Source organism: Labrus mixtus, chromosome 13 (assembly GCF_963584025.1).
Source record: "Labrus mixtus chromosome 13, fLabMix1.1, whole genome shotgun sequence".
NCBI classification, from domain to species: domain Eukaryota; kingdom Metazoa; phylum Chordata; class Actinopteri; order Labriformes; family Labridae; genus Labrus; species Labrus mixtus.
This window is the reverse complement of record NC_083624.1, coordinates 4,794,278-4,938,456: the sequence shown is the minus strand read 5'-3', so window position 1 is coordinate 4,938,456 and position 144,179 is coordinate 4,794,278. Positions and strand designations below refer to the sequence as shown.

General features: G+C 40.4%; 5 protein-coding genes across 8 annotated transcripts; 2 read left to right on the top strand and 3 right to left on the bottom strand.

Annotated features, from left to right (window-relative positions):
* The first annotated feature begins 77,581 nt into the window (after nt 1-77,581).
* Nucleotides 77,582-114,843, top strand: cmss1 (cms1 ribosomal small subunit homolog). Of its 3 annotated transcripts, none has more exons than XM_061053286.1 (10): nt 77,582-77,708; nt 110,311-110,447; nt 111,701-111,772; nt 111,875-112,004; nt 112,098-112,157; nt 112,254-112,356; nt 112,454-112,514; nt 112,604-112,691; nt 112,772-112,860; nt 114,536-114,843. In XM_061053286.1, exons 1-10 carry the CDS (start codon nt 77,660-77,662, stop codon nt 114,617-114,619), a joined length of 873 nt encoding a protein of 290 aa, XP_060909269.1. In that variant the 5' UTR covers nt 77,582-77,659; the 3' UTR covers nt 114,620-114,843. The 3 variants fall into 3 exon arrangements, with proteins under 3 accessions (XP_060909269.1, XP_060909267.1, XP_060909270.1); XM_061053284.1 differs by having other exon boundaries at nt 77,583-77,708; nt 111,872-112,004; XM_061053287.1 differs by having other exon boundaries at nt 77,645-77,699; nt 111,872-112,004.
* On the bottom strand, nt 81,964-87,222 carry LOC132986703 (filamin A-interacting protein 1-like). 2 transcript variants are annotated; one of them, XM_061053280.1, is made up of 3 exons: nt 87,062-87,222; nt 83,197-85,732; nt 81,964-82,722 (listed from the first exon to the last, which is right to left on the bottom strand). In XM_061053280.1, the coding sequence occupies exons 2-3, from the start codon at nt 85,411-85,413 to the stop codon at nt 82,504-82,506; spliced, it is 2,436 nt and encodes an 811-aa protein (XP_060909263.1). In that variant the 5' UTR covers nt 85,414-85,732; nt 87,062-87,222; the 3' UTR covers nt 81,964-82,503. The 2 variants fall into 2 exon arrangements, with proteins under 2 accessions (XP_060909263.1, XP_060909264.1); XM_061053281.1 differs by lacking the exon at nt 81,964-82,722 and having other exon boundaries at nt 82,876-85,732; nt 87,062-87,221.
* Nucleotides 87,972-108,150, bottom strand: LOC132987499 (filamin A-interacting protein 1-like). The gene is made up of 5 exons (XM_061054620.1): nt 107,475-108,150; nt 96,267-96,521; nt 95,519-95,689; nt 93,904-94,082; nt 87,972-87,975 (listed from the first exon to the last, which is right to left on the bottom strand). Exons 2-5 carry the CDS (start codon nt 96,366-96,368, stop codon nt 87,972-87,974), a joined length of 456 nt encoding a protein of 151 aa, XP_060910603.1. The 5' UTR covers nt 96,369-96,521; nt 107,475-108,150.
* Nucleotides 114,844-115,294: 451 nt separating the features above from the next.
* Nucleotides 115,295-120,282, top strand: tmem30c (transmembrane protein 30C). The gene is made up of 7 exons (XM_061053283.1): nt 115,295-115,604; nt 115,850-115,966; nt 116,094-116,201; nt 117,315-117,405; nt 117,477-117,623; nt 117,716-117,928; nt 119,250-120,282. The coding sequence occupies exons 1-7, from the start codon at nt 115,407-115,409 to the stop codon at nt 119,435-119,437; spliced, it is 1,062 nt and encodes a 353-aa protein (XP_060909266.1). The 5' UTR covers nt 115,295-115,406; the 3' UTR covers nt 119,438-120,282.
* Nucleotides 120,283-122,085: 1,803 nt separating this feature from the next.
* Nucleotides 122,086-140,147, bottom strand: dcbld2 (discoidin, CUB and LCCL domain containing 2). Its single transcript, XM_061053282.1, has 15 exons — nt 139,798-140,147; nt 136,969-137,193; nt 135,780-135,917; nt 132,084-132,135; nt 131,921-131,993; nt 127,220-127,353; nt 127,008-127,048; nt 126,482-126,700; nt 125,817-125,941; nt 125,137-125,284; nt 124,893-125,042; nt 124,705-124,798; nt 124,148-124,197; nt 123,925-124,059; nt 122,086-123,219 (listed from the first exon to the last, which is right to left on the bottom strand). The coding sequence occupies exons 1-15, from the start codon at nt 139,898-139,900 to the stop codon at nt 122,810-122,812; spliced, it is 2,097 nt and encodes a 698-aa protein (XP_060909265.1). The 5' UTR covers nt 139,901-140,147; the 3' UTR covers nt 122,086-122,809.
* Nucleotides 140,148-144,179: the final 4,032 nt, after the last annotated feature.

Below are 144,179 nucleotides of genomic sequence, written 5' to 3'. Positions count from 1 at the left end.
TTTTTATTGTATCAGATTTAAAAACCAATTATGTGGGACATCTCACTGGATAACATTTAAAAAAACAAGGTTTTTATGGAAATATTTGTCCTTGAATTTGTTTTTCCCATCTTGCACACACATGCCACTCTGCCAGTGCAACACTCAACTGCAGACATTTTGACGTGTCATAGGAGGAAAGGACAGGTGTTACTAATAATATTATGGATGGCTCAGTGTCCCAGTAAGCCATGACAGTGTGACAGTGATCCAGCACGCACATTACTGCCTTCCTGCGACCTGTCAAAAATGTCGACTATTAAAAATGCCCATCATTCCTCTTAGAAATTAGAATTAACATTTTTGCCAGGATAAAAACACGACAAATAACTTCATGTCCAAACAGGAAGGACACAGAGCTCATATATTCTTCCTATCCAGTTCCTATCCTTTTTTTTTTTTTTTTTTTCTTTGGGGGCTTTAAAATTAAAAAATACATGAAGTGTTGTGTTTTTATCATCGGCCATAATGTTGTCATTTTAACAAGGCAAATTAGCGCAGTTTAAAGTGAAGATTTCATAGTAAATCTCTATAAATAAATCCATATCTGCGGTGGTGTGAGAGTATATAACTCCACATGAATAAGCGATGGATGTCTTTATTGGTCATACAAAAACAGGAAAATGTAGGACTGCTTCTATTCAAATCACAGGTATGACACTGTAAAAGAGGATTTCTCCTCCATTTTCACTTTACTCTCGCTCACAACTGAAATGTTTTTGGGTACAAATCGACTTCTTCCAAAGAAAGAAAGTTTTAGCAGCCCTTTTTGCTTATGAAAGAAAGTGTAGACCCTTGCTTTGTTTACTTTCCTCACATTTGCTTCTCTTCTCATGCACTCGTTCTCTTTAGCGGAAAAAGCCGATCAGACTGTTAGCTCTCAATAAAAGGCCTGATGCAGATGCACTACACTCCCCCGTTGGCTGATAAGCAGGGTATCATTTTCTCCTCCTTTTCTGTTCTCTTTCTCTAAATGTTACAAAACAGGAAGATCAAAAAATTGACTGTACATCTACTGTACAGCTTAAACTGTGGTACTCCGGTGCGTAGGGAACACTGCATTGCAAACTGTTTCATCAGATCCTGCCTGTGATATTCATGTATGCAGTGTGCAGTATGTAGGAGTGTGTCTATACAGTATGTGTGAGCATAACGGAGGAACAGAGTGAAGTAGAAACTCCTGCCTTTTCATGCAAATTGATCCCAAAGACTCAAGGTCAATTATAAGTGTCTTACATCTGGATTTGTGGCCCTCAGAGGGGAGGGAAAACGTTCACTTTTCTCTGATTCACTCCTTCGCCTTTTGATTTGTGAACTCTGTACAGTCAAATTGCTTTCACCCTTTTGATAGAGTATGGCTCTAGCCAGAATACATGGAAGGGTTTTGCCTCTTAGTGTTTTTGCAGGATAAGACGACAGAGAATAAATGCTCTTAGACTTAATATATTGACGTCTGATTTTGCACTATTTGTACCGTGTCAGTAACACTGATTTTGTTACCATTTCATAGCATTTTATGTTGGTATCCAAAGTTGTTTAAAGTGTACACGATGTTATTATTGGTAAGTAATTGTGATAATCATGTTTAATAGTTTTTTACTCTCGCCTCGTGAATAGTCTCTGGCTATAATTGATAAAGTACTAAAAAATGTTCTATTTAAAACACACACACACACACACATCACATGCACACACACACATATTTTCTCTTGTAAAGCAACAAATGTCTGATTTAAACGGTCTAAAGAAAAATATAAATCAAATTGGTTTAATATTACAAATAAGAAACATCGGCAGTAATATTATTTGAGATCTATATTTTACATATTTTGTTGAGCCTATAATGTAGCTGGAAAATATAGGACTTGTTTGAGCACTTGATAAAAAGACAGACTGGCACTTCCAGTTAGAGGACCGTTTCTTTTAAATGTCTTTCATGCTTAAAATGCACGACGCAGCAGATTAGCTCAGTTGGCAGAGCGGTGACCAATGACAACAGGCTACAAGGTTTGACTGCCGATCCCGACGCTATTTGGTACATGTCATCTCAGACTCTCTCTCCCCACATTCCCTGTCTCTTTTTAGGCTCTCCTGTCTGATAAAAGACACAATCTCTAAATGAATGAATAAATAAATAAAAACAATAATATCGTCCGCTTGTCAAGCAGTATAGAAGTTGTTGCAACAGGGGTTCAGCCGTGGGAGCTGTTGAGCTTCTTTCCTACTGTCTTACTAAGTAGAATGGTTTTGAGTTCTTGATGCATATTATGGGTTTATGATTACTCCTCCTGCTGACATAGTTTGAATAGTATTTAGTTTAAAATAACAAAATGACAAGCCCTTTGGACACCACTGTCGACAAACCCAGCGAATAAAATTCTATTGGATACAATTGAAGTTTTCCTCAGTTTATGTTCTCAATCTTTTAGCTATAGTCAAATGGAGAGTTGTGAGTGGTGCTTTCTCTAAAAAGTTTGCGTTAGGATTAAAATATATTTCATCTGCTAAAACAGCTGCAGCCACAGAGGGCAGCAAAAAACAAGCTGTGAAGACGACAGGCTATTTGATGTACTGTCAACTTTTAATGTAACAAAGGAAACTTGTTAGTATAAAAGTTCTCTTTTACACGTCCCATTTATTGTGTTCCTTACTTTCACTTCAAATCTCTTTAAGCTCTGTGTTATTACCAACTCTTGCGAGAAATATCTGATGATTTAGCCGCTAAAATGTTCTCCAGCTAGCAGCTAACTTGGCCTGATTGTTTGGGCGCCGGCCGAGCAAGTGTGGAAGGTTTTTTGAGCTTTGTGGATGAAAACAGCTGTCAGCTTTGGCTGAAACATTACTATGGGAGCAGTGACAGGGAACCAACACTTTGAGTTTCCTAGCATTTTTCGAACTCCCCTTCATGCAGTTCTCTAAGGATGACTGGCACTTTTCATATCAAATGCAACCAGACGACTGCTTCCAGGGGCGAGAAAAAAAAATAACTCTCACTGAACTAAAGTTGTTACACTCTGTTCCCCACACAATACTGTTTACCTCATTCACAAAGTGCCGACAACAACAACGCGCTCAGTCAACCCTTTACAGCTCAACTGAACCAAACGCATTCAAACATGTACGAGAGTGAGACAAACAGCAGATGTGAGGAGAAGGAGGTACAAAAAAAAGAAAAAGGAAAAGGAAAAGGTCCACCAGGGCAGGAGAAGAAAGGAAGCAAGTGTGAGGCTAATTTCCCATGGCGGACTCCTGCCCTGTGCTGTGCAGATTGTGGTGGTGTTGACGGATGAAGCCTGACTCTGGCTCACCTGTGAAGGCCTTGACACCAAGGTCCTGAGCCCTCCCCCCCCCCCCCCCACCCCCGAGCTCTGCTTTGCTCACTACATCCTTCATTATAACCGCACTACTTCCTAGTTTCCCCGTGTCCCACCATCCAAACTCCACTTCCAGAATTTCCAGCCATATTGCCCCATATATTGCCCCATTTCCCAGCTCTCTCTCCCATTATACTGAGCCCGCTCCTCTCCGCTCACAGTCCTCCCTCTCGACGCTCAGTGTTAAACCAGCCAATCTGTTCCACTTTTCCCCACTGACAACATTAACGGGACTGCTCCGTGATTATCCCATCAGTAAATTTACCCATTAAATGATAAGAGCACAAACACAGAAATCATCCGTATTGGGTTCAGACTTAGTCGTGTCAAATTAAAAAGCTGAATGTTTTTGGCATTTTGCCTCTATTTGATGGAGCGATTAGAGATACTGGGGAGAGTAGTTGAAAACAGCTCAAATTATATGTTTATTTGAAGATTTAGGCAAGTGGTACACTGTAAAAAAAAAAATGCACACAAAAAAAGTGTTGCTATCTTTTCAATTATGCTACCATAAATAAGAACAGAGTGGGTAAAATGAGTTATTTCAAACTGCAGTTTTTCAAACGTATTCTCAAACTGTGTTTCAATTCAATTCAAAAAGCTTTATTCATCCCCGGGGGGCAATTCAAATGCACACAGAGCAGTAAAATAACAACAGTGCAGGTAGACAAAATATTTTAACCTAAATATAAAGTGTCAATTTAAATACAACTTAAAGCTTAAACTTAAAAATACAAAATATAAAAAGAGTAGATATAAGTGGACAGTGATCGGACTAACAGATGTAAACAGAACTAAGGGCAGTAAACGAGAAATAAATATATATATACAGAGCTATGTGCAAGTAGGAAAACTAAATGATAAGTCATAAGGTGCATGGTGAAAAGTGGAACAAAATTACAATTATTACAATATTAATATTACAATAATTTACATTGTATCTAACACTACTGATGCAAATACTTTCTAAACTGTGTGATTGAGCAATATCACAAAGAGAGAGAGAGAGAGAGAGATATTGGACTGAATATCAGCACTGCTGTGAGTCCATCATGCTGTAGGCAGAACATCAGAAGTCACAGCCCTTCTGGATTCTGATTGGCTGGCGAGGGAGAAGTGACATAATTGAGCGTGGGTGTGTCCCGAAAGTTGAACTTTTTCAGCTAAGAGTGCTGCGAGCGCAGAAACAAAAACAAAAAAGACCCGACACTGACAGAGTTCTTGTGCTCTGGGCGCTGAAAAATACTGAACTGTATTGGATTTGAACTTAAGAAATTGGGTGCTGCCAGCGCTAAGAATGGACAAAGGCTAAAACACAGAGTGTCTGAAATGAATAGATTAAATGTCTTTATTTCTTTTTTCAATACTTGCAAAAGGGGTTGAGTGGATCCTTTTCAATGCAGACAGTTTGACTTGTCCATACAAGAAAAAGCTGATTTAAAATCATTACTGATGGCCTAATTCCTTTTTTAGTTGAACAGTTTCCTGAGCTCGATTGTGCATTCACACTTCCCTGTCGTGGCTTAAGTGGACACTTTGGATCCATCATTAACATTATTATGTACACCTGCAGTCAAAAGGTCTGCTTTAAATGTCTGCTTACAGAATATTTATTTAACGCCTATACTTCTAGTCACTGACTCTGTTCCACATGATGAGACGGATGGTCAGTCATCTGAATCAAAGCAAACACGGACTGAGCTGATATTTAAAAGCACACAGACGCACTGTGGGATCCTGGCAGCATATTTGGGAATGAGCCGTCAAAAAGGAGACTGGGAGATATTGGAGCTGCCCTTTCAGCCGGCTGAAGTCCTCCCGCGGTAAATATTCACGACTTCTTACTGACAAGCGCAATTGTGCATACATAATTACTGTGAGTTATGCAACTAAATGGGTTACTGGTACATGAATAATTTGTGTTTGATACTCACCCTCTGAGTTTTTCTTTCTTCGCTCTTTGATTCAGAGTCATTTTGTAAGTTTTGTAAGTTTGACAGTGAACGACACAGCTTTATTTAAAAAGAAATAGTGCTCCAGTGGATTTGGAAGTTGCAGAATAATCTTTTTGTCAGACATATTTTAAGCATTTTTGGGTCACACTGTGTCAGCTCCGTATGACAAGCAGCTACATTAAAGGCATGTGTGTTGGTTTGTTCTTCCTAATGGTGGATGTGTGTAAATGTTTTAAAGAAATAAATACATTCCTCAGTTTATGTTGGACTACGCCTGCTCCCCAGAGCTGTAGGCACTTGTGCCTACATGTGCCGAGATGCATCGTGGAAAAGCAGCTACAGCCTTTTCCTCTCTCTGCTGCATTCATCAGCAGACATAGACGGCTGTTTATCTGCATTATGTGGAAAACAATGCATCGTACGTCAAAACATCCTCTGCAATTGCATTCGAGGATGTCAGTTTGGCTTTTTAGTGTCATAGGTAATTCACATTTCAAGCTTCCTTCTCTTGTATAACCCAGCGTTTTAAAGAGCTAGTGTCCGAACTACTAAAGGAAAGGATTTGATGTTCTGCTTTAAAGTGCGACCTTTTAACGCGGGCACGGGATTGCAACAATCAGTGTGTGTCTATGAATGTATGTTTATTTATTTTAACTGTTCCATATGTTTTTCTTGTCTTGTTTTTTGTTGTATTGCTGCAGGGCATCACTGCAAGAGAGACCCCAGTCTCAGTTGGGTTCTCCCTGCTAAAAGAAAGGATGAATAAATATATAAAATGAAGTTGGAGACTAAATATTAAAGGCTAAAACAGCTGACAGCTTCTCTGAGCCACCACCTACAACAAGAGATGCTGCTGGTTAGCCGGAGGAAAACTTGATTTTGCAACATTTTGAAGAACACAGAAAACAGTAAAGAGCTAAATTGTCCTGCTTTGTCCACAGTGGGCGACATAAAACCCAAAGGTTATAGGAGCTTAAGATTGTGCAACCTTTGGATCCAGTAGATGTCGCCCTTGAGCAGCAGCATGAAACCAAAACAAACTGCTGTTTGACGACACCTCCTACAATTCTACAATTCACTTAGCAGACGCTTTTATCCAAAGCGACGTACATCAGAGAGTAAGAACAACACAAGCAAGGATCTAGAAAAAAGGGAACAATGTCAGTAAGAGCAAACGATCAGCTTTGAGTCTGATTGGACACACAGGTGCTGACAGGAAGTGACCAGAGGCAAAGCACAACATTGAGGGCAGTTCTTGAGAGCTCTAATCAGTATAGAAACCATCTTATAAGTCGTCGTTATCAAACAAAAAACCATCGTCACAACCATCATCATCATCAATAATATGGAGACCATCATCATTAAGTTAGTAGGTATTCATGAAAGAGTTGGGTCTTTAGCTTTTTCTTAAAGGTGCAGAGGGACTCTGCAGATCGAATGGAGTTTGGAAGTTCATCCTCCTCCATCCTGAAACCGCCGCTCTCCTCCAATGACACACCTCCATCCTCCTTCCCTCACGTTCGCACGAAGGAGTAAAGCACAAACGGTGGACAAACTTCTCCTTTGCTTGCCTGTGGTCTGCATTGTTATGTTAGCGCTCTTTAGTTAGCTTCTAGCGTCACATAAATTGAAACGGAATGACTGTGATCTTAAAACGCTCCAAATAAGCAGTGAGAACGTTACTCTTCTTGTCTCTAGTCCTTGGCCATCCCGTCCATGTAACCCTGATGTGAACATGGCTCTGACAGTCATGATTCAGAGAGATATTTACATATATGCTAAAGTTGATTTCTGCTGTATTTATGTGTAAAAAGTTGCACATTCATAAATATCTTCATCTAAACATTTTGAAAAATACAATAAAGTTGCTGAAACATTTCTTTAAAGCAAACTTTGGACACACTACATGCAACAAAAAAAAAAAGCACAGAGATGTACAATGTTATTCAGGGAGACACCACACGTCTACATGCATGTTCCTCTCTCTGTAAGTCCACTAATGAGACGTCCAACTGCGGCTGCCACCTTTAAAGAGGTGCTGCCTTTATCATGGAGATATTTGAGCATCTAAAAAGACACGTGTCACACACACACACACACATCACATCAGCTATATTTTGATTGTGTGATGTGCAGGAGCAGGAGCTGCCCCTCTCCTGCTGCACTCTGTAATTAGCAGTGCCATCTGTATGTATGAGACTCAGAGGTGAGGACAGCACAGGAGGAGCACGGCTGTCCATCCTCATTTACACTCAAATCATTACTCGGGCCTATTCATCGCCCCCTATTTTTTTTCCCTCCATCACTCTTCTACTCTTTTTCCCAGGAAAACACTCTCCCAGATTAAGCCGTCATCTCCTAACCGCTCTATTTCCTCTGCTGTGGAACGCCACCTCTCTATCCTCTTTGTGTGGAATTCAACCCCTTAAATGTCAAATCACAGCTGTCGTTCTCCTCATTGTGCCACGTCCTTTTTTTTATTTTTTTCAAAGCTGCATCCATCATATTTTTTTTGTCTGCAGATTTTTACAATCTTTCTCGGTCTCGAGTCCCGTTGTCTGAGCTTTTTGTCTCTCTTCGTGTCTGCCTTTTTAACCGTCTCTGTTATTCTCTCCCTGATTCTCTTTGGGCTCCGGGGCAGAAGCGCCGGACTCTCAGAGGAGAAGTACAGGTTTAAATGACGGGCTTGTTAACGGGGTCACTGATAATTCTGCTAATTAGCTGCCATATCACCTTGAGCTGCGGTCCCAGAAGCTCTGAGATAAGAGAGACAGTGAATGAGAGCGAGTGAGAGGAGGAGGAGGAGGAGGAGGGGGAGAAACAAAACCGTCTGATTCCGGCAACAGACGAAAAATAAGGAAACCGTCGCTCGCTTCATCTGAACAGAAGCCGGGGAGAAAAAAAGATCCCATTATGTCAGTTTAAAGTTTGGCCAAAGTTAATTGTGTCTTAAACGAGAAACTTGTACGAAATGTTTCCTTTTAAAGTAAAATAATGAACCACTTAAATCACTCCTAAAAATAGCCACCAAAAGACAGATCAGTGCCACTTTAAAAAAAACACCGATAATTGAAATACTGGATACAAAAAATTTGTTTTTGGCAGAATTAAAATTGCTTAAGTAATTTGTGCAAGAGCTAACAATTAGCAATGGGATGCTAAAATAAAAATTGATGGAGTCTGTCGTTTCTCCCGGAGGTCAAAATCATCATGTCATTAACCTGTTAAAAATCAATACACAGCAAGGCTGTTAGCAAAATGAGAAGCCGTGTCCCCTTATTAGCAGCAGATTTCAGAGTGGATCCTTTTGTTGTGCTATTGGCTGCTCGGGGAGTCACCAAGACCTCCTATTGGTCCTGGCAACCCCGCTAATGAGCCTCAGATGTCCACTTCACTCAGCGGGATTATCCTGGTGTTTAATATTGATATCAGACGCACTAATTACATCCCATTAATTATGGAATAAATAATTGAAAGCAAAAACTATACCCCAGTTAGTGTAATTAAAGAAGACTAATTAATGCATTAATTGATTTTATGTTAATTTAATTTTCCATGAAATGAGAAGAATCTTTGGGAGGGCGACGTGGAGCGAGGCGCGGGCTCTGCAACAAGGTCGATATGATCTGTAAATGATTAAAGAAATACACCGTGAAATTTGAAGCTTACTCTTACTACGCGGAGGAAAAAGTTGCAGAGTGCAGTTTGATTAAAGAGTGATGAGGAAGTTCATGTCGACCACAGCTGTTTCTAAAGACACACTCACGTGGGAACCCAGCAAGCATATCATTTTTTATTTTATTTTAAGTTCTGCCTTGTACTTTTTCCTAATTGGGCAATATGCTAAAACTGGATGCACAAATGAGTGGAATGGAGGCACATATCTGAGAGCTAGATGAGCCTTTGTTCTAAAAAGAGAGAGAGAGAGAGAAGATGAAAAAGCTTCTTCGTCTGGGATCTGGGTCAGAGCTCTGTGTTGCATCGCCGAGTGTTTCTCAGTGTGCTGAACACTGTACTGACTGTATCTATCTATGGAGAGGCTGAGGGACCAATCTACCTGGCAAAGCCACACTGCCAAATGCTCACAGGCTACACAAGAGTGCATGAACACTGCAAGAAGTCAAATCTAACCGAGTGGATTTGTCTCATTTCTAATCAAAAATAAGTCATTACACTTTATATATACAGTAAGTCACTGGACAACTCCAGATAAAAGACTTGTTTCACAATATTACAAGGAAGATTAAGGCCTGAATTGCTCTAATGAAAGAGCGTAAAACAGTTAAGTACATTTTCTTACAAAAGGATAAAATATCTAGAATTTTTACACTGAAATATCTAAATTAAATAAAAATTGACTTAACCCATCTTATACATTTTTTGTTGAGTATTTACATTTCCTACAATATTTCCAACATTTATCAAAGTCAGATAAATCTGTAATTTTATAGTTGCCATGGAAACACCAGATGTTACACTGTTGCTGTATGTGCAGCTCTGATAAAAAAACGTAATTTCAATTATAATTGGCTACATGGTCAGTAAACATATTCTCTCCCTCAGGTCTGTTTCGTCCGTTTTGTCTTCACTACGTTCAACGCAGAGCTCGTTTGGAGTAGCAGAGAGAATCACGCCCATGATTCCCCTCCAGCCTCGACGTTATCTTTTGTTATTGATTGAGAGCCCCCTGGTGGTGGATTTTATATACTGTGCCTTTAAGTAAATGGTAGATGATCTTCTGACTTAAAGCCGTTTACACTGCAGGTCACACCTACCATCTCACACCCATTCACACACTGATGGCAGAGGCTGCAGAGGATGTAGATCACCATCAGCATTAACTAATCCCATTCATACACTGCAGACGAAGCAGCGCAAGCAACTTGGGGTTAAGTGTCTTGCCAAAGGACGCATCGGACACGTGGCTGCAGGAGCTGAGGATCGAACCCCCGACCTAAAACTTACCCAAGTACCAACTTGTGAACTAACTTGTGCTACCTGACAAGCCCCCTGAGTTATTCTCACGAGAGGTAAAAAGTCAAACTCAAGAGTCTCGCAAGATCCAAGACGTAAAACGCGGTACCTCAATGAACAGGTTCATTACTTCAGAACCGAGCCATCGGCTGGTTCTTAGTTTGTTTTTACCGATTCAGGGCTCAGCAGCCTGATTCACTGGATCTTTAACGATAAGATCTTAACACCTCTTGGATGCTTAATCAAACTGAGATACTCACTCAAGTCCTTTTTTGTTTTTTAATAGACGACTGAACATATTTAAGTGTCTGCTGTGGTGTTAAGATATATTTGCTAAACATGGTGTTTTCATTCAAGACAACGGCATCAGTAGCCAATGAGGCAAGAAGCAGTATCAGGTTGTACGACAGAGCGTAGTTCAGCTAAGGACGAATGTTTCTAATCTGCTCTCTATTCTGCTCTGTTTCTCCTAAATTACCAAGAGAGGGATCCTCAGAGTCAGCAGCAACACTGACTTCTTCTCTCCTACAAGTTTCAACCTCCCAAATACACTCAGCATGAACGAGCTGTATTAGATTAGCGGTAGAGCGAGCCGAACCCTCTCCTTGGAACTGCATTATGGAGAAGCATGTCTTCTACAACTTTGCTTTTGCAGGTCACTGCACTCCGACACAGGAGAAAGGAAAAAAAAAAAAAAACTCACACGCACACACCTAATTTACTGACACATGCCGGCAAATAAACACATGCAAACACTCGCGTCACGCACACAAAAGCAGCCTGCTGCAGTATAATAGAAGCAACGGAGCTATTTGATTGACATTAGCGCGGCAACTGTAGATCTAATTTCCTCGGCTTGCTGGAGAGGAACAGCAACGGAGAACGCGGCAAATCAGCCTGTCAGTCAAAGCGGCTACCTGCCCCCTGCTCAGGCTCTGTTAGTGAGCGTTCACCGCTGCAGAGAAGGAGAAAAAAAAAACTGCAGCACAAAAAGCTACATCAGGCGTGCTGCTGAAGCAAGGGTTTAATTCCCAGGTCATTATTACTGTAACTTTTTTTTATTGAGCAAATCATTTGTAGCCATTTTAAGGACTTCAGGAAGACACAATAAGGTAATTCATTCACTCAGGTTCAATGGCTTTGCTTTAATTTCGATCGAGTACCACTCTTTTGTTTAAAAGAAAAAAACGTAAAAGGCTCTTCAGACGCCTTTTAAAGACAGTAAATGATCCTGTTTCCAGATAATAAGTCAGTTGAGTTTGAATGTTGTATCATGAAAATAGAAATACAAAATTATTACAACCTTTTGCTCCTTTATAAATAAGTCTAGAGTCAAATAAAACGCTCAGATGTTTCACTGTAACTGCTTAATTGTTGGTCACAAATGTATCCTATATGTTTAGTCTCTTCTCAGTGTTTCTGTTGAATGTTTTTTTTTAATCAAAATTCGCTCTCATGTTAGTTTGGAAAGAGCGCAGAGCAGGGGAGGAGCGTTCACACACGCTAATCATTAGCGCAGGTTGCTAGGTGACCACAACAAATAGCTACTTTTTGGATGCCCAACGTATCTGTCCGCTATTCCGTAGAAAGCCCTGACCTTTCTTCTGCTGCTGAAGAGGAGGGAGACGAGCGGCAAAGAAGAAGAGGGTGAGGGGTTCATGGAATCCTCAAGACTTTCTAAACAAGAGATTTCTCGTCGATGTCCCTGTAGTCCTTTAAATACTGTATCAAATATAGAGCTCAGGAAAGTGCGACACACCGTTTGTTGTGATATGATCTTCCCTCTGATTGGACAAGTGTAGGAGCTCTGCAGCCAAGCTGTAAACATTTTTTTTTAAATGTTAACTTCCCCACAAGCACGACCTTGCCTTGCACTCAACTCGTCAAGGTCCCTCAACAACGTATCTGAAAATAATTAAATACTTAGTTGCAGTAATTTAATTAAGTAATTTAATTAAGAAAAGCAGCATTCCATGTGTGCCGATGTGGTCAGCACTTTGACCTTTCATCGAATGTACCACTTTGCCTCAAATGCTCTGAATACAGTAAAAAGAAGAAAAAAACTAGACTGTAGCAAAATAGTTACATAAAACAAATGTTTCTTTGTAACCGTCTTGTTGGAGCAAAGTTGTGATGCTAATTGTCTGAAATGAGTTACTTAGATGTTGTAGTGGATATCAGCACGGTCGTGATTTATTAAGGTTACGGCTGAATCACAGCCATGCTGATATTAGGTATAACAGCACTCTGTTAAAGGCTTTATATGCGATTTTTTTTGATCCAGCAGATGTTGCCCTCGAGCACCAGCATGAAACCAAAACAACTTGCGCTGCATTGTTGTGTTAGCATGCTAATGCTAGCGATCTTTATTATGCTCGTATCTTCACACTTCATGTAAATTTACCTGAAATGAGCGTGATCTAGAAACACAGTTAAGCAGTGAGTACAGTATGTTATTCTTCTTTTCTCTAGTCCCTCAATTAAACAACTTTTATACGTGAGGGGAGGAGTCGGCCGGCCGTCCTGGCGATGTAAACAAACTGAAGATAGGACTCTGAAAACTCTGAAAACATCACAGACAGTGGGACTCGGGTGTTACACCCATTGTAGACAGTCATGACTCACAGAGTTATTTTCAGAGGATATACTTGATTTATATTATATTTAAGTGTGAAAAATCACATATTAAGCCTTTAAGCATGACGTCGTTTTATTTATATTCAAGGTGGGAAAAACTTTCATTCTCTGCATTCAAATGTGAAAAAAGTATACTCTAAAAAATCATCTTCTTTCAGCACCGTGAAGTCATCAAATCCAAAATGAGGCAACGATACGTTCAAACCTGGAGGGCGTCTTTAAGGTTTCCCAACATGAAACGTTAACAAATTGTATGTCGTTAACCTGATTGTTGCTGGAAACAGCAGCAGGGTGTTTTTCTATTTTTCCTCATGACATAAGGTTATCACCAGGCTTTAAGTTTGAATGGATTGTGGGTTAAGATTGCCGGTTGATTCTTAATCTAACGGAGCCTCGAGGGGTTTAAACACAGTGTACCAGATCAATTTAGCTGCTTATAGAGAGGGGAGAGGTGCTGCTGTGGGACCTGAGGCGGACTGAATAGGATCTCAGCATTAGGTATCTGTGATATCTGTGGTTAGCTGGTAAGAAGGAGGTAGGTGTCATATATTCTGTTATCAGAAAGACGGCTCCCTGTATCTCTGATATCTTTGTTTTATCACTGGAATAAGAAATGGCCCGGGGGGCGACGAGGATGGCCATCTTCCTGTCTTTTCTTTTCATTGCTTTCTTTCCTCTCGCTTGTCACAGTAAGGAGAAAAACACACACACACACACACAAAAAGGAGCTAACTCCACACTGGCAGCCCACACAGATTCTAATCTTTTTCTAATTTTTCCGTTCCTGTTTAAAGAGCTTTTGTCACGGGGTGGCCACAGGTGAAGGACATCGGGTTCTTTTTCTCCATCTCGCATCATTTTCTCTTTTCTGCTTTTATCGACGGATCAAAGGTGATGGTGGACTTTGCAGTGGTGTGAACTTCAGAAGAAGACCCTGCAGTGGTTTTTAAAAAATCTAATTTAAAATCACACTTTTTTTGTGATGCCAGCTTTTGGAGACTTTTCTTCACAAGAAAAAAAGTCATTTCCATGGGACTGCTGGATGCTGCCCAATGATCAAGTAGCTACTGGTGCAGGTCAACTCGACTCAATGAAGGAGAGTTAATGAAATAATTAGAATAGAATATTTAGAAGGTAAACGCCCCTTTCTTAAAGATCGAATAACTTTGATTCATTTGTAGTTTGATATTTTCCCCGTAACGGCCTCAACCTTCCTGGTGTGACACACCCACTGCAAGATGAGGATTCTCTATTGATGTTAGACTTGGTCTCGGTCTCGCCCTGCCTCGGTCTTGATCTAGACTTGATCTGAATCCCTCATATCATGTCCCATCCTAATGATTTAATTTAGTTTTGTATCGTATCATCAATCGTGTCCTAACGTTGTGTCATTTTGTGTCGTACTGTATCCCATCGCGTCATATCCTAATTTATCGTATCATACTGTGTCGTATCCTATCATATCCTATCGCAGTGTCGTGTCATGTTGTATCCTATCGTATCATATTATGTTGTGTTGCATCGTATTGTAATTTATCATATAGTGTCATGTCATGTCGTATCTTGTCCAATCGTATTGTATCATGACAAAGACGCTAAATTAAATCAGACGCTTCATTAAATCTTTTGATTTCTAAGGAAAATAAATATTCATACAGTTTAAAGGAAGAATATGCAACTTTTTGTTCCAGCAGATGTCGCCCTTGAGCACCAGCATGAAACCAAAACAACTCGCGCTGCATTGTTGTGTTAGCACGCTAATGCTAGCGATCTTTATTACGCTCGTATCTTCACACTGCATGTAAATTTACCTGAAATGAGCGTGATCTAGAAACACAGTTAAGCAGTGAGTACAGTATGTTATTCTTCTTTTCTCTAGTCCCTCAATTAAACAACTTTTATACGCGAGGGGAATGGGACAGTGGGACTCGGGTGTCACACTCATTGTAGACAGTCATGACTCACAGAGTTATTTTCAGAAGATAAACTGGATTTCTGCTACATTTAAGTGTGAAAAATCACATAGAAAGCCTTTAAGCGATAATAAAGACTGAACAACAATTTTAAGAGAATAATACAAAAAAACGTAATCATCACATTTTGGGACTGAGTTCAAACAAAATCTCAGTCTCTTTGCGTCTGACGCTCTCTTTTGCAACAGTTAAGCCTAAAAGTAGCCCTCGCCTTTTGCTTGCACAGTCGTCTCCTTGGCTCCTGCTTTCATTAACCTCTCGGTGTTCTCCATCACAGAGAGGGGGGAACGTGCTACAATAATATCCCGGTGACGACACACGGGTCAGGACCCCTCTGATCCTGAGAGGGGAGAATATCTCATTAAGAGAGAAAGCCTCTGGGACACTAAAGCAATTTGGCTTGCCCTCTGTTCTCAGGAACCAATTAAAATATTAGCCTAAACTATCGCGCTGCACACAGATGTTGATACGCAGCCATGACGGTTGTGTGCATTACACTGAAAAGACAATGCTGTGGCAGGGACTCCCAAAGGCTAAAATGGAAATGATAGACGATGACAAAGACCCCATACAATGTAAATGATCTGAGACGGATGGAGACGGTTACAATACAAATGTGATGTTTTAATGACTTTTGTGTCCATGCAGAGGGTAAATCTTTGTTTTAAAAAGATTGAATGTGCATTCTTCTTCTTTCTTTATATGCGCATAATCTTCAATACAGACTCTAAAATGTGCTCCTCTTCTTCTTCCTCACAGTTTTCACCTAATTTTCCATCTCACAATTTGATTCCAGTCTATTAAACTGTGCTTCCAGGCCAGCTGCAAAAGTCTCTCCAGCTTCACTCCGTGCTAATGAAGCACAGCCTGCCCATAACAGAATCTCAGTCTATAAAAAAGAAAATTATGGATAACGCTGGGAACGTGTGGAGACGGGTTCTCAATCTCCCCCGCCATCACTAACTCAATTCAACAATTACACGCAAATAATCCACAGATTCCAGTCATTCTGACACATTACGGGGGAGGAAGACGAGTTGAAATGAGGATATTCCACAGATGAACATCCGCCAAATGATGAAAAAAAAAATCCTTAAGTTTGCATTTTTCCCTCTATCTGAATCTTTCATTTCTCACATTCCTGACATTAAATTTGCTTCAAGGCCAAGGAATGGTAGAGAAAAAAAAGTGCACACACATAAATGGACTCTGACATTATCTTTTTACAGCAAAGGAAAAATCAGATGCTCGTCATTCCAAAATCTCTCCCAAAAATCTGATTACTCAAGAACAGTCCTCGAGGGGGTGAATGCGCTCCGCTGCTGTGGTGCCTTTCACAAGCCATAATCAGAGATGGATCTGTCTTTCCCTGGAAAATTATGAGGGATGCGGCAGAGTCCTTGATTGAACTCGACAACCGAAACCACGAGGATGTTCTTTTTTATTCTGATGTCAAAACAATATTTACAGCCGTTCAGAAACATGGCTGACAGCGAGCGGGCAGACAGGAAAAACATTTAAGCGTCACCTCTGACCGCGGGTTCCCTCCTAGTTGATATGATTGACGGGCGATGAGTGCAGATATGCTGAGTCCACAGGGCAACTCCCCCAGCGGTGTCACAGCGGGGTCATGTGATGACAGTCTGGAGTAGTGGGTCATCGACCCCCCGTGACCCCTAGGCTGAATAAACAGAGCAGACTCAGAATGAACCACTGGACTGAATGACAGACAGACACTGGAGTCACTAGGTTATCCCTACACTCATGACCTGCTAACACAACCAACTGGTACTGAACATTTACCACCCCATCAAACTCACACTCCAGCCATAAGGTGAGAGAGTTGAGCTTCTTATGATCTGCATAGCACATCATTTGCAAATAGATGATGCACCATTATCTGTGCGGTTAAAGGCCGATCATCACGGCCGAGGTCAGTGGTCCAATCACCCTCGACCTCATGGGAGAGTGTTAGCTGGACGCAGGCCAGCGCTCCGAGACAGGCTGGCATTTCACCCACAGAGCCGAACATCAGTGCCAGCAGCAGGCCTTTGTGCAAGGCCCTTAACAGCTACAGATCAGTGCTCCAGACACAGTGGTTTTTGGCTGACCCAGCGTACTGTGACCCTGCAGAGGGAGCCATGGATAGAGGATGAGCTTCTGTGTGTGTGTGTGTGTGTGTGTGTGTGTGTGTGTGTGTGTGTGTGTGTGTGTCTGTGTGTGTGTGTGTGTGTGTGTGTGTGTGTGTGTGTGTGTCTGTTTGTCTGTCTGCCTTAAAGGGGCTACATGACAGAAAATACATTTCTCACAGCAAAAGTCATCAGTTTCTCCCCAAAAATCTAATAAATATACAGAATCTAGAGCTGGCAATCTTTGGGTGTCTCACGATTCGATTCAGAATCTATTTACGATATCAAAACTATTCTGGATTCATGGATCCATGGATTCAAAGTCTATTTCTGAATTAGTACTACTCCAGTCATCTGTGAGACTGGCTGAATTTCTTGCTGCTCCATTTGGACTTCTACTGAGATATAGAGCTAGCCTTAGCACTTAGCAGGGAGTGACTGATTAGCCCAAAATAAAATTGATTTTTGGAAATAATAATCGATTTAAAATCTCAGAAGATAGAATCTCGATTTTTACAAAAATCTAATTTTTTCCCACCTCTTACAGAATTTTTTTTTTTTAAGGGGACAAAAATCAGCATTTAATTACAGAAGTACAAAAAATGACATTCCTTTCTATCACAAAAAATTGTATAATAAAAATGTATTTTTATAGGTTTTTTTATACCGTAAAACCTCAAATAGTAACCGGTAATCACCTAGCGGACGGGCTGCCTGGGGGTGAGGCCCACATGAACAAATAAAGGCCGGCCCCCTTTTACGAGCCGAGTTAACTAGTGACCTCTAACATGCTAATACACTAATGTTTCCATTTTAAACAGTGCAGTTTTTAAATATTTTTTAACTGTAGTCTGTTTTAAACGACGCTGCTTTTCTTGATAATAATAATAATAATACATTTTATTTAAAGACGCCAAGGTCATCTTACAAAGCAGAGATAAAAACAACAAATTAACAATACATTCTTGCCCTTTATGGTAGCAATCGTCCCGTGATACTACCCAGCTAATCAAATGCTTTACACAGAAGTGCGAGTGAACAGAAACATCGGGGAGGAGTCAGTAGACAGGGAGTCTCAGAAACAGCGTCAGAAACGCAGTCGGGATAAGTAGTCATGATGTGCTCTAAAATGAGAAACCCACAGATGAACATCCTCAAAGACACAAAGAAAGAGAAAAGAAGACCCAGAATAAGAGATTTTCATCAAGCGTGGAGAGACTCTCACGTCTGTTTCATCCCGCAGGCGGTTTAAAACAGTATCGTGTGATTTAATACGCTCGCAATCGTTGAATGCAGTAATGTCAAACATCACAAAGAACACGTTTAAAGTTACAAATAACTGCAAATGGCAGCAGTTATGTTACCTTTTCAGTAACTTTAATAAAACACGGTTTCAGCTGACATTTTAAAATCTTGAGGCAGACTTTAAGGAAGTTAAAGGAGCTTGAAAGTTATTGAAATTCATCCTGGGAATGACAGTAATGGGCAATCTACATTTCATGGCAATTACTCCAATAGCTGTGAGACAAAAATCCCAAATTACAAACTGGAATATTATTTTTTGTTGAGTACATTTTTTACATCAAATGTGAAATCTGGAACAAAGGATATTGTTTTGGCATACAGTACGATACGACACCTATCACAAGATAGTGTACAACACAGTACGGCACAATACGATATGAAAATATACGATACAGTACGATACGATACGTAGCATACCATAATATGCAATACAATACTGTATGGTACGATACGATTCAAGACTTGACCGTCCCCTTGAGAAAAAACGTGTCTTGGACTCCAGTGCTGCACACATTGAGCTGCCTCTACAGAAGAATCATTCAATAAAAACAACAGGAACAAAACAAAAATCAACATGTAAACACAGCAGCAACTAATATTGCACATTCAGTATTAAGAACCATTACTGAAACGTTTTATTGAGTTGGACAAAAGTTCACACACATTGGGGGGGCTTGATGGGAAAAGCTTGTAGTATGTGCTACAGTGTCTGTAATATGTTTCACAACAACTAATACAATAGATGTCCAGATTCTGAGTCTTCAATTGTGTACCCACCCTATGTAAATGATGTTTGTAAATCCGTGTCTCGATGAGCCTGATGAAGGCCACGAGCCGAAACGCGTCGGTCTAAATTGTTAATAAAGTTGATCTTCTTACTGTAAGTGTTGCTGGAGCATTTTGACCTCTTCTAAGCCTTTCGATCTTCATGCACCTTGTCAGTTGGTGAAGTTTGTGCCAGAAAATCCTCTTTTTCTCCAGATTCTGAGTCTAGTCAAAGCGGATTGGTGTAAAAAAAAATTCAGTCATATTTGTGTACATTTAAAATGAGACTAAATTGCTCTTTGATCCCGTGTTGAAATGATTTTTATGTGCTGCACAGAGAAAGGCTTTGCATATGAAAGACAATATTAAAAACATAATTGGCTTTAATCAGGAAATCTGTTGTGTAACTGATACAAGTACATGTGACAACAAACACACACACACACAGACACAGAGACAGAATGAAACCCACGCAAACACACACATTCACAGTCCCAGACACACACTCACACACACAATACGATCCCTCTTGGCAATCTATGACCCAAATCCTCTGAACCCCCCCCCCTCCCCCCCTCCCTCTTGGCTCTTCAGATTCTCTTTTCTCTCAGTCTGTCTTTCTGGCAGGAGATTGGGACCTCATACATACGTTTTGGATTTGTTCTTTTCCCCAATCAGCAACAAAGACACAACAAAGACACAATCGACATGTCCCCCCCCCCCCCAAAAAAAAACAAAAAAAACAATTAACAATTTCTTCATCTCTCCGAGGAGAAATCCCCGTTGTTGAAACTAAAATAGTAACTGGATTTTTCCCGTTGAGAATATGTATTGTTGTCAGTGTAGGAAGAAAAGACTCAGAATCCTTCCTTGAGGCCCAATTGACCGTAACAGCATCAGATAAAGCCTTTTTCTTATTTTTTCGCCCAGGATTTCCAGCCAGTCAGTGATGTGAATCCTCTCTTTTTCTCTCCTCTCTTACAGAAACATCTCTACCTTTAGCACCGTATCACAGTTCTCACCTCCGAGTCAGCAGCTGCCTCCCTGTGTGAAAGAAGAACAGGTGTCCATGAATCAGGGAGGCTGCTGGGGCTACAGTGGGTTAAACGCTGGCTCTGACCCCCACTGATCGCCCCGCTGAGACTATAATGCCACCCATACACCGAGGGCACGGGGGTGGGGAGACACACACATACACACACACAGCTCTGCATTGAGAATATAAACGAGGCAGGACTTCAGTTCAGGAAAACGGAGAGGAGGGATTTCAAAGAAAGTCTTCAGAGAGTTGCCATATGCTCAATAAACCCTTTAACACCAGCGCTCTTTTCCATAAAGCTCCAACCAGGATGATGCTCACAGACTGGACTGCTTCAGAACCTCGCTCCCTTTAAGTGCCTGTACGGGGTATTATTTAATGCATCTTTAGGCCATGAAAGCTGGAATTATACTTTTTATTCTCTTGAAAAATTAGATTTTTGTTGTCCTGGGTGTTCAAGTTTTAGTTTTGGCAGTAATTCAGATGCTTCACTTTTGTAAAATGACACTTAAACAATGAAATTAAAGACTTCTACATTCATGACCCGACCAAAGGTAAAAGAAAAAAACGTTTTTTTTTCTCAAATATTTATAATAAGGGTCAAAAGTAAAAGTTCTGCAAAAGAAAAACACTGTTGACTGTCAGCCAAGATCAGGGGTGTGCCCAGAGAGGGTTGGCCAGGGGGGGGCCTGGGCTCCCCTTGAAATCTGCCGGCCTGGTGCCACCCCTGCATCCTAGACTATGATTGGCTGTTTGCCTTATCAGATGCAGGACTTGTGTTGAATCGAACTGCTTGGGCTTTTTCTTTTCCAACAGGCTGCTTGTAGCTTTCTTAGCATTTAAATGTAGAACATGTATCTTAGGAGATCTTCATTTAAGACCTTTAATTTAAATCCATAATAATTCCTCAAATGTTTGATGTTCGCTTGTGATTATTTATCCATGTTTGCAAGTTAAAACTGTTAGCCGTTCATTTTAGCTATTTCCTGGTACGTTCTGTTACGTCTAACAATCAGAGGCTGTGTCCTGACTTTCCAACAAACCAGATGCTCTGTTACAAATTTGAGTCAGTAGTCTTTTACACATTGCAAGTTTAAGGCAGAATATTTACGTCCCTGTTACACCTCGCCCCCAATATAAAACACATTCACGTTCAGCCGCTGAGCCAGTATCATACTAGTAACAGAGGACTTACAGTGGTGAGGCGGTGACAACGTCTAACGTCGGCCCCCAGCAGAGCGCATCACTGTGTTTGAGTGTGTTTATGAGAGTGTGTATGTGGAGCTCACACTGTTTGCTGTGCCTCTGGAGCCGACCGAAACACACCAGTAACCGTAAGTCCGACATAGAGCTGAAACTTACGACTTACTTAAAGTTGTGCACTAGGACCTCTGTGCAATTTCTACATCTAGGATGGGGCAGGCGTAAGTTAGAAAATTCTACTAGTATCCATGGTAACGCATAGAAAAAGGAACAGTCAAAAAAACGTAAAAGAAAAAGAGAACGACAGCACGTCTTGTTGACCGGAAGATCACTGAAAAGGCATTAAGACGAGGGAGTGAACCATTGGTGATCGGACACACCCTCTGGAAGTTCACTCAGAGATAAGCTCGATGATTGAACGTTTTTTTTTATTTTAGCCACGAAGCCCTGTTTGAGTGAAACAACCACGGCATGTGTCAGACAGAAACGCAGCACTGTCCCCTCGCCCTGCAGGTGCTGACTCCTCTCAGTGTGTGTGTTTGTCCACTTTTTAACAACTTGAATCTCTCATTATGTAATAATCCTCCTTTTAAAGAAAGAGTGTTGTGTTATCAGTCGTTAACCTTGTGGAGTGCTTGTTTGATTGAAAAGATGAACACGAGGGTGCATTTCAAAAACACTGTGGGAGACGTGATTAATGTTGCAGGGTGAAGCGTTTCCTCGGCTCTACAAAGCCGCCTGCAGAACTTCATTCCTCTTCCACCACATGAGTGGCAAACAGCAAAGACCGAGCGGGACTTCTATTTAAAATCATGATTACTTGATATTGTTGGATGCATTGACGAGTCTCATGTGTTGGTTTTGTTCAGTTTGCAGTGAACGTTGTTACATCTATATCAATCAATCAATCAATCAACTTTTATTTGTATAGCGTCAACTCATAACAAGTGTTATCTCGAGACACTTTACAAAAAGCAGGTAAAAGACCTTACTCATTGTCTGTTAACATTACAAAAGAGCAGGTAAAAAGACCTTACTTATTGCTATGTTACAAAGATCCGGCCTATCCATCATGAGCACTTTAGCAAAGCAGCAAAAGTTACAGTTACAATTATTTGTTCTTTTCTTTTGTTTAGTTGTCCATATCTTGTGGCTAGTTTAATGGGAAAGGTCAGACAGCATGGAACTGGAACAGTTTGTAACTTGGCAACCCTCACCGCTCTTGAATGTTCACATGAAAACACAATATAAGGTCGGGCACAGCTACAGCTGTTCTCAGTTAGGCTTGAAAAAATCATTGGGAATTTTAAGTCAAGAATCCGGTTGTAATAGAATGTCTAAGGGAATTATTTAAGGAACTATCTTGAAGTTTTGTTTTGTGTCTGTTTTGTTTATTTATATATATTTGTATTTATTATTTTTTTTCTAATGGTTTTTTCTTCATTTACTTTATTCATTTAGTATTTCCTCTCTCTTCTTGCTCCTTGTCCTAGTATGCATGAGTGTGAATGAGACTCCTGGGTAGGCTACCTTCGGAGTGGGAATGGGATTCCTGACTCGGTGGGTGGGTATGGGGTTAACTAGGACGGGCGGGAGAAGGCAGGAATGGGGTTTACAAAAGATAACCACAGTACAATGTCAACTCTTATGCCAACTGTATGTTTTCTTATCATCTGTGCAAACTAATAAAAAGATTGGGGAAAAAGAATCCGGTTGCAGCAAAGTCACATATAAGAGATAACCTTTTTTTTTTTACATCCAGCTTGTGCACTCAGCTCCTGGTGCTTCCACATCCAACACCAATATTACGCCTATGCAGGTTAAAAACTGACAGTGAGGCTTCATTATGTCACTGTTGGGGCGGGCAATGTTAAATGTTAAAGGTCTCATGCTGATCTTAAAGGCAGGGTTGGTCATTTTCTCCAGACATACTTTTTAAGATTTTGGTTGAAACTGTCTTTAGGTCCTGACAGACATTAATCATTCATGTTCTCTGAAAAAGGAACGAGGAAAAATCTGTCATCTGTAGCAGTTGTTAGCATGTAAAAACTTCGACCAATGTCTGCCACGAGGTACCAATCTGACGAACCAATCAGACGCCTCCCTGTCTCCCTGCTCGTTCTCTACCCCCCAAACTGTTCTGTACCAGATGTTCAAAATACAAAAGTGTTGCAACTTGCATTAGAACTTTAAAAAAATATATATGACTGCAAAATCAGACATGCTCAAAACATCCTGGAGTGTATTTGATGTGTTTAATAAAATGTATCACATACTTGTTGCCAAACCTTCATCCTTCTCTACAACCTTCTGTAGTAAAGAAATATTCTTCATTTAAATATATTGAAGTAACGAGACGTTTTTTTTTTGTTTTAAAATCACATGAAAATAATCAAATGAGCCAAAAGCAAACCTTAGTGACTGAAAGAGGCAGAATCACACTCAGTGGGCCAGAGCAGATTCAGAGTGCAGAAACCACGGGGAAAAGGTCAGTGGGAATCAATCAATCAATCACACACACACACGCACGCACACGCGCGCACACACACACACACACACACACACACACAGACACAGACAGACAGACACACACACGCACACGCGCATGCACAAAGAGACACACACAGAGACACGTGCACACACACACGCACGCACACACACTGACACACACACACACACAGAGACACGTACACACACACGTGCAGAAGCACACTCGCGCACACACACACAAACACACTCACGTACATGCACACACAGACACACACGCACACTCACGCACACACACACTCACGCACACACACACAGACACAGAGACACACACACACACACTCACGCACACACACACACACACTCACGTGCACACACACTCACGTACACACACACACACAGAGACACACACACACACACACACTCACGCACACACACACACACACACAGAGACACACACACACACAGAGACACACACACACTCACGTACACACACACACACAGAGACACACACACGCACACACACACACTCACGTACACACACACACTCACGTACACACACACAGAGACACACACACTCACGCACACACACACACACACACACACAGACACACTCACGTACACACACACACACACACACACAGAGACACGCACACACACACACAGAGACACACACACACGCACACACGCACGCACTCACGCACACACACACACACACACACACACACACACACACGCACACAGACACACACACACACACACACACACTCTCTCTCACACACACACACACACAGACACTCACACACACACACACACACACAGTAACAAAGCTCTAATCAGCCGCTCAGCCTTTTTGGAAATGACTCCATTACATGAGCAGGTCTGTGATGAAGTAAGGAGACAAGCAGCGGTGAGATAATACACTCCTCCACAGTGTTGCAGGGTCACTAATATCCACGCCAGACTGGCAGTGATGAATGAGACTCCCGCTCTCTGTGGAGGACTATTGAGCGCGAGGTGCGAGAGAAAAGGATGCCGAGAATGGAAGAAGGCAGGTGGGTGATTAAGAAGAGGTTGCGTGAATAGCCCCTCTGATAGTTATTTCAAACATGTATTGTTACTGCGGTGCTCCGCAGTGTTTCAGTGTGGGCTCTTATTATTCTCATGGCACAGATCCAGACGCTCCAGCAGAGGGAGAGGAATTCTTTATGCACACATTGTTTCAGCAGGCAATCTTTTTCATGCTCTGGCTTTACTATTAAGTTTGCAGTCTTTGTGGTTTCAACAATGTCCACTCAGCGGCAATCAATATTTGATCACTCATCTGATTTAAACTCCCAAATGAGATTCTGCACACGGCTGCAGACTACTGGGAGCTCAAACACCTTTTAGTGGTTTGACTGAACGGCAAGGAAAATACACTTTCATGCTCGAGCTTTCATTGTTTCACACACCAAGCCAGTGGAGATAAGTATAAGGCACATTTATTCCACTACTTTGTAGGTAATTGTGAGGTTTTTCTACTGTGCATAAGGATCATTCATTTATGCTACAACATGGCACTTTTCAATCCACTACGTGTGTCAGATTTTCATTAAAGATTTATAAGAGGTTCAGCTTATAAAAGCCAACGCATCAGTGACGTTTGAACCACTAGTTTCAAACAGTTTTGTCTTTTGGCCTCAATATGTGTGTACTTAGTTTTCATGTTTAAAGGAGATCTATTATGCTGAAACGTATTTAAATACATACATGTAATGGTACGATGTTGGATGTCCATACTAAACCTCGGCAAAGGTTTTTTAATCACAAGATACAGAGTTGTTGATGTGGTTTCCTGCTGCTCTGTACAAGACGTTTCATTTTTTTTTTTAAAAAGGTTTTTGGTATTTTTTACTTTGGATGGATTTGAGAGATGTCACTCAGTAGCAGTTGCACAAAATAGATTTTTGTTTCCCCTCATTTTTGTTCAAAGAAAAACAAGAGGAAAGAATATCTACTATTTTTTAGCAAGCAGAAGAAAATCCAGCAAAACAACATAAGTCTTACTTATTTTAGTGCATCCAGCCCCATCATGGATTATTTTATTGAACACAAGGTAAAGTCATGAATCACCGACTATGTCATCAAAAGAGGACACATCTATACTGAAAGCACACATCACTGATATGTTACAGTTTCACTTACAGGACTTTCACTCGCAGTAAAATATGTCAGAATTGCAGTCTGGGGCCTCTTACTAAAATACAGTTCAATATTTAAAAACAGAATCCGAGTACGTCTTGCATCACTGCATCCAGTCCGGTTTAAGCTGAGAATCTCATGAATGATGAAGGCAGACTGTGCAGAGCCAACGAGGAAAAAGGACAGGTCCTTACTCAGCACTACACCTTCAGACTTCACGCTTACTTTCCTTTACAAAAAAAACCCAATTATAACAAATATAAGGATGCAACTGTTTATCCTATTTCTCCATTATTGATTAAACTGTTACTTTTAAGAGTGAATAGTTGACAACATTAATAACAAGAGTTTACATTTTTAAAACTTCATTTAGGATTTTTTTTTTTGTATATGCTTGATAAAAGACTTAAAGGCTTTATATGCGATTTTTTGATCCAGCAGATGTCGCCCTTGAGCACCAGCATGAAACCAAAACAAATTTACCTGAAATGAGCGTGATCTAGAAACACAGTTAAGCAGTGAGTACAGTATGTTATTCTTCTTTTCTCTAGTCCCTCAATTAAACAACTTTTATACGCGAGGGGAGGAGTCAGCCACTGTCCGGGCGATGTAAACAAAGTGAAGATAGGACTCTGAAAACTCTGAAAACATCACAGACAGTGGGACTCGGGTGTTACACCCATTGTAGACAGTCATGACTCACAGAGTTATTTTCAGAGGATATACTTGATTTCTATTATATTTAAGTGTGAAAAATCACATATAAAGCTTTTAAATGTCAAACTAATAACTTTCTTATGCTGTGTATCGACTGCTGCATTGATTTTATAACCTTTTCAGGTATACAATAAAACCTTTTATTCTTAGTTCAACACAATCCACATCTGTTTTTTTTATCACAGCTGTTACAGAAAAGGATAATCTAAGCACCTCCCATTTACCTTCAGCCTATAGAAACCGAGTGCGGTATGATGGTAAATTAAAGAAATCCGTCATTCAGACACAAAAATGTCAGTTTGTGACAAAGAGGACAGAACGTTCTGTGTGAAGAGCTGCATATTTCAGACGTGTCCCTGGCACACTTCTGACTGTTTAAAGCGAAACTCGTCTCAATTTGACCTCATGGCTATTCTGAGGATGCGAGAGCCCCTTCTCAGATCTATAAATGGGCGGCTCATAATGAGTATGATGACACCAGGCAGAAATACTCCTCTGTTTCATCTGGGAACGCAACACAATCTGATTTATTCCATTCTTTTGTGGCAGACGCACTATAGGAATGTCCTTTGTTCAAAAAGGATTGCTAAAAACTTGACGTGGGAAAGTCGGCCTTTTGAGCCGTCCGCGGCAGACAAATTGATTTCTAAAGCCGTGTTTTTCTATCATGTTGCATCTGTTTAACTTTCGTCAGAGGATCTTACATCTTTTTCTTATTATTGCCTTGGCTGAAGAGACAGGTCTTGTGTGTTCACCTGAAAGCCGACGAGCAACAAAGGTAGAGCTCTCTGATTAGAGCTGACCTGTGATCTCGCTGAAGGGCTGAGAGCTGCAGTCAAGGGGAGAGAAGCTGTTATTATGATTGCATGTTCAGGGCTGATGAGTTGACATTTGTGCTTCAGGTATATGTCTGCATGTTTGATGCATCATGACAGTGGTGTGAGAGCATTCAGATTCCTCAGTGAGGCAAAAGAGGATCTAAAATGAAGTTAAAAATATACTTCATGTAAAAGTCCTGCTTTTACAAATCCTTGTTATGCCTCCCACAGGTGAAGGTGTACATGATTTCTAAGCCTGTTCCCTCTTGCTTTCTAATGCTATTGACTGGTGGATCCAGGAGCCTGCAGTCAATCATGGTCTTTCTTGGATTATATCAAGCTGAGGAGCTGCTTTGTAGAGCCGAATGACCATTTCCCCCCCCTCCCTTTTACACCCAGACTTTTTGTGCTCAGGGAATGTGCTGGCCACACCACATGTGGGATTTGTTGAGTGGATCTAAATGTCAGGGACCCACAAAACAAACCGAAAGGATCTAATTTTAACACACATATAAAGAGCTATCTCCAAACATCAGGCCCCCCTACAATCTTCTTGATATATCTGCACACTACAAATAGAAAAACCGGCATATCTAACAAAACCTACAATTAAATCAACTTTTTCTTTATACTGCCATGTGATCAAATCCACTGCCTACGACGTACCTTCCTCTAAAGGGTGCATAAGACATAAAAGAAATCTCCAAAATACACAAGTCGGGTTTTCACAGATTTAGTTCTCAGTCATATTACCAAAAACATAATGATTCCCATTGACGAACCAAGGTTAAATGCAGTCATCCAGTGAACCAACAGTCTGTCAGTGTTTCAATTGTTAGTGTTTTGAAACATGAGAATCAACTTCTTTTTTTTTTTTTTTTTTACCTGCTTAAAGATCTTGAAACACTATTCTTTTTTTTCATTGAGAGCAACCATAGACCTGACATGGACGCAGTCTCTGTGACATCACCCACTGGTTTCTCAAGTGGATTTAAAAAAAAAGAAAAAGCCCATTGGTGGTGGTCGCCGTATTGGAAATGCTATCTCAAACTGGCCCATTGGTAACCTAGTAACAGGCAAATAGCCGAGGCTGGAGTGTTAGTCAGATCAGCCATGTCCCTCATCATGAATCACTTTTAGCCTTAATATCATTTATAGAATAGAATAGAATTACTTTATTGATCCCAAACTGGGAAATTGTGGCGTTACAGCAGCAGGTTGTCCAAACACACAATATGAGCAAATCTTTTTTTTTTTAAATGTTTAAAAAATAAAAAAATAAAAAAATTAAATTAAATTAAATTAAATTAAATATAATAAAATAAAATAAAATAAAATAAAATAAAATAAAAATAAAAACTATCATCATCAAAATATCATGAAAAATTTATAACTTATTTTACAAAATCATCTCTCATACAGTGTGTACCAATGAAGAAATAAGCCATTCAGACCACATTCATTTTTAACAAGGCTGTAAACATGTGTTTTTCTGCTGTAAAAAGCAGGAATTTTTGAATGGGTGTGTATGTTAATTTTGCAGCCAGCCTCTAGTGGACAGTCGAAGAACTGCAGTTTTTTGCACTTCTATATTGGCTTCATTTTTCAACTCTAGAAGACAGCAGTGATTCTTTTCATAAATGTATATGTTTTTTATGACTTGATATCCAATGGTTCAAACTAAAAAATCTATTATGATTTACTGTGTAAGATTTAAAAGTGAAGTAAATTCATATATTTGAGTTAATCCATGTATTTAAGTTTAAGTTAAAAATAAGTTAACCAGTGAACTATTTACATATTTGAGTTTACAAAGGTAATATTGATATATTTACATGTTTTAATGTTTGCAGTAGCACCTAGTAACTGTGACCAAATTATATTGAATCTACTTCTGTGTTTGTCATAATGTTTGCCTTTAATCATCCTAACCTCTGATTGGCTGATGACGGGATATGTGATGAGGAACAAGGAAGTGTTGTTGTTGTGTAGCAGAACAATGTGGATGACAGTAAAGTGTTGTTGAGAAAGTTATCCGTCTCCATCCTTCTGTTTCTCTTAACTAGAGTGATCCATCCACCACACATCGGACCCTCACGTTACAACTGCATTAAATTTGAGAAGATATTTACCCACATGTGTTATTTTGTGTCACACATGAGACAAATCAAAGAATATCTTTGAATACCTTACTCGGAAGTGTTTAATATAAATGTTACATTATGCCAGCTTCAGTCATATAAAATGTATAAACGCTTTGTTAAATCTCATTTACTGATCTTTCAAATGGGGAACCGAAAGCAGACATTCATTTTCATTGCAAATCTCTTGAGGATCATTTGATGATAATTATTTAAACATTGATCAGAGGTTATTGATAGATTTTGCTTTGCAGCACGAGCTTCAGAGTGTGTTTTATTCTCATTACTGCAGTTTGTGAAGGGAGGGAGGGGGGGTTGTGATGATTAATATTGCCTCTGGATGAGCCTGAGTGATGGAGCTTAAGAAACGGAGAGACAGGGCCAGGACGGAGAAGCTGCTCTGCATGTCAGCCCTGTTTAACCCTGCAGCCACACAGGTTGTGACACAGAGTGAATATGAATGGGCTAATGGGCCCACCAGTGCAGTGTGAGCCAGGTGTTCTCTATTTACTGTCAGATACTGTACACAAAGGTACTAACTCTTACTGTAGGTACTAACAGACTCAAAAGTTTGACTCTTTTTAAGGAGAAGATGAAATACTGGCTGATGGGAAGAGTTTTTAAACAATGACATGGAACCGAATTGCCCCCTGGGATAAACACAGTTTTCTAAGTCTAAGATCTACTTTTTCCTGCTCTTTGGTAGACACAACATCACCTTATTGCTGCTACTGCTTCACTTGATCCATAGACTGTAAATATTAATGGACGAAGCCTGAGTGACGTCACCCATCTGTTCCTGCAGGGGTCTTTGGAGTCCCATCGATTGCTGTCACCATACTGGAAATGCTGTGCACTCTAACTTTCAGTCAACCTAACGACAGGCTGAGAGCTGGAGCTGGAGGCGGGTTTTAATCCTCAGCTACACTGCGCCCGTCTGTCAATCAGGTCAGCTATATACGCTCTATTGTGAATAATGCTCACCTGCTCAATGGTGCATCATGTTAAGTATCAATCAATCAAACTGTATTTATATAGCACCTTTCAGACAAATTAAATTGCAGTTCAAAGTGCTTTACAAGAGTGCAGAAAAGTTATTGACAAAAAAAGTAGTTTATAAAATCATTGAGAGACTAATGCACACCAAAGAATTAGAAAATATGTATAAAAATGAAAAAATAAAATACGACACATAAAAGCAACAAGATATTAAAATTAATACATAGGAGAAGAATATTTAGAATTCTAGGAGGATAAAAAAAGACAATACAATAATGTCAAAATTTTAATTTATATAAAAGCCAGACTGAATAAATTAATTTAAAAATGCGTTTAAAAATCTCAATATTCTCGGCCCCTCTCATACCCTCAGGAAGGTTGTTCCGCAGTCTCGGAGCGTAACAGCTGAAAGCAGCATCACCAAAGGTTTTTGTGCTGCTCTGTGGAAAAACTAAAAGAGAGGAACTGGAGGTAGCAGCTTGGTGCCAACATTGAAAAACCAATTTTTGGTTTTGAAAGTGTACTGTTTTCCTAAAAGCTGAAAGAGTGAAGGAAAATTGTGATGTGGTCTAACAGCTAAAAAAAAAAAAAAACAACTAAAGCTGCTTAGTGATGGGACAGTGGATAGAGTCAGAAATTCAGAGAGTGGGGATTTACATGCGGTAAAAGAGCAACAGGTCGGATTCACACTCAGAATGCTCCCTTGGAAGACGACTGCCTCCATACATGAGACGCGTGCACCAACCAATACGCTTCAGGCGCCTCCAAATCATCCCTTCAAACAGATATTGTTTTTGAAGGTCAGCTTCTATGTCAAATGTTATCTGCCTCTGCACATGTATCATCCCGCTCTTACATGTCTGTCTTCCTCTAATTTCTTTCTCATCCTCCTCCTTTAACCCCCCCATGTCCCTCCATCTCTCTTGTGTTGCCGTTGTTTGTTTCTGCCTGTCTTTGATCATGAGCTGAGGAGGACAGTAATCTACTGGAAGCCAAGTGTTTATATCTAGGACAGCTGAGAATTAGGTCGCACGTGATTTTTTTTGTTGCCCCCGGGCCCACATGAGCGCCACCTCAAAGTTTTCCTCATGATCGTCTCTCTCTCTCTCTCTCTCCGGCGTGCACAAGTTTGTCAACAATGACTCAGCAGAGACGACGATGCAAGACGTCCAGCCAAGAGTCAAGGTGAGAGCATCATAAAAGACAGATGTCCTGCATAATACTCTGTACTTTCACACTATTTAAATCAATAGCTTGGAGGCGGGCCAGTTTCCGAGGAGATTATAGTGATTTACAGGGTAATTCTGCCATAAGTCTCTCATAGCATATTCTGAAAAATACAACAGAGGAGTGAGGACTTGGGCGTAGGTCTACACAGTGGGTGATGCTCGGGGTCAGGAGACAGGCGTACAGCTAGCCAGCCATAAGAAGGTACTGTTTGATGTTTCTCCACTGGAGAGACAAAGAAGCTTTGACAACCAACAAAAGGCACATTTATGACCTTGGAGGTTTGACAACCGAGCTACAGATTGGGTAGAGGCTTCGGCTGAACCAAATACCCAACTTCAAGCAGAAAAATACAACCCAAATTATGTTTTTACAAACAATACACACTTGGGGGTAGGGGTGGGTCACCTGGGTAGACAAATACCACATTTACAATCTTTGTGACTATGTGAACAAATTGTAAAATTTTATTTAGTACGGCGCTGTATCAGGGTCAACCCCTTTTATTTGAGACACATCAGCACGGCTCCTGGGATGGCAGTGTCCAACACTTGGTGTTACCACTGCGGTCCAAACTAGGGATGTTCCTGGCGACTTATTTTCCGGTCGATTAAACACAAATTTAAAGTCAGAAGAGTCGACAAGTCTTAAGTTAAGAAACATTCAGAAAACAGTGAAAATTGAGCGCAATTTATTTATCAGACAGATAGTGTCTGCATGTAATTATTCATCAAATTGGTTTGTCAAATGAAGCAAACAGTAGTGCTAGCATCGCCAGCATTCAGTCGTCCTTGCAGGTGAACATCAACATGCCTGTGCACTGTATGTGTTTTGGTCGATATCCCAATATAGCCTAACACAGCCATTCAACTTTTATCTAGATAAAAATACTGTCTCAGAAGCTCCGCCCCCACTTAAAGCACTCAATGGTCGACTGTGCAAACACAGCCTCACAGAACTACTAGCATAGCATTGAAGATGTTACTTATTTCAAGTCATTAAAATGTGCCGTCTCGATCTTATGTTGAGAGTGTCTTGTTATTCTATCAAAGATTTTGAGGAAATTACTAAGACTTGACTTCACACAATAAGACTCAGTTGACTCAGATGGCTTACGTTGATGAAAGTTTATACAAAAGATGAATACTCATGAGGAGACATGATTCAACATCACACTTCTGTACTCGTGTCTTGCTCGACCACATCTGCCGAACTTTTTGAAAGGCATCGCATATATCCTAAAAGATATTACCATTATCAGGGTCACATTGACCCAGCTAGACTAATCTGTGACGTCAATTACACTGGAGGAGACAACGAGTCTACCAAACAGCCTTGCAGTTATCAGGAAAAACACTTAAAAACACTCTCTAAGCTGTACTTGGTGTTCTAGTCACAGCTGAACTCTATCAGGTCTGACTGACATTAGAGAACAGTGAATAAACTTAATTACGTCTGTACATTATAATCTAAATAACTACAGAAATTCCACCACAAAAGAGATTGAACTAATATCTGCTCCAATAATACCATTGGTACGATTTCAACTATTATTTAACACTCAATTTGGGACCATTAAAGATTCCATTTTTACCATGATGGATTATCCATTCTTTTTTGGTGAGTGAAAGCATATTTTTTTAAACTGCACAATAAACTAAGAGGATTTTTATGGAGCTATGAAGCTGGCACCAAATCCTCCAGTTTATTTCAAATTCTACTCAATGAAGTGGGAAGGTTGTAAAAGTAGCATTGCACTTACCCTTCAAACTGGCCCCTTTTGGTTCTATATTCCCACGCTCTTCTAGCAGCTCACAAAATGCCTCTGCACCACGAATGCAGAAAAGACTGTCTCGGAGAAGTGTGACTTTTACCTTCTATACGCGTTTTGTCACATTTATGTAATAAAAGAGTGCTTAGAAATTTGCCTGCAGATATAAAGCAGCGGGGTGTGGAGTTTACCTCTTGGAAAGGGTAATACAGCGGCAGATTGGTAACACTCAGGGACATAGGGAGGATCGGAGCGAGTGAAGTTTTGGATATTTCCAAAAAGTATAAATTGTAAGGAAAAGGTTTCTGTCTGTATAGTGACACATAAGGGTTTTCTCTCTGCACTCAATCTGGCAGACCACCACAGTGATGTCAGAGAGGATGGAGGAAAATACGTGTGCACCGGCAGATGTGCCGGTAATTGCTGGGGGGGCTGAATAGTGATGTTTTTTAGAGGAAATCAGGGCCAATTACTGTGATTTTAAGCGATGGTACCAGTCCCTGAACACACATCTTCTAATTACAACCCAAGATCCCAGATCTCACAGCGAGAAACGCCAGATTTGGCATGTTTGCAAGAGTCAAACAAAGACTTCTGCACGATGTTTATCTTTCAATATTTAAAGGTCTCGACTCCGCTCTTGCTTGATGGCGCGTTCGCTCTCTGATGTGTTTGCTTCTGCTGCCATTGTTGTCGCTGTTAATGACTTTGAAGGAGCCTGGTGATATATTTAGCCGCTAATCAGACGAAATTAATCTAAAGTCGTTTGGAAATTTTGTTGCATTGCAATAGCTGGCGGGAATGCATTAGATAGAAGTGTGTGTGTATGTGTGTGAGGGTGTATCCACAAGAGGCTAAAACAGGGACATAATTTCATTTGATTGCCACACTCATCAAGTCCAAATGAAGATTAATGAACACATGATGGAGGATTGAAAATAATAATATTCCCGTTGTCTTTAGGCCCCTAATTTGTTTGAGAACATGCTGTCACGCTACACAGGGCTTATTGGCATTTGCTAATGGACTGCTCATTGCGATGGAGACAAGGAGGGGGAGAGGAGGCATCTGTAGCAAGGCCACAAGATATAAAGAGTACAAACTGGAAGTAGGTGGCAATGTATGTCTTTTATAAGTGCTATTCGTGGCAGCTGTGATGAAGAGAAACTTAAATGTAAGAGTGTGTTAGCAGCAGCGAGTTAAGGAGGGGGTGGTCAATTCCCTAAATAACTTGTTCATTGATCGCAGCAAGTAGATGCAGTATTGATAGTGTTGTTCGCCCAAAGGACCCAGATCCACTAATAATTAATTGCAATAGAATAAGGAGGCAGGGCGTCTATACTGCATTGCAGCTCTGCACAATGAATTGGAGATACAATATATCCAGTCCATGTTCGACTCGGTCCCCTATATCACACTCATTTGTGTGTTTGTTTTTTTATAAGCAGAATACCAAATTGATTTTAATTAATGTCTCGGTTACTATAATTTTTGAGATCATGTCTTGTCTTTGATGACCTGTACTGTATAATTTGTTTTTCCAACAATATCTGAACTTAACGTGTGCAACCTGATCTCTTCTGGAGTCCCATCAGATATATTTGAATTGTTGGTTCTTCCTCCATGAAGACAACATCTCACATGATGCTACATCAAGCCAGGCATAGAGGTGGGCGATTTTTTTGGGGCAAAATCACGATCACGATTTTATCACAATTTTTTTCATACTGATCTTTAGACAAATTTGTCTAAGTTACTGACCAGTTCAACCAAACTTATTTCCCTGTATAATGTTTTTAAGTGCACAAAAACTGTGCAGACAAGTTTAATCTATTTGAAAAACATGGGGTCTGGAGGTCTCTCACCCAGAACATCTTTAGCAACAGAAATGTCTTTCCCTCAATTTGATCAATATTTATGAACAATTTGAAGGTTTTCCTCACCACTTTGAGATTATGATTTAGTTATGTGTCCTCTTTTTATGTTCATCAGGAACATTTTCACGCAGTGATGCATTCATTTAAAAACATGTAGACTTCGAGTTCTTGTGTTTCTGTTCTATTTTAGCCCTGCAGAGTTCCTCCAGCTGGAGCTTCATACAGGCTCTGCAGCCTTTGTTGTTTTTTATGACATCATTGGACTAACTTTAGTTTAGTTTATATATAATCAAACATAATACAGAATGTGTTCATTCTGTGACACATGATCAAAGTAAGTTTTACTGACAGAAGAGTTTAATTCATAGAGGGGCCGGGACATCGTTGATTGACAGACAGACAGTCACCATGGTTACTCACTCTCACCTGCCTGCTGCTTTGTAACATTGTTTAGCCTAATCCCTGTAGGTTCCGTTATCACAACAGGTGAGCTTCAGGTGGAGAAGCTTGATAAGTAACTTTTAAAAACCGAGAGAGAGCAGAAAAGACAGACAGCAACATTTTAAACACCGGGGTTATATCTCTCATCACTGACTGTCTGAGCTCCTCTCTGTCTGACTGTTAACGTCTCTCCGTGTCGCTATCTGAGATGTAGGCTAATCTTAACTGTGCAAACTATGCAGATAAACATCCAATGTGTCCAATGAGTGTTGGGATATGCATCCAGTGCACAGAGGTTGCATTGCAAGATACAAGTAGAGGCAAATGACATACTGTGCCTTTAAGAATAAGTAGGACTCTTGTTATGGGTGTCATGAAGCACGAGAAATGCCATTATCACATAACATTAGAATTTTATTTAACCAGATAAATAACCCAATGAGATCAGGATATCTTTCACAAGGGTGACCTGGCCAAGAGGGCAGCAGCACATGTCATAAAAAACACAATATGATAAAGAGACAGTTTACAAACAATAAGTTAGGAGAGAACAACAATACTTCGGCGAACCTATCACTCTGTCTTGTCTTACTCCACATGATCCAAGCTAACTCTGTCTGGCTAGTTTAATACCAATGCTAGTTTAGCTGCTTTTTCTGTTGCAGTTCAGCAAAATATGTTGACATAATGGAAGTCTTTGTTGCAAAATTAAAGAAGAAAAAAAGGGTAACTTGTTTTTTATGAGCACTTTGAAAATGGTTTTACACAACTTCATTGCTTTTTTTTTTTGGATTGGTCTTTTCAAGATGATATCCTCGAAGAGAATGTCATTCCAGTAATGAGTTTAAGTTGTGTACTTGTGGTTGCTTGAATCTTATTTCCTTTGGGGCACTTTGTGTTTGCTCTTGGTATGATGATGATAATGATAACGGTGAATATTATTTATGTAGCAGTTGTTAAAATAAGTGATCAGATTGTTTAACTATGCAGACAAAAGACAATGAAAACATGTTTGTGTGGTGGGGGAAAAAAACATTCCAGCCCACACACCCTTCAATGTGTTCCTGGTTTAAACATGTTGTTGTTGTGTTACAGGCAGAGGAGTCATTTAAGGAGAGTTAACTGAATGTGAGCTGTCTCTTTGTTCTGACTGACACCTCAAGGTGAAAATCACTTTCATACAACACCGCCTGACCTACAATCTGGGGGGGGGAATAATCATACTTAACACATTTAATAGTAAGGGGGGAAAAAAATCAAGTTTCCTGATTAACGTCAAAAGTTCTCTACAAATAAGGTTCTCCTCTTTATTCTCAACTTAAATGTCTGAAAATATATTATTATATAATAAAGATTCAGTTTTCTTAGACTTACGCCTCTAGACACAGCAGAGTGTACAGTACAGCTCGCTTGCTCTCCTCCCACACAGAGTAATAGGTGATCTATACTGTAGATAGAGCGCACACTGGAGGAAAAGATTCACTCCAGCATGCAACTCTGACACACACATGCCTCTCTTTGCGTGTGTGTGTTTGACTTAATAAACTATTCAGTCACAGCTGCTCGAGGAAGTACCTCACAACTATTAACAATGCATGTGTATTCATTAGATGGAAATCACAGCGCCCACTAATACAAACCCTCATTACACTAAGTAATGCTTCATTTAAAAGGACAATACTGAGACCCCTGAAGCTCATCTCAGGGTCATTCACACGGATAAGGTTGTGTGTATAATGAACAACAATCATTGCCCCCCCCCCCCCCCTTTTTATCAGTTAAGGGCAGCTGACGTTCAGTTTTGTTCGTAACACCGTGCTTGCGCATATGAGTTATTAATATCTTTCGCAGGCTGACACTGCAATGTCTCTTTCGGTCCAAATTGAAAAACACGGCACTGGCTGAGGTTTATGAGCTCTGTCGCAGTCAGGGCCGAAAAATCACTTCCAACATGCTCCTCGGATGAGATGTGCGATTCCAGAGGAAGGCAATGACATCCCTGTTACTCCCCGAGTCGTCAAGTATCCACTCCGATTCCTTCCGTCTGCCCGCTCAGCCTGTGGCTCCTATTACTCGTGTAGTACGTTATTCTTCAAAAGCTTAGTTCAATCTTTGTTTTTGTTTTTTTAACCATTCTGTGTAACATATGGAACAACAAGACTAAGTGTGAAGAGTCGGCGCTAAGTGGCATGCATCGTCATCTCAGGCTTTTATTTCTATCCTCTTCAAGCCAAAAGGTTCCCACAGGTGGGCTTACACTTAAGCACATTTATGCACAAACAGAAAAAGACTTCTACTGCTAACTTAATCACTGCCAGGGGAAAAACATGTGGGTGGACCCCACGGAGCCATTTCTGATCCCTTACACCACCCGAGAAGGAAAAGAGAAGGTGCGGAAAATGAGAAACAAAAGCGAGAGAGTGAGAGTGATGTGTGTTAGAGAGAGAGAGAGAGAGAGAGAGAGAGAGAGAGGAAGGGTACGTTGACATCTTGCATGACCTTTGGAAATGCAGCTCTGGTATAAAGTAGACGCGTTGCCTGTAGAAGAGAATAACATTAATTAAACCAAGTAGAAGACTATTTTTGAGTTGGAGATCCTGCAGGAGATGGAGAGGACGATCTTGGAGAAGACAGAGGGCATGTCAGTACTTTATGTTCAGACTTGAATTTACATCAAGATTACGGCAAATTAGATGTGTGTCGGACAGTATAGAAGAGAGAAAGCAGTGAGACAGAGAAAGAGAGTTTTTTTTTTTGGCTGACTGGACATCGTGTTCTAAACACACCGGCATATTATGATGGAGTAACACTTTTGAGTTTTGTCATTTCCGACCTGACCTGAAATCTTTTAGTCAATTCTTCACTGTCGGGAGAAGGAAAAGGAGTGCTCCTCTTTTAAGGCTACGTACTGCTCGGCTGTTCTCAGCACAGCTACAGTCCCTGCAGGGAATATGATATTCTGTATCTGTTTTGTTTTTTTTTAACTCTTGTGCAGAAGTGAGATTGCATGTCAACTCTAGCATGCCGAAGGCGTGATATGCATTGCCAAAGAAAGACTGTCGAAACTGAATCTGAAGAGTGAATACAAATACTTATACACACTGTATATCCATGCTCCTCCAGAAGCCCCGCCCCCCCAAAAATAACCAGCATTTCCATGAAAGACTCTGCATGAAGCATCGAAATCAAATACTACGGTGTTATCCAAAGTATCGGCTTTGACTAGCAAGTCAGCCGTGACATGAGGATGAAGTGTGTTTTTTGCTATCACGGTGCAGCTCTGTTATTAACGTTCATCGACGTGGACGCTGGAGAGAAGCCAGCATCATTCAGGAGTGCACTGCTCAAGTCGTTTTGATTGTTCCCTTTTGAGAAAGTCAGTGTTTTTTTTTTTCTGTTACTTTGTGCATCCACCACACAACTTTTCCCCTCAAGTTTCATTTCTGAATTTTTAACTTCACTTGAAAGAAATTCAAAATGAACTGAAGCACTATTGGCTGCTAAAAAGGCTGAATAATCTAGCTAAGCTTTAATAAGATAGCTTTTATATTGAATTATTTATGTATTTAAAAAATGTATTTAACTAGGAGAAGCTCATTGAGAATAAGAATCTCATTTACAAGAGTGCCCTGCACAGCGCAGCACAATAAACACGTTACAGACATTAAAACACAGAGCAATTAAAGACACAGCAGCATATCTCACCACAGAGCAGAACAAGTCATTATTCAAAGCATCTACAACCTGACGCACCTTCCTCCAGCATTTTCAATTTTTAAAGAGACCAGCTCCCCAAGACACAGATCATCCTGCAGTAGACCAAGGCTGCAGGAGCAGCGTACCTGAAACCCCTCTTTTACCCATTAGCTAGCAGGTTAGCATCCCTTGCGTCCATCACACAACTTTTCTCCTCAAGTTTGAATTCTCTCATTTTTTTTTGTTTTTACCTCTTCGTGTAAAAATGGATTTCAACTTAGGAGGACTTAACAACATCAAAGGAAGGTCATCATGCCTACCTTTCTTTTTTACATGGAAAAAGTAAAGAATCAAACATGCAAATGGAATAGCACTGTACAAGCTGTTTGATGGGACCTAAACCAATATCACTATCACTGACAGATTCAAGCTCGGAACTGCCAATGAATTGAGTCCACATAAACTCATTGCTTTGTCTCAACATGCATCTTGTGTACAGAGGAAATGTGAAGTCGTTCTTTGAGCCAATGCTTAAAGTCTTTACATGTGATTTTTAACACTTAAATGTAGAAATCAAGTATCTCCTCTGAAAATAACTCTGTGAGTCATGACTGTCTACAATGGGTGTAACACCCGAGTCCCACTGTCTGTGATGTTTTCAGAGTTTTCAGAGTCCTATCTTCAGTTTGTTTACATCGCCCGGACGGCCGGCTGACTCCTCCCCTCGGGAGTAAAAGTTGTTTAATTGAGGGACTAGAGAAAAGAAGAATAACATACTGTACTCACTGCTTAACTGTGTTTCTAGATCACGCTCATTTCAGGTAAATTTACATGCAGTGTGAAGATACGAGCATAATAAAGATCGCTAGCATTAGCATGCTAACACAACAATGCAGCGCGAGTTGTTTTGGTTTCATGCTGGTGCTCGAGGGCGACATCTGCTGGATCAAAAAAATCGCATATAAAGCCTTTAACTTAAGTCACGCTGAAGTTTAATACTTGAATAATGTACAGAAATCATCTAAAAACAAAATATCACCTCTGGTAGCTTCATGTTTAATGATCTAACCTGGGCTTTTATAGCATTGATGAGCACTTACAAATAAAGTTATTTCTTTACTTCCTTGCTTCATTACTAAAAACCCCTCCACCCTTGGTGCACTCATAAACTGAGTTTTAGAATATTTTTAGTGCCGCCCCTGTAGTCTCTTTATTGCCTTCTCATGTTGCTGCATTGTGTGAGTACAGTACGTGTGCTCTGTGTGTGTACCTTCACACACTGAGGAAATCACTGCATGCTCTGATTTATAGTTAAAAGACCTTTCATCTATCAGAAACAAAAAAAGTGAGTCAGACGTGAAAATATGTGATGAGCCGCCGCCGGTGCACCAACACACATCCCTAACCATGAGCTACTGCTTCACACACACACACACACACACGAGCAATGTGTGTGTGTGGACAGTCACACCTCAAGACCGGTGATGTGTGTTCAACCCCCGTGGACAGAACAACAGCATACATCAAACCTACTGCCTTTGTCAGTAACAAGATATTGATTTGGATTCTTGCCCAATAGAATGATGATATGTGTCTGCTTGGTTTGGCTGACTGACCAATTTTTTTTTTTTTTTTCTTTCCTCTCTCGCGCTGTCTTTAGTCCCGTCCGTGCCAGACATCCCGTCTGTCATCTCTCATCCATTTCAGAGTGCGTCTTCCGGTGTGAAGGGAGACCCCGAGAGAGCGTCAGGGGCATCTGAGAGATGGCGCGGGGATAAGGGGTTATAGTGCCGAACAGACAGGATCTGTCTCCAAAGCCCTCAGCCAGATGGTCAGTGTCTGCCAGGGAGATCGCCAATTCCCTGGAATCCACAGAACTCTCATATACATCAACATGTTAAATAACTATGCAACTATAATATACTGTCACTGAGTTTAATGTGGTTATCAAAACAGCTATGCATTTATTCACTAGAGGGCAAATGTGAAAAATGTAGAAGATATTCTTTACATTTCTGTATATTGCAGCCGATTGAGCCAAAGGTATAAAAGCCCCCCAAAAAAGTGAAACTACATGTATGCAGTATGTGTTTCCGTGCCACATATGCACTTCTGCTTTTTAGAGTTCAATGCTAATACCAGCTGGAACATGGCAGCCTCGGAGCACACGGACAGTAAAGTGAGAAAACTAAGTCCTGCTTTTGATGCTATCTGTTCAAGCTTCCCTCCTTCTCCAGGGGGAGACGTAACCTTCTGTAAGCCCCCCAGATCCACACACAGATGGAGACACTCGTTTTTTTTTTCCTCCTCCTTTTCCACCCTCCCTCCCTCCCTTCCTCCCTCCCTCTCTTCCTCCCTCCCTCTCTCTCCATCCTCCCAGGCGGGGCCGTTCATCCCGCCCCAGGGAACATATGTGCTGCTTCTAGGACAAAAAAAAAAAAACTCATATAGGGGGCCAACTTTGAGATCTGGCATATTTCCCGAGGGGCTTTTTATTGTTCTGTTGGACCTTCTGTTTTGACGGACAGGCGTTGATACCATAGCTCATGCACTGCAACCCTTTTTTCTGGTTGCTCCAAATTCCGAGTTAAAAGTTTATTCGGGACAAAGTTTTGCGACCAAAACTGAAGATTTAGTACGAGGCGGTGTCTGCCAGCTGATGGGGAACATTGTTCAGTCATGGTTAAGATTCTGCAGGTTGTTGGCGCTTTTCACACTGCAGTTCAGCCAGTTACCTAACACACAATATATTTCTATCACGTCTATAACAGCTGAGAGTGATTAAATGGTAGAGGGTTATTAAAAGGGCCCAACCTCTGACACTCTCCAAGCTCCTCTTCATTTTATTTTCTAAAGCAGAATAAAGAAGAACTGAAGTGTGCGATTACTGTCAGGATCTGTCAGAGGTAAAAATGATTTTACCCAGCTTTGACTTCAGGGTAATATAATTGATTTGCCATTGTGCCTTATTCTTCCTCTTGAGGAAAAATGTCTTATTGTGGCTGAAATAGATGTTCTTGTGTCATATAGTCCTTTTACACTTACGCCAAACTCCTGAAAATGTGCAGGTACTATTAAGGAAAATTCACCCCCAAGCGAGTGGGTGGGGGTGTTGACATTTACAGTATACGGCTGCGCAACCATTTCAATCTTTGTGCACTTAATTAATCTGCTTCAAACCGAGTTCTGGTTCTTTTACACTCTTTTTATTTATACTGTGAATATGTCCAGTTAGTCGCAACAGGTAATATGAAAGAAAATTCAACAACGAGCGAGTGGGTGGGGATGGTGATGTTTTTATAACACAACTGTCGCGCGACCGGCTAGACAAACCGCCACCACATCATCGCGGTGGATTCAGGTTCAGGTTGATGTAAACATTACAATGTGACTACCATGGCGTCCTTTTCCTCCCCTCCTGAACCGCCCTCTGCCTGCTTCCACCTGACAGGTCAAATCTCCCGTAGTGAGGGACATGTGAGAAAGAGCTTCTTAGAGAAGATTTCAGGAGCAAGCTGTCCACAAGTTTTCTTGAAAAGTTCAGAAGTGCATGTTTGAAAATAGATTTAGAACCTTTTAAAGGAATTCATAAACAATGATGAACATTTTTTGTCTCATGTCAGGCAGTAGCAGTAATGATTTAATCTTAAATTTGGAAATTACTTGAGTAATTGCTGGTCATATTACCATTGATAGTTCTAGGAGAGTTATTATGATCAGTCAAATAAAATACTAAAAGTTTCCCAGGTCATCTGATATCTGCCAATCAAAAGAAAAAATGACTGATTTTACATTAATTTAAAATCATCAAAATGTATTTATCTGTGCTTTTGCAAGGTTGTTATTAGATATGATGATATTTCAGTAAAGTAGGAACAAATGTTCAAGATCTTTCACGATACAAATGTTCAGAAGGAACCGACTGCAAACAGTAATTTCTTTTTTTTTATTCAAGGCAAACGTTGAACTTCTGGGCCAGACTCATTACTTACCGTAAAGCCGCTTTATAATGTTCGTTCTGTATAGGTCACTCAGGCACCTGTGTCTGTGGTTCATGACAGGCTGCAAATTACTTTTCTTTACAGTGAAAATGTGAATATTGTGTAATCCATGAACTGAGGAGAGCTCCTCAGAGGGCTACAACTGCCTTCTGGGAAAATTAAGTATAACTTCCTGTTTCAGCCAATCAGAGAAAAGGATACCCCTAGCAGTTTGAGATATAGAGATGTGAGAACAACATCTTGAGCCAAAGTTTTTAGTAATTACAGTAAAAAAGCATCTTGGTCAGTCTATATATATATAACTTTTTTATTTTTTAGCAATTGCTTTTCACTTAGCAATCGAATAAGAGTTTGTTTTCTTTCAGACCTCTGCAACAGTCAGGATACTGATCTTTAAGAAAAAACATTTCAAACTGTAAAAGGTCAAGATTATATTATTCAAATAAAAGACTACCTCCAATTCAATCAACCTGGAGTGTTAACAGGTGGTGATGAATAGAGATAAAAGCAGGCACTAGAATACTGACACTGTGTCCTCTGTCTGGATTTTAATGTTATGGTTTGTTTTGGTTGACATGGGACATTTCTGGATGGGGAGCGGATGTGTCCTGCAGTGATAATGCGTTTCTGATGGACGATGAGCCCAGGAGGAGGGGCCCAGTCTGAATGTTGTGCATATAGGCTGCAACTAACATTTGTACTGACTCTACCTTTAAAAAACGATTAGGGCTTTCGCACATGGAAAACTTCTGAAAAACTTCTGTTATTTCCAGGAGAAGCTGTATGTGTGAACGCAAACAGCCACATTTTTCACTCGGATCCCACCCCGAGTTCCTCCTACCAGACACCTAGTATTTTTTCAGCAGCAACACCATCCGGGTGGGCTGATGTGAGAACGCAGCAGGATATTCTCCGGAGAATTCAACTCGAGCCAATGGGAGGGGGGAGTGATGTACATATATATATATATATATATATATATATATATATATACTGTGACTGGATTCAGTGCATTGACTGTCTGCCCACAACCGCTACCATCTCTGAACATGTTATTCAACGGCTGTTCGTCAGTATGCCATCTGCTCTTTTGTTGACATTGTGATTCCGCCGAACCACACATAGCATTGATATGAAGGCAAATATTCTCATTATAGCATCGTATAGCCGGCTCTGTTGCTCCGTCCTCCGTCCACTACTTCCACATCTTTTTTTCATGTCACGTCTCACCTCGGGAGACCCCCCCCACTCCCCCTCCCATCTGAAAGGGATATGTGAACAGCCTGGTCAGGAGAATATCCGGAGCAGTATATGTGAAAATGGCTTAAGAGATTAGCCTATTTGGTACCAAAAAAAGGAAGTATATATGGTTTCATTTCACTTCTTTTTGGGAAATATAGAATACTTTGAAAACCTCTTTAGAATACATTAAATTAACAAGCTGAACACTTGGGTCATTAATGCTGGTAAAGTAGACGATAGCGTAGCTTGAGTTGAGTTTGTTGCCACACAAAATAGACAATGATTGCAAATACAAAGCTCCTAGTTTCAGGAATATCCAGGCAACTTGTATGTTTGCCTGCGTTGTAATTTATTGTTTCTTTTTCATTGTGTTGTCTTCAGTGCGGTCTTTTGTACAGGCAGAATGCTTGTCACTGCAGTAATGACTATGTTAATAACATGTTCCATATATTGTATACAAATCCAACTCTACCTGCATGTATTTGTAACGCATGGATATAATTTGCATTTTGTGATTATATGTGATTATGCTACACAAAGTGGACTGCATATATTGCACACAGATTAATGTGCAGTAAGTCATGTAAGTGTGAATGTGTGAATCAACAGTGTTGTCATTTGAATGGATGTAAAGCTGTTCAGAATAAGAAGAACAACTGTGACTGAATGAGCAGAAACATGATGCGATGGCTGCATCTTCAGTAGGATATGAAACAAATCATGAGAAATATAAGTGATACAAATAAGACAAAAAAAAGACAAAAGCGTTTTTTACCCAGTACAAAAAGTATCGATTCTAAAAGGTTATTCTCCCTTCAGTGTTGCTGTAAGGAAATCCTTAAAATTGTGTCTGAGAAGGAGATGGAGTAATGGCAAATTGGTAGGAAGAGATACGCCGAGTGTGAACCAGAGGCCGGGCCTGGATTGAGCACAGATCACACGTGTCATCATGGTTCATGACTGAGTGCGATACTAAGAGAGGAGCATGGAAAATTACCACACAGCAAATTAACTCTGCAGAGTGTGATTAAAAATAATTTTTGTGAAACTAATTTGCACTTACTGTAGCATAAAATTAAGGTTGCGTTGGAACAGTTGGTTCAATTTTCAGAGGACCATCAGGACTTTTGAAAATTTAATGAGGATCCAAATTGCCTCTTTTCTCTCCCATTCACATCGTGTATTTGTGACAAGCGAGCGCTGCCTCAGTCTGTGAGAGATCCAAAAAGCCGTAAAACAGAAACACATTTATCCTTGCACCCAAGCACAGGTGGATCTGAGGGGACACATTTAGGTAATGGGATTCTAAATGCTACATTCAGTGACCCTAATTCAGAATGTAACATAACATGAGGGTTTTTTTTAATCATTTTGAATGCGGTGGATCGAAACATGGATCCATGAGGGTGTCGGAAAATAATTGAAAGAAGTATTGATCCAAGATGCTATCATGTCACTCTGATCATAGTATCAAGAGAAAAATGTTGTTCCAGGTTAAAGGTTGAAGGTCAATATAGGGTTAAACGTGGATCGTTGAACTTTTAACTGCAGTGACAACCATAAAGGGCAAGGATCATTTTTTTATCCTTCCTTTTTATTCATTATTCAAATGTCTGCACCATCAATCCACCTCAGGAGTTTAATTGGAAAAATCAATTTCCTATGTTATAAGCTTGAATATTATTAACTGTATAAGACATGGACGTCGCCTCAGCGGCATCACCCATTGGTTTCTAAATGAACATTTTGAAGTCTATCGATGGCAGTCGCCATATGCAAAATGTTGACTCCAACTTACTTCTGGAGTCTAGATACAGGCAAAGAGGTTTAAGTTGAGGTGGGCCGAATAAATACGCTGGTTGCTGAAGGACGCACATTTAGCTTGCCTATAGCTCGTCATTCAGGTAGCATATTCCAAATGACAACAACACACAGACAAAACGGACAGTTGAAGTTAAAAAAAAGAGATTCAGCTACAGTGAAGCTTAAAGTCTCCAGTCAAATTAGACACACCCCTTATTATGCCTAATTATGCATAATCATTCAATTCCACATTGAATGAGACGATTACTGTACACCTTTTTTTTTTAGTTGAGTTTAAGTGATCCTGGCACAAAGCATTCGTGTGTGTGTGTGTGTGTGTGTGTGTGTGTGTGTGCGCGTTGCACCAGTCCCTCATGTGCCTGACACACAGATTGGCCTACTTGAGGGGAAGAGAGTGGATCTTTATGAGCTCCTCATGATAAGGCAGAGAGACATTAGGGTGACGGGTGTTCTAACCCGTCCTCCTCGTTGTCATTGTGTAGAAGAGAAATGTTGGGAGATGACAGCGGAGAGAGCAAGCGGAATATAATCATCCTTTACCTCCACGTGGCCTTCATCCAGCAGAGCCGCTCTTTTGCTTGTTCCCCTGCAGACATCAGTGGTCCATCTGAAATGACAGAATGGGAGGCCATGACTGACTCTGATTTGTTAGAGGTGACATGGGTACCTGCTTGCTGGCATATGTGCTGTCTCAGTCAGTGTGTGCAGAGAGTACAGAGAGTTCATCTGCAATTATGACCTGCTTTTGTATCCTTTTGTTATCTCTGAATCAAACCTACACCGACACAAGGTGGAAGGTCTCGTTCTAAATCTATACAGAGACCGACTACAAAAGGCTCGCTAGCAGACATTGTACAAGTTACAGCCATGGAGAAAATAACAAACTCATTGAAAGGAAAATACGCACTGTTTGAAGAAATATGGACTTTATCTTGGACTTTGTGAAGGGCCCTCAATTTCTTAGGGCTCTAAAGTGATTGTATCATCATTACCCCTGTACATCTGTTGAGCAACCCAATGTCTAACTATCCTTTGCCTCTGTACCAATGACTGTGCCTTATAGTTTAGTGTCTTTATTATTCTTAGAATTTATTTTATTTAAGTTTATTTAAATGTACTGTATTTGTGTCATGTTGTTCTTTGTAAGAAAAATATCCAATACACACAATTGGAAAAAAAAAAAAACTATAAGTCTTGTACAGTATGTAGGGGGCATGTAAATATGTTATTTATCCCATTTGCAACACAACCTGTCACTCTTTGAACTCCTTAAACAAGTTGGCATGTCTGTCTGCGGGATGCTATGATAAATCTGACGTGTTGGCTCTCCTGGTCTGCGTGGGTTTATACATTGTATACACAAGGCCTTTGTGGTGTCCGTGGTGTTACACTGACTGTTGGCCATCTAAGCAAAATAATTTCATATTTCGCTTAAATCGCCGTAAGCCACCATGGCTCTCATTCTGCTTCTCACCATGAGGGTAAACAAATGTTTGGCCACTACCACAATGCCTGGTCGCAGTGACAGCAGAGCTCAGAACAGTTCTCACACACGTCCAAGTATCAGTCTTAATAAAAGGTGGTATTGTATCATTTGAACAGCTGGGTACCGCTGCACTCTAGTATTGGTATACTGTGCAAGGCTACCATAAACACTATAGCATGCAGGGTGAAGAATGCGAAACAACATAGCAGTTAAAGGCCAGACCACATGGCAGTTGAAGCAGCTGATTTTTTCTCTACATATCAGTTTGAACAAAGCTTTCCACAAAATGTAACTGACAAATGATGTGAAATAGTTGAAGAGCAGAACTGAACTGATCTAGGTTCAGGTCTTTTTTTTGCGAGTCTTCTCCATTCTCATATCTGAAAATCTTACAGCAGGATCAGAAAGCGCTGATCCCAGATCAGTGGTTGTGGGTAACCTTGTGCCTACAGTGAGTGATCCTTAGGAGGGCATGTTTCTGCCTCAGGCTGGACACCTGTAGTTGAAAGGCCTGTCTTAAAGCTAAGGATATGAAAGACCTGAGCTTCCGCGAGAAAGTGTAAAAGCAGACGTGTCACGGGGAGCAGAAAGTAAGGAGGAAAGGTGGCTTTTGAAAAATACTTTTTGCAGTTTGCAGTTCAGCTGTAACCAGATAGGTCTTACTAAAGCTATATCATATACTGTGAATGTTCACGGCAAACTGTCTTGGTCTATCTTCTTCAATATATCTGATTTGTATATGTACCCCTTTGTCCAACATATGTTACACTAACATCAAGTGTTTAAGTATAAAAAGATATAAAGCAGGTAGTTGCACATGCCCTTTTAATTTCCCCTGTCTATGTTTATCTTGCTCCAGCAGATTGTGTCATCTATGTTATGATGTTTTAAATGTGAATATGCAAATGGTGCGCAAATGTGAGTATCGACCTTGTCTTTGCCTTCACAAAAGACCAACATCAGGAGGATAATTTACATCTCCTAAATTCATTTTCTTTCTGTAGCCTTCTCTTGATCTGTTTCACTTTGTTCGAGCACATATCTCAATAAGAGCAAACATTATAATACTTCAAATGGTCATGAGTCTAATTATGTTAGCGTGGAGAAAGTTGATAAAGGAGGGCCTCTGATGTACTTATCTGTAAGGCTGTGAATGTGGTGTCTGCATTTTCTCTCAGGATATGCAAAATATATGAGCAGCAACACACTTCATTGTCTCAATTTGTCAAATATGTACAATCCAAAATTGAGGTGGATTCAGCCATCATTTTAATTGTATACTTTTGCAGTTGACCTTGTTATGTTCAACATATAGAAAATAATTGCTGCAAGTTGAAGAATCTTGAAAACCTGGAAAATTGTGGATTTTTCAAGAATGACACATTTAATTTTGTCCTTGTACACACTGCAATATACCCAAACTATTTTCTTTATGTAAAACCTCTTAGTCATCCATTAATTTCAAACCAATTCATTTTGTTATTGTTCTTCCCAGATGTTTATGTGCCCTGCATTAAAATGCCATTGCAAAGGCGTTCCCCAAGGCTCAATTGTTGGACCACTTCTATTTCTTTCTGTCCATCGATAACAATTAAAAAACACCAATAAATGTATTACTTATTTGCATGCAGATGACATAATAATTTATACATAGCTTAGCTTGATGAGAGTGTGTGTTTCTCTTCCATGTATTGATCATGTTGATGTATTTTAATTTACCAAGCATCTCTTTGGGCTTCATTCACATGCTATGTTAGGTCTTAAACCTAATCAATTGATCCAGAGTCACATTCTTCAGTTATCAATATCTTTGATAATTTGTAATCTATTATGAAGATGTCATCTTAAAAGTCATATCAAGAAGAGTACTTCGTTGTCTTTATGAAACTCTGAAAGGATGATTAAGTTTTTATGTAGAACTTTAGAGTTTTACAATCTGCTCACTTTAAAGCCTTTTGTATGTCACCATATAAGGAAAGTAGCACAAACTAATTATTTAGAAATATACACTTTTATCCAACGCTCTTTGGGATTTGCCTACCATACAACCATTCACACAAGGACAGCAAGACTCCAAGCACTGACCCACCTATTGGAAGCAATGTGGTAGAAATTTGGGCATGTGGATCTACGAATAGAGCAGCAATAAGGGGGTGAGGAACTGTACCTGTACAATTGGAAAAACTACAGACTAGTTTTCTGTTACACTTTTTGTTGATTTGAAAAAAAAAAAAAAGTAGATTTTTTTTATTCATCCTGTTGGTTATGAAGCCGTGGGAAGCTAACAAATGTTAGCAAATGTTATCATTTTCTGACACCAATTTTCTGAAACATTTGTCAAAGTTTACACGAACAAGATGGAGACCTTTTTTTTTTTTACTGCATCCAGGGTCATCGTCGCCATGTGGTCGTCGGACAGAGATGCCTTCCCTTGTGCAACACAGTGGTCGTCCCCTGGACTATGAGAGCTACAGGCCTGGCTATTCTCAGCTTGCACTCCTTCTCTCCTCTGTGACTAAGTCTCTTCCATCCAAAGTTAATTTTTAATGACACACTTTGTTATGTAGGTCCATAGGGGGCCCTTAGTGGCTGTGCTTTAATAAAGAGAGTCTCACTGCTTGCTCCCTTCTGAGAAGACTTCATTAAAACCGGTGACGAGGAAAAAAAGGCGTCTTTGAAGTCCCAGATTTGAGACTCTATCTTAACTTTATATATCTGTCCATCTGTCTGTCTGCTGTTTTACGAGTTTATTTTTATATTTTACTTCACTGGTCACAATAAACAATAAAGAAGCACTGAAGGGCGGATGAAGTGACACCCTAAGGGCCACTTCAGCTGAAGTTTAGTGAGTGTTTGTTTTGTTGGTCGACAATGAACAGAGGTTGGGACAGAGAAGAAGGGACACTATCAATTTTCATAAATGACTCCTCATAGACATCCAATAATATTTAAACGCATCACAGCCCCAATCTTTGCCTTTCTCTGACAAAACATTTAGATAAATAGAATGGGCCAGTTCGTACTGTACGCCCGGCGCAAAGCGTCTAGACAAGCAGTACAGTTGTCTTTTCTTTTTTTTTTCCTCCTGATGCAGTCGTCATTTTAATGCCGAGCGCTTGTTGTTTAAATAGCAAATGAACTTCCAATTAGCGCCCAGAGGTGTGTTTGTTTTAAAATGAGATGTGGTCAGGCGCAAAGCTGGCTCAGAAAAATACTGCGCCTTAGACCACCTGAAACCTAATGTAAGGTCTAAAGTCTGTTGGGCAGTATGATCCTTATTTTAAGAGGGTGCATGAGACAGATGGACATATGAGTTCACAATGTACGTCCTCTCAGCTCAGTCCAAACACACAGGATGCACAACAGCTCACCTACTCCATAGTTTGAGGTTGTTTTATGTTGTGAAAAAAAAAAAAAAGAAAAAAGTGAAAAATATAGGGCCTTCTTTGTTACCCTTTCAGATTTGAGAATGTGACAACTGGCACTCCAGTACGCTCTTCAAGTAGAAATAAGTTGAAAATGTACCTCTTGGATCTTCCAATTAAGACAGGAAAAAAGACTGAGAACCTGGTGGAGAAAACTTCATGAGATCCCTTATGGCAGCTCTGACATCAGAGAAACCATGATACTGTGCATTTAGGGTGCCCTTGACATAAATTACATGTTGGGCCTTGTGGGGTTTTCCCTCATGGTAGTCAATGGTAGACAAATAAGAAACTTACAGGATTCCTCTACAATGGAGAGAACATGATTAACTGCCCTAACAGCTGCCCCTAAAAATGGGTAAAACAGGATAAGGACCCTGGAGGGTGCCTTTTCAGTGGAGAGGACATGACAAAAGCCCTCTCAGGGACCTTTCCAGCTGAAAAAAAAATAAATGTACTCTCTATGTAAAACACAATAATGGAGAAAACCTGAAAACCTTTCGGGCATTAATTCCCAACCTGGATTCTGGGCACCCTTAGAGGGAGCGCCAAAGATCTCAGGTGGGGTGGCGAGGCTCCCTCTGTTTTGAGGTTGACCATTTGGGAACCAATCCTCCAGAGTGTACCTTTTAGTGGAGAAAACACAAACTGCGTTCAACATGTGCTGCACTCTCCCGCCATACATTATCCAAGTTTTATTTTTGTTCACCCCTGCCGCTAAATTAGTCCGCCAATAAATCTACCGGCATCAAGATTAGTTGGTTTGTGTGCGCTGAAGATAAAATATGGTTTATCTTTGCTCACAGTATTAGACACAGGTTGCAGTACCTGTTTTTAATAATGGAGAGTAACTATGAAGTTGATTGGAGCTGCTAGTAATTGTTCTCTGGTGCTGTGAAGACATGTTCCTCTGCTGCCAGAAGGAACACCTGGCTCTGCCTTGTTGCTATAATAACCAAAGCTTAAAAAAAAAGAAGAAAAGACTGCAGCTGTGCCTGTATATTAATAAGTATTTTCCAAACAACTGCCTTTAATTGCTGGAATGGATTGGACAGGTTATCAGATGTGTCTCCTTCCTCCCATCTGTGAAAAGATGTAATTTTCATTTCCCACACTTCTCCATAGAGGGAATAATTACAGAGCAGATTGATGAGAAAACTGAATGAATGCTATCAGTAAGCTGGGGGAATTTTTTACAGGATTGGACAACTGAGTGGTCTGAGCTAACTACAGTACAAGGGACTGGTTAATGACGGTAAGTAGGAAGCAATGAGATAGCACTTTGGAGCAGAGTACAGCATATGGTTACTCATGACAACCTGCCCTTTGGTAGACCCTTAAACTTCATGTGAATCTCCTGCATGAACAATAATGGACTTACAGTGTAACAACAGAGGCATTTGAGGTGATTTTAGGTGGGAATCACAGAGCAATGGCATATTTCTAACTTGCTTTGGAGCAATGGGGTGCATTTAAAAGGAAAACATGAAACAGATCTAAAGGCCTTGGAACATTAAAGCAGAATCCAAACATCTTGCTGGTATCCAATAAATTATACATTCCCTCGTTTGTAAAAAAATATATATTTTTTGTGTTTACAATATACACATCAGTGTTTGCAGGAAGTAAGAAAGAAGCATGTTTTTTGGTAAATAGATCACAGACCGAATTTGACTGGAGGAGCCTGTGAAGCTGCTGCACTTAAAAAGGGGAAACATCAACAACAACAAAAAGTGAATTCAAACCAACCCACGAAGGAACGGATCATTCTTTATCTCTGTACACTCGCTCCGCGCTACAAAGCAGGAAATCATACAGAGGGATGCATGTCTTTTCAACCTGTTCCACGCACAAACATCCTGGTCCACTTTAAGACAGAATGGATACGAATGACAAATAAAAGTATGTCAGCGTGAGTTTTCAGCTCTACAAATGATGTAATCCAATTCGTCATCTCTTCAGAAGATTCCAAAAGTGGCAAAAACATGAAAGCGTTTATGTCAGCTTTGCTAAAGAATTCAAATTATTCTGCCAAGGACTTTGATTTTTTTTTTACTTTTCATAAGGTTGCCCTCCTCCTATTACTCAAGTGAGTATTGTTTTGCATATTGAGAGGCTTATTTGATGAGACTTTTAGTAGGCACAAAGTGTCTTAGCTTGCTCAGGAGGTTTCTTTTTTTATGTGTGTTCTCCATTTATATCACGTGATTGTGCACGCTCTCCCAACAGGACAGGACGAGCTGATTGCAGTGCTCACTTGCCTTTTCCAATAACCCTGCCACTGTCTTCTCCGCTTCCACTCAAACTCTCACATAGAGTTCCTGTCAGCCCGCCGAGGCCTGTTCACTCCAGCACATCAAAACTCCCCGTGCGCTGTCTGCATCGCAGCTCCTCCCCCAGCCTGCGCTTTAGCTTACAGTCACGTTCTGCAGCTTTGAACTTGAATTTAGCTCACCTCCAGTCTCTACCACACAGTTTCCATTTTCCCATTCCCGCTCTCCTCCCAATTTGCCCACACCCTCCCCCTTCCCTCTAGCTCCACTTGGGGCTACATGATAACACACTTTGGAGGGAACCGCGTTTCCCCAGAGCAGCCCAAACTGTGAGCATATTCACTCCATCATAACAGTGCTGTAGCAAAACTGCTGTCACGCTGAGTTTGCCATGCTAATGTGGCTCTGGGCGCCGCTACCCTGCCCTTAAAGAACTGTGATGGAGGTATGTGGAGTGTTTTTTCTTTCATTGGTTTCATTGCACAATAGCTGCTTTTAGGGCAACACTGTGAATGCATAAAAGTTATAATCAAGGATTCATATTCTTCTATAGCTTGGAGTGATATCCAGCGCAGTAAACACTGCTGGATGCATGGACTTTTTTTTTTTTTTTTACCTCAAGCAAGCTCCTCCCTTTCTCCTCCAGCTATACTCTATAAGCGGGGCGAGAGAGGAGGCTTCAAAGGGCTCGATTGACGCCTGGCAAAGCTTTGAACTCTGTTCTCGGACTCTCACATGGAAAGACAGGCACTCCCTTTAATCCACCACTTACAAGCGTCATGTACCAAGACAGAAAGAAACGCAGGTAACATTTAAACATGCCGTCATTCTTATCATGGCAAACATGTGAACACCAACCGACACCGACTCTTCTGTGCCGCAGCTACAGCGAGGGACTGATGGGCAGAGCCTTCGTTTTAATAAACACAACACTAGAAGCATGTTGCAGTTGTCGGCTGAATCATTTCAACAACAAGAGGGGCAATCAGCCAATTAGCGTTTCCAAATTTTCCATGTTAAAGGCTCCCAATTATTCTAGTTCACATGTGGGACGCATAAAACGGATCCCTCCTCTGTCTGCTAGCTTCATCCTTTGAAGTTTTCAGGATTTCAGAGATGTCTCTGTTTGTGTCAAATGGATGAAAACCACTCGGAGGTTTTCTAAGATAATAAGGTAAAAGTGCAATTTTTGTCTTCTTTCTTTGGATGGGGTGAGGTTATTGGGTTCTTTTTTTTCTATTTGTTCTAAAGAAAGTTTCAGTGAGAAGTTTAAGGCAGATTCATTACCCTGCTTTTAGACTGCAGAATTTTGCACCCGTGTTCTTAAATACCTAAAATACCAGCTAAATCTGAGTCATTAACATGTTACAACTGGCATGTTTAACAAACTGTACCAAAGAAAAGGTAAATCTCAGGTTTTACTGTTTTTACTGTTATGATCTAGAGTATTTTTGCTCTGACATCATGAGGTCTCCAATAGTTGCCTGTAAATCGCATGATGACAAGACTCCAGGACATAGTCTGGTCAGGCACCAGCAAAAGGACAACTTATGTTTATCTGCTTAAAGACTGTACTGTAGGCCAACCACTACAGAGACTTTAATAATCAGCCTACAATAAAAACATGTTAAGGCTGGCTAACATTATTGTCTGACACTAACTGAGATCTGAACAGTGAATAGGAACTATAGCCATCGAACATGAGATAAAGGGTCCCACGTTTTCATAAGATCTGACTGAAGCACTTTTTTGTCCACCAGTCAGATTTATTTTGTTTTTTTATTTTCCTTTTATGTTGTAAATGGAGCTGCTGTGAAGATAGACACATTTCAGACTTTAACAGTCTATCTTTACATCCATCCAGTCAGTCAGTCAGTCAGTCAGTCAGTCAGTCAGTCAGTCAGTCAGTCCACCCACCCACACACTCACCTCTCCATCCGTCTATCCATCCATCCATCCATCCATCCATCCATCCAGTCAGCCATCCATCCATGTATCCATCCATCCATCCATCCAGTCAGCCATCCATCCATGTTTCCATCCATGTATCCATCCATCCATCCATCCAGTCAGCCATCCATCCATCCATCCATCCATCCATCCATCCATCCATCCAGTCAGCCATCCATCCATGTATCCATCCATCCATCCATTCAGTCAGCCATCCATCCATCCATTCAGTCAGCCATCCATCCATCCATCCATGTATCCATCCATCCATCCATGCATCCATCCATCCAGTCAGCCATCCATCCATGCATCCATCCATCCATCCATCCAGCCATCCATCCATCCATCCATGTATCCATTCAGTCAGCCATCCATCCATCCATCCATCCATCCATCCAGTCAGCCATCCATCCGTCTATCCGTCCATCCATCCATCCATCCATCCATCCAGTCAGCCATCCATCCATCCATGTATCCATCCATCCATCCAGTCAGCCATCCATCCATGTATCCATCCATCCATCCATGCATCCATCCATCCAGTCAGCCATCCATCCATGCATCCATCCATCCATCCATCCATGCATCCATCCATCCAGTCAGCCATCCATCCATGCATCCATCCATCCATCCATGCATCCATCCATCCAGTCAGCCATCCATCCATCCATCCATGCATCCATCCATCCATCCATCCAGTCAGCCATCCATCCATGTTTCCATCCATGTATCCATCCATCCATCCATCCAGTCAGCCATCCATCCATCCATCCATCCATCCATCCATCCAGTCAGCCATCCATCCATGTATCCATCCATCCATCCATCCAGTCAGCCATCCATCCATGTTTCCATCCATGTATCCATCCATCCATCCATCCATCCATCCATTCAGTCAGCCATCCATCCATCCATCCATGTATCCATCCATCCATCCATGCATCCATCCATCCAGTCAGCCATCCATCCATGCATCCATCCATCCATCCAGCCATCCATCCATCCATCCATGTATCCATTCAGTCAGCCATCCATCCATCCATCCATGTATCCATCCAGTCAGCCATCCATCCGTCTATCCGTCCATCCATCCATCCATCCATCCATCCAGTCAGCCATCCATCCATCCATGTATCCATCCATCCATCCAGTCAGCCATCCATCCATGTATCCATCCATCCATCCATGCATCCATCCATCCAGTCAGCCATCCATCCATGCATCCATCCATCCATCCATGTATCCATCCAGTCAGCCATCCATCCGTCTATCCGTCCATCCATCCATCCATCCATCCATCCAGTCAGCCATCCATCCATCCATGTATCCATCCATCCATCCAGTCAGCCATCCATCCATGTATCCATCCATCCATCCATGCATCCATCCATCCAGTCAGCCATCCATCCATGCATCCATCCATCCATCCATGCATCCATCCATCCAGTCAGCCATCCATCCATGCATCCATCCATCCATCCATGCATCCATCCATCCAGTCAGCCATCCATCCATCCATCCATGCATCCATCCATCCATGTATCCATCCATCCATCCATGTATCCATCCAGTCAGCCATCCATCCATGCATCCATCTGTTTTACCCTAAGTTTAGTTAAGATAAATGTAACAGTGGTTGGATGTTTTCTGAAAGGGGGCCGGTTAAACAGATTTTTTAAAAGGTTCTACTTGAATGCACTTTTTGATGAATTTTCAACATTGTTCATTAAAGTTCAACCATCTATCCAAAAAACACTTCACACAATCTCTTTAATGTCACTACATCTTTTATTCACGCTGGTTAAATCCCATCTCCTTTTCTCTTTGTGTATTTCTCAAGACTCTCTCATATCATCACAGTTTGGTTATACTTTTTATTTTCTTTCCAAAGCAAAAATGATCACCCTCATAGCTTCTCTTTCTGAAGCCACACCCACAGCAATCACTCACGCAGGCAGGCCTACTTTCTTTCATTTCTATCAGACACAAAATAATTGGAAAAAGGGTTTACATAATTAGTGAAGCTATCTGACATAGTTTGAATGAAGAACCCTAGTGTGACATTATAATCATAAAGCTGTAGTCTCGTCATGAGCTATACAGGAACGTCTCCCAATAGAGTCTAGACGTGGTTAATGGTGAATATGTGAATTTACCCATGGTGCTCTCTGGAATGTGTCACTGGAAAGTTAATGGGACATTGAAATGAACATACAGTAAGTTCATTTGACAACAACAAAATGTTTGACCAATAGCTAGTGGTGAAATCTGATTGGTTCTGAAAGGTACCAAAATTGTCAGCCATTAATTTCAATACAGAAACATAACATAGGAAAATAGAAATCACTGGGATAAGTGCAAATATTTGCTCTTCTATTTCAACCTTTGAGTTGGTATTGCTAATTTAATTTAGCAGATAACGTCGTGACTTGTGTAAATCAGTGTTTTTCTTGTGATGAAAGATTCAACAGAAAAATCAAAGTACTTGGTCTTTTTTTCGATTCTCTGATTTTTTGAAATTTTCAAAATCCAAAACAAAAAACGCCAACCAGAATTTACATTTTAGACGCTTCGAATCCATTATTACCCCTTTACCTTTTCTGAAGATTAGTTCCTTTTTAATAAAGATGGAAATGGAAATAACAGGAGCAAAATGTACTGTTTCATACTGAAACATTAAGAAGTGACACACGCGTAAGAAATTTGATTTGAATCTTCAGTTTGTCTCTTCAGAATGAACTGTAGATATTGGTACAGTCTACTTGTGAGATTGCATTCTTCCATAGTGTAATTTAGGCAAACCTGGACCATGTGTTTCGTGTTGCTAACTCCCTTCTCCGTCTGTATTTTGACACATCGAGGTCCCGACTTTCCCAAGTGCCGTCTGTATGTTTGCGTGATGTACAAGCAAAAAAAAAAAACAGAAGCAGGTCAAGAGTGAAATCAACCATCAGGTTGTTGGTGTGATGGAAACTAGACGATAGTTAATTCATGTCGCTGTTGAATTACTTATTGACTCGAGCGTTGGAGGCCAGGCTCTAAGGCACGGGGCATATGGAGAATGAGAAGGGGGCGCAGATGCTCCTATAGGGGCCAGAGGGCTGATAGGCAAAAACTTAAAAGAGGGACACAGAGACAGGAGAGCAGACATGGGGCAAGCATGAGCGGGGAAGATAGAATATGAGTGAAAAGACAGGAGGGGGAAAGAGAGGGGACATGCCCGCCCTTCCTCAAAAGCCCAACTCTGGTCCCACTGAGCAGAACTAACCCCCCTAACTCGGCCCCTGAACGCAACGTCTGAAGTGCCAGTTCACCGCAGGGGCCTTAGGAGACGCTACTTTAAGAAGTCTGCCTCTGAGCACGAGGTCTTGTCCTACCCTGACCTCAAACAAAGTAAACAGCTCAGAAAGAGGAACTTCTGAATTGGCCCACGAGCCACCAGTTGAGTAGGTGTGTTTCAAACTATCGATGTTCATAATCACACACGTGCAGCAAGCATGCACAAATGTACACATTCTGCAGAGCTCCCCCCTTCGAGCATTAAGGGGATCTCGGCTCCATCTACTGGTGGCACATTGAATAAGCTGCTGCGTTGTAGCTGAGGGGGGAAATAAACACCAACTCAGTCCCCCTAAAATCATTTTCTCCACCGTCTTTGCCAAGCCTCCCCTCTCTCCATTTTCACCTCCTTCAAGCCAAGAAACTAATCTGACATGATTAGTTACAGTTTGCCAGAGCTGCAGCACGATATCTTTTATCATCCATAAAGAGCTTCTCTTATACCACAGGAGGAGGAGGAGGAGGAGGAGGAGGAGGAGGAGGAAGGGAGTTTCAAATTAGATTTGATGCAACATTTGATATCAGGCATTTCACATGGTGGCTGTTTGTAAAAGATGATTGAACAAAACAAAACACCACCCCGAAAAGAAAAGAATCATACCCTGATGAAATAGAGACATGGGCTTAATACTGCAACATCCACTCTTGTGATGGGCAGCAGAAAGAAGTTGTGAATACAGCATATACATATGATCATCTATTAGGTCAAAAAGTTTCTTATTTAGATTCAGATATACAGCAATAGGAGTTTGAGGCCAGGCCACGGGGTGAAATTAAGTCATGTTGGAATTCTTTTTGCTCTGTTTTTTGTCTCCACCACCAACTGTTCATGGGATTATCTAACCCTTAAAATGTTTAATTTACCTTTTAGTCCTAACTCTGTTTCTGGCTGCTGTATGGAGGTAGTGCACAGAGAGATCTTGTTCTCTGCTAAAAAATAAGTTTCAAATTCAGGTCGTGTTTTTTTTGTTTTTGTATCACATTTTGTTCTATTAAATTTATTAAAAAACAAGACGTTTGTGGTTTCAAGTCCTGTGTGACAAAGCTTGGACTTGCAATATCCTAAAGTTATTGCCTGCTTGGCATAATGTAATGTGTTACTTGGCTAAGTTTAGTTGGATGATTTAGCACAAGAATACAAAAAACTCCAAGCACATAATAATAAAAGCACATGGGGGGGGGGGATTGGTGGAAACCAGTTAGTGGTTCAGTAGCAGACAGGGTGCTCCACAGTAGAGCTCGTGTGAGGGAGTGGGTGTGGCCCAGCAGACGAGAGAAAGAGGATTACTGGCACCTGTGACCTGAGTGAGGTGTCTGTAAGGGGAGACAAAGGGACTTACACGTGGATGAGTGTTTGGAGGATTTCAGAAGGAGTGTTTAGGCTGAATTCAAGTATAACGTTTTGCGATGTTAAGAGTCTCTGTTCCTCTCGGGATTAAATGAGGAAGAGCTCATGGACACTAAGAGTGGGTGGATTGTTCTTTTAGCCTTTTGTATGCTCTTTAGATGTTTTGAACTTTTTTGCTTCCTGCACAGTCATGCAGCCGTGGGATCCTCACAGACTGGCTTCAACACCTCTCAGCCACCAAATAACCTGGACAGGTGATATAAGCGATATTTGAATTTTATTAGCAATGACAGCAGTTTAACAATGAGGACAAACACTCCCATGATCCCTAACCCATATGAAAACCTATAGTCTGTTGTTGTTTGTTTGATGGAGAGACCTCTAGCAGCGGCGGCAGCAGCAATGCTGTGAGTCTAAAGGGGCAATCCAGGGATTAAGAGTTGCACTCCAATATCCTGATTTTTCTTGTATCAAATATAAGCCTCAAAAACTCGATTCTGTACTGTGCCTTCCAACTCAATAGAGCATCCCTGCCTGGTAAATGAACTGCACTAATACAGCACTTTCATAGTCTTCCCACCACTCCAGGCGCTTCACACCACGTGTCAGTATTCACACTTTCACACACATTCATACACCAATTGTGATACGCAGAATTTTGGGGGGGTTTTAGTGTCTTACCTAATGATGCTTTTTATATTTTGATTGCAGGAATTTGGGGAACCAATCACCCATCTTTGGATTCGAAGACGACCCATCGACTACTATTTCCATGCACACTAGTGGGATCAGCAAAGAGATCATACATTTCTCCAACTGGAGTCGACCAGATGGGCACAAACTTAAAGGCTTCATATGTGATTTTTTTGATCCAGCAGATGTCGCCCTTGAGCACCAGCATGAAACCAAAACAACTCGCGCTGCATTGTTGTGTTAGCATGCTAATGCTAGCGATCTTTATTATGCTCGTATCTTCACACTGCATGTAAATTTACCCGAAATGATCTAGAAACACAGTTAAGCAGTGAGTACAGTATGTTATTCTTCTTTTCTCTAGTCCCTCAATTAAACAACTTTTATACGCGAGGGGAGGAGTCAGCCGGCCGTCCGGGCGATGTAAACAAACTGAAGATAGGACTCTGAAAACTCTGAAAACATCACAGACAGTGGGACTCGGGTGTTACACTCATTGTAGACAGTCATGACTCACAGAGTTATTTTCAGAGGATATATTTGATTATCTATTATATTTAAGTTAATCACATATAAAGCCTTTAAAAAACAAGTTATGAAGAGAGGAATCTCAGTTTGCATCAAGTAATTACAGACTTGTAGGAGAATAATATTGTAAAAGCACATCAGACAACAATGTTTATAGAGTTGTAATCACTGAGGGAGGCTTGAAGCTGGTATTGCAATTATTTCCACAGCGCTATGTGGATGCAGGACTATTTCTAGTTGGGTTCTGCTGGCAGTGTTCTTTCTTCCTATTCTTATCACTGCCAACAGCAGAAGAGCGGAATAATACAAATCTATTGTGTAGCAACTTGTAAAATGCTCCTTCCTACAGCAAGAGCTGGTGAGTCACTTCCTGAGATTATTTTTTGACTTGATTTAGAAGAATACCGCGCGACACTTTCACATCTCAATGCACGGGGGGGTTTCAGATAGCACTGACGGAATATTTACGCAAAGGTAGATAACGGGCGACTCTGAATCAGCATATGTAGCGTAGTTATGAGTCCTCTATATGTTCTCCCGTCATCAGAGCACAATTACAGACAAATACATCACTTTGTTATCAATGGACACAGCTGCTCATGAGCTGATTGCAAAAATGGAAATAAGCTGCGAGGACCTGCAGAAGAACAGTGACAAGACAAATCTTCCTCTGCGGAGCGTCTTTTTTTTTTTTTTTTAGAATACCACGACATGGTCCCTCGCAGCCGCTATCTGGAGCTGGATCAGAAAATGAATTGCTTACCGTATGTATAAAGGATTCCCTCCGTTCTCGTGCTGTCCTTCACACAGCACCGTTGGACAAAGCAAACACACTGGCCCTCCCTGAACGACAGTGACAGAACCTGCAACACAACAAGCTCGCAAATTACATTTTCGTTTCATTTGAGTGCATATGAGGGGCACTATTTTCCCTTTCTGACAAGGAGAACATGAAGTACTGATGGAGCAGAGATTAGCTTGATAACATCACACACACACACTTCTCTAAGGATGTGGGATCCGAGTTCATTTGTACCATGCAACGGACGGGAAAAGAGTGAAAAAGAAAGAGAAAACTAAATGAAAACAACTAAAAAGAGCAGGCCAGGAGGGAGATGTTACTCAATGTTACTAATCTCTTTGATATCCACACTGTGACGTTCTGTACCAGGCAGTGAAAACGCCCCAAATGATTCTTTTTGGTCTTTTATTCATGACCTACGGGACATCCTGACTTACCCTCTTACTGCTTTGCTCTGAGTCAAACTCAATCTCCCTCCTCTCTTTTTCCTCCCGCGCCCGCTCTCGTTCTCTCTCCTCTCTCGCATTCCCCTCATTCCCCGTCTTATCATCCCCATGTGTGATATCTCACTAAGCTCACGTATTCATGGCTGATGACTTATTTACATAAAGTATATAGTGCGCTAACGAGGACAAGGCGGCCCTAAGAGCTTTAGCATGCATGTTTTTTTTTCATGATTATGATAACCAGTAATAATGCATTGATTGGAAGGGTGACCACTTTAATTATGCAGATATTTTTATTTCATGAGTTGTAAAAGGTTAGCGGCCATAATTTGTCTTTGAAGTAATTAGTTAAATGTATTTTACTCACTATGTCTTATTACATTTTAATGTTACGGATTAAAAATTAAACTTTTTGAAAGTATTCAGAGCGAGATCAATAAGTTAGAAGATAAAAAGATGATTTGTTAAATCATGTCATTATTTAAAACTCATGAACAAAAAATGACTTCAAAATAAAAGCATTTTGACAAATTATTTTTTGTACTTACTGAACATTGAATAACATCTCACTCCTTGTCTGCTCTTTTAGTTCTTTTCATGAGTATCCTTTTTTTATTCTTACCCTTTTTTTTATGTTTTTCAGATTTTCATGTCTTCGTTTCAGGTTTAAGAGAATGAGCCTCATTCACCGATATCCTCTTAAACACGAGATTTCTAAGACGACGCCTCATCAGATTCAACAACTTTTTCTTAAATGACTGAATTGTTGGCAGCTCTGTTCTGATCTCCTTGTGTTCCTAAATTGAAAGCAAGACTGTTGTTCCCAATTAGCATATAATCGCCCCCAAAAAAGGGCACGAGTGCGGGGCTCTGCAGACACACAGAAACACGTGATAGTAGCATGAAACAAGGTTGTGGAGATGTCTATCGGCGGGCTGAAAATGGCGCCGGCGGAGCACCAAGAGTCCTAACAGAGAAGAAACTTTATCAGCTGTGAAGTGGAGGTACTACTGCAGGAGGTCAGCAGCAAACAAACTGTTTAATTCAGCAGTGTGAGTTAAGGTTACACAGGGTAAAGACACATGGGATACAGTAAACATCATGTGTGTGAATTAAAGTGTCATGTGATTTCTCTGATCATAAAATAATTATTAGATATTTAATTAATCATGTACTGTAAACCGTATAATATTATTCAACTGTAGATTTAAATTAAATGCAATAAGCAGCATTTTGCCCGAGCTGGTCAGCACTCAAATGTGGGTAAGAGTGCTCTTAAATTTTTGTAACTTCTCATCTTACCGAAGAACAAATCCCACAAAGGAACATCTGTGAATCACAGAATCTTCTTAACAAGTTCCTTAAGTATGGTTTGAGAACAAATTTGTTCTGAAGAAGGGTTGGTGAATGAAGCCCAGTGTTAGGGGCGCTGGTGACAGAAGTTTGCGCGTACCATGTACAGAGGCTGTAGCCCTCGAAACGTGCGGCCCGGGTTCAAATCTGACCTGGGCCACATTTAATGACCCTGATGAAGGCCACAAGCTGAAACATGTCGGTCTAATTTGTTAATAAAGCTGATCTTCATACTACAAGTGTTGCTGGAGCTTTTCAAGCCTTGCACTCTTCATGCACCTTGTAAGCTGGTGAAGTTGTGCCAGAAAAATCCTGCTCTGCTTCTGTGGAACCGTTTCCACAAGTCATTCCCCCTCCCAAATTTCTAACACTTTCCAATGTCCTGTCTCTAAAATAAAGGCATAAAAAGCCCACAAATAAATCTTAAAGAATAACAAGAGATAATGTTAATCTTGGTGACCTTCAATTATCTTTTTCGACTCAAACTTTGATGTTATCTTGATGTTTTACTACCGGGAAATAAAGGATTTTCACCACAGTTTAAATCCAGCTTCTCTGGATCATGGCTCAACATGCTTCGCCATCACACAGCAGGCTGTAGACTGTTCATCTTTTACTAAGATGACTTCTTGATAGGTGCCCATTGGCTAGAAAATGTTAGTGAGTGACGGCATGTTTCATATCTGCATCTTTTTGTTTTTATGAATATCATAGTCCATTTTGTATTCCCTGGGGTCTGACTTGGAATCTCAGCATGTTATCAAAGATACACAGGATAGAAAAATTTTTCATACATGCACATTTCTTTGTAGAAAAAGGTTTCATTGAGTAACAGGTGTCTACAGATGTCAACTTTCTTAAACAGATAAAAACCCTTTATTGATGATGTCAGAACATTGTCCCCTCAGTCGTATGTGTTCAGCCTTTGATTCCTTCATTTGATAAGTATGAGGCGGTTGAGTTTTGTCCATTCACCTGGACTTTGAGGACCATATTTTCATGTTTTCTGAGCACTTCAAAGACCTCTCATCCATGTGGACTAAAGTTTAAAGTGAACTTTTAACCAAGGTAACAACACTCAACAAAACAATGTCTGCTGAATTTGCTTCATAAGATTTCCGGTTAAAGCAGGCCACAGGTGATATTTTACTTTTTTTTTTTTTTTTTTTAAGCTAAGTCTACAACTATCAATCAACCAGCTCCACTGAATCGACGGGTTTGTTTCTGCATTCTGACTTGAAACTGCAGTTTCCTTGGCAATCAAAAGCAGTATGACTCACAGCTACAATTTGACAAAAGCACTGCAGGTAAGATAAAGCCAGTAACCCATTCTGACCCAAAGCCTCATCATCTATTCTTAATCAAAATGTCACTTTTATAAAAAATAATTAATTTTTAATTAATTATTTTTTAATTTTAATTAAAAATAAATTTTCAGCCAATAATCAAAGAATGACAATACACATTTCCTCACTCTTGTCTTTCAGGTTCAGATTGTATTGAAGTCTTTTAAGGGCCTTTGTTCATTCACGTTTTTTATTTTTGCGCTGGCAACGCCCACAACCTTAATTCCAGAGCACATCTAATGGGGACTTACTGGGGCTACCTTTCTTAAAGGAACACATGAACAGGTTCTCTGTGTGGACTGAAAAAGTGGATATGTAGAGGAAGAGAAAAAACCTGTTCAACATGTTTCTGGTTATTTATTCTGTTATAAACAGTCTTCCATAACAGACTCAGTGCAGTATGTCCCAGCAGCACTGCTACACTACATGTGTGAATTGTTACATAACAGGGAACATGCAGTTCTGCAACAATCAGATTTGTGGAAATGCCAACTCTCTATTGTTGACTTACGATCGATGAAGGCAGACAGGCAACGAGGTGTTTGCTCTTTTCAGGGCAAAAAATCGAATACAATATTATTCACTGAGTAACGGAGCGATTGCTATTGATGGATACTGATAACCTGACAATCAGCTGACGAAGAGTGTTCTGATTTGTTGCTTCTTCAGTGCATCAAGTAACAATGTCTGTGTTTTTGGATGCTTTAACAGTGTAGACATTTTCTTTTTTGTGTGATCTCTAGTTCCTTTGAAACAATACATGTAGTCAATTCTTACACAGTATGCAATAAAATAAAAAGAATGAGTTTTGATTGAACCCTAATTCAATCAACGCTTCATTACGGTGACATTATGAAACATTCAGGAGATCCAGGCAGCTTTAACACAGAACAAAGGCCATGACAAAATTATTTATGATACATTACAGAGTATTTTGGACTATATTTGTTTTTAAGATACGGTTGATTTAGACCAAAATCAAAGAAGGAATCCTCCCAAGAAGCATAAAAATGAGGTTAAGTTTATTGTAAACATTTTTTTTGATGCCATATTTCCCTGGAAAACATCTTATGACTTTGTTTTTAATTGGATAGGGTTTTTTTGGGGGGGAGGGGGTTACATTTTAAACCATATACATTCCATTTCTACATCCCTGTAGTCCAAAACATTTTTTGAGTGCACAATATAATTATTGTGTCCCCACAAGTTATGATGTTGTACAAGATATGTTCTTTTTTTTTTTTTTTACTTTTTGGGACATCAGGGGCTACATACAATTCAAACAATTAATTTAAAGCTATATTATGGTGATTTTGCAAGACACTTGCAAGATCCAAGAACTCTGAACATTGACAAAGTGACTTAGTATTACTGTCGGTGTTTTTTTTGGAGAAACAGTTCTGGGGACTTTTTAAAGAGGAACTATCCACTAGGGAGTTCCCTGAGAAGTACACACCATGGGAACTTTTTTTCTGTCTGTTTTACTCTGAAGCAGGAGCTCAAAAAGTTCATCTTAATGGGGTTCAAGGAACTCAAATAGTTCATAGTTCAAAAAAAAAGGACGAAGGTTCCAACAGTTCCTAGAACTATGAAGAAGTTCCTGCGGTCTGAAAACACCTATTGTTTAAGATTAACTTCTCCAGGAACGTTGATTGATATGAAGGAGTTTGTTTTAATTTGATTTATTTAAAATGTAAACTTGTTGAATTGATGTATTATAAATGTATGTTGTTGTTGTTGTTGTTGTTGTTGTCATTGGGAATCTTTAAACTCTCCAACAGAAACCTCAAAAGTATTTTCAAAAGTAAAGATAGATAGATAGATAGATAGATAGATAGATAGATAGATAGATAGATAGATAGATAGATAGATAGATAGATAGATAGATAGATAAATAGATAGATAGATAGAGAGAGAGAGAGAGAGAGAGAGAGAGAGAGAGATAGCTAGATAGATAGATAGATAGATAGATACTTGATCCTGAGGGAAATGCAAACGGTTCGTTTGTCTTTTCAGTCAGAAGGATGTTTACTTTTGGTATAAAAAAAAATGACTCATTCCTGCAGTTGCTAAAGTCCATTGCATAAGCCTTTTATATTCCATTAGTCTCCTCTCATTTAGTCAATAACACAGGTGTTTGTTCTTTCTCCACATGTCCTGGCCTTCCTCTTCTGGGTCACATAACACCACACTTCCAGCAAGGTCCTCTCTGACAGCTGCATTACCCAGAAGTCCCCCACTCACCTTGTGTTGTGTTTTAGTGTCCCTTTGGTTATGTACTTGCTGAGTAAAAAAAAAAACCTTTCTGTCGCTAACCCGCTCGCTGCGTGGGCGACCCTTTAGCCTTTCTATGGCGTCAGTACTGCACCTAACAACAATCACTCTGTCACTTACCATAATTAGAGAGAGGACAGGATGTCAGGATGTCATTTCACTCTGCACACACTGTAGAGACTTTCCGAGCTGTATCCTCACACATGGGGATGTAGTTTCTCTTCCATCTGCTGGAGAGACAAAAGGTGAGTAAGAAGACAAATTTGGTATTAAAATGTCTGATCTCTTGAGAACAAAGGTCAACAACAACAACTGTGCAAGAATTTCTGACAGCAGCGTTATCTGTTCTGTCGGATGCGTGACCCCTTTTGCTATCACTCAAACCAACTCACACATTACTTTTTATGTGTTTGTAGACATGGCAACAGCAAGCACTTTGAGCATAAAGATCATGTTCTGTCATTTTTCTGAAATTCTGACAGGATGAAACACGTTCTGCACATGTTGCCCCCTTTTTTTAACAGTTTATTTTTGGGCTTTTATGTCTTTATTAAGAGATAAGACAGTAGAGAGAGTCAGAAATAGGGCCAAAAAAACTCATATCAGTCGGGCCCTACTAACCACTAGGCTACCGGAGTCCCAATGCTGACCCTTTTAAGACTGTTGATATACTTGAGCCTCATTTTGATACAGAAGAATCCTTGACACATGTAAGTAACTGTCCTATAAAGACAGCAGTGAAAAGATATCAAAACCAATATTCAGGAAGATACTGGTAAGAGAAAATATATTTGAAGAGAAAAATTTATAAAAAAATGTTAATCTGGAGCGCTTGTGGCGCAGTGGCGCAGTGGTTAGTGCGCGTGCCCCATGTATGGAGGATGAAGTCCTCCAAGCGGGCAGCCCAGGTTCGATTCTGACCTGTGACTCCTTTCCCGCATGTCATACCCCACTCTCTCTCTCTCTCTCTCCCTGATTTCCAACTCTTTCCACTGTCCTATCTCTCAAATAAAGGCACAAAACGCCCAAAAATAAACCTTTTAAAAAATAAAAAATGTTTCAACTGTGACTTTTTTTTTCTTGTGGCTGGTGTAACAAAAGTCTATGATGTTTATCCAGAGAAATTTTGACCTTAAATGAAAGTTACATTTATACTAGTCGGGAGTATTTGAAGAGCAAACCATCCACTCCGCCTTGCTAATTTCTAACAATATCAAACTCTTAACGGACTATTTTTTTTTTTCAAAGTTGCAGTATAACCATAGCTACACCAGAAATGTGTTTTCTCCCCAAGTATTCTTCTTCAGTTTCCTGCTCTCTAAATACACTCGATGCCATCTGATCGTTGGCAATTCAATTTGAGATTCGGAGCTGGATTTGCCGGTTGTAGCCTTAAGCTGCCATACTTGAGGAGAGTTGGAGTACAGAGCTCATAGACTCTCTTGTTTCTAAAACAACACTCTTGTCTCAAACTGATAGTCTTGAGACTCAAACAAATTCAGCCTCATTTTTGGTAAGTTATCAGATGTTGCCCAGCTCTCTCTTGACACACTAGAGGCCTGTATGTTGGTGTGTATAATCAGGGATGTTCTGCATTTATCTCAAACCAAAAAGAAGAGATACTTTATTTCAGATTTAGCAGAAAATAGTGTGTAACATTTATTGGAATCTATCAATGAAGTTGCAGATTGCAAACAATGTATTAATGAACTCATCCAATCCTTTCAAGAATATGGAATCACAGCACCATTAAAAGTCAAGATTCCTTTTTTTAAATACCCTCCCTAAGGCCAGTGTTGGGTTTGTCCAATTTGGGCCACTGTAGAAATATGGCAGACCCTGTGGAAGACCCTCACCCTCATTAGCTATAAGGGTCTTAATGATACTTTAAAGTCTTTATATGTGATTTTACACACTTAAATGTGATATAAATCAAGTATATCCTCTGAAAATAACTCTGTGAGTCATGACTGTCTACAATGGGTGTAACACCCGAGTCCCACTGTCTGTGATGTTTTCAGAGTTTTCAGAGTCCCATCTTCAGTTTGTTTACATCGCCCGGACGGCCGGCTGACTCCTCCCCTCACGTATAAAAGTTGTTTAATTGAGGGACTAGAGAAAAGAAGAATAACATACTGTACTCACTGCTTAACTGTGTTTCTAGATCACGCTCATTTCAGGTAAATTTACATGCAGTGTGAAGATACGAGCATAATAAAGATCGCTAGCATTAGCATGCTAACACAACAATGCAGCGCAAGTTGTTTTGGTTTCATGCTGGTGCTCGAGGGCGACATCTGCTGGATCAAAAAATCGCATATAAAGCCTTTAAGTACTTATACTCCAATGAAAACCAATTTATGTATCCACCTCAATCCAACAACAACTCCCTGAGCAAGTTCACCTGACGTCGGTGTTTCCATTGTCCTAACTTTGGCCCTACTTGCACTGAATCACCACATCGACAGAAACGTGACAACTTCCCACCGGTGGTTGGCCTCACGTGTTTGAAGATGAACTCTTGTCCGAGGCAACAGAACTGACCCCATGGTGATTTGAAACGCCGGCCACATTAAAGATTCAACTGGACACTGTGTCAGGATGTAACCTCAGCTGTCGTTTCCTCTTCAGAACACTTTGCAGTCAGCGACCTTAAAACTTCCATCAGGTGCCGCCTGACCCGTGTGGTTAGACAGTTGGTGAGGTTGACATGAAGTGGGACCTTCGCCATGAGGATGGCTGCTCTGAGATAACGCTAACCCCATGACACATGTACAGGACGATGTATTTTGTCCGTCTCACCTTAGGCCACATTACAGTGTACACATGACCACAAACTGATTCTTTAACACTAACTCTAATCTACTTATTATACTTACATTAAAGGAATTCAATGTATGCATAATGGAGTTTTCTTTAACATAAAGCCATGACAACAAAAAACAAAAAAAGGACAGCAGAAGCAGCTACAGATAAATATCTGCTGCGTGTTTAGAATGCATCACATCTCCATTCAGGTCAGGCTCAGGCAGATGCTCATGAATACAGTTGTAACTCGCAGACCTGTATGGGAAGTTATATGTGAAGTTTTAGAAAGCTCAAGGTCACTTCCTGTTTATTCTTACCTGGGCACACACTCGCTGTCAAGCCCCTGACTTCCTCGCTGACCCCGCGTTCTAGCGGTGTCATATCGGCTTGACAGTTACAGTATTTGGTTTCACATTCATTTGAATCATCATTTCTTTGTTGTTTTTTAATGCCTCATTAAAATTAAGAGGAGCTGCTGTGGTTCACTTAAATGCTTTATTCTCCTTGGCTTGGAGTGAACTTTTAAGACAAGGTTAATACAAATAGATTCACGTTGAGAAAATAAATTTCTGTCGCTTATCTCGTCATATTTAACCCTGAAAGGCAACAAAAACAGACTCCTGATCAGAGAAATCTGACTTTTATGACATTTATACAATATGCTTGCACAGTATGAGAAAAAAAATGCAATGTGTGATTATATGTGCATTAATTAAGAGGTGCGATAAAGAAACATGTAAGAGTGCTGACAGCTGTGACTCACAGTTTCTATCTGCAGTTCTGCATGTACTAAAAAATACCTACAGTATGTTTGAAACATTTATCCCCCTGAATCCAAAATTAATCAAAAAAACTTTATTTTCACCACTAAATTGGCACTAATTAATCTAAGGGTAGCTCATAGCAAGTTTCAGCTTCATTTGACTGCATCAAAAAGTAAAAAAGTATTGCTTTTTTTTTTTCACATAAAATCATTTGACTTGTTTGTTTCATAAATTCAGACTTTTGAAATGTGTTGAATTGTCATATTGCACAAACAATGTCATAGTGATTTATTGTGCAGCCCTCGTCTACAGCCTTGGATCACGCAGTCAATTTGATACATTTGTCAACATTTATATTTTGTTTTTAGCAAATAAAAAGGCACTGCTCAATCCCATATGGCATCAGAATTTAACAAAACTGCAAATTCACATTATGTACAAATAGAAGGTGAACTACTAAATTATTAAAAACCAAACATTGCTGGGCAGTTAATCGAGTTTCAATTTCAAGGAAGATTTCTGAGTCCCGAGATCATGAAAACAAGATAATTGAGATTAAATGATACTCTCCCGCATTCTGTGTTGTGTCTTGTCATGTGTGGTAAATGTTTCACAGTGTTTGTTGTCATAGTTTGGCCACAAAGAGAACATCACCACAACCTGAAATTTTTATTATTCCTCTTCATTTGAATTTTTTTCACTTATTTATTTTCATTTATCGATTGTCTTTTGAGGGTGAAGACTGTTGAAGTTCATGCAGGTGTTGTAAAAATCAACGTGTAATCGTGTTTAATAATCTTAAACGCAGGGGCGTCGGTAGCCTAGTGATTATTGCGTGCACCCTGTGTACAGAGAATTAAATCCTCAAGAGCGGGCGCTCGGGTTCAGGGCGGGTGGGCGTGTCATTCTCCATTCTCTCTCTCTCCTAGATGTCTGACTCTATCTACTGTCCTAGCTCTGAAATAAAATTATGAATAGCCCCTCTCCATGATTCAGATTTTTCTGATTTTTGCCATAATCGAGCAGCCCTCATACCGAATGTCTGAGTGCTCTGATGAAAAAGAAGCCATTAGTACTAAACGTCTGAGGTAGATATTAAGCCTTGAAGCATAACCACAAGTTTCATAGCTCTGATCGGTGAAAGAGTCTCGAGAATGGTCTTCGCACCTTGATAAAACCACTTGGAAGTGAAAGGAGCTGAGGTCAGGGACAAATTTGAATATGTGAATCCGTCTGACGATGACAGGCTAGAAAATAAATCCTACATGGCACTTAAAGGTAATCTATTGCTGGTTTAGAAAGAAGACAGACAGTCTCAAACAAAAGAACAAAAAACAGAGTTGTGTGTTCCTCAATGCTTAAAACAAAGGAGAACGATTCAAAAGAATCCCTGGGCACATCTTAGCTATAAGAGAAGAGGGTTACTTTTATCACAGTGGGAATGCATGGCATGAGAATTGGTAGGAAATAGATGCCTTTGTGGATGTGTAGTAATTAGGACCGAACATTTCCAAAGCCATAATTAGTCTGTGTCCGCTCTCTCTCTCTCCTCAGCCAGCTGACAAAAAAAAACCCTCAGTAAAAAGAGGAGAATGGCAACCAAAAATAACACATCTTCTTGTGATCATTAAAATGAGGAAGTTGAGGAACAGCTGCTTACAACAAAATAAACACATTAACACCGATGCTCAGCAGCGTGCAATCACAGAGGCCCGAAGAGACAGCTGTCCGCCTTTAATTACAATTACATCCATTTCTTTTTCACTCTTTTTCAGCAGTTTTACAACTTCCCACTTCTTTGTCTGCATTCAGATCTATTTGCATCATGTTTGTCTGTGTTTTGACAAGGTTACCTCAACATACTGTAAATATAAAACCTTTGCTTTATCAGAATTTACACATTGCATCATCTGCTCAGTATAGGTCAATTCAAGCAAACAGTTCCAGATTAAATGTACAGTGGGACATTTTTGGAAACGTTTTCTTTCTTGCCAAGAATTAGATACGACCTAACCAACTCTTTGATTCTGTTCAAACAAGTTCCACCTACATGTACCTAACAATCGTACTTATTGAAATCTTCTCTCTTTTATATTTAATCTTGAAATGAAGGTGGTAAAATGCAGGTGCTAAATTATAGTTTAACAAGGGATTAATATGTCAGAGACATTTTCTTGGCTGAGGATGATGTACTTTATTCTTGTGGGACACGCTCATCACAGTTTCCCAAAGCTGAAAAATTAGGTCTTCAGGAGTTTACTTGTATCCTACCAAATGTCTGAATCTGAGCCCGACTGATCAATTAGCCAGCCGATAATATCGGCCGATATGTCACAATGCAAAAGATCGGCCCTATATCTGATTTAGGACCTCATATTAAACTGTCCCAAATCTGAACTTAACTTAATGATGATGGTCTCCATATTATTGATGATGATGATGGTAATGACGATGGTTTTTGTTTGATAACGACGACTTATAAGATGGTTTCTATACTGATTAGAGCTCTCAAGAACTGCCCTCAATGTTGTGCTTTGCCTCTGGTCACTTCCTGTCAGCACCTGTGTGTCCAATCAGACTCAAAGCTGATCGTTTGCTCTTACTGACATTGTTCCCTTTTTTCTAGATCCTTGCTTGTGTTGTTCTTACTCTCTGATGTACGTCGCTTTGGATAAAAGCGTCTGCTAAGTGAATTGTAGAATTGTAGAATTTAGCACAGAAAAGATCGATCGGGACAGGAAGTCAGACACCAAAACAACATTAAAACATTCGGTTTATTTTTTTTAACACCTTGTTTGGACAGTTCAGAACAATTACCGTATGTGTGTTTGTTTTTGTGTTTTAAGTGGTTTTATACCACATACATCGTATTATCGAGCGAAAAAGAAATGCACACGTATCTGGTGGAGGTTCTGGGTGAGATTTTTGGTGACACCCTAGGGGGGCCTGGACCCCAAGTTGGGAATCAATGACATAAAAGATCCTATATTGGTTATGTCCACATTAAAACTGAAATGTTGAAAACTGAAAAGCTGATGTTACTTTATGACTTTAAGACAGTGTCTATATTGAAACCTACAGTGCATTATACTGACAGGTCTGCTTACTAACTACGGTTGCTCAATCATTTGCAGTTTCATTGCTATGGTGATATATGAGCCTTTAGCATGTGGACAAGACACCTGTTGGATGGAGGCCTGAGTGTAACGGCCGTACTTTAACACCTTTTTGATGCAGTCAGGTGGAGATCAAGCTATCTAACGTCTACTCTCAGATCAATTACTTTGTATTTAGCGGTGGGAAAAAAATCTTTTTGGATTTATTTTAGACTCAGCGGCAACATGTTACAAACACAGGTGTTGTTTAAAAGATGGAGAACAGCAGATAGGCAGAAACTGTGAGTTATAGCTATGCATTCTTAAAGATTTTTTGGGGCTTTTTGTACCTTTAATTGAGAGCTAGGACAGTGGATTGAGTTGGAAATCAGGGAGAGAGAGAGAGTAGGGAGTGACATGTGGGAAAAGGAGCCACAGGCTGGATTCGAGCCTGGGCCGCCCGCTTGGAGGACTACAGCCGCCATACATGGGGCGCGCGCACTAACCACTGCGCCACTGCACCACCAGCGCCCCATAGCTATGCATTCTTTAGTTTTTGTTTCGTATCGTTATCTCAATATCGATCAATTATATCGCAGATTGCATATTTTGCCTCATATCATGCAGGCCTATGTACTAACACAGGAAACGCAGATTTTTAAGTTTTGATAAGTTTCCCTGCAGCTTCCAGCTCCTGATGAGAACACAGCCAGACGATGAACAGAGAGAATGACAAATGAGGAGGAGGCCTGTGTATTACAGGAATGATGCTTAATTACATACAAAGCTGCCATTTAGATTCCATTGTCCTGCCTGAATGTTGGCAGACCGCAGCACAATGTGTTGACTGCATCCTTCCTTTCTCTTTCTTGATTTGTTTTTCTCTCTCCCCCCCCCCCTCCATTGTAAAGGGCCACACTAAACAACCAATCTGAGCCCTTTATAATTTCCCCTCAGTAATCAAGTCTGAAGTTTTTTTTTTCTTTCTGTGGCAAAGCTTTAATCAAACATCTCATTGCCTCCACCAGCCAGAAATGTGTGATTTTGACAGAAACACAAAAAAGCATGCAATTACTCTCGCAGGACCTGTTCCCTCCTCTCCGCTACAGCTGCAGAAAAGAGGGCACTATTCCAAACACGTCCTCCTTCTCCTCCTCCTTTGTCTTTCCTTTTCTTTTCTTCTGTGTACGGAAATAAGAGCATCCCGCCCAAACCATAATAACAGGAGATGTAAAGATGTAATGTATACTATGAGAAAACAAATTTAGCAATATTTATGAAACTAAATGAGCGTTTATCATAAAAGTGCATGATTCATTTGAGGATTGCATGTGAAGTTATCAATATGATATCACTTGAAAATATATTTAATTTGGCATTGAATTTAGTTTTATAGAAAATTAAATAAGTGAACGCAAAAATAGTGCCTTTAAACATTTCCAGAAAATGTTTTATAGGATGGTTCAGTACATGGTGTAGAGAGGGGGGGGGGTTAAATATTTGCAACTTCAAAATCAAAATCTCTATCCACCACTGATGTTTAAGTCTATTTCCTAAAATGCGTCCTCATTAATTTCAACATCAAATACTGTGGGGAGACATAGAAGGGCTTCCAACTGACCCTGACAGAAAAACAAGACAGAAGAGGCATAACAATTGCCTTCATGTGTATTTTTTTGTGTCTGAGAAGAAACACTTATAAGCCTGTCAGTCACTATATGCTCATCCTTTCAAGTATAGTGTGAAATATTGTTGATTTGCCTGCAAAAGCTGAGCCTATCTCCCCACCATCATGTGGTTGTTCCTTGAATGGATGATTGTCAAAATATATTGATTGCTTTAGAAAACAAATTTGCAGTTTTCACTCCATTAGCCTTCTTCAGTCACTGAACGTTCAGATTAATACACTCAATTATACACTCCACTGTATAACAAGCTTGTAAAATATAGCTTTAAATTAGCTTCATCTTCATCCATAACCTGCCAAATGATGCTTTCACATTACTTAGTATTTATGCTCTTATGTTTTAACTTGGTGATTTCTTATCTTACTTTGTCTATTTATGTTTTATATTTATATTTACTTTTTATTTTTATTAATATTATAGTTTTTTTTTTTTAAATCCTTTAACCACTTGTTTCTATTTCTTTTACTGCTCTTACCTTCTTATTTCTGTTATCTTTTTATTTGCTTTTATCTCTTTTAGTTTCTTACATCTTTTTAAATCTTTGGTTCCTCTTGGTCTCAGCTCGTGTTGTTGGGTTCTTGTGTTGCCTGGGTTCTTATGATGGTTCTTGTGATGGTCGGGTTATATATGTCTGTTGGGTATCGTGCACTATGGGTTCTTTTCTGTTTAATTGTATTTAATAATTTTTAGTATTTTGCATGTGTTATGTTCTTGCTGTTGTTTATGTTCTTCTGTGTTTGGTTTAGTTTGTTCTTGTTTTTGCTGTTTGTCAAAGCACTTTGTAAACCTGTGTTTTTAAAAGGTGCTATATAAATATATATATAAAATATATAAATAAAGTTATTATTATTATTATTATTATTATTAGTTTTGCCAACGAGCATATCAAATACATTAGCCTATATTATCTCGAAAAAGTGCTACTCTTCACCGAGACTACTTCATAACTGTAGTTTTTTTAAACTTCTTCTACCTCTGCTCATCCTAAAGTAGGCTATCTTTAATTTTTATGTATGCTTATAAAGCATATATACGTTTGGATATAGGCAAACTCCTCATACATATATCTGACCTGACGTGTGTTTTAATAATATACTGTAAATATGACGGTTTTAATCTGTGAATGTGTAAAGGTTTGTTTTCGACGAGCTGCATATGAACACACCGCCAGCTTGCTCCCTCAGCGGTAGATTTGGATTGGACCGGCTAACCATTAGCAGAAAATGGGAGACGACTTGGGTGACGAGTGGTGGGACCACGAGGGTAATTCAGGTACCTCTTTGTTTCTTTAAGTGTTTCTAAAACTTGTTTTCGTGACGTCGTCTTGTATCCTGAAGAGCGAACTGTCTTTAGCACGTCGATAGAAACGCCGGTTGGTTGGTAGCTAACTGTCAGCTAACGTTAGCTTAGCCACCGTGAGTTTAATGTAAACTTTAATTTCCGCCTGTAAACCGTCATCGACATTTCACATGGTGACAAGTGGTTAGCACACAGTACCAGTATCTTTACATCTTACCTCTGTTCTGTCATGGCAGGGGAAGGTAGCGTTGGTAGCAGGGCTTGTTATGTGTTAACACGTGTGTGTGAGAGCATGTTTACATGTGGGTATCACACACACACACATACATATATGTAGGCTACAGACATTAACTGGTGAATGTCAACATGTTCCATCAACGCCTGTATCTATAATTGAAGCTTAGTTATCTGTCTCTGTCAGGTTTAACTTTCTGTATTCACTGTGCTGCTCCTCATCTCCTCTGATATTTACACACTGAAGAAGTTTGTTTCTTTTGCCTGGTTTTGGTTTTATGCACTCTGAGCACCAATAGAGGGCAGTGATGCTCTTTAAGGATTGTTGACCTCAATTCTTCGTGCAGCAAAGTTTTGATGCGTTGTCAAGCAGAATAACATTGCATGTATTTTAGAAAATATTCAATTCAATTCAAAAAAACTTTATTTGTCCCCGGGGGGGGCCAATTCAAAGGCACACGGAGCAGTAAAATAACAACAGTGCAAGTAGATGAAACATTTTAACCTAAATATAAAGTGTCAATTTAAATACAACTTAAAGCTTAAACTTCACTTAAAAATACAAAATATAAAAAGAGTAGATATAAGTGGACAGTGATCGGACTATCAGATGTAAACAGAACTATTTTTTAATCTATAACCATCTACGACTCTGTTTTTGCACATTTACATTTAATCTTCCATATTTAATATTTCATATTTAAGACTAGTAATGTTAAGTCCTGGTTGTATATATTCACATTCTTATTTTTGATATCTTTTTAGTACTTATTTACTTTGTATTTAATATTATATTGTGTTTAGATTTGCTAACATTGTGTTTTTTACTCATATTGTGTGTTGGATAACCTGCTGCTGTAACAATGTAAATTTCCCCGTTGTGGGATAAATAAAGGATTATCTTATCTTATCTTATTTACACAAACACACAGGCAGTATCCAAAAAGACCCAGTAAGAAACAAATTGAAACATTCTGGCAGATTATCTGAATGTTTAATAATAGAATATATTTACCAATAACTGGCATTCACACTTACCTCCTAACTACAGTAAGCATACAAATAATGATAATGTGTAAACAGAAAAACTAATTAGTTACACATGCCCTTTGATGTTGTCAAATCATATTTACTTCCGCTTCGCTCAATTTTATTCAACTCATTTATTAATTATAGTCATATTTGTGTTGCCAATGTATCCTCCTAAAATTACAAACATATCTTCATTCATTCACAACTGCAAAGATGTATGCTGTATTTTGCATATTTTTATGGTGAGATTATTTGGTAACATTAGACATTGCATGTTTTTTTGATGAGATTATTTGGTAACATTAGACATTGCATGTTTTTTTGATGAGATTATTTGGTAACATTAGACTGCAGTGATAAATGTCTTGTAATCCAGGTCTGGTGGGTGCTCTCTTCTATGCACCAAGGGGGGCTCTGTCTCCTTTTCTATTAGCTAATCCTTTAGCCTTGGGTGTCCTTGTAGGGCAAGGCTTCTTCAGCAGCCCCCAGAGGAATCTGATTAGAGAAAAGAGGAATAACTAGCTGTTATAATGTGTATACCACTGTGGATTTATTAACCTGTTTGTTGAGTGGTTGTTGTTTGTGGAAAGATGTCATACGTATGGATTTCACCACTGGTCTTCTTTTGCGACATCATTGCAATGTTATTCACTTTACAACAGCGGTGCACAACATCATGATCCTAGATGGAGAGCCCCAACACTTGGGTCAAGTGGATATGTTGTTTTGCATACAAGCACAGTGAGCTAACATAGACACATGCTAGTCAGCATTACTCAGTTTGGTGTTGTACAAAACAATAAGAAAGGCTTTTATACCTACTGAACAGTTATGATAGCCACAAATGTACACCTTAATGCTAGCGTGGTTGAATGCAATTATTATTATTTTTTTAAACTTTGTATATTTTATTAATCCCTGAGGGAAATTCTGGTTTACACTCTTGTTATTTTAAAGACATGCTTTTCACACACATGCACAAACAGGACCTGTGGACATGCATTCATGGAGAGATGTCAGAGTGGGGCTGCTACACACTGCTATGCAGGGAGCGCACCAGAGCAGTTTGGGGTTCGGTGCCTTGCTCAATGGCAGTATTCAGGAGGTGCCCTGGCTCCTCTCTAGCTACCAGACCAGCTTCCATATTTTGGTCCGTACTGCTAACTAAAATGTGTGTTGTTTTTACCAGAAATATGGACTAATTTCCTTCTTGATTACCTGTCAAGTCTGTGATCATTCTGAAGCTGTAAAATTATAAGAATTCGACGGATTGTTGTGTTTATGAAAATTTCAACCAGGAACACAGCATTGCAGTTTATAACATCACTTGGTCTATGGCGTATTTTCAGAAGCATTTCCACTTTATGCATGTTTTGATGTTTTGACACTTTGACACCCTTATTTGTAGAGTTTGGCTCTTTTGGAGAAATCATATACAAGCAACCCATTCAGTTCTCCATCTAAAAGAAAGGGTGTGCAACACTGTATTTCTAGGTTGTCCCTTTACCCTGACTGACTGACATCACATCCTTACTCCCATTTGTATCAAAGAGATATGCTTGACAGAAAACGCTGTGAGGCTGACTGAAAACTGACAAGACAGAAAAGAGGAGTTGAAGTCTGTGAGCTTATGGAGCATATGACTCTGAAGTCAGTCTTAGAAATGAAGAGGGGATTCGTGAGAAGCAGTTTGACGCTCAATGACATGATGTCATTTGGCGCTGTGCTCACACTGATGACAAAGATTCTCATGAGGACACGCTACAGTCTGCCATAAACCGTCATCAAATATCACATCTGGTTTCCACCTTGCCAACTGATGATGTCATTGTAGTTAATGCATGTCTGTGTTTGTCATCATTTACCTGCAGTGTGGGTTCTCTACCCGCTTCTTCCACTACAGGAAGTCTTACTTTGTCCTCCAATGCTGTCAGCTACTTTCTGATTTACATGGGACATTTTATCACCACTTTTTCTACTACATATAATGTAAGACAGGAACTAACAGGAATTACTATTATTATTATGTTGTCTTTATTGACCCTTAGATTAGGGGATCTTAAACTGCTTGTGTTTACATAAAACTCCAATGTTGTCTTTCAGGTTTGATGCTTGTTGCCAATTCATGTAATGATTTGGCTAACCCCAAATACAGATACCAGTAATTGTAAAGTCAAGTGAGTTTAGGACAAAATGAAAAACAAATAGTTTACGAGAGAGTGCTTAAACAGAGAGGTGACGTTATTTTGTTGGTGATTGCAATCAGATACAAACACATTAATACACAAGAGATTACAAATATATGTATTTATAGAGCTAGTAAAATATAATTGGTTATGTATCTTTAGATTGATATTGTTAATAAATTGTTCTCTGTGGTGATAAATCCATCCACACACTGCTTAAGAAAACCCTTTGCCTCATGTGTGAGAAAACACTAAGACGATACGTTTCTCCAGAACAAATTCACTTCACTTTGTTCATCAGTGTTTTCATCTTTAGTGAAGCAAACATGCTCTCATGATTCAAAGTGATTTTGTTCATTTTTTCCCATGATAACTGCCTGGCTACTTTATTGCTTTGTATTGAATACTCTAATACCCCGTATGCCTCTCATCGTTTGCTGCTTTATAAATAGCTGTTGAAACTTCAGTTGTAAAAAAAAAAATGTACAAGGAGAGGAAATACCAAATACCAAGCAGTTCAACATGACTTTTTAGTGACTTAACATGTGTATTATTATTATTATAGTTATAACCTGTTGTAATATCTTGCCATAAGAAACTGTGTCTTTTATCTCTTCATTAATTATTTACTCATCCAGTCACTGCACAATAATAACTGTCTTTCACTGCACTATAACTTAACTTATTTGCACTATATCTCTCTATATATATTTGTTTACCTAATCAGTCACTGCAAAATAATAACTATATATTATTTCAGTCACCACAACTGTCTATTTATTTATTATTATTATCATTCATTCACTGAACAGCAATTGCTCTGGCCACTTTTTGCATATTTCTTTTTCATATCACCACAAATATCTTTTTGTTTTTGTAAACGCTGCTGTATAGAATTGCTGCTAACAAAGTTTTGTTGTGTCCTTGCATACAATGATAATAAAGATTATATCTCTTCATTAAGGGGTTAAGCTTGCATGAGATTATGTGCTCATAACAAGACGAGACTGACCAGCAATGAAAAGCCTTTTTGTGCTTGGATTATTTTTATTTTACAGTAAATAATGAGGAGAAGCTGAGCATAATTTCAATGTTTTTATGCAGTAGTTAAAGTGTATTCATCCATTAGTTGCCAATGGTAAATATATTAGGACCATGATTCCATTTGAGGTTTATAGTCTGTACTCAAAATAGCTAAAGCTTTAAGTAATTCAACCATCATTAAACCCGAACAGCCCCATCACCTCTAGGTGTTTTTATTGTGTCAGAAAAAATGAGCCGAGTTTTCCAGTGCATATTAGGCGAAGGTTGCACACCTACAAACACACACACACACACACACACACACACACACACACACACACACGCACAGTTGTGTTAAATTTGGCTGTGTGGGTGATCAAGCTAAACACACAAACCTCTTCCATCCCAGCAAGTTTCTCTTTATTCATTTTAAGAATATGGCTAATGAACACAGGAGTCTTTTTTTCTTCTTCTTTTTGGAGAGCTTGATGTGTGCAGTGTGTAGTTTGACCCTTGAGGGGGAAAAAAACATCAAACAAGGCTTCTACCAGTTTCTCACTTTATCTTTACTGATTCCAACTATTTTGCATTTAAACCGCCTCGAAATCTGTTAGCTGAGTAGATGGCAGCCCTCTCTCGAAAGTATTCAAGGTGAACAAACAAAATCGACACAAACACTTTTAATGAACAGGAAAAAAACATCAATAAAACAGAATGAAAATGTGAAAAGGATATTACACATTTGGATGTATAGCCTAGCTCTAATACAGGTGCTTAAAACACGTCAAACAGTCAGTTAAATTCAGTAAGTACATTTGCACACTAACTAATTGAAGTAGGCTTTACAAATAGTATGACAAACACCGGGAATTATTTGTTTAGTAATATTTACAAAGACAATAGGTTCTCCTTGAAGTAATGGTGTCCAGGAAAGTGTCTGAGAACCCGATCATATACATCTTCCCCTAATCACAAAGGCCACTTACTGTTATATTAGAGGAGTGTGAAGCTGAGGAGGTAGAAGGGGAAATAGTGATGCTACTTGTAATTTTGCCAACACCTTTTACATGACAGCCATTGGCGAGCACTTGTGTCTGTTGCTCATGTCGGAGATAGTACGACCCGACTGGTTGCTGCATACTGTGGGTCATACCGCTCACAGACTGGATATATGGACTCCCCACATGGATGTGGATCTTGTTGTCCTCTGTGGTGATGATATTTGGACTCGTGTCGACACTGCTGGACCTCTGATACTGCCAGCTGTTCTGACGCTCCGGTGTCTTGCAGTAGACCGTGGTCTGATTGGCGACCTCCTCCGGCTCTGGAGAACAGGTCCGGACTGTCACGATCTGAATCGGGGAGCTGTTTTGGTCGGGGGTCGCAGAGCGTGGAGAATTTGTGCTCAGCATCCGAGAGATTGTGGGGGAGACTCTGCAGTCTGGGCTTGAAGGCGGGGTCTTAGTGTTAACTGCGAGAGGAGAGGAGTTCTGGATGATGGTGATTCTCTGCTTAGGCGAGGCTCCGCTTGTTGGAATTACGGCAGTGCTGGTGTAGGACGTAGCTGCATCTCCTGTTGGGCTGCTGAACTCAAGTGTGGCTGTGTTGAGGATATGGTGAGGTGTTACTTTAATGTGCAAGGGCTGCCCTGGCGTGTGTGTCAACGTCATCAGCTCACCATTAGCAGTTTGGTGCATATCCATGCCATTGGCTGATTGATTGCTGTATTGGATAATGTTGTTATTTGCAGTGTTTAGGCTGTTGAGGTTGTTGACAAGAGAGCTTCTTCTGTTTGAGACCGCCTCATTGTGGTTTAGGTCCTCCTCCTGCTTTTCTTCTTCTGCTCTCTTGCTTTGATCGCTGTAAGGAGGCAGGCTATCTGCTGGATCCGTTTGCACCTCTTTGGTGGTCTGATGAAGGTCGGAGAAGTGTTGTCCATTCGCACCAGGTGAAAGGTTCTTCTTTTGTCTGTACCTGTCGAGCTCACTGCTGAGTTCCTTCATGTCTTTTGCCAGCTCCCTGTTCCTTCCTTCCTGCAAGGTCAGCTTCCTCTGCAGCGTCGAGTGGTCGGTCTGAACCCTGCAGATTGACTCCTCGGTTCCCATCAGCTTCTGGAGTTTCTCCTTCAGAGAGTCCACCTCCCTGCCCAAAAGTCTAGACCTCACCTGCTCCTTCTGAAGACGGCAAAGGAGGAGGTGCTCCTGGTTGACGTCTTGCTTCTCCGCCTGCTCGTATCTCGAAAGCTCCCTCTTGGACGCCTGAAGCTCCTCTGTTAGAGCCTGGGACCTTCTCTGCTCATCCTTGAACCTCTTTTGCAGGGACTCAAAGTCCTCCTCCACCTGCATCAGTTCTCCCTCCAACGCCTCCTTGTCCTGTAGTCTCTTTCGCAGCCTGTCAAGCTCCTGGGTCAGTTCTTTGACTTTGTTGTCCTCTGTTTGGCACCGATGGTTGGTGTTGTTAGGAACAGAACTGTGTGTGTACTTTTGTTCCTTTTCTTTCCTGTTTTCCAACACCTGTAGCCTACTTCTCATTATGGTCATTTTACTCTGCAGCTCTCTGTTCCTCTCCTCCTCTGCTTTAAGTCGGCCCTGGAGCTCTTCTTTTTCCTTTCCCATGTCCCTAATCCTTCCCTCTAACTCTGCCTTACACCCCAGTGCCTGTTGCATCTCCTCTTTCAGTCTTTCTGTCATTGTTGCCAAATTGCTTTGCTCATTCCTGTTGCCTTCCTTCCTGTTCAGTTTTTCCTCAGCCTGTTTGAGCTTCTCTGCCATAGTCTTTCTGTCCTCCACCAAAGCTACAGTCAGTGATCTGAGCTTGGCGAGGTCTTGTCTAATCACTGCTTCACTCTTTTCCTGTTTGCTTTCAACAGCCTCAAGCTCTTTCACCCTAACTTTCAGAGTGTTGAGCTCAGCAGACAGCCTCTTGCTAACCTCCCTCTCTTGCTCCAAGCTGCCCATCAGGATACTGCAGTCTTGTTTGCTCTTCCCTAAAGCCCCCTCTATCCTGTCCAATTCACTGATTCGGCCCGTCAGTTTATCCACCTCCACTTTCAGGCTGCGGCAGTAGCTGGTCTCCCTCCCCAGTCTACGGTCGAGGTCACGACACTGGTCCCACATGCGTATCAGCTCCTCGTCCTTTCCCTCCATTTCCACGACCCTCCTTCTCAGCAGCTCGACCTCTGACAGCAGGCTCGGGGCCGTCATGGTGTTCTGGCTGCGATTGAAAAAAGAAACCGGGCTGTTGAGCTCCACCTCAAGGTGCAGAGACGTGTGCTCTGCCTTCTTTGCACTGGGGTGAGCAGCACTGACCTCCTGCTCGATGTGGTCAGTGATGGCAGTCAGTTCTTTGACACGACAGCGATGTGCCTCCAGCTGCTCGCTCAGACTCTGTTGCTCCCGAACAACCAGCAGTGCAAAAGCCTTCAACTTGTTCAGCTCGTCCTTGAGAGTTGATACTTCTTTTTCACTTTTCTTCTCCTGTAACTTGTGGTATTCTCTCTCTTTTACAAGCAGGAGCTTAAGTCTGTAAGAAAAACAAATTACACTCATGTTAAAAAGGACTTTTGGGGTTTTTATTATGTAATTTCACTCTTATTTCTGCTTCCAAGGAAACTTTTTTTCTTGTTTATACTTAACCTCCTGGCCCCACTTTTGAAACCCCAATTAATTCTAGTTATGTGTTTCCAGTATAAACATTTCCTTCATTTTGAAAAGAATCTGTACCACTATTTCCTCCCAACTCAAATTCCTGCAAAAGCTATGAATACTTTATTTTCATTTGCACATTAGTATCTGTGTTTTCATCTTTAATTTGCATGTGTACCACATGTAACCCCTTAAAAATGTAGATGATATGGCCATGCAATTCCGTGTTGTGTTGCACTCTCTTTGCAGCACTCCTGACTGTCACAGCAGATGGTCCCTTGGCAGGGAGTGTTTGTTAATTAAGAAGTTCCACTACCCTTGAGTACCCTCAACGCTGCACCCAATCACCCCCCTCCTGTGCACAACGAACGCTACCCCATTTCCAGCTAGGAAAGGCAGGAATTCCCCCCTGTTCCATGTGTAATTACTGACTGGCTACAAAAGTGCTGTCACTCCTCACATTTCCCCAGATGCAAACCAACAATGTACAAATTAATTTAAATATGCACCGTACATTAAGTGTCCTTGCAGAGATCAAAGTGAGCCATCAACAGCTGATTGTTACAATGAAGAATCAAACTCCTCATAGAAATGTTCGGCTAGTTTTGTAGACTTGAGGTACTGAGAGTGCGGACATTAAGGTTGCTCTTTAAATTCAAAAAGCAAAAATAAGTAAATATCAGTTTCACATTCCATGCTTGGATACATCATTTTCCGTGTGATCGGGCTGAAAATGTTCCAAGAAGTATACGGAGAGTTGCTTTTGATTGTTTGACAAAATCTTTCGAGCTGCTAATGTTACGTAAAAAACTCTGAACCTGTTTTTTGGTAGAGGATGGGAAATTGAAACATACAGAGCATCCTCAACATTTGCTTTTAAGAAAGTTTTTAAAGTGGGTGAAACTCAAAAAGATCTAACATTTTGAATAAAACAGATGGATGAATTGTAACTTTGAAGGATGTTGAACATCATTAGTTTTTGCATTCTCTAACTGTTCGATTATATTTTGGTTTTGTCAATTCTCTTTCTTTAAAAATGTAAAGAATCACAAAGACGATAGGTCTTGTGTTTTTATCAGACGTTCAATCAACACATACTTTACCCGTAATCTTAACATGCCACAAAAAGCTACTTTAAAAGTAACACACTTCTCCAAATGTGTGTTATATCTTTCCACAGTTCACAAGTTGTTTTTACTTGTCCTACCTGTGCTGTCCTGTTGGCCTCTGTCCTTTAAAAAATCCTCAGAGAATAAAAAGTCTTCACTCTTTCACCTCTCCCTTTCCCGGAGATCCCAGTGATGTGGACATTCCATCCGGAAAACCAAACATTATGAGAAGTGCTCTGCACACCGAGTCTCACTCGCAGTCAGTGGCGCCCATTACATCATCAGCAAGTCCTTATATGGGACTGTACAGGCTCTACCGCTGTGCATGTGTGTGAGTGTGATTGTGTGTTTTTACTGGAGTTCAGCCCATTCCAGATGAGGTCATTGTGTAGCCATGCCAAAGAGGCTAATGGGAAGGACAGAAGAGTGTGTTTGTGTGTATGTGTGTTCAAAGAAAAGCTTCAATCACAATTCAAACTGGAAAGGCTTACACTCTCCGTTTGCAGGATTAACCGGAGCAAACATGTTAGCTATGCTTCATAAGTGCTGGACCGAACTTTGTATGTTCAAGGAACTGTAGCTCATCTAAAAGCTTGCATACTGTATTATTTGTGTGTGAAGTTGGTGTTCCCATATGTTTTAAGACCAGACATGTTTTGTGAGTTGTATCTGCCTTGCCTGGGGCCTGATAACCTGACTGTAAGATGACATCATCAGTTCATCGGCCCTCAATTACACCCATATGTCTTTTGCTCTCTTGCTCCTCCACACATTGCTTCTCTATCTTTCTGACGTTCTGCTTTTCACCCGAGGTTTTTTTTTTTTTTTTTGCTTTAAGGTACAAAATGCAATTTGCTTTTGCAACTGCAATTTTTACCTTCCTCTTGCCATCATCGGTTTTCTTCAGTATCCCTCTGCTCTCTTGAGGTATTACTCAAATCAAATCTCTGTGTTCAGTGGAGCAGGGAAGGATGACAGATTATACTCTCATTATTCTTGCTGCTAGTCTCATCTGTCACAACAAAAGTGACAAAAAAACATAATGGAAAAAGTGAAGGATATGTTTTAGCTGACTCGATGATAGTACTTCCAGTGCAGCAGGAGGAAAAATAACATGTATGTCTATGGGTGACGCACGCTCCCCTCCGGGAACACTTACTTGCAGTATGGCTCCAAGTTCTAGCTTTCACTGGGAAAAATACCTCTGGTGGTATTTATTTCTGTCAAGCAGCCCATCTAGTCCCCAATTAAAAGAGAACTATTCCCCCCTTGTCATGATGTCATCACACAAGAATTTACAAAACAGCCAAAAAGACCCACTTAAACTTCACTTTTTGGACATTTATGTTCTACAGAATTGTTTCACCATCTTTTAAACAGAGCAATGAAAGCTTGCACAACAGTGCCAACAACTTTCACCACAGTTAAAGGCAGACCATCATTAATGCAGCGGAGCTTTTTTTTCGCTGAAAGACGGGATCACGTTCTTAAACCATTTACGTCAGCGCTGAGGAAACAAGCGCACTGTTTTGAAATGTGCAAACAAAATGTCTCCATGGTTATTGAAAGTTTCTGTCAGCTGCCGATTCAGCAGCTCTGTTCTAAAACAACACAGAGTAGTTTAAAAGCATGAGTGAATGCTCAGCTAGCAGCCCCTCCTGCTATCTTCTCAAAACAAAGTTTCTAGAGGAACCCTTCTTTTAAATTTTTTTTTTTAAATCAAACTGCTTTATTTTTGTTGTTTGGATTGAATCATCATTCCTTTAAGTAAAAGAGAACAGCCTTAAAATATCTGATGGAAAACACTGATTGTTTACACTTTGTTTGCTTTGACTCAGGTTACTCTCTCTGCTTGCACTGTGAGGTTGTTTGCTATGGTCACTTGATCATTTACCTTAAATAGGTTGTTATTGCTTCTCTTAAACAGTAGTCGATAGTGGAATCCGTAATGATTATTGCCTACTGTGTAGTCTTGTGTTTTTCGGAGCTTATACATGTAAAAACCTTGTTCTGTGTAGTGAGTTAAATGGCAAACTACACCTAATACCCAAAGGCATTTCTGATACTAGTATTGGTATCCAAACAACTGTAGTTGTTGTCTTTTTACCTGAAACCACTGTGACATTGTGCAGCTTACATATTTAGAGTAATACAAACTCTCCAGGTTACCTTAGTCAGTGAGGTAATGGCTGATTACTGTGCCCGGTTGGCATTCTCTTTTATCCTTTAATTGATTAATAACAAAGCTGGCGGTCTCTTCCAGAGTTCACTTTGGTTGATGAAATTTCCTCTTGACTTATTTTTGGTTTGTGGTGGCCATCACGCAATGTGCTTTTATTTAAGGATATAATGGACAGAAGGTTATAATGTGTGTTGGTTCACCTTTTGCAGGACGTGTAGTTTGCAGTCGAGGTTAATTTGATGGTACTTATTTTATCCAGAAAAGTTGTCTTAGGCCAGGGGTGGGCAACTGGCGGCCCCCATCAACCCTCAACGTGGCCCTCAGGTTAATTTTTTACACATCAATTAATTTGAAACATGAAGAAAACATGATGAAATCTGCCATGAAATCATGAAAACCAGAAATATGTCCATAATAATATTTGATCACTGGTATATGTTGAGTTAAATTTGAGACATAATTGACTATAATCGTTTAATTTGGCCCTCTGGCAGTGAGAATTAAATGAATGTGGCCCTTGCTGTCACCAAAGTTGCCCATCCCTGTCTTAGGCTAAATAAGATTAAGCAAAATAGCCTGGAAACTAAGTGTAGCTTGTATTGTGTTTACTGTTCAGAAAATGTTACGCTCAAGTGTTATTTGATGAGATCAGAAGTATGTTTTGTTAAAAAATCAGACCGTTAAATCAATTCAAAGAAGTCTTTTGTCAGGAAAGGGCTCAATAAGACATGATATTTTTCCTGTTGTGGAATGTGAAAGCAAGAATCCTTCTCATTCCCTCAGATTGCAGCCGCAGACCAACTCCCAAACCAGAGTTCATGAGGTCCACTTTCTCTTAGGAGGGGTTGGCATCTGCAGCGCTTGTCCTCAATTACAAGATTGATCCGATCCCTCATTGGCCATTCCACTCGAAGAAAACCCACAAACATCGCCAAAATGTAATACTCCCCTTCATACGAGAGGAGCTCTCTGCTGTTTTCAGTGCTCCTATTTTCATCCAAGGGTGTAATTTGGAGATATTGAGTTTTTCAGCCTCCGCCTCTGGAAAAAAAAAAATCCTCCAGTTGTACTGAGAACTGCTGTAAAGGGTCAGAGAAAAGCCATATTGGAGACGCAAAAAAGGAAAGCAGCTGCTCCGGGCTTTGTTCTCTTCATTTATCAACAAGTTTAATAAAATTGAAGGAATGACTAAACTGACCTCATATGCTTGGTACAGCTAATAAATGAGCCCAGCAGCTTGCGATCATAACGGCGGTTCGGCTCTAAAGTGGTGCACTGCCAGACTCCTATGGTAATTTATGCACATCTCCTCCTGACACATTATTGGCTGAGCCTGCAGATGGTGGATTTCAGTGTGAGAGATGGACCGAGCAGCTGTGGGTTTCCGCTACAGTACGGCCAAATTTACTTTGTTCCTTTTCCTTTTGGGAAAATGTTTCTTCCAACATGTTTAATCAAGCAGAGACTTTTGTTCAGTTACGGTCTTTTGACCAAGTATTATGGTGGGTGCAAATTGTATCTGCCTGTTTGTCTGTTGGCCCACATGACTCAAATACCTCAACAATTATTGATGGACTATAATGGTTTGTTAAAACTTTTGTGATCTTTTGGAATTCATCTTGCTCCATAAGGGGGGGCAGTATCTCAGTGTGTAGGGACTTGGGTTGGGGACCAAAGAGTGCCAGTTCACTCTCTGAAAGCATTGACGAGGTGTCCTTGAGCAAGGCCCTGGCCCCCCACCATCTCTGGAGCGCTTGCTTTTGGCAGCCCCCTCACTCTGACATCTCTCCATTACTACATAGCATCCTGTTAGTGCATGTGTGTGTCTATTTCAGCCTATGTGTGTGTAGCATGTTCAACATCAGAGTGTAAAATTGAATTTCCCCTCGCAGGATTAATAAAGTATATCTTCTTCTATTATCAGGTCAAAACTGATATTTCTCCAATTCTTTATATGGCCTAATATACGAAACAGCAGATATTTCCATCAGCCAGCATTGTTAGCATGCTTACACTCTTAAGTAATCTGATGACCATTGTTAACACTGGCCATAATATTTGTGAAAATGTAAGCGTTGCCCCTGTGAGCTGTTATCCAGCTGGCCAAAGCACTGCTGTGCCTGACAGTGGAGCAAGACTCTTCTTAGTCATTTCAGTATTTTCCAAAACATCTGCACTCTTAGAGCCCTTATTGATGATATATTGACGTGAAGGCCACATCAGTGCAGAGTGAAAACATGACAGAGTTTAAAAGTGGTTTTTGCGGGTGTACGATAGTGTCTGTGAAGGGTTTTGGATTCAGAACTCAAGTGAACAGATGAGAGCGTGGATGTCTTTTGTGTGCTGAACATGTGTGCGTGGTTTCTTCTAAGATGCTGTCAGCCTGGTGACACACCATAGGAAACACACACACACACACAGACTCGGGAGCATGTTCTGATAGCATGAGGTTGGAACAACCAGATCGTTGCATTGTGATGTGCAGATGTAATCATCCTTTGACACGCAAAGGGGATCATTCTGTGGCATAAAGTGATTATATGCCGTGACTGGAATTTAGCGTATAGTTTGCAGCTAAACAGGTCATCTGCTCGGCACATGGCACCTCGTGGAGATACTTTTCCAGGGGAGTGAAAGAAGAAAGAGGGGTGCAGATTTTTAAGCCAGGCTGAGTGGCTCTCTTGGCTCAGAGCGAACACTTTGAAAAGAAACGGGGAGGGAGATTGAACGATAGTTGAAAAGGAGCAGGAGTGGGAATTCTTTCAGTTAAATATTTAGGCTACTGCAGAGCGGGATGTAAGAAGGACAGGATGAAGAGGGAGATGAAAGGGACAGGCGTATCGCCATGTGCAGCGTGTTGTTTACCCCGTGGATAAATGCAAGCAGTGACTCAGCTTAAACCTGTTTGTGCCAAGCTGAAAGAAGCCGAAGCTCACACAAAGAGGCAGGAATATAAACTCGATTCGAGTGTGCCTGAGACGAAATTTAAATAAATACAAGGCAAAGGAGCATTTCTGTGTGGATTGATCGTGAATTTGCATGAAGGAGCAGATTGTTTGTGTCCTTTTACGGGATAGGATTAAAGGTGCAACTGAGATTTTCATTATGGATTCCAGATGTTTTGTGCATCAGTATTTTCATAAACCAAGGGAAAAGTTAATTTGATAGATAGATTTTTGTATATGATGCGTACATCACAATTACACTGGAAGAACGAGATGCATTGTTTGAGTGTTTTATCACACATGCTAATTCTCAACACTTGACCAAAGGAGGCCTTTGAGAGAAAAGTGAAAGTAATCAATATGAGAATAATAATAGAAAGAAAAATAAACCACATAGGACACAAACACACTGCAAGTCGGAAAACTTTGAAACCATGGAATGTTACGTTGTTGCAGTTCATTGTCCTGACAATCGACCTAAGGATTAATCTTGAAATTGTTTCACCTCTTGATCAGAAGCTGGCAAAGGAAGGATTAGACAAATGGAGTTACATTAAGTTAATTTGGTCTGTGATGTACAAAGACGTGTTGGTATCCCTGACAGTCAAACTGAACAACAACATCAGACTATCATTATGCTGTCGCCCCCCGGTCTTCTGTTTATCGGGAAAGTTCAAGTGCTGCGTTGTGGACACCCGTTCATGAAGGGAATTAATGAAGGAGGGCAGGCAGGGAGATGAAAATCCTCTGTTCGTGCAGTCAGGAATGTATGAGCCACACAGGGTTCACCCTGCACCACAGACATGCTGTCTACTCGTGTATTAATCATCATTAGGTCAAGATGAACCTCAAAACCTTTATGTGTGCATGTTTGGGGATGGCCATGCTGTATGTGGATTGACTGAATTCTCATAAACTTGATCACTACTGGCTTGACTATTTCTGGTCTTTAATTGTGCATGTGCCTGTTGTGGATCACTGAAGTGTTTTTCACTTTGGCATGCAGATGCAGACAACTAGTCTCCTCCCAAGGCTGCAAGCCCAGTGCGGGTCCAGTCTCTACACAGCTAGATTACAGAGTGGACTCTGACGGTACATGAGCCGAGACAACCAGGAACTTCAACACAACAGCCTCGTTGTGGGCCTCAAATTGCATATGAGATCCACCTTCATGTTAGACTTCCCTATCCCCAAAGGCCACATCTAAATGTTCTCTGTACTCAGGAAGCAAATCTTTCTCTTTAGCAGCAAAGCCTCAGCCCGTTTACTTAGTTTAGAAGCTTCATCCTTTGCTGTGTGGTTCTGTTGAATTGGGTAGGAGGGTGCCAATTTAGACCGTACGTGTAATTGCATGTTAGAGCATGTTTATGTGTTTACAAGGGAGAGTGAACAGAGCCAAGCTGGCCACAAGGTCTAACCAAGTCAAGGATGTAATGGACTTTGTCTAAGAGGAGGAACTCTTAAGTACAGTCTTGAGGTCACCGGGTTGGTAGAAAAATGAAGCAGCCAACAGCGGCCTTGCTCTCAGCCATGAAGAGCATTACAGATCAACATAGACTAAAAGTGTCTAAGCCTGCACAAGTGAACATCACAGAGCTCTGATCTGGCTTGTTCCAGTGTGCTGAAATACTTTAATCCCTTAGCCTCTTCTGCACTAGCTGTAAATCCTCATCTCTTACATTAGGAAGGATTCTGAGAGATGGATATTTTCTGCAAGTCGAGTTTTAACCCAGGCTACCAATTTAGTGGGAGCTGCAAAATATAAATCTTTGCATAGGCATTCATCTGAAGCTCAAGGGTTTGGTTCACCAACCTCTCTCTGTCCTGCTCCAGCAGAGTGGTCAGGCAGTCGCTCTTATGGATTAGAGCCCTGTGGCTCCTCTCTTGCTCCTCTAGCTTGCATAGAGCCCTGCTGTGAGAGCGAGATACCTCCAGGAATCCCTCCATCATCTGTTTGGACGAGTGCCTCTGAGCCTCCACAAAGTGGTTGAGCTGAAGACAAAAAGGGAAAACAAAAGAGATGGCAATGAGGAGGATGATTGTCGGTCTTACTTGGTTTATGGATAGAGTGCTGACATGAACATTTGGCAAACAGCTGTTTTAATTGAAAGACCTAATGCCAAGTTTTTTATTTGCAGCTGAAAACCAATTTTAACCAAACACTGTGTTTAGTAAGATGAGGGACAATTACCAAAACGTGTTCTCATTGGTCGAAATGCCTGAAATCTGGTAAGAACAGACTTTTTTTTGGCAACATTATAAAAAATTCTAGTGTTGGGTACCAAATAAGCATATGAAGATTTCTAGTGTTAAACATTGCAATGGACAGTGACATCATTGATTAGTGGTACATCAGTTTCAACACACTTCTGTGTTTTTTAGCTGCATTTTTATTCACAGAGTAATAAAGGAGCAGCAATATGAACATGCTGTTAACTTAGCCAAGTTTCAAAATGAGGACAAACCACAATACTAGCTGTGATGGAGGCGGAGAAGGGTTGTAGTTAAAGCAGGGCCCCTAGTCTGAAAGCTGCTCTGACGCTCTCTGCTCAGCACATGACTCTCAAAAAAATGTGCCGACAGCACTTTTGAACTGTCCACTTTGATTGATTTTTTTCGGCGGACAGCAGAAAACGCTCCAAGGTGCACTGGAATGTCAAAACTGAATATAAGAACGATATTAACTTTACTTTCTCAAACGGTGTGGTAAATCTACCATCCGTCTTTTTCTGTGGATGATACCAAATAGAAACAGTAACACTTTTTACAAATTGTATGCCTGCTTATACTAGAGACTAAAAGGACAAGGATTATACATGTGGTACCTTTAAACTCGTAAATAATATATTCTAAGATACAGCAAATATCCTACATTTAATCTTTGAGCACGACGGTCTACTGTATACTGACAGTACTGTTACGACTTTATTCAACCTAACAAAATGTCTTTGGAAAAAATATATTAAAGAATAGTCCTGTTGGATTGAAGAATTTAACTGCACGCCAAAGAAGGTTCATTTCCAATTGTAAAAACATGCTTTTGCCGCCTGTTGGTTTTGAGCCATCCACATGTTGGTTGAGCTTCTGACATATGAGATAAATCACAGTAATGTGTTTTTAATTGTAACAGTATACTGGTCACATGAGATATTCGAATGACCTTCCTGTAAAAACGTTTTCTTAGAAACGGGTTCTCTTAGAAAGATAAAACTACAAATCAGACAAAAACAGTCCTTTTAATTTACAGATTTCTAATCTCTGCAGAGGAATAGATCCAGCACATGTAACACCTGTTGTGCAAATAACAAATTTGTGCAGTGAAGCAGCGGTAATAGACGCTCTGTTGTGAGACAGTAATGCATTCACCTCATTAAATTTGATTATCCGCTCCATCTGGAGTCTATTTTCTTGCTATTGACTGTTGGTACCTCAGCAATTGGTTTTTTGTACACATCCTGCAGGTGGTCCTGCTGGGCCCAGAGGGAGTCTCTCTGCAGGGCACGGAGCACCTTTTCTGGTCCACCAAAACTGTATCGGGCCCCAAGTAGAACCGGATCCATCTTCTCGGATTTCAACACAGCAATTACCTCATCCCTAGCCTGGAGTGACAAACATATCAGTCAAACACATTTAGCATGTTATGTAAGCTGCAGGTAAAGATCTTGGGGTACCATTTTCTTCCGATACAGATTCTGATACCTAGAATTTAGTATTGGTCTAGAGTAGCAATCTGGAACTACCAGAGAAAATAGACATCCATTATTATTTGAAATAGCTGCACATTATTAACCCTGTATGGATGTTAAATAATTGCTATCATTTTTTCATTGCCAAAGTACACAAAAGGAATCCAAAAGCTGAGCACTAAGCAACAAGCTTAAGCCCCTAGTACCAGCCATAATAAATGCCATCCCTGTTTAGTCTACTGTTTTACAGAATAAGGAACAAGTCAATTCTTTGGGAGCTTATAAATAAAAGTTTTAGATCATGCATCTAGTGGCATACTTGCTAATCCCTGATCCCCCATTTTAGGCTGTATTGGTTCTGATACCGATTTATGTTTAAACAACTCTGCGTACAGTAATAGATACATTGGCATATCTTATGTGGTTTTGACATTTGGGTTTCACATGAACATGATTCTGAAAATGGCAGGATACGAACAAATCCTCCCACCTGTAGCTCTCCCTCTAACATACTGAGGAGAAACAACAAGTCATCACGGGACAGGACTTCTCTTGTGCGGCTGGCCCGCCACTTCTCTCCTTTGTCTCGCATTATGGTCCTCCTTTGTTTTTATTTCAAGGGAATGGGGTTGAATGGCATGGAAAGGAGTGTGTAGGTTGTGGTCCTTTACTCCTTGGCTCTAAGAAATCGTTTTGCCCTTTCTCCAAGTGGGTCCAGGATGGCTTTAAGTCCACCTGGAAGGAACTGGAGAAAGAGAAATTGATTTGTGGTGGCAGCTCAACATGGGGACCAAAAAGTGAATGTGTGCTCCTGAACAACAAGGCTAAACGAGGTCGAACAATTTGTCTTTTGCAGTACAAGTGGCTATTGTTTGACTCAAATAAGAGACAGGCTGATGCAGATTATATAAGCCTGTATTGGCTAACCAGAAGTCAGGAGGCCTCTTGTCATAACAGTTAGCATTAGTGAAACGGATCAGCCTGCAGCTGGCATTGCTTTGAGTGAGGCTTATGTCATCTCACAGTCTTTCTCTTAGCACATTTACAGCAATCACTGTCGACTTGGCAAACAGAGGGGACTAAACGTTGCCTGAAAAGTAGGACCATGATTTCTGACCATATGAGCGCAAGATGTGTGTATGTTGCAGGGATATGTGTGAGCTGAAGCAAATCTCATCAGCTAAACAGTTCATGCTAACCAGCTTCCTCTGACTCGTCCGCACCCCCCCATATTCAGAGACAGAAAGCAAGCAGGTTCATATTAGTGAAAGATGAGGTCATCTCTCTGTTCCTCAGTTCTGCCTCTCTGGTTCAAGCACTCACAGTGGCCGGGAACGCCTTTTTATTCCCTTGTTGATGGTCAAGTTTCATTAGATAAGTAACTAAAGGCTCTTGTGTTCCTCATTTTGTGGAAATTGTGAAAAGCAATCAGGCAAACTATTAGCTGTTATGTCTAGAGGTCTCATTTTCACTGCAGTTGTTTTAAGACTGTGATTAAGACCTCCTCAAAGCTTTTACTGCTGTTGTTAGAAATACTGTTACTGAACAGGAAAGCAGTAATACTTTCTCTCTCCACCACCTGATCCTCATCCTCCTCCTCTTCTGCACACAGACAGGCAGCATCTGCTTGTTGTCACCAAGGCCTCAGAGCAACCTTGAGTGTCTCTAAACAGGATGAACACTGGTACATAAGAGATGAACATTGTGCGAGACAAGCACCAACAGAAGCCCTGTAGCTGGTTCAAAATGTAGCTTATACAAGTTTGTGAGAGCATTTGCTTTCTTTATAGATTGTGTCTGCATAGATGGAAGTGTTTTCTCTTGGCCTCGGTATGGAAAGAAAGGCTGATGATGTCAACCTCCCTCCCTTCCTCTTGATACTCTCTCTCTATCAATCAGGGAGACGGATGAAGCTGTTCCAGCTGTCCCTGCTTTCTTTTACTCTACTTGTTTTCAGCTACAGACACGGGGTTGATAGTTTTCACAAGGTACTGACCAGTCAAACGGTGTATTCAGAAATCGGCGCACTCAAAATGCAATTTACTACAGAGGCTAGAAATGAACCTATTCTCTATTATTCATTTGGTGGGAGAGAGTCAGAGAGAAGATGGTTGAGGTCATGAATAAAAACCGAACCTTCTTGGGATTAAATGGGTTTTTGGCATTGGGTTAGTCAAGATGACGACATGCAATAGACCTTATGAGAGTTAGTGCTTGTGTTTTATGTGGTGGCATGGGGCCTGTTTTCTTTGGACACATTTAAGGATGTTTTATTGACACCAATTTCCTTCCCCATGCCATTATATATACTTAATTATTGTTCAATACCCCCCTCTCCCCCAAGCCGGGGAAACACTGACAGGGCAGTGGATAGAGCTGAAATGAACATGGACATGATGCGGGAAAGGAGCCACAGTTCGGATTCCAACCCAGGCTGTTTGCTTCGAGGACTGTAGCCTCTGTATATTGGGCACTCACACTTACTACTAGGCAGCCAGCGCCCCAGATCAAATCAGTGCATGTAGGCCTACTGGTCTATTTGCTATTACCATAACTTAATAATACCACAATTTGGTGCTTTTTGCCCCTGAGGTATTGAACTAAAAAGCCCTCTTAAGATGAACACATGCAATGAAGCTGATGTGAGTTGGTGGTCATAGTTTCTGCTGCAGCCTGGGGGCAGTTTTCTTTGGCGTGAGTGTTTAGCCAACAGAAATGTATTTCCTCTGCCCATCTGATGGCGCCATTAATGTGAGCAGTCGAGCCAAGACATGTACTGTACTTCTGTGTCGTTGACTAATAGTGATGAGGTCTGAACACCTAACACACACACACACACACACACACACACACACACAAATACACACAAATACACACAGATGTCATGAGTCAGGCTGTGTTCTTTTTTTAGTGTGGTCATAGTGTCTAGACGAGCACATGCATGCTGATGTCTCAGCACACTCCCATGCGATGCCAGCATGTGAAAATGCCTCTAAACGTGAGTTCTGGCTCGGAGCCAGAGTCAGCTTCAATAATGGTTGCCAGGGTTGCCCCCGTGGGGACCGTCCTCTGGCAGGCAGGCTGGCAGCTGCACATGTGGCTGACTCCCTCTGTTTATTTATCTCAACACAACCCAGGGCAGCCAGCATTCCTGCAATGCTCAAATTTAAAGGCCGCAGGCTTTCCTGAGAATAAAACCAACAACACTTACTGAACTCTCTCCCCACTAAAACCTGGTCTGCTGATACGCACAGGTGGAATCTTTAACAGTCCAGCTAGGTGTAATAAAGTCACAGACTGGGCCTGGGCTGGGACCATCAAATTATCACACCCATTACTTTGAAATTAGCATAAGCAGTCACGTTGTTAGGTTGGATGGGGTTTTTTAGTGGGTCCCTTGAAAAAACAAAAATGGGTCCCTAATAAAAATGTTGTTTTTTTTAGAAATTATAGTGTTAAACTTGTGTGTTGATGTTATCATATGGATATGATTAACGGATATATTCTCAAAATGTATCTGATGTTAAAGAAAATAAATTTCAAAATTCTAATCAATCTTATTTCTGTAGCAACATGAAAAGCTGATGGCGTAAATTTTGAGTGGGCAGTTCCTACATTTTATTTCCCTCTTTGTCAGTTTTGGTAGTATACCTTCTCTGTTGCACTGGATCGATAATGATACAGTTGCGCCACATAAAAGCTGGTAGTGATAAATTTACAAAGTGCTGTCCTCACAAAACAAGAGTCTTCATGAAATCTGCGCCCTCTTAGATTTCAATGCACAGAGGCACAAGACGTGTACCTCACACGTTATTAGAACTTAATATTTTTATCAACCCCATTATTACATTTATGTTTCAACCAAGAACTTGATCATCTGTGCATCATTAAAAGAACACAACCAAAAATAATTTTTGACTGAGACAAAAAGGAACTAACTTCTGCAAGAGCAACATATTCCACTTGTTGGTCAGTCAGTTATGAATAATGCAAACAGTTAGACCTCCATGGAAAAGGTACAGTATAGAAAGCAAAACTGCAGATACATTAAAAAGAAAAATAATCCAGAAAGGACCTAAACATCGCAGCCTTAAAGCAGAATTACTTTCCCAAGAGGAGAGGTAGAGGCACAGTATATCCACCCACCCTAAAGAGCAAATAACCTTGCCCCCAGGTAATTTCAATTTGAGACCCCTGCTCTCTAGCTTTTTCATTCCCCATGAGCAGCTCATATCCACCTTCTATCCACCTGTCAGTGGGGGAGGCTGGCTCAGTCTGTGCCCTGGAGTCCTCTTTGGCCTCCAGTTTGGCTGATATATGTTTTGGCCTGAGCGCAGTACTGCAGGCATGGCGGGTCACAGTGATCTTAACTGAAAAATAATATACCAGTCATGGAGAGAGGAGGAGATGTTGAACAGCCACTGAATGTATTTCACCAGAAATGCTCGGCGCTTGGCTTGTTGGTCTTTATGATTATGAGTGTGGTTAGGCTGCACGTACTGCTAAATGCTTCATACTAATGACTTCAGCATAAACCTCCCTTACTGCCACTGTTCTAATGACTCTCTGTAATGACTCTGGGCTCGGTTTAAAGTGTTAGACTCTTGAATTTTCATGGCCAGGGACTTTACCATTATAGTTTAGAGTAGATTGTCAGCTTGGCTCATTTTTTACTCGAGTATCTTGTTTAGTGTCTCATCTCTCATTTTGTTTATGATGAACATATTTGTTTTAATGAGTCATTACTTCTGTAGATTAGCTGAAAATTATAAGTTTGTTATGACATTTGACATCACATAACTCTTGTTTATTGATTTTCCCTTCCTATTCATGCACATTGATGAATGAAACAGGAGAAGGGTGGAAACTACAGAATGCGCTCTGACATTGGGCGTCGAGAGCTTAAGATGTGCATCCCCTGTATGGAGGCAATAGTCTTCAGCGCTGTGGGTTCAAATCCGTCCTCGGCCCTTTGCTTCATGTTGTCCCCCGTTCTTTTCCTCCCAACAGTTCCTGCCTCTCTTCAGCTGAAGGCCCAAAAATATCTTGCACTGAAATAATATAACTCTTTTCAACCATGTATGCCTTACATATTACAAGACAGATTTATAAACATAGTTCTTCTGAGCCTGAAACATTACTCTCTTTGTGTTATAGGTGTGTGTGTTTTTTTATAATGCATAGCAGAAGGTATTGGAGTACATGGCTCCTTTTCAGCTTCTCTTGGCATTGAAACTTTGTACGTGCCAGATTTGGCTGTGATTCTGCCTCTTAAAGTTACTCAAGGTTGTCAAGACTACAGAAAGTGTGAGATGTGTGAGATGAAAGAGTACACACATTATCACTTTTGTGTCATTTTAGTTAAATACTAACAGTTGTAAGCTGCTATATACCTGACAGTCTTCATGTAATCTTTGGAGTGTTTTTTGGTGTTGGTTGGTGGAACTAAAATAAAAATGTTGAGGCCGAGCCAAACATTTAAACAGCGTGAGGTAAGGCAGAACTGTGCTGAGATTTTTATTAAAACTCTTCCAGTTTTATCTTTAAAATCTGGACAGCTGGCATTACACTTACATTGTTGTAAGTTCAGCTTTAGCCTATTCTTAACCAAACAATGTTTTCTGTTGTTTATTTGATTTGGCTTTCTTCTTCTGTTAGGTGGTCTGCCCTACATTCTTGTAACTTGGCTCCATAAATCACACTGTAATCATCGTTGTGCAAAGCAAAACAACGCCATTTGGTGGTCAGTGATGTCATGAAATATGGTCAACATTGTTTTGTCCTGATGTAAGCTTTTGTCCTTTTGTTGAGCACGACTTCCTTGACAGAAATGATGAACGATGACGATGTGAAATTCTACCGTCCCCTGTTGATTTTGTGTCCACTGGTGTCTCTGCTTTTGGACAAGGTGCGCACTTTTAACACATTGTACCCCCCTGTCCACTCTCTGATATCAGATGAGAAGTACCACATGTATTGTGTTAACGCCCTGGTGATTTATAGAGAGCGAGAGAAGTGTTACAAATATCATCCATATGATATGTGTGTGGATTTAGAAAAAGAGCAGGGGAGGAATGGATGAAGAGATAAGGATTAGATCTGTGAATATGACGGGGGAGGGAGACCAAGCGGTGAGGATGAAAGTAAATGCAGTGTAATAAAACGTCATTGGAAAACAGTGCTTGTATCCACATTACATAAGTCAAATATGCTGTCATGGCAGGGCAGGAAAAGATTGTCCTCATTTGGTTCTTGTGAAAGATTAAAACTTTGTCTTAATTATATAACCTCATGATTAGCACCGTCTCTGTGACATTGTCTGGAGCTTTAATCATAATGTTCCGGATGGGACAGCCAGAGTTAATCAGGTAAAGGTCACACTGGACGGGGCTGGACAATAATGATTACAAGGCGGCAATTGGCAACCATTTTTAGAAATTGATGGCTAATTATTGGCCAATCTTTGCCCTCACTTCCAGTCAGCTGGCCCAGTAGTACTGCCAATTAGGGCCGGATATTTCAACTGATAATATCTGAGATTCAACTTCTGTCACTCCAAAGAAGTCTGTTAATCTCTTTAATTATTAACAAAGCCTTTAAATGTGTTTTCTATTTTTTGTTTCTGTGTTAGGCTGACGTTAAATTGCAAAGAAGCAGGCATAGCTTTTTTGCCTTTGAACTGCATAGTATCTCAAAAAATAATGAGTTAGGGGCATGCCTGGCAAGTACTTTTAGAAGTTAGTTTTAAATCCTTCCAAATACAATTATTTATTAATAGAGCAGGCTGGGAAATTAATTACTTTATTTCATTTTTGATAGCAGGTGAGCTTTTATTTTGAAAGGATGCTAAATGTATATCCGCTGGATCGCTATGTTAAAGGAGTAAATGAAAACAGCTAAAAAAAACAAAAAACAATCAGCAGTGAAACAAATTGTGATGTATTGGTACCCTCTGAAGCGCCATAAGCTCTTCTGTTATCAGGACGTCTGTTACGTCTCTCTCCCTCTTTGTTACAAAGGAGGTAGAGACTCTGCTCATCACATATAAAGAAGTGAGAGAGAGAGACCTGTACAGTAGTTTATCAATAGCGGATGGCAATCATATCGATTGAAAAGAAATGCGGTTGGCAAATATAAATATGGTGGGTCACTGCAAAATCTTCACCTCGAACAGGAGACATTAAAGGCAGAAAGTGTCCTTTGCTGTTTATAAAGGGGACCGTGATTCCTTTTCAATTTTACAGAGGTCAATCACCCCTCATGTTTCCAGCTTTTCAACTGTCTTGTGAGAACCGTTACATCCCTTGTTAATAAGGATGAAGTACTGTATGTGTGTGAGAATGTCGTTTTGAGTGTGTTAAGAATATTATCTCCATTATGTACAGTATACAAAATATAGTAGGAATCTGCAATAAGTAGTCAGTGTTGGTCTAACTCTGCATCCAATACTCCCCCTGCTGGTGGAACTCTGCACTTCACTTTGCCAGCCAACTCTAAGCTTTCAGCTGTCATGATGTAAAAAACACAGATTTTCTTAACAAACCCCGACAAGAAAAAAAAAACAGTGACTGCTACCTTTTATTTTGAAGGCTAGTTGAAAAGACCAAAAAAACTTTCACACGTACAAGAATTGTTGGAATCGAGTTAATTTCAATCCACTTTGGTATCCTGTCCGGCCTCTCTGCTTCAGACATCCCACCACAGCCTGCTTGTTAATTTTTGTTCATGCAGCCTAAAGTCCCCATTGATTTAACAATAACACACGCTCATACTGTGGCTTTAGAGAGGAAGCTGCAGGCCTCCAAAACCAATAAACGCTACACACACTCATCCTCCCGCACCTCTCCCAAGACCAGGACATGGCCCATATCTTTAGATGAGTTATTGATTGTTTAAACAAGCGCTGAATTGATTTCATGGAAAGTTTTTTTTATTGTTTTTATTGAAGGAAGCTCACAGGAGAAATAGCAAGCAGTGCCATGCCTTTATACTGTATAAACGGGCTGAAGTAAGATAAAAGGTATAATTGGTTTGTCTTATCCCTCTGGTATCTTTAATCAGACTAATGGATTCAACTGAGGTAGTAATTAAGAGCTTTTCAGAGGTCACAGCCGACACAGATTTAAGCGGTAGTTTAGACAGTGCCAGTTTACACAGTGAGCACAAAAAACTTTATAACCAAAAATCTGAACGCCATTCGTCTGGAACTGAAACAATCAACCGTTTCCTGTAATCAATCGACTGATCCTCATTACATCCAGTCAGCGCCATCGACCACCCATTAAAACCAGTCACCTCTATTGATCAGCCTTTAAAGATGACCGGGCGGCCCCATTTCCCCTCATCTGATCCCTCTCACTGCTGTCGTATTTCATTGATCTATGGTCATCTGAGCTGTGAGCTCATTGCCCCGCATTCATCTGAAAGCAAACTCTTGCTGACGCCACCATCTGGAGCCAAAGTGACATGTAAGCTTAGAGACACCGACCGTGATACTTAACATTTAACTTGATTTTATATGTGACGTTTAATTTCTCATAGTAATCCTCAATTCATTCAGTCATTATTCTTTGACTTAAATTATCCCACAGTAATTCTCACCTCCAGTGAAAGACCCAGGGGTCAGTGTTAGTCATTCATATTTAAACTGAATCTATTCATTTGCCTGAGGTATTGCACTTGACATCAACCATGTTTATGCAAAATAATGCAGAAAGTATCAGAACATATTATTAGAACTTATTATGACCTGTTTTTGATCAGGTTTAGACCATGGCCTCAGTCATTCTGACCGGAGTAAGGCAGGAATCAGAGGATGATACGATTATAAAACACAAGACTTTAACCCTGCAGACTAGAGTTCATCTCAAGAGTACATCTTTAGAGTCATATGTGTCTTCACAAAGGTTCAATGTGTACCCATGATGACAATAACTAATCAGAGTGAGACCTAATTTGTGTTTTGTACCAGGCTGTAAACATGTTAAGAGGTTTCCGCTTGATGTAAATGAGATAATGCTCCTGGTTTATATACGAGGGAAGAAGAACGTAGACCAAAGAGGTTATAGAGGTTGTGATGCTTGTTGACACTAAAGCTACATTTCAAAAATCAGCTTTTCTAATTTAAAACACTTTTGTTTAGGTATGTATGATATCCTCAGCTTTGTTTGTTCACCATCTGTGTGATAAATCAGGAATATATCCCTCTCATTATGAACCTGTAAAGCCTTTTTTTAAAATATAAAGTCAGATGGTAATTACAGAGTGATTGTGTGTGCAGATTGGATGACTTTACATTAATTGAGCCCTCAGGCTCCTGTAAATGTAAAGCTCCTCCATTAAATGTTGTGTTTAGACAGCATTTTCAAAGATGGAAGCCTCAGCCAGTTATCACTCACTGTCACTACAGGGACTGTGCTTATTACCTTAGTTCTATTCCCGCCCTCTCTGAGCTTATTGATGATGTTCTGTCTAATATATCAGTATGATCAAGTTGAAGGCGGGACAAAATATTGATATGGCAATATTATATTATGTTAATAATATATTGTGTCCTGCTTTATGCGATGAAGTTATCGAATCGCTGGCACACTACACAAATTTTCCTGGGAGGAAATGGGAATGAATGGGAGTTCACTGGCCAAAAAAGAGGTTCAAAGAAGAACAATAAAATAAGAAGGCAGCTTGATAATGTCTGACTGTGGTGGAAATAAGTTAAGAAAAGAAGCATGATAAGAGGGGAATGTGACACCAAATTGCAGTGAGTTAATACTTTAATACTGCACTCCTTTTTAGGGGTAGTTTGTGTTCTTCAGTTAATTACATAACATGACTTGTCATTTTATGACTTGCAATACTGTATATCAATTATCACAGAATCGCTGAATGGTGATTTTATCGTTTATGATTAACAAGTTACTGTTTTAAAGCAGTAACTCTGTTAGTAACTCAGTGACTTTTTGATAGTAGCAACTAGTAACTGTAACTAGTTACTCATTTTCCATAACGGTCCCAACACCGTTTATGAGTCACGATTCACTTATCGTTTGATATCAGTATCATATTGTGAGTTACCCTGTGATTCCCGTCCCTACTTTTAAGAGTTGATTTATCCTCTATATACAAAAAAAAGTTAATGCTAGCGATCTTTATTATGCTCGTATCTTCACACTGCATGTAAATTTACCTGAAATGAGCGTGATCTAGAAACACAGTTAAGCAGTGAGTACAGTATGTTATTCTTCTTTTCTCTAGTCCCTCAATTAAACAACTTTTATACGTGAGGGGAGGAGTCAGCCGGCCGTCCCACCGATGTAAACAAACTGAAGATAGGACTCTGAAAACTCTGAAAACATCACAGACAGTGGGACTCGGGTGTTACACCCATTGTAGACAGTCATGACTCAGAGTTATTTTCAGAGGATATACTTGATTTCTATTACATTTAAGTGTGAAAAATCGCATATTAAGCCTTTAATTTTAGCCTGTATTTATATTTTTGTACTCACTCCTCAATAGAGTGGTATATAAGAAGCTTGAAGTCCTGTGTGACACATAAAAATAGAGACATTACATATTGAGAAAAGTTTCACCTTCATCAGATTCATCAGCAGCATCTCTCTCTTGAAGCAGTCTGGTATATAAACACTACTTAATACTAATGCAGTCTAAACAACAGTGCTACTTTAAATGCTGCTCTCTGCAGATACATAATGTTCAGTTTTTCTTTGGACCCAACTCGACTTTAAAGTTATTTTGGAGGCTGATGTTTATGGAGCTGTTATTAATTGAATATGTTGCATCACTGTGAGACATTACAAATATTTCAAATGAGAGCCGACTAAATAATAAGAAAAATATCTCTGTGTGGCTAAACTGAGCCTCCTAACTCTCACAGAGGAGGACGTGTTTCACTGCTGTTGCGTTAGATTGCATTACCTAGCTGTACATGATAAACTGGTAACCATGGTTATTTAGTGAAACAGCCCTTTGATAGCTATCTACTATGTTCAGTTTTCAACACGAGGAAATAATGTTGCAGTTTTGTCTCAGTTGATTCAAAAAACTCTTGCCCTCTTTGACACTTTGCAACCTTCCTCCTTCTTTTTTTTTTTTTTTTTTTTACACATTTCCATACAAAAATATGTGCATTCTGTTTACTGTGAGTTTAAGCATCCTGCACCACCTCAAATAGCTGCTGAATCAGGAAGTGGTCACCTCTAAAGTGTCTCTTGATGGCTCTCTGAGCGGTGTGCGTCGGGCCATCAGTAAGACTGGAAATGTGCTTCAGGCTAAACATCAGTGTGACTGCAGCGTCAGCAGCCTCACTCATCTAAAGGTTTTGGTTTACTTGTAAACACAAAAGGTTGATGGTAGATTCTTTCACAGCTCGTCGAGCACAAAACAGCAAAGTCAGGTGATTGCACTTTGGGTCTTCCAAAGGTGTGCTCGTAGACTTTGCATAATCTGCTTTTAACTGAATGAAACAAGCAATACTACAAACTATGGTTAAATATTTTCTAATGGGTTACATCCTATGAATCCCTTTCACACTTAAAGCTGCAAACATGATGATCATTATAACTTGAGGGCAGATAAATAAGTATAACACTTTTAGAAAGCATCCCTTCTCTTTTGACGACCAACTGATTGATTAGCAGATTAATCAAATATATATTTAAAAAGTAAAACTACTAACCTGCTGTAGCAAAGGTGTGTCTGTAATATGATTTAGCTCATGGCATCTTCACAGGAAGTCCTCCTCACCCCTGTAATCGTCTTCCTCCTCTTCCTTGTTTCCCGCTCCCTGGTCTTTGACTCCATGAATCCTCACTTTCCTCCCAACGGTCCAGCATGAGAGTGAGAAAGGGATGAGTGGAAGCTGAGAGAGAGGGAAAGAGAAGGAGATATTTTTGCTGGAGCAGATCAATAGTGGGGTTGGTCTTCAGCAGAGAGATCGTCTGTCTGGACAGATAACTGTAACAAATAAGAACGAATGTCTCTAAGTGATGGACGGAGAAGAGACTGGGTGTGGTTGTGCAATGATAGAAAGAGAAGACAGCTATAGGGAGAAGTCTGTTGGTCTTTCACTCCTGGAGAGGGGTGTGATAAATAAATGATAGTAGATGAATCCATTATGAGATGGGAAATCAGAGAACAAGGCAGTAAATCTAGCATCAGGTATATGATAGTCAGCGTCAGGCTGTTTTTTTATCTTTGTGTTTTTTACTGGACTATCAGAGGCCTGACTTTTTTTGAGAAAAGGGTTGTTTTTATATGTTCTGCTTCAGGGTTTTGAAGCCCAAGAAATGATGCTGCATTCAAATATCTGTAAAATGGAAAGAGCAGGATCACAGCCTGTTGTTTTAACTCTACCGTGATCATGCATAGTTACCCCTCACCTCTCTCTGCTAGACTTGTTATCATGTCATTTAAACAGCATCAATAAGCTCATGCAGCATTAAGTATCTTCAGCTCAAACTTAAAGCCAAGAAAAAGTGTACAACTCCTTTAAACCAGGAGAAACTATATCACTGCATTGAAATGAATATTGAACTCTGCAGTGATTTGTTTTATAGGGATAATGCACGATAATGAACAACACTAGCTTTGATACAGAGCGCCTTAGCAGGGAGCAAAAACAGAAACATTACAAGCGACAGTCAGCAGATCAGATGTACAATGCTCAAGTGAAAAACAGACTTAGTGCAACATGTCAATTTAAAACTATGACAGTTCTGTGTTTGCAGATGCAATTTGTGCACATAATAAATAATCACATCATGACATGCAATGTCGAGCATTTTGACACGTCACTTTGAGGTGCTTAATGCAAAACAAAATCTGGTTTGATTTTCTGTATATATTTTCATGCTGAATATATATATCACAGAAAGAAAATATATTGTAATGTCTTTTTTTATTCCCAATATCGTGCAGCTCTAGCACTGGCTCACCTTAACCTCATGTAGGGGGGGCACTACGTTACTGCACACTTTGTCCAAACGTGTTCACACCTTTATGACGCCTCATAGTCTCCTAAGTCAGACGTCTTTGTGATCGTGATGAGCTCAGATGTAGTGTGTGAAACAGTACATTTTGCTCCTGTTATTTCAATTTCCATCTATATTAAAAAGGAAATAATCTTCAGAAAAGGTAAAGGGGTAATAATGGATTTGAAGTGTCTAAAAGTGTAAATTCTGGTTGGCGTTTTTTGTTTTGGATTTTGAACATTTCCAAAAAAATCAAAGAATCAAAAAAGACCAAGTACTTTGAGTTTTCTGTTGAATCTTTCATCACAAGAAGTACACTGAATTACACAAGTGTGATGATCTCTTTAATAGATATAATTAGTCACTGACAGAGTTGTTGACATTTCTGACTCAAACTGAAATTTGGAACCTAACAAGATTTTCCAACTTTGGTTTTGAGATTGCTTAAACACTGAATGATGGAGCATCCAAAAACATTACAATGTCTGTTATTTTAATAATCGATTGTACAGAAAAGTCCAAAGGTTTGAAACAAAACTACATCTACATGTGGATAGGAGCGCAATTAATCCATCAAAACTTCCAAGCACACTTTTGTTAATTGAAAACAAGAAATTAATTGTTGGTATCTAGGACTTTATTTTTGTTGCCATGGTATTAATACCTGTTTCAGTATTCCTAGCAGTATCATATCAAAGTTTAAAATTCTTGTGTCAAGACAACCCAGCAATTAATCATGCAGAAGTACCTGCGTTGATGCGACTGATGAGGTTTTGGCAAGAAGTGCAGCATGCTTAAAAATGTCAACCCCTCACAGACAGGCTTAAGGAGATTTCCCTGACTTTACAAATCATCAAGTATACAGACATCACTAAACTTCAACTGCAGCACTTACAGATACTTGTGACATGTTTTAAATCTGAGTCCACTTAATGAGGAATAGAGATGATGTCAGCATGTCTGTTCTTTGACTAAAGGTCCACAGGGACGATTACAAAGCAGAAGTACAGGCATTCAAAAAGTACTCGTTCAGGAAGGGCACTGCAGTGAAACTCACAGATTTATTACCCGGTTCTATCTGGCATCTGTTTTGAAGTATTTTGAACAAGCATGCATATATGCCAGAGGGTCTGAGCATGACCTCATAGCATGAGATGAGAGGTATGCACGGAGAAGTGGTAGCAACAGAGAGGCTAAATATAACCAGATGCTTGGATTGAGCTTTGCTGCATTGTTGTTATCGCAGGGAAGGTTTGAGTATTTCTGTTTTCTGTTCCGTCCTAAATACTTTACTGTGCTGTTGCCAAATCTCCAGTTCAAGTGCCCAGGCTCGTATCCACAGAGATCGTTTATTTCTACGGTGCCATGGAGGTTAGGCATCTCTGTACATAACACAACCTTAATTGTGCTAACCTCTGAAATGTTTTTCTGAGGTGCCAACCTTATTTTTTTTTTTTTTTACATTCCACTGTTCACAGTTCCAAGTTTACCACTAAATCCAAAATAATGAGAAATGTCTTTGCATTTTTTTTTCTTTTACAGATGCATCTGAACGGGAGGAGGAGAAACATGAAGAACAACCATCAGAAAACACAGACGTAAAGACCAAACCACAGAAGAGGAAGAATACAGGAACAGAAAAAACAGTCACGGCAAAGAAGAAGAAAAAGAATGAACAGGTATTATGTTGAGCCCTTCAGATGTAAAAGCTGTCAATCAGAATTTTTTTTTTTTATGCTCGACTTGATTAGACAACTGTTCTGGATGTTTTTACTTTTAGTTTAAAGAGATGTCAGCGAATGTATGCAAATGAATTGCCCCAAATCTGCCTGTCATCATGTCTGTTAGAAGAAGTGAAATTGTCAAATCAAGCAGTTTTGGATTTTCCAAAATCTGAGTGTTGAAGCTCAGTCTGTAGGGACTTGGGTTGGGAATCAAAGGGTTCAAGTCCTGATGCGGACCAAATCTGGAAGTTGGTCTGGTAGCTGGAGAGGTGCCAGTTCACATCATGAGCACTGCTGAGGTGCCCTTGAGCAAAGCACTCTTTTTTTAGGAGCCTACACTCACACTATGAAGCATTGACTAACTTTGTTTTAACAAGAGTGAGTCTCCCCTTTAGGGAGGTTTCCTACTATGATTGCAAACTTTACACATTTTGAACCACTGCTATGGATTTAAGTTTGTCAGCTATTGTTGGCCCCCTACTGGCCTGGGGCCCCAAACAGTTTACCTGCATTTTCTGTTGAGTAGTAAGTAGCACCTCTGAGCTGATGGAGACGGCTCATTGTAAATCCTTCACTTTATTTCTGTTTCACATCATTTGTAAAGAGGATTTAATTGAAGTCTCTACTTTTTTCATCTGCAGACTTTACCTTCTGATCTGTCAATTTGGAATCATAAAACAGACCAAAGTAGCAACAAATGATTTATAACTGTTGATTAATCCAAACATTACTTTCTTGGGTTCGTTTCTTTTGTTCCATAAATGATCAGAAAATGACGATAATGTGGATCTGTGTTTCTCAAAGCCCACGATGAAATGACCTTAAACATCATATTTTAACATCCACTGTCATAGAGGAGTAAAGTAATCAGAAAATAATCACATATAAGATGCCTGAACCAGAAACAGTAACTATTAATCAGAAAATAAAAACATTGAATATAAATATTGGGAACGTATCCTCTCATTGATAGTAGAAGTCATCTCTTCTGGCAGCCTGTTTCTGGTCAATCTGATGGTGAAGGCATTAAATCTGGTAAAATACAATACATGGTAAAGTAATGTAGATGTTCTACAAGACTTGAGTGTTGTATTTATGAAATAATTAACTCTACTTATAACTCAGTTGCATTCTTCATTCACTCTAAATGTGTATTAGTTGTTGATGATGGACCTGATTGGTGTATTTGTGTTTCTGGATTTTCACAGAAAGAGTTAATCATCCCTCAGAAGAAAGAGCCCAAGGATGAAATGGCACCCAAAGTCAAAAGAAAGCGGAAGGTGAGTGTGGGGACACCTGCTGGTGTAAAAGAGGAACTACAGTCACTGGGCTTTATTTGTAAAAATCTAACTTTCACCTGATTGTGTTTTATTTACCAGAAGAAGACAATTACTGATGTCTTGTCCACTTCGGAGCCAAAGCCAGGCTGCCCTGCAGACCTGCAGAACCTGATCACGCAGTATTTCTCCGACAAACGCTCTGTGATCGAGCAGGAGGAGCTCAAACTGCACGGTGAGTCACCTTTTCTACCTCTCTAAGCTTTGTCAATATGTGCTGATCTGTTGATTCACCGAGGTCACCGTCTTGCCCTCCATCATCTTCCAGACTCCAGCTTCCTGTCCAGCAATGACTTGACACACAGCCTGTCCTCGTATCTCAAACAAGGTGAGTGATGCTCTCACTGAAAATCATTTCAGCCGCTTGCTTTTAAACGAGACTAATCACTTTCTCGCTTCTTCTTTTTTCTTTCTTTGCCTGCAGTTTGTCCCAAGTGGGCGAAGGTTCAGAAACAGCACACAGAGAAGAGCTCTGTGGTTCTGCTCATCGTTTGCAGCTCTGCTCTGCGAACCATCGAGCTCATCAAGTAGGTGAAACACAGAGGTGGTGTGTGTCGATTTTTCCCACAATACAACTTTGTAGTCATGTTTATACGAGTGCTTTTTGTCTCTTATCATCTCCAGGCAGCTGACAACCTTCAAGGGCGAAGCCAAGGCACTAAAGCTTTTTGCGAAACACATCAAGGTTAGTAGAGATCCCAGTGCCTTTTTAAAATGCATGAAAACTTTGTACAGTGATGAGTTCAAACAGTTCTTCTTTTGTTTTCTGTTCAGGTAGAGGAGCAGGTGAAGCTGCTGCAGAAGGGAGTCACACACATTGGAGTAGGGACCCCTGGAAGGATCAGCGCCTTAGTTGAGAAAGGTAGGTGTGAACACTGATCCTGCAGTTTAAATGTTTGAGGTCTTATTTTTTATATGTAAACACTTTGTTTTTTCCTCCAGATGGTTTGAACCTGCAGGCTTTAAGATATGTGGTTCTTGACTGGAACTGGAGGGACCAGAAACTGCGGAGGATGGTGGACATTCCTGAGGTGAGATACTGCCCCCTGCTGGACGTGAAACATAATGAGCTTTAATGACAAGCTGGATGTTCTAAAAAATATTTGACGTCTTTAGGACATTAAAATATCGCTACCACACAAATATGCTTTTCCTACTTATTATTGCTTGACTGTGATGTATGACCTCTACTGTTCAGAATGATTTATGACCTGCAATCATGGTCCAACATGCAGCCTGTGCACAGAAACACAAACAGAGTATAGACTTTTAATTAAAACAGAAGCCATCTTGTGTCCTTTAGTTTAACTTCAGACACGATAAAAGCCAATTTATGTGTTACTTCAATATTAAATGAGGGAGAGGGTCTAGATGTTGTCTGAAGAATTTGTTTTAATGTGAAATGTTCTTATTATTTTCTGTGCCTGAGATAAAACCATCAAACTTGTTTTGTCAACTGGGAGAGGTATTACGTTTACTGTCATAGAAGAGTTAAGAAACTACAAAACAACTCCACTTATGAAGCAGGAATCAAAGAATTTCAACACTTTTGATAATTAATCAGTTATCAAAACTAATAATCAGACGTTCAAATCTGATCAACTAGTGATGGACTGTTGTCGCTGTAGATCAAACAACTTATCAAGACTGTAACTACCAGATTGATTTATGGGTCAAATTGTCAATTATTGCAGCATGTTTATTAAAATCGATCGTGATCAGTTCATGTTGATGACTTTGAATATTACAATAAATGTTATACAAAGTTAATATAGTTTAATAGATCCAGAGGTGTCAAGTAACGAAGTACAAATACTTTGTTACCTTACTTAAGTAGAAATTTTGGGTATCTATACTTTACTGGAGTAATTATTTTTTAGCCGACTTTTTACTTCTACTCCTTACATTTTAAAAATAGCCGCGTTACTCCTATTTCATTTCGGCTTGTTTTCATTCCGGCTTGTCATCGTTCAAAAAAACACCAAAATACCTATCCAGATAAATCACGCCATCCAGTGAATTTGATTGTGGTTGGATGAGAAGTATAAACATATACCATTCCGACACCCTATTGGTTTGTACGCGATCCATCGCACCTGCACATGACACAAATCACGTCACACTCCAGCAAGGAAATAGCAGACGTATGTAGCCTAGTGCGAAGGTGTCCGTGGCAGAGACTCAAGAGAACTCGAGTTTTCAAGTTTGTACATTTACATTCCAATAAAGGCTACTGATAACATGCCTCTGAAGTTTGACTTTTTGCAGCATTACGTTCATTTTCAATGGGCATAAATGCGGCTGAAACAGGTGCATCCCACATTTTTCAACATTAACATTTTAATATAACATTATAGTCATTATGGCCTTTAGAAAAATGTTTTTTTGGGGAGGTGGGGTAGTGCACTATAGGCCCCTGTGGCGCGGCCTAAGCTTTTGTCCTTTATGGCATTTTTCCCCCTTACATTACTTTTACTTTTATACTGTAAGTAGTTTTGAAACCAGCACTTTTACACTTTTACTTGAGTCAAAAGCTTGAGTTGATACTTCAACTTCTACAGAATTATTTTTAAACCCTAGTATCTATACTTCTACCTGAGTAATGAATGTGAATACTTTTGACACCTCTGAATAGATCACACAAACCAGTGTTAAAGCAGAGTGTCTTACTTCATTCTGAATTATTGTTCATTATGTCCTTTTCAGATCAAGCTGGACTTCATGAAGCTGCTGGAGAACGGGATCCTGAGTGGGTGTAAAAAAGAAAAAGTTAAAATTGGACTGTTTTAACTGACAGTGGGAAGTTTGCCGTGCGCTGATACATCCACACAGTGCTACAAACCGATGGTCCTCACAACATGCTGCAACATCCTCTTCCTGTTTGTTTTCCCTCTCTGCATTGTTCTTTTGACTATTTTCTAAACTAGTGTTGAGTGTGTGTGCTGTTGTTTGTTCGCTCTTGAAGCCGCTGTGATGCGCTGTGATGGATTGAATAAACGGGACTCATAATGAAACCAGCATCTTCTTGTTTGTTTAGTCCGACCTCGGGAAGTCCCTCCTACTGAGAAATGTGAGGTCATGAGTTTACTCGCCCAATAGGAAGTCCCATTTATCAAAACATCCTTTTGATAAAGCGTTTTAAAGCAGCGTGAAGGGGTTTCAAAACCACAAAATCGTCGACTCCTGCAGAAAAGAATACATATTTATGATGAACTTTAGTGTTATTTGAAAGTGAAAGTGAAAAGAGTTTTTCTTGTAGAGGTTAAGAAGAGTAAAATATGGTAACAGAAAGCAGAAGAGGTAGTTAAGTAAGGGATTGTGGTTAATAAGTAACAGACCACAACAGCCTGCCCCGCTCTGCAAGGCCTGCTGGGAAAATCTCTTGGCAAGCAGAGCGTTGTGTGACTGTGTGTGTGACTGTGTGTGTGTGTGTGTGTGTGTGTACGTGTGGAGGGAGATATCTCTGTAGAAAAAAAAAAAAACAGGAAGAGAAGATAGAGCAGCGCGCACTCTGACACCTCTTCAACTCTCCGGCTGTCAAAGTTCTCGGTCTGTCCCCGGCAGAAGGTTCCCTCTCATGGGCAAAGTGAAGGGCAAGCCCGGGCCCTTGGCTCGGAGGCCGGATAACTCTGCTTTCAAACAGCAGAGGCTGCCTGCCTGGTCCCCCATGCTAACTGCTAACACTGTGCTGCCATTCTTCTACTTCATGGCTCTGATATGTATGCTGCTGGGAGTGTGGCTGCTCCTCACAGTGCAGAGCACACGGGAAGTAAAGGTGAGCCTCTTTCTGTCATTCTTCAGTAATTCTTTAAGCATATGTGAAATAGATTTAAGTATGCACATGTGTGTGTGAGTGAGACAGAGTGAGGAAGTCACTGAATGCCCTTGTGTGCAATAAAAAAAGGGAGTGACAAAGTGAGGAAAGATCCAAGGTTATGTTTAGAGCTAGGTAAACAGGAAGACTCTTTCTTTCCACAGCTTATTCTACTCTTTCATAAAGTCTTTCTATTGTGTTCTCAGCTGGACTACACGGAGGCCGGGACGTGTAATGTATGTTTTGAAAAACGTAAAAATGTGAGCAACGCCGACCAACCATGCAACTGCACCGTGGAGTTCTCTATTGAGAAAGCGTTCAAGGTAACGATCTCACAACCCAGTATGGAGAATCTGATTGATTTCTCGTCTGTGCTGTAAAGCTGACGGTGAGTCAAGGCTGCAGGAGTCTGTTTGCACACCTAACAGTGTGTTGATGATGTGTTCTCAGGGAGATGTCTTCTTCTACTACGGCCTCCGCAACTTCCATCAGAACCTGCGCAGGTACATGGACTCAAGAGATGACGGACAGATGGTTGGCAGGAAGAATAAGTTAAAGGTACATCCTCTATTTTCTACTAATTTATCTCAACATTTTTTTTAAATTAGAGACTGAACAAATAAACCGTTTAGTTCATGATTTTACACACAAAAAGATTCAGAGTGCTTCCTTTAAAGAACAACTTCAAATATAAAATGTGCAGCATTAGTATACCTTGTCGACCAGTTCTGGTGCGGTCCACAATCTGCTGAGCTGTGATGCTCTGCCCCCCCCCTTTTCAAGACTCATCTTTTGGAAAAATACTTTCTGAGGACCAAATCTTGTTTAAATAATGAAATTCATTTTATTTGAAAATAATAAAAAACATTGAAAAAAGCAAATATGTCAGTAGTTTTTAACTTTATGATCGAACTTTTAAACTTTTAAATGCCGGTAGTTTATTTAACGGTAATTAAATAATAAATAAATAAAAAAACATGAAATTGTCACATTTATCATATACAAATTGTCACAGAAGGTATGCCATAACAAAAACACAGAAATGTGCCGTATTACCGCTATGAGTAAAGGTAGTTTAATTTATCGTATTGAAATTATTTTAATCACCCCAAGCACAAACTTTCTGCAAAACAATCATATTAAATAAGTTTTCCCACTACAATATAAAAAAAACAGCTACACCGACAGTGGCATATCTATGATAGGCCCATATAAGGGCATAACATTGACTGACTGTTACAGCGGTTTGGCTCTAGTTTGAACATTTTATTTACATACTGCAACAAATGCCACATTTCCTAAACACACTGCTCGCTACTCGAAGTCACACTGGTTTGTTGGTCTGTGATGAGGTCGAAGATTCAGGTCAGTAGGTCACTCTCAAACCACCCTTCTTCCTGCAGTCAATCTGACAACTCGAGCTGACAACTTTTACAAGACACTTCACCACAATCACGTTATCTTATCTCCTTTCTTTCTGAATCTGTGATAAATATATTTATCTTCTGTTCCCAATCTGCAGCTGTCATAAAAATGTTGTGGAGAAAAAGCGTTGTATACATTCTAGTTGAATATGTTACTTGTTTAAATAGTGCACCACTGCTTTTGAAGCTTTTTTACGTTGTTAAAAAATCCACCTCAGTTTGTCTGTTAACCTCGATGTCTGAACAGAATCCCAGCACATACTGTCAACCGTTTGACAAAGACGGTGCAGGACGCCCCATCGCCCCCTGTGGTGCTGTGGCCAACAGTATGTTCAACGGTGAGCACCACTCGTTACATCATCTTCAAGTTCCTCTTGTTATATTTCTTAACTCACATCTGTCCCTCCAGACTCCTTCAGTCTGAAATATCATGGCCCCACTGGTCCTTCAGTTACCGTTCCGTTGTATAGGAAGGGCATCACCTGGTACACGGACAAAAATGTCAAGTACCGCAACCCGAGGACGGAGAACCTGACGCTGGCTCAAGAGTTCAAAGGTAATAAAAAAGGATGAAACCTTGACTGTGTATTCCAACATTTAGTCCTCTTGTGTTTCAGATGTCTTACATCAGATATTATTTTTTTTAAGGTATAGCAAAGCCTCCGTACTGGAAGGACCCTGTGTACCAGCTCGATGAACACGACCCGACCAACAACGGCTTCATCAATGACGACCTGATCGTGTGGATGAGAGAGGCAGCCTTCCCCAACTTCAGGAAGCTTTATGGGGTTTTATACAGAGCAGACAAGCCCTTTACTAAGGGTCTACCAGTGGGAAACTACAGCATCAAGATATCCTACAGTATCCTTTCGTAGCATTGTTTTTCACCTGATCACAAGCGGCTGAAAAATCATGCCAATGCGGAAGATTTGAAAAACTGCAGTTCCTCTAGCGGCCACTAGAGGCTGGCTCTAAAAGCAAGGCAATGCCAAGTAAAGCGGCAACCTCCGGTGTTGAAAAATGAAGCCTATGCTGAAGTGCAAAAATCTGTAGTTCCCTGAGTGTCCAAAGCTCACGTCTTTATCAGCACACAGTGTTGTAGGGCGGATTTGTTTTGATATCATCTGTTGTGATTTTATGGCAGTTATGCAGAGTGAAGACTGATCTGACTGTAAGTGGGCAAACTGTAGCTGTTTGTCTGGAGGCTTTAGGTCTGCCTCAGCTCCACCTTTTCCTGTTTCTAGGATGACTGACAGTTTGGTTTAGACAGCAATTCCAATGTGGCCACTTCCATCATTTTGCTTCAGAAATACACAGAAACCAATGGGTGACATCACAGAGACTACGTCCATTTTATTTTACAGTCTATGGTAAAACCCTATTAATTATCCAACTTGGCAGCAGGATTAAATGTATTTACTGCCTGGTACTGAAAAGGTGTGGACTCTACAGCTCATCTTGCTGTTCATGAAAACTGTACCGGGATTCATTTTTATACAACTCCACTGTTTCAAGTTATGCATAATTAGGGGCGTGGCCTCTTTGAGCAGTGCTGTTTTAGGTTCCTGGTGTCTTCTGGGGATTTTTTTTTATTGGACAAACATTATCTGGCTTTCTGTGTGATTTATGATACTTAATGAACTTTGTGTACATGTTATTTTTCTGGGTGAAATCCTATTGTTGTTTTATTGATGTTAGCACAAATTAGCAAGACGTTTCTGTGCTCACCGTACCTAGCTGGTTAGCTTAGATGTTAGATGTGGAAGCCCTTGCATTGGTGTCAGGATTGTTGTTGGCTTCTCTCCACTCAGATTTAGGCAAGCAGTGATGAGAAGACGTGTTTTATTTTTGAATTACCCCAGTATGAGTAGACTGTCATTCTGGTAACTAGCTCTTCTGCTAGTTAATGAATTAGCCGCTTCATAACTAACATGGTGGTGGCCACATGCTGAACTCAAGGATTTAAAAAGGCAATAGACAAACCAACGGGTCGCATCAATCTGGATCTGTTGACTATTTATAGTCTATGGGTTACACATGTCCCATTGTGTGTGCGATTACTTCCGTTTGTCTTCTGTTAAAAACTCAAACACGAGCGTATGGACGGAGGCTGTTTTCGCTCGTTTCCATTGAGCTCCTCTCTGTGATCGCCCATTTTCGGCCTTGACCTCTACCTCCCCAGACTTCCCCGTGCAGTACTTCCGAGGCAGAAAGGAAGTGATGCTGACCACGCTGACCTGGTTTGGAGGTCAGAACCACTTCCTGCCCATCGCTTACCTCGTAACCAGCAGCCTGAGCTTCCTGTTGGCTGTCGTCCTCACCGTGGTCTGGTGGAAGTTTGGGAAGGACGGGAAGAACATGGAGGAGTGACGGGTAACAATGTGGTCACGGATGGTGGGAATCTCACTAGCAGCCGTGCTATTCGACCACGTTTCAAAGAGAAAACAATCTGAAATGTCAAGAATATGATTCTTAATATCAGGGAGGGAGCGATGTATTGAATATCAGCACTGCTGTGATTCAGTCCTAAGATAATCACAGCAGTGCTGATATATCCAGAACAACATCTCGACCTCGAGTGTGATATTACTTCATACAACCGTACGAGCAGAAAAAAGTCCTAAAAAGTAAAAAAATTGACAACAGATTATTTTTAACTTCACCAACTCAACATGTTCAACGGCTGTTGTCCATCAACCCGAAACATTCTTTTCTACTGCTACTCTGCTCGTATCCATGGTTACCACAGAGCAGCTACTTTGTAGTGCGAACCTTTACTTGTATGCATGTCAAAAGAAATTAATTTGATCATGAAAGCAGTGGAATCAGAGTCTGTTGTGTGATTCTGAGGTTTATGATTAAAGACAAAACAATGTCAGCTGTAAAAGTCAGTAAAAAGCATCCTGGCTTAGGAGGAGTGATACATACTGTGAAAAGTCCCTGTCCTAGTCCAAGCCTCTTGTCCAATCAGATCGCTTGATCAGAACTAACTGTTGTATAAATGAAAATGAAGTTTAAGGAGAGTGGCATAAAAAAAGAAATGTTCATTTGTTTGTATTTCACATCTAGAAATGTACTTTCTCAACTAAATACCTTTATGTGTGATGATGTGTCTGTGAACGCTGCGTTGTGTTTGAACATGCTTTGAGCCGAGTGTTTTTTTAATTTCATTGATGAACCCTCCCATTAATACTTTTATAATTAACATATTTATTAATTTTTTTTTAAAAAGGTTTAAGGGAAATGTTATGTTGTAATGTAATCTTTAAGGGAGAATAAAATGTGATTTTGCAGATGTTTTTTTAGCTTTTAATTACAGAATATTTTTTTTACAAACACAGCTACTGTTTCTTTAATGTTGGTAATTTCCTATCAATGACACATATCAAAAATGATGCTTTTTATATGAACATATCATGTCTGATTCTCCTGCTGTAGTAACGGCTCTATGTGACTATACTGTATGTAACATAAGAATAATGAAGATTTTTTTTAATTGTTTACATGAAGAAATGTACACTTGTGTAACCTTATTCACCGTCTTACTGAAGCATTAAGAGTATGGACAATTGGCTTACTAGCACCTCACACAAAGTACAGCTTCAGCCAACAGGAATATTATTATCAGGCATGAGGGCACATTTAAACTTGGCGACAGGTGCAGATGAAAACCACTGAATCAGTCAAACTACTTGAGATTTGAATAAAAGCCAAAGTGATGGACAGACTGAACAAAAAAACAGATTTCAATCCTGTTAGCAGGGCTTTAAAAGACGTCTATTCACTGCTGTACTTGAAGTAATTGTGCAGCTCTGTATACTCAGCAACATGTGTCAAAACAAAGTAAACTAACAGACCTCAATGTGTTGTACTGTACTGATCATGACCTATAATGTTATATATGCATGTTAATAGCCTTCTTGTTAACATCATAATTGATAACATCCTGTGTTTTTCAACATGCTCTGTTTCTTGAAAACCTGAAAATAAAATAAACAATTATTTCGACAGGAGATTGTGAAGAAGCATTTTTCTTTTAAAAACTCTTTATTTCTCTATTTACAATCAGTGAGAGCCACATCAACACAGTTCCCTCTGTGACCAGGGAGCACCACAACTGGACATAGAAGGCCTCGTTATTGATCCTAATCCAAAGCATGATTGGTGGCACAGCTGTGTGAAGAACACCTTCCCTACAGGTGAGGTTTGCTATGCTGTTGTATTAGAAAGCAGCTCGTTCCTTTTTTTTTTTTTTAATTCTCCATCTGCACTCCTGCCACAGAGTGTTTGGTCACATTTAGTACCACAGGAGAGGAATGCAGTCTACTGGTGCTACAGACAACGACGACGACTCAATACATCCTACCACAACTAGACGCCGTATCAAAACAAGTCCACACAACAACAAAAAAAAACACACACACACACACTCACACAGGACTGAAAAATCAAAACAACTCACCACACATACATACAGATGTTGATGCACATAGATACGAGGAAGGAACACTCAAATGCTTTAGGACAGATCAAACACCCATTTCAACACCAGACAATCACCACTATGCACAGTTACAATAAAAATCTAAGTTCAGGACAAACACACGGGAAACTTTAAATCACCACCTGTAACAGATTCACCTTTTTACCTCTTTTCTCTGTACCATTATGATAGGAACAAATGTAAAAAAAAAAAAGTATTCTCCTAAATTAAGACTGCTGTCATGTTGATTTGGCTAAACTTGAGCTGTTGGCACGTTCTTGAAAGTTGGCTCTGTAACATCGCATAACACGGGGAAAAAAGGCAACATTTGGTCTTCTTCAGTATTACAAAAAAGTTAATTCACTCTGGAGGAAATTCACTGTCATCAATCCTCCCAATTAGCCTTTTTTTAGGTTACCAGACATGTCTGTACGTTTTGTAAATAAGGTGTCGACAACAGTGCAAAGCCAGTTATTTGATCTGTAACCAGTGAGGTTAGTGGTGGGCTGTTGTTTTTTTTTTTTTTTACTAAGAGTTTCTCCTCATCAGCAGGATGTGAATTAAAAATAAATATCAGTAAATCATCTGAGTGTTCTAACAGGTTGGCAGAAATGGAATTACTAGAACTATACAAATTTCAAGTCATGCTTTAAAAAAAAAAATAAAACGTACCATGGAAAGCTAGTTTCTCTAGAAGGGAGGAATTTTTCGACCTTGAGTTTGGGGTTCTTAATGCGACATGCGGTTCATTCAGTGAAGCAACACTTAAGTTTTATGAATCATCAGGCACATTTCAGCCAAAACCTGGTTCACCTTGTAACAGAATTTAAAAAAAAATGAAATAATGGAAATCACAGTTTTCATAGAATGCAAGAACTACTAAGAATCACAGGACAGCGACAAAGTCTTTTTCAAATAGTAGTCAGCGTTCTCCTTTTTATCCTCCCTCCGTTCATCCACGCACCGGTCCGTCTCGTCTTCGCCTCTCACTCCTGGCACAAACACATTCATCGTTATGGGTTTCAGTGATAGGACTGTAATGGCACTACACGAGCAGATTGTGGCCATGCAGAAACATTTTAGGCAATACAGACATCTCCAGATAGATCTCAAGCTAAGGTAGTGTTCATTCAAGACTGACGCCGTCTTCTGGGGTTCACTCCCCCCTCCTCCTCCGTCTTTAACAACCCTCCATCTCTGTCCTTTGGGGTTGTGTTGGAGGTGAGGGGGCGGATTAAGGCCATGTGCATCCGGACTCTTCAGCTCTGTCCTGTCGGCTTGTTCTGAGGTACCTGATAGGTCTGATCCTCAGTGGGCGTGGCCTGTCCAGTGGCGTTCTTGGGCGTGTCATAAGCCGACCTCCCTGAGTGGGCGCCGTCAGTCTGTGTGAGCAGAGAGGCCGCCCCGGCACCCATGAAACCGCACACCGTGGAGGTCTGGTTCAAAGTGGAGCTCCCTGATGGGTGGCAGCCCATATCCACCACGATGGGTGTAGCGTATTCAGATCCTGAAGCGGGCAGGGGTTCTGCGTAGGCGTGGTACACGTCTGGAGAGATGGGGGCGTCGTACAGGTCGGGGTCTGAGTACCCCGGGTCGGGCCCCTCATCTGGTTTAAAGGTGGACCGTGCACCCAGGGTCGTTACACCACTAACCAGGGGCTGAGCGTACTCTGATGAGAGAGCGATACAGCATTAATAAGAACAGAACAGACATCTACCAATTTATCAAATATGACATTTCTGAATAAATAATGTCATAATGGACATGTGGGTTCTGGAGAAAATGCCAAAATGTGTGATTCTACTTTTGAGCACCAAATCTAATCAGCTCATCATTCACTGGACATCGACTGGTTTCTAACTTCAAGAACATTTTCTCAAATGAGTCCTCGAGATTTTTCATTCAAGAAAAGCTGACAGACAACTTCCTAACATAAATCCTCCTCTGATGTTGCTCTTGCTGGCGAGGACACTAAAAAATAATTGTGTCCAAAGATACTTTTGGATGGCCACACTTGAGGGACCAAGCTTAATGGAGAAAAAAAAATTGATCTTAAAAATATATCAATTTGATCGTCTCTTCTCATGGTCATGCAAATTTGCATCATAAAGTCAGTGCAAGTCATCGTCCTTTTAAATCAGATTGCTGCAAAAGAGGGGGAGACTAGCTGGTGAAAGCAATTGTCTTTCAAGGTTATAAATTACCTCTACATTGTTGTTCCTCCTTTAGGATACTAAGGGCAATTTGGTGACAAACACTTTATGTTTTTCACAATTTAAACCCCTGAGGTCTCAGCAGCTGCATCTTTTCAGAAACACAACCTGTCTGATCATAGCTAGCACCAAAACAAAGTTCATGTTGATCCATTATTTACCTGCAGGTTCAGCATGTAGTCTGGGTACAGCCCCTCTCCCCGTGAGCCGGCCCACCTCACTGCTGCTGTACCGGACTGAGTCCTCGGCCTCGACCATCTTCGAGGGCAACAGCTGCTTCATGCTTTTCCACCAGTCTGCAGCAGAATCACAGTTGAGTGCCAGAAAAAGTCATCAAAAACACATGCGGGCGGATGAGAATGTGCTGCAGACCAGAGTTCATACCTGTGCGATCCCAGTGAGGGAGATCATACGTCCCTTCAGAGCTCTTCTTCCTATGAAAGAAAGAAAAATGTAATCATATTCTACAATTCACTTAGCAGATACTTTTAACCAAAGCGATGTACATAAGAGTAAGAACAACACAAGCAAGGATCTAGAAAAAAAGGGAACAATGTCAGTAAGAGCAAACGATCAGCTTTGAGTCTGATTGGACACACAGGTGCTGACAGGAAGTGACCAGAGGCAAAGCACAACATTGAGGGCAGTTCTTGAGAGCTCTAATCAGTATAGAAACCATCTTATAAGTCGTCGTTATCAAACAAAAACCATCATCACAACCATCATCATCATCAATAATATGGAGACCATCATCATTAAGTTAGTAGGTATTCATGAAAGAGCTGGGTCTTTAGCTTTTTCTTAAAGGTGCAGAGGGACTCTGCAGATCACATGGAGTTTGGAAGTTCATTCCACCACCGGGGGGCGACAGAGGAGAAGGCAATATAGGGCAACAAATGCAGGGAGATGACTTTTCTTCATAAGATTGAAAGGACACACACCTGTTCCTACAGTGCAGAGCACAAACCACAATCACAATGAGAGCAGTCAGAGCCATGACCAGCACAGGAACCAGTACTGCCGCCAGCGCCACGTCTAACAGAAAAAAAAAAACCCACTGTGTTTAACACCAAATGGAAAACATTTCTGGGGGAATCAAATGTGCTTTGTTTAAACCAAATTGACTCACCTTTGCCGGTGTGAGGAGGCATAGTGGTGTTTCTGATGTCTGGGGTGTGTGTGGTTTGGCCAAGGTGGGGTGGATGTTTTGTTCCCCCCGAAGGCGGAGAACGTTGAGGAGGGGAGAACATCCTGGGCCATGGATCCGACCTCGCCCTCACTGTCCAAATAATACCATAAAGAAAAGCAAAAAAGGTTGGATGTAGTCTGAACATGTCTTTGTTTGCATCTTCAAATCGACCACCGTCCCCTACCTGAAGGAAACGGGCAGCCGAGCAGCTCCAACTTGAGCGCGATCCTCTGGTGCCATGTGGTTGGATATATCCTCACAAAGCGGGCTTCAATTGGAGGAATGAAGTTATTCCTGACCTCGTGCAGGTAGTTGATGTTGCCCTGGAAAATCTACCATGACATAAAAAAACAAACTGAATTATTTGTGCCAGAGATGTAAGAGTAGTAGCAGCTTCGAGGAAAAGAAAGTGAGGCAGACATATTCTTGTTTCAGACTGTGAACAAAATGCACTTTAAGCCGTAAGCTGATTATTTTTTCAAACCTGGCGAGCTAATAACTCGTCTCCTCCACACAATCGGAGGCCGAGAGGATCCCAGCAGAGAGCAGCGCTCGCAGACAGCCACTAAATCCATATCCATTCATTATTAATACCCCGGTGTCCTGACTCGTCTAACACAGCACTTAACTCAAACCACTGACTTCCCCTCATATCCTGCCATAAACATCTCTTTAGTCAATACCAGTTGCTATGGAAACAGTCCCAAGTATGTAGCTCCCTCTGTAGCCTTCTAAAGTGACATTTTTTTTTGCCCATCTGCTCTCCGTCTGCTAATCGAAGGGAAGGAGAACATAAAAGCCAATGATGCAACTGTCCGGGTAAGCAGGTTTTATTGATTTTTTTTTTTTTTGGGGTCGTGTTACCTTGTCTTGTGTAGAATTAGCTTCTCTGTAGATGTGCCACTGCTGGCCGTCGCTACTGTGCTGGACCCGGTATGCTGAGACGTAGTACTGGTATCCTCTCAGAGTGGAGCCCGTGGTGATGATGCCTGGATGAACACACAGAAGAACGGTCAGTTACACATACAGTATAAAAGCATCACACAGCCGTGCTAGAAAACTCAGTTATGCATTTAGCTCAATCCCTGGGGACTGAGCTAAATGCTAATGGCAGCATCCTTACAAACACTGCTGATGCAGGAGTATTGTATACCATCCCCATTATGCACGTTAGCAGGCTAATGCTTAAACACTTGTCCTTGTATGGCATTCACATGTTTCTCTGGTGGTCCCATTCCTCAAATTCAGGGACACCCCTAGCAGTTGTGGTTATGCTGCCGTGCTTAAGGGCATCTCAGCAGTACTCAGGAAGTGTACTGGCACCTCTCCAGCAACCAGATCAATGTCCATACTTTGGTCCATAACAAGATTTGAACTGGTGACCCTCCGCCTCCCACCCCAAGTCCCTACAGACTGAGCTCCTGCCGCCTCTAAACGTGATACAGCTGGACATTCACTCATCCAACGGTCTGTGTAAAAGGAGCTGAAGACAGTTGAGCGTGTGTGTATGAATCTGTGAAGCCGTGTACCTGTGATGAGCCTCTTCTCCCTCTTGAGATCCACCTGCAGCCACTGCTGTTGGTCACTGTGAGAAGGAGACCACGGCAGCCCGTCCCTCTTCAGACGAGCCCCCGAAGGCGCCCACACGCTGTCCTGACCGATGCCGTTCTCCCACTCCCACACAGAGGAGGCGGAAAGCTGAGTGTTCGCAAGGCCACCGGACTCCAAACCCAGAGTCCCGGAGCAGCCTGCAAATCCACAAGATGCCATCACCACCAAAAACAACACAAAACGATTTCAGAAACCAAAGTTTAGGGGGTTTCTATACGTATCATTTCATCTATTTCAAAGGGTTAACTTCAATTTATTGTTTTTACCAGATACCAGTAGTCAAGTCAAGTTTTAACTGTGAGCATGTGTAAAAATAAAATAAGGTAGTGCACCCCTCAGGTGTGTACCACAGACTTATTAAAAAGAAGGACAGCGCAGTTTTTACACTCAATTCATTAAAAAACAACTTTCCCCCACACGATTAGAACAAAGAAACAAACGTACCATTGGTCTTGAAGGTGAAGAGGCTGTTTGACAAAGTTCCTCTGAGGACAGAAAATTAAAGACATCCATGAGGACAGGTTTCTAAGGCATGTTTCTTACAGTTTTGACCATTTAAAGTCAATTTTTTTTTTATTTCAACTGTTATTTTAACCAAGTATTACTGAAGTGGAATTCCATAAACCCAAAAGTAGAAGAAGCGCCGCGGCTCGTACCCAGTGGACGTGACGTTGTTAGCCAGTGTGGCCTCATAGTGAGGGATGCCTTTGCTGCTGACCACGCTGATCCTGCCTCCCACGGCGTTGGACACCACACCTGCGTGGACAGCTGCCACGCACAGAGGAGAGGACTGCAGAGTGACAGGGGAAGACGGACGAGATGAAGGGGACACTAGGTACAAACTTCTGAATTTCTATTATAACAAAAAAGTGCCAGTGACTAAAAAAAAAAAAAAAAAATTGCAGATTAGTCCGATGATGATTCAACTTCACCAATATTCCAATCCCACCCCATCCCTAACATCAATGCAGATCCTTCTTTTACAGAAGCTGAACACATGATGATGCACAGTTGAGATATTTGTTGCATTGTTGCACAGATATTTGTCCAGTTTACACAACTAACACACAGTTGAAATAAATAATAAAGAAGAAGGGTTGATACGATAGCAAAGCAGAACAGTTTGAATGTAGGCTAGCGGGAACAGGAAGGCTTATATTACACAGACACCGAAGCTCTTAACCTTCAGACTGTGGCAGATAAAGGCTGATGAGTCAGCATCATGTCACTTCACTGCAGAGAGGATACCGAGGGGGCACTGACAGTAATGATTCAGTGCGGGCAGCATTCCTGTCCAAACCTGCTGCCACATCACTGACAAACAGACAAAACAGGAATCGACTCTGTGCTCTCAGGCTCCTTCAGTGAACAGCTGGTCGAGTGAGGAGGAATTTTATTACTGGAAAAGACCCACACTGGAATTCACAGCTGACGAGATTGTGGGGAAAAGCTCTGGAGAGACCCACAGAGTGACAAGCACATTGTATTCACACACAATCACACACAGCATTCAAATCCTGCCACAAGTCATCAACACTTTGCCTTGTGACTCTTAAATTTCCCCCAAAAACACACTTCACCACTTCCTTAAAGAGCGCAACACCAAACCACTAACACAAAAACAGAGAGCTGCCCCAAACCACTGCACCCGGCCTCCAACAGAGGAAACCACACTAACACACACATAATATGAAACACACACACACACACTGACCTGTAATAGGTGGGATACAAAAAAATATATTTAAAAAATGTAAGAAAAAGAAAGAAAAAGAAGAAAAAGGATCATGGACTACAGTGAGAAATGTCTGAAACACGTTTTTTTTTAAAAGAGAAAAAGAGCTGCAGAGCTCGGTGTGGGTGCGGCAGCTGATCCCTGAGTGCTTCAGACTGAAATATGTCTCAAAAATCAGCATAATGTTGCAACCAAAGACACACACACACACACACACATACACAAAGCTTAAAGCCTCCGGAAATTTGAAAAAGTCAAATTGCATATTTCACTTGAGAGTTGAATTAAGAATCAACAAAAAGTGAAAATAAACCTTCAGAAAGATTTCAAAACTGAGTTTAAAAAAATAGGTAGTTTTGTTGTTTTTCTGAAAACTGTGTGGGCTGGTTGATCAGATTTGATTGACACTCACTGCATCTTAACATGATGGTGGATTTGATAATCAGTGCTGTGTAGCCTTAAAGGTCACATATTATGCGAAATACACTTCACCATGTTTTTCTAAACTCTAATATGTGTCTCTACTCTGTCTACAAAGCCCCCTAATTATGAGAAAAGTCCATCCTCTCTGTCTTTTGCCTGCTCCACTTTTCAGAAAATGTGTGCTCAAACAGGCCGTTTGGAGATTTTCCCTTCATGACATCACAAAGGGCAGTAGCCCCTCCCCCCAGGTGGATGACACTCCCACAGCTAGGTGTTTGTTCTGCCCTCTGAGTCTGCCTTTCCACCGTTAACACGAGGGCATGGTGCAAGAAAGCCAGAGCCACATCCCCTTCCAGAGAGGGGGCGTGGCCAGACACAGCTCATTTACATATTTAAAGGTACAGACACAGAAACAGCCTGTTTTGAGCAGGGCTGAAATCGAGGGGTTTATAGACATGATTAAATACAGGATCAGAGTGGATTTAGAACAAGAAACTTCACAGACATGTTTTGTGGAGCTCTGAGACGCATTTAAAGTTAATGAAAAAGGAGAATATTTTGTGACCTTTACAAAGTCAGTTTGTCTCAGTCAGAATCAAAGGAGGCGGCAGACGCCCTGAAACTTGATTACTTTTACATATTGTCACTGAATAGTGAATGACAAACTAAATTCAGTTATCGGTTAGCATTCACAAGCATCATCAGCTGAGATGCCCCAATGTGTTCTCAAAACTATTAATACCATGCTACAACTAAGGCTGAATCAGGGAAGTGATTGACAAAAGAATAAAAAGCAGAAGTACACAAATCCCATTTTGAAGTTTTACTTGTGATAGCATTATAACAACAGGTGAATAACAGGGACAAAGTGTCTAACCCATGTCCACAGTGTGGCCCGATCGCCTGTTTACTGCAGTATGTAACTTTGGCAGCAGGTTGAGATCATCTTGCAAGAGGTGCATAAAGCTTTACGGCATTAGTTCACACACAAGCCTTCACTTGTAAAAAAGTAAAAAGAAGCCAGTTAGCCCATCTCTGTACTGTTTGATAAAACGTCTGAGGCCAAGAGGAAGAGGACAACGACTGATGAAGAGATAAAAGAGAGTGACAGAGCTAACAACAGATTTAAAAACTTTTGTTATCAGTCATCGTTGTCTCATGTTTAGCAGCTTTACCAGGTACAGGAAGTCATCTTATTAAAGTAATGTCTCAGGCTTCCATACAAATAAATAAATAAATCCATCTTACATCAAAAAGTTGTCTCTCAAGTTTTGATAGAATCAGATTTCTATCACTTTTAAAGCTTTATTCTATGTACACAAGACCCTGGATTACCTGGTTAGAAGGCTAATGTGGAGTTGGCTTTGAACACATCAATGGATGAGGCAACTGAACGTACACACACTGGGGCATGAAAACATACGTAGGTTTTCTCCAACTTCTAAATCACACTGCCCCCCTCTCCAGCTCTGTGTCTCTGCAGAACACACAGCTCAGCACAGCACCGTCCTGCAGCTGGACTGGATTAGAGGCTTATTATTTTCAGCCAAACTATTATCTCACCTCCCTTTCACCCGCTGACCCTGCCCCTCCTCTGTTCCTGTGGGGCACCTCGCTCCCCGAAGCACACCCCTATGCTCCTCCCTGTCCTCGCCTTCAGCCAGCAACACCCCTCCTCCCTCCCTCTCTCTCTCCCCCCTCTCTCTCTCCTTTAACAGACCCAGAGCTCCTCTGAGCATGAGGTCATCAGCCAGAGACTCGGCACCTATGACGTCATGCACTGTGGGGGCGCTGTGAGGTCATCAGAACAGGACTCATCATAACAAGAGGGAGTCCGTTAAAAAAAGGGAACAGAAAGAATGAAATGTAAAAATGTGCAGACTTCATGACTGTGAAGAGCGTAGGGCTGTCACAATACTTCAAATTGTTTTGTCAATACGCTTGTTGTAAATACAATATGTCTGTTGCCAGTTTAATCCAATACTGTTGTTGCCATAACGATATATATTTGTCACAAATATTATGTGATACTTTAGTTGTCAAAACAATAATTTGCCAATACCATGTGTTTTTTTTTGTTGTTGTTGCCAATGTGATACAACACTTCCTTTGCAAATATGATAAGAGACTTGGTTTTCAAATATGATGCAATACTCTACCAGTCAGATTGTTTTTGGTAATACCATAAAGTACTTTGCTGACAAGACAATACAGTATTTGTTGCCCATATGATATACCACTTTTGTTGCAGCAACACAAAAGTGTCCTCGGCACCCAAAATGGGCTAGTTTTCATATTTCATGTTAAAGTACATAAGAACCTGAACACACTGCTAATACTGGAAAAGTCAGTGAACACGATACTGAAGGGCATAAAGATGAAGAATTTCATATTTCATACTCCTATTCCATACTAACAGACGTCAAATTAACAGAGACTGTGTATGTGTTTGTCAAAACTGCAGCTCAGCTGATCTATTTTTTTTAAATCTATATTGTGGTATCTATTTTTTGTACATTTTTTATTGTTTTATTTCAATTGTACTGTGTTCACTTTTTTGTTTGCAATCTTTGCTCTTTGCTGCTGTAACAATGTAAATTTCCCCCGTTGTGGGATAAATAAAGGATGATCTTATCTTCCACATTTTTCACTCAGACTTCACCCAGAGCGCTACGATCTCTGAGCACGTAATTAAACAGCTGCATTACGTCGTCTGTTCATCAGTATGTTGTCCTCCGCTGTTTTGTTGACATTGTGATTCCGCTGAACTACACGTAGCATTGATATAAAGGCAAATATTCTCATTATAGCATCATATAGCGGACTCTCGGTAGACCCCCTCCCCCCCCCTATTCTGACAGGGCTGTGAGGAGCATGTGTGAACAACCAGATCAGGAGAATCTCCGGAGCAGTCCTCCTGAAATTGTTTAGATATTTAAGTGTATATGTGGAAACAGCTATATGGTGCTGGAGGATTGAATTATTCATGTATTGATGCTTTAGAGGGAGGCAGTTAAAGCATGACTCAGCTAATGCTGACAGTCAGAGTCCATTGGATACCATGATTCACCTGAAAATGGGATGCCTTCAACTACCGCCAATATGGCTGCCAAATTGCATAACACTGCCTACTTCCTGTTTTGTGTTTTTCCTTTTTGCATTTTAAACACATGCCCATGTACACTGCACGGATACTCACCTCTCTGTAACCGTTAGGTATAGTTCCAGAAATCTCTCCTGTAGACGTCAAACAGCCGGCTGGACAGTATTTACTAAAGAAACAAGAGACAGACAACAACACAGTGAGTATCAAACAGCCTGATCGCAGCACACTTATCCACACAATGCAAACATCTGTTTACCTGAACTCTGCCTCAGGGAAATCAGTTCCTTTGTCCAAGCAGGTGATTAGATCTGCAAAAGAAAAAACAAACAGTGTCAGAACTGGTTCTCTTGAACATCTCCAGCAAAACTCTCACCCTCTTTCTCTAACTGCATTTCAGTTTCTCTCTCAGGAAGGAGAGATAAGGAACAGCGACCTTTCCAGTTCAATTCACAGATCTCATTGTCTGCTACTGAAATTGTCCTCGAGCTGAAACTACCAACTAGTTCCACAAGAGTTAAAGAGAAAGTTTGAAGAATACGGTTAACGATGAGATCGATGTGATGGCTCCTTTCTCTAACACACTCTCTCCTGTGAAGCTGTCCTCCAGCAGAGGCTGTGCACGTTTTTGGAGCAGCGGCACATTTCATTTATATCTTGAAAGCTCTTACTGCTGTCCACAGAGTTGCCTAACCCCATGCTTTTATCAGAAAGAAAACCAATCGACAATGACTCAATAAATGAATAAACCGTTTTTTTTTTCCAGTAGAATTCTCAGCATGAATAAATATCCTCATGTTTGGTGAAAAGAAGCCCAAGCTGAAGGTTGAAGTCAAGAAACACAACTGATTTTCAGGAGTGTTACAATGATTATTTAGACCGAACATTTCCGACTGGATGATGTGGGCTGCTGGGAATTGTACGTAAAACCCTGCAGTGGCGGCGGTCAGTCCAGCTCAGTCTTGACCACATTATCAAAAAATCCCATTTATCTGGTAAAGCAGCCGGTGAGTCAAACTGACAAATACCCCCAGCCACCACAAGTCGCCATGGTGACTGATTTACTTAGCTGTGCAAACTGTCCTCCCACGCTCATCTGCACCGTCGGTTACAAGAAAAACACACATCAGAGCCTTTTGGGAGACGGGGTGGGGGGGGGGGGATTAGTTAGGTCCACTGACGGCCATGTTTGTCTTCCACTGTGATTCAGCTGTCCTGATAGTAACGCTTACAGACGGAGTCAAATCTCTCCTTCACACAGACTTCACTGTATTTAATCATGTTGTTTGGATTCATTGATCCGTTTATCTGAAGAGTATTTCACATGAGAATAGAAAAGCCCTCACTAACTGGAATAAACTCAGTTACGTTTCTAGATAGAGCTGCACCAGCCAAAGTGGGTTTGATGCCGTCTCCAGCTTACAGACGAGGTGTTCCCCAAAAAGACTTCCAGATATCTATGAAGACATCACCTCGACAGCCAGCAGTTAAATGATGACATGTGACTTTACATGTGATCACTGGTCTGATTAGAGGGGGGGTCAGGGGAACACTACTTTGCAAAAGTACACCCCGACTCCACATTATTAGTGACTTCCGACTGGCGTAGTCTGGAGTCATTTGTGCCGACATGAATTACAGTTTTATCAAATCTCTGTTTAGTCTTTGTCAGTAAATCTAAATTAGGTCTGATGTTGCCCGCTCTGGCCCCGGGGACACATCTCATTATGCCCGCTGACTTTGCTTACTTCATGTTTCTGACTGTGGCATCTACAACAATCAGAGTTTTAGTCTCAGCGGGGGCGTGTCGCTCAGTGGGGGAAACGTATTTGTGACGTGGTTGGTAGGGAACCGTGTGCTGCGACTTATGGCTAGGCTTCCCTCGGACCAGTAACAGCGCCACTGCCTCCCGGCTGCTCGGGAGCTACCGGAGGAGAACCTAAGCTATGTTGGCTAGAACCCGCTACAAGGTGCTGGCTAACTACGGTGTTAAAAGTGCATGAAATTACGTGTGATCCAGACTGCATGTGCATCATAAAGCAGGCTGTTGGCACTGTGGCAAAGCTTTGGTTACATTCATGGAGCAACACTGCCCACACATAAATCATTAGATTGACATTGAACAATAAAAATGGAGCAGGACGAGAGCGCTTTATCAGCTGGAGCTTTGAATCACAAGGTGTAGTAACCAGATGCTTTTTTCTCTGTAGGCATTTCAGTCATGTCTTGTGGGGTTAGGGTTAGAGTATTTCATTCTCATTAAAAAAAACATGAATAAATGTGTTTTATTTTCAGTTTTTTAATGAATATTTAACAAAGAAATCAAATCTCCTTCTAATGAATAAGAATCTTCACGTCAAAGATCTGGAATTATGAATGAACCAGAAGAACCACATCCCTGTTTAATGTTTTTAATCACTCATATGTATACTGTAGGTTTATCTCAGGAAGTGCCATCACCAATGTCATTAGTTAAATGACAAAAAAGCTTCATGTTTATATTGTGGATGACGATAAGAGCTGACGAGGTTACGGGCTGATTTGTGGTTAAAGAAGGCGACAAGCTTTACGGTTTTCCAGTTACAGTCTAACACTTTTTTTGATCTCATTCTATTCTTTGTTTTTAAAATTACATTTTGGGCTGTGTGTCTAAAACCCCAGAGGGACTTGAAAGAGAAAGGTCAGAAACATCTGACAGACAGGAAGCCTGATAATAAAACCACAGAATACGATTACTGTTCACTTCTCTCAATGACTCACACTTCCTCCTGCCACTCGGATTCTGTCCCACTGAAATAACTATGATCACTTCAGAAAGGCTTAATATTAATTCTCCACTAATTATTCCTCCTCATGTTCAACAGCCTCGTTCTAATATAAAAAAAAAGTCAGCGACTGTGAGGCGCTGAGTGTTGACAGCAGGAGAGGATAAATCTCTTTATAAAGCCATAAACCTCAGCTGGTGCCTTCAGTCTGTATTCAGCACTGTCTGATAAAATGACCAATGTCCACAGACACGATGATCCGGCACGCCGCACCGGGAATTTGAGATATGTGACGGATCAGAATCTGGCATTCACAGCAGAGCAGCTCCTTATCTCTTCTGTGTGTTTAAGTACAACCCGCTACAGCGAGCGAACATCGCATTCTAAATTCTCCTCTTGCTTTTCTAAAAGTATAATTACTGCAAAACTGTCGACACACTTTAAGAGTAACTGTTTTTTTCTATCGATGAACTCAGGACTGAATTTATACATAGCAGCAATGGGACTGGACAGGTGTTAACAAAAAGCTAACACCATGCAACACTTTAAAGACTTTCAGAAGGAGGAAACGTTTGCCAATTTGGAAACAATGCAAACTCCAAAATGCAAAAAAAAAAAAAAAAAGCCCAAATCAAATTCGACAACTCAATAAGCTGCACTGCAAAAAAAAAGGCGTCGGAAAGCTGAAACAGATGCATCAAAGGGAAAAGTCAAAATCAGCGTAAACGCTCCAGGCCTGTAGGGGGCACTGACGAAAATTAGATGACATTTGAGTTTGTTTTGAGTGAATATGCAGCATCTTGTGTTTTCTAAGATTTGAGTTTTAGACTTTCCATCATTCATGTTTTCGCAGTTTGAAGTCTGAAGTCACTTTGAAGCGTTATGTGCACTTGTTTCAGCTCATTGCTGCAGGGATTCTTTTATTTAACATGTTTCAGTTGTTTTATTTGTTAAGGACTTTCGTATGCATTTCTGGATTTTTCCACTTTCATGAATTTGCAAACCCATTTCTCCTGGTGGAAATCTTTAAGGCCATCGCAGAGTGTTTGACTTGGTCAGCAGCTGTGGAAATGTTTATGATCTGCTCTGATCCCTTCCATGCATGAAAAGCAAAAGACTTGACTTGACAAGACAAGAAAACACCGGAGCATCGTGTGGGTGATCAGGTGAGTGATAAAGGACCTCGTTACCTGCGTGCTCCGTGGTGGAGTAGGACAAGTAGAATCCACGTCCAGTGTGGTGGGTCCCGCTCATGAACTGAACAGTGACCTGGTTGCCGGTGGATTCAATCAGCTCTTTGACCTTCAGACCCAAACCGCAGTACTTCACTGTAGACGCAGGATGAGACGCAGACAGAGGAGTTCATGTTAGCTTAAGAAGCCTGATAAGTTCTTAATATATAAACACACATACAACCAGCTGCATTCAATATTTATAAACAAAACAAAAGCTTGCTTAGTGGTTGGTGGAACCTAACTGGGCTATATAGAGCTTAATGATGACACAGCATAAGCCTTAAACACACCTTTAGCCCTCTCCTAAAAAGCTAATATTTGTATCAAATATTCCACTAATATTAGCATTTACATGCTAATGTGTATATCAGCTGTTTAATGGAAATCGCCAACAAGGAAGAGGCATTGTTCTGCAATTTGGCAGCCTGATTGGTGGTAGTTAAAGTCTTTATATGTGATTTAAACACTTAAATGTAAATCAAATATATCCTCTGAAAATAACTCTGTGAGTCATGACTGTCTACAATGGGTGTAACACCCGAGTCCCACTGTCTGTGATGTTTTCAGAGTCCTATCTTCACTTTGTTTACATCGCCGGGACGGCCGGCTGACTCCTCCCCTCGTGTATAAAAGTTGTTTAATTGAGGGACTAGAGAAAAGAAGAATAACATACTGTACTCACTGCTTAACTGTGTTTCTAGATCACGCTCATTTCAGGTAAATTTACATGCAGTGTGAAGATACGAGCATAATAAAGATCGCTAGCATTAGCATGCTAACACAACAATGCAGCGCGAGTTGTTTTGGTTTCATGCTGGTGCTCAAGGGCGACATCTGCTGGATCAAAAAAATCGCATATAAAGCCTTTAAGTCATAAAAAAAAATGTCTTATTGGTTGTGATTAGCTTTACTTGAATCAGGTTGAATCTGTCTAAAATGTGACAAGAAGTTTCTGCATGAGCAAATTAAACGTAAGCTTGTAGTTTGTCTAGTTTCCAGGATAGTGGGAGAAAGCCACCCCAACCAGTTTCCTGTCAGAAATGGAAATCTTCACACAGAGTACAAGATCTCCCTGAAACATTGGGTTTCCACCGCCCTCCAGTCTGTCCCAAATCAATCCTAACATTGTGTTTGTCCCCCTCACCAATCTCACTCCTCTCAGGTCCGATGCCGTTGTAGAGGCGGAGGTAGTTGACCTGGCAGTCGTTGTCTTCTATGTCCAGCTCGGCAAAGCGAAAGTGGACCCTGCCGCCGCGGGGCACGCTGATCTCCCACTCGCACACCGTGTTGTTGGGGTACGTCCCCGGGTAACCCAGAGAGGACAGAGTCCCACTGCTGGGGCCAAGCACACTGGGACCACAGCCATCACCTGGAGGACGACACAAACACACAGTTACAGGAAAAGAAAGGAGGATGTCAGTAATAAAGCACAGATGAGGTGGAAACAGGAAAGGAATAGATATCGTTCTGCTGAACTCGACATTTATGAGACAAAGTTCCCCCCAAACAATCGAGAAACGCACTTTATTAGCTTTTACATTTTTCTGTCCTTGCACCTTCACATTTATCAACACACCTTTAAACCCCACTGTTACACTGGGAGGCGTTTCTTCCTGTTCAAAGAGCGTGGACACTGCAGTGGATTCATGCCTCAGTCCCACAGTGCATCACATTTGTATTAATCCGCTGCTAAAAATAGTCCCAGACGCAGACATGTGAATAACTTACTCCTGTTTCAATAAAAATTAAAAAAGCTCCATTACCCTTTCCAACACACACAGTCTGCTGTTAAAAACATACATTAAAAGACTATGGTGTATTAATACGCAGCTAAAAAGTAGTCCCTTACAAATGTACTTCCATTCAGTTTGTTACTTTAGCTTAAAAAAAAAAATAAAGAGAATGTTTTGTACGGTTTTGAGTATTTACTTTGTGGCCTGAAATAAAAACATTTTGCTGTTTTTGTAACACAGTTTTATAGATGTAGGTTTAGTGAGACAGGAAATCAGACATTTTAATCAGGACTAATCCAATGATTCTTTCTTTTTAGACTTTTAAACACAAAAATAAATCCATACTTTGATTTTAGTTTCTTGTCCTATGTAAGTGTGGAGTGGTTGCTTCAGTGGAAAACCTGAAGCAACTGCAAAAAGCAAGTCATAAGCCCTAATCAGATTGCCGTTTCATGCTGCAATATGTACGCCCCTGTCGAGTTTCCCTTTCAATATGATTGCCGTGGAGGCGTGATAGGGGGACGAAGTGATCCCCATCTGTTCTTTGGAGGTAGCGAGAGGGGCGTTAAAGGAGCGAGACAGGATCGGCGCAGCCAGCCGAGGAGCACAGCGCTGAGTGTGCGTGTGGAGCTCCCGCTGTGTGGAGCTCTCTCGAGCATCCACAACGCCTCGAGGCCATTTGAATTCACCGACTGGGACACCAATAACACTGCTTCAGGATGAATGTCTTTAAGGCGTAATGAAGGCGGAGATTCATTACTGAAGTGTTGCAGAATTGCTCTATAAAAAGGCCGACAGGGTTGTTGCTTTAACTCAATATTAGGGTTCAATAAGACACTAGGTTTCTTTGAATATGCCCTTCAACTTAAATTACATTTATTTTGTAAAGGGTTTTATTGTATACTTAAACCTCTGGTTCAAGCTTCTCAAATTGGAGCTTTTCTTTGATTGTCAAATGAAGAAAAGTTGGTTATTTGGTCTTTTATCCAAACATAGGTTTTGGTTCTGTTGTGGGGGAAATTCACTTTCACAATCCAGAAGTTTAAAAAGGCAGCAATCTGATTTGGCAGTTCAGTATCACATGTAAAAAATTAAGCAAATCTAAGCAGATCTTAAAATCCATTTCCCTGTGATGATTACCTGACCTACAAAAGTCGAGGTTTGTTTCTGAGTCTTCCGAGCTGTCAGAAAGGGAAAGACGTTGCATCAGTTGATGCTGTGTGTGTGTGTGTGTGCAATGTCTCTGAGATAACACTAAACAGTCACGCTTCATGGTGCTAAGTGGATGTTCTGGGGTTACGTAAGAGCCTCTCAGTGGACACTATCCAGATGAACAGGACAAAAACAAAAAGCAGCTCGACCTAAACTCTGACTCACAAATACTGAACAACTTGCATGGCATTCTGCAAAACTTCAGATTTACCCTCATGCTCAAAACACTACAACAGAAACCTCTTCTATTGGTTCACAGAATAAATGAGAAGGTGGAAAATATCAAATTATCTTGGGCTTCTTTAGATTTATGACAAACGGTGTCCACGTGTTTACAGTCATACCCCCACTGCCACCCCACCCCCACACCTCGACTACCTGAGGCTGGGGCTGTGTGGACTCCCAACAACCAAGTTTGTTTTCTAATTTAATGACGTAAAAGTGAAGCAACATCGACATGAAAAGCAAATGTTTTGTTGTTTGAGTCAAATTAGGTTCACGAAAATGTCGAAACTGGGGCTACCTGGAGCGAGGAACAAGGCCACTTAGCTCCCAAAATGTGTTTAACACCAAACCCCATTGACAAATCTGACATTTTTAAAGATATCTTGCTTTAAGTGAGGCGTAAATATGTTAAAGTGTGTTGCTTTCAACTTCAGTTAAGTTAGTCAAACACAGGTGTTAATTCGGCATGCAACTCTGCTACCATAGAGGAGTTATTCTTTATCAATCTCGGTTTCTCTAGAACCGGTTTGCCTGGTTTTTCTGCACCCAAAAAAAAACACCATGACGGGCGGCGGCAAGCGGTGTAAACGGAGCGGAACTCCACGTACACACGGCCATGTAAGGTAGGTAGGTAGGTTTTTTAACTTTTTTTTGTGTGTGGGGGGGGGGGGGACAATAACAACATGTCTCACGCTTAATCTTACTTCTAAACGTCAGTGTTCAGACTTTACAGGCATCATGGTACAGGAGCGTGTGTTACACTTCGGCTCCTCCAGTTGTCACCGCAGCTGTGCACCACCAACCTTTCTGTGCTCCGCAGCCCTCCGTGGTGAGGATGATGAGAATCGACAGGACGAGAACCCCGGCCCCTGTCGGTCCCCTGCCCACCATTACCGCTCTGCCCATAGCAGCCTGCAGTCTGAATGCATAATGCCTCGCTTCTGGATCGGCTTCTACCTGTACCGCAAAGAGAGTAAAAAAAAAATACAAAAAACGACTCGTAGACTCCTAAAAAAAAAAAGCGAATCCGCTGCGGGCTTCCTCTTGTGTCTTTTTTTTCACAATCCAGTGGTTAGCGACACTCTCACTATGGAGGTAACTCTGCTCCTCACACACATACACACACACACACGCATCCAAGCTGTGGAGCTACTTCCTCCACTGAGGCTCCTCCCCCTTGCTCTGGGATCTGGGATACCCGAGTCCCCCAAGTGGTCTGAAGGATCCCTCATTCATCAAAAAAAAAACATTAAACTAAAACCTGTTGCTACCTACGACGGAGGATTAGGGCCACGTTAAAAAAAAATATATTTTTTTAAATTTCGATATTAAAGTCTTAAATTTACGAGTTTGATCTCGAAATTAAATAAATAAATAAACTAAAACCTGTTGCTACCTACGACGGAGGATTAGGGCCACGTTAAAAATTTTTTTTTTTTTAAATTTCGAGATTAAAGTCGTAAATTTAGGAGATTAAAGTCGTAAATTTACGAGTTTAATATCGAAATTAAAAAAAAAGTAAACTTAAACCGATGGAGGATTAGGGCCACGTTAAAAAAATATACTTTTTTAAAATTTCGAGATTAAAGTCGTAAATTTAGGAGATTAAAGTCGTAAATTTACGAGAATAAAGTCGTAAATTTACGAGTTTATTCTTTTTTTATTCTTTATACTTTAATCTCGAAATAATATTTTTTTTAAATAATTGAACTTAAACCTGTTGCTACCTACGATGGAGGATTAGGGCCACGTTAAAATAATATATATATTTTTAGATTTCGAGATTAAAGTCGTAAATTTAGGAGAATAAAGTCAAATTTACGACTTTATTCTCGTAAATTTACGAAATAAATTCGAAATTTAAAAAAAATTATAATCCTCCATCGTATGTTGCTGACTTGTAGTGATACAAAACATTTTAAAACTTCACCTTTTCAATAAAACAAACATAACATAGCCTACATACATTTTCTCTCCATAATACGAGGAAAACATGCTATAGCCTATAGGACCATAAATGTAAAAAACTACACATTACACTTTATTGTATTGCATGTTTTTGAATCAGAAAATGTTTGCTGAAATAGAACAATTTCTGTTGTTGTTTGCATGGGTTGGTTTTTTTATATATGTTTTTGTTGGTGATATAGGCCTACTCTTATTTACAATATATTCAATGGAAAAAGAAGCTTTGTTGATAACTTTGGACCATAATTTAGTAAAATATGATTTTTTTTACCCATGTAATGTAGACATAAATTAACTTAGGGCTGTCATAATACCATATGTTTAAACTTCTTAATGATTCAAGAAAAAAAACAATATCAATACCTGTTTCGATACCACGGCAACAAAAATACAAGTCCTTGGAATCTAATAATTAAAAAATGCAAGCAAACAACTCCTGCATGCTGTCTAAATTGCACAAATGTGTTGGCAACGTTTTTGTGCATTTTAGTCAGTCTCTCTTTCACTTTCTGCAACTTTTGGTTAAAGGACATTTTAGCTTTTTAACAGAGCAATATATAACGCTGACATCTAGTGTTTAAAATTGGAACTGCAGCCCAAATTCAAAACGTTGAAGAGTGCCATCTCCCCCCGCCCTTTCCTCCTTAGAGTCGATGCTCACACAGGTTGCCATGTTGCTGACACGGAAGCTTCAGTGTTTAGCCAGCTCTGCATCGGTCTTGAAACCTTTCTAGGTTCTAACCTCTCTCCAATATTTATCCTAGTTTTACCACGTTTTATGTCGTGGTGCTTTTTAGAAAAATGCAGAGGCTCATTAAGTCGAGTACAATCAAGAATCAGTTATTGCTGAACCAGTTTGCTTGCCCACTTCCATCGCTGCAACACCTGTTGGTTTGCTGTTGGCCTGGCAAACTGCGGGGCGCCCAAAACAGCAGTTTGGGGGGAGCCTTAAAACCGCCTACCGTCTCTGGTCAAAACAAAAACAAACCATTCTGGACTGGAAATCAAAACTTTGGAGGATGACAAACTGGCTTCTGCATTGTTGACAGAGAAGCCAGCACTTCAACATATCATGTTTCCTTAATGTCTGATGATAAAGTAAGGACATTTTATGATTCAATTCAGTAGATATCTTACATATTAGACCTTTCAAACACAAGGTATTAAAATGTATCAACAGTTTTTGAAAACCCTAATATAACACATATATATGTTCATATAACGAAATAAAATATGAGTACAGTGCTTTCCATCTGTAGTGAATCAACCTTACCATTGTGTGGTGGGTCACCCACTTATGTCATGACAATGTTTTCCAATATCTAGACTATTCCATAAATGATTCAGATCAGTGTGAGCTAATAAACATGATGTCCACCCATCATTATTCCATTTACGTGTGTTCCCTTTAGCCTGCACACCCAAAACTGGAGCATCTTAAGCCAATGGGCTGGTGGAATTTATTAAAGTGAAAATGTTCAGAAAGAAGTTGAAATGACTGATTAAAGACTGTGTGACACATATGATACGCCCAGGTTTTAGACAGACATTTAAGAATAGCCCAGCAGCACATGACATAGAGGAATATTCACATATTATTGTTCTATATTACGCCCCCTCATGGCAAATACTTTGGATGTGATGCAACGTTCAGAGTAACCAATAGTAACATGTAGCAACAAACAGTTTTTAGCCTGCAGCCAGTGAGTAATTTGTCCAATGATTCAGAGTTTTTTTTTTATTCTGGATGAGTGTGTGTGTGTGTGTGTGTGTGTGTGTGTGTGTGTGTGTGTGTGTGTGTGTGTGTGTGTGTGTGTGTGTGTATGTGTGTGTGTGTGTGTGTGTGAGAGAGTATAGTGTTTAAGAATGTGTGTTTTGCGTCTCTTTGTGCAGACTGTAGGCGAGTTCCATCAGGGTGTAGGAGAGTGTAATGTTCAGGGACGCAGCCAGATAGTCGCTCATGCTGAAATGTATCATTTCTCCATTCTCTCCCACACACACCCTTCACATCAGTGTTTCTGTTTTTATTCCTTCTCTGCGTTTCTTTTATCGCACATTTGCACAACCAGCGCTAGATCGCATGCACGGACGCAGGTGTATGAAGGTTCTCACCTGAGGGAAATTTTTACACATTATATTAAAGGTCCAGTATAGTTACATACTATTGTGTTATAGTTTAAACAAAAGAAAATACAATATCATCTGATACAGTCCTGTGTTTTATGCCTGCTACAAAAAGTTCTGCAGCTATAAATGTGTACTTTTACCTCTGTTGATTATTTGTTATGTTTTGCTCCTGAAATAGGTTTGATAAGATGTTCGTTAATTTGCAGTGGGCGTGGTTTAACCTTGTTTCACCCGTTCAGTTGTGTGGCGGGAGCATGGACAAAGAGTATGAGTGAGTTTGCATATTTTCTGTTTGACTGTCATCGTTATGATTTATCAATGATTATCATCTTTTGGACTTCTGTTCAGAACGTTTCACTCTGTTTTTTTAAATAAATCAGCAAACTTATCTGGACTTTGAATTTGATGTATTTTATTCTTTTAATAGGCCTGCTCTTTATTGAAATGTTCAATACAACAAACAATACCCCTCACCCCAAGTTACCAGACAGTTTATCTGACAAAACAAACAGAAGTGAAAATGAAAGAAAACTGATGAATAAAAAGAAAACAGCAACAAGAAAAACAAAACAGAACACTCATACATGTATATACTTACATGCTCTTACACTTCTGCACATACTGTATGTACATGAATTAAATATTAATAATATAAAGAGATCACAGACTTAACAATAATGTCAATAATAATATTAATTCAGTAAAAAAAAGTAAAAGCTTCTAGCCCACCATATGTAGATTAAAGTTTAGGAGTCATCAGCAGCCTCGTCGTGTTGTGTTTCCCACATTTAGGGTTATGAGAAGAGAATTTTCCACTCTGAAAAGTCCCATTAAGAGCATTTTTGAATTTTATTTTGAAAAGAACGAGTCGCAGGTACAGGACCACGTAGTCTCTGTGCGGCATTCTCCAATCTTAGCCATCACTACATTTTACTTTCTTGACAATGGCTTTCATTTTTTTTATTGTTTGGGCTCCCACAGTTGTAATGTTGTGTAAGCAACAAAATCAATCGCTTTTCATTCATCCAAAACTTTAAAAAAATGAACCAAATTTTAAAGCAGGGGTCACACAAAGAAGTATGATGCAGTT

Bases quoted from the DNA above. Each gene is read 5' to 3' on its own strand.
- cmss1 (XM_061053284.1), top strand. From the start codon at position 77,660: ATGGGAGACGACTTGGGTGACGAGTGGTGGGACCACGAGGGTAATTCA. The intron at 110,448-111,700 runs GTATTATGTTGA...GGATTTTCACAG, and splicing joins AGAAGAAAAAGAATGAACAG to AAAGAGTTAATCATCCCTCA. The intron at 112,357-112,453 runs GTAGGTGAAACA...TATCATCTCCAG, and splicing joins CGAACCATCGAGCTCATCAA to GCAGCTGACAACCTTCAAGG.
- LOC132986703 (XM_061053280.1), bottom strand. From the start codon at position 85,413: ATGACGGCCCCGAGCCTGCTGTCAGAGGTCGAGCTGCTGAGAAGGAGG. The intron at 82,723-83,196 runs GTAAGTGGCCTT...TTCCCCCTCAAG, and splicing joins CACACTCCTCTAATATAACA to GGTCAAACTACACACTGCAC.
- LOC132987499 (XM_061054620.1), bottom strand. From the start codon at position 96,368: ATGCGAGACAAAGGAGAGAAGTGGCGGGCCAGCCGCACAAGAGAAGTC. The intron at 95,690-96,266 runs GTGGGAGGATTT...TTGTCACTCCAG, and splicing joins TGTTAGAGGGAGAGCTACAG to GCTAGGGATGAGGTAATTGC. The intron at 94,083-95,518 runs GTACCAACAGTC...TTTTGTCTTCAG, and splicing joins ACAAAAAACCAATTGCTGAG to CTCAACCACTTTGTGGAGGC.
- tmem30c (XM_061053283.1), top strand. From the start codon at position 115,407: ATGGGCAAAGTGAAGGGCAAGCCCGGGCCCTTGGCTCGGAGGCCGGAT. The intron at 117,406-117,476 runs GTGAGCACCACT...CTGTCCCTCCAG, and splicing joins GGCCAACAGTATGTTCAACG to ACTCCTTCAGTCTGAAATAT. The intron at 117,929-119,249 runs GTATCCTTTCGT...CTACCTCCCCAG, and splicing joins CAGCATCAAGATATCCTACA to ACTTCCCCGTGCAGTACTTC.
- dcbld2 (XM_061053282.1), bottom strand. From the start codon at position 139,900: ATGGGCAGAGCGGTAATGGTGGGCAGGGGACCGACAGGGGCCGGGGTT. The intron at 125,942-126,481 runs GTACACGGCTTC...GTGTTCATCCAG, and splicing joins GGAGAAGAGGCTCATCACAG to GCATCATCACCACGGGCTCC. The intron at 123,220-123,924 runs GTAAATAATGGA...CTCTCTCATCAG, and splicing joins ACTACATGCTGAACCTGCAG to AGTACGCTCAGCCCCTGGTT.